The sequence below is a fragment of the Diadema antillarum genome, unplaced genomic scaffold (genome assembly GCF_040938485.1).
Source record: "Diadema antillarum isolate AM-2024a unplaced genomic scaffold, OU_Dant_1.0 scf00000028, whole genome shotgun sequence".
Taxonomy (NCBI): domain Eukaryota; kingdom Metazoa; phylum Echinodermata; class Echinoidea; order Diadematoida; family Diadematidae; genus Diadema; species Diadema antillarum.
In genome coordinates, this window is record NW_027270917.1 from 4,499,115 (window position 1) to 4,643,293 (window position 144,179).

The following is a 144,179-nucleotide window of genomic DNA, read 5'->3' on the forward strand; positions in this document are numbered from 1 at the left end:
ATTCTTAATGTTGTACATGCATGCATAGAATTACCTTAATATGTTACTGTGTGTGTCAATAGTTTGGAAGGATGTTTTCAAGACTTTAGTTTCTGTTGAACCTCTTTCACAGACATGTCCAAGATGACAAATTTTTTGTCGAGAGTCGTGATCCCGGCACAAAGGAAGTCCTTGTCATAGACCGGCTGAGTCAAGAAATCATTCTAGAAGGTGAGGAACTAATTTTCAACTCACTTGGTTGTATTCAGAGCTGCCAATGAACAAGCCTTCCTGACTATACAGGAGGCCTCTTGAAGACTTCAGTATATCTCTTCATATCTGGATAAGAGAATATAAAAATCTCCTCGATTTGGGAATTCCATTTGCCCGTAGAGATGCATGCTACATGCAAGTATCTCCTTGATTGCTCTTTGTATTTGGAATATCCCTGATGATAATGGGTGAATGTTGGTAGCTCTGTGTATGTTGTTTAGTCATTGAAACCAGAGAATGCTATGTACACAAGATGTGGCTCTGCAGACGATTTATCTCAGTTTATTCACAGATTTTTATGGAGCACATAGACAGAAGGTTCGCACAGCACAGCTACAGGGATGGGACAATGCCTTTAGGAGCACATTTGTTCAGTTTATTGTCACATTTTTGTATAAGACTTTATTAAAACAAATGAATCATGTAAAGAATTGTAGAAAAGAATACAGGTAATGTTTGTGAAACAGCCTCCATAGGTGAAGAAAGCATTGTTTTCACTCTTAATTAAGGTAAGATTCAAAGGCTAGCTGCCAAAGCTTACATTAAAGCATGGAGAAAATTGAAAGAAAGCTTATCCCTTTGCCTAACAGATTTTTCAGGAATGAAAAAAGCAAAAACAAAACTGGTCACAATGCCTGGCAGTTTGTTACAGGATGCTTTGATTGTTGCAAGAATTTGGAAGAAAAAAAAATAACAACACTGTTTAATACTCCATTATAACACCCTCCACAGATCTGTTTCTTTTATGTCTTGGAGACTTGCATGATGACACAAGTGTCATTAGCATCCAAAACAAAGAAAGAAACAAAAAACAGAAAGTTGCATGAGTGAATTTGAAAGATTCCCAAAAATATGCATTTTTTGGTCAACAGGGTAGATTATGGTTTGAGGTGTTTTGAAGTGTGATTGATTCAGTCATTGGCAGCTTTGTTTATAGATGGCATCTTGATTTCATCTTAATAAAAGCAGTCATTATTTCATGAAAGTTTTTTTTATGAAATCCACATGTACTGCCTGCCATGAAGTTCACTACCAATGTATCTCTTTGTTTTATAGTTAAAAACATAATTCATTTTGAATATCTTTGTGTCTCTCTAAGATGCATCTTAGTCACTTTCTTCTTTCATTATTATTATTTTTTTATATAGGAGAAGTCATTTTGTCAAACAGATATGAGAAATTCTACGGAGCATCATATGAACCAAACAGTAAACTACAATGATGCATATTTTGAATATGACAAAATAAGGTGAGCAAGGCAATTGTGGATACTTCTCTTTTTCTTTTTTTTTGATTGTGGTTTTATTTCAAATAATGTTCTCTTTTTTAGGAGAGCTCCGACAATTACTACAGTTTTCTGCCTCCATGGGCCATTTAAGAAATATCAGTAAACTGTTTTTTTTTTCCTCCATCCCTCTACCAGAAAATGGAACGACAATCCCTGCTGGTGCCAGCAGAAAACCTGTCCATGGCCTCATGGGTATCATCAAACTCCTTAGAGGTACAGTACTTTTCAGTGGCACCCAAAGTAGATCAAATTAGAAAAGCACTCTGAGAGCGCAGACCTCCGCCAAGCAGCTCATTTCCACCACTGATCTTGTTCCCCAAATGAGATCAGTAATTTCCACCCATACGTATGCTTGCTGAAAATTGCCCAATTTAATATAGAAGCCTTTTGTTACATCATCAACTTTCAGCTGCGTGGCGCGCCTTGCCCTAGCAGAAACTAGAGCACGCACTTTAGTATGCGTTTGCAAACCTCAAAAACGTGCAGCTTGAACTCCCACGTTCAATGACCCTACCTGCCAAAATAAAAAATCCTTCAAAAAAATCCATTAAAATTCTTGAATCACTACCAAAATTTAATCATCTATTTCTTGTGTCATTCTCAACCTTTCCTGTAAGTTTCATCCAAATCTGTTCACAACTTTTTGAGTTATTTTCCACGCAGACACAACAACAAACACACAAACCAATGCAGATGAAAACATAACCTCCTCCACTGGCAGAGGTACAATGTAACAATGTATTTCAGCGCTAATTTTGTGCTTGTGTTATTCAAGCATCGAGTTGTGTGATTTCTAGCTTTGATAACTTGCAAGTGTTACTTGGATAGTATTTTATAAACCAACTATATAAAATCAATCACCCAAGTAAGCTCACATTTTTAGAAATGGATTGGGGGGGGGGGGGCAAATGACACTCAATGCCAGTCTGTAATGACAATTTATGATTTTTGTGCATCCTGAGCTCTTTGTAATCATGTGACCATGATATTTATCATGCAGCTGGGGAGGCTGGCTTTGGGTGTATAGGTTTGGAAAGTTCCCATTACTAGACCAGGGAGGTAGGTTGATGTAATAATTGCTGTGTTTACCATAGTTAAGGAAGGTCCCAGCAAGTATAGCTGTACCTTGATGTTCCAATCCAGGATATCACAGGAATTATTGTGATTACTTTGTAAAAGATATAGCTTATTTGAGTGTAGCCATGCACAACATGAAGGGGAAAAGGAGTATGGAATTAAAATAAACAAAATCCCACCTCTGTGTTTTCTGGTCAATGTATCCATTTTTTTTCCATAAAATGTTTTGGTGTCAAGAGGACCAGTCACAAGCAAGAGGATGAGCATACCTTAGCATTTCTTTGATCTCTCTCAAAAAGTCTCTGCAACTTCAAAGTTATATCATATTCAAGTGTGATCATGATTCAGTGAAGTTTATGGGAACATTTGAATCTTCAATCCAGTCATATCAGAATACTCAAAAAGATTATTGTATGTTTAGACAGTGAATTCAGCTGTGAACAAAAAAAAAGAAGAGAATATTGTTTTATCTGTGCGCTATTGTGAAACTCCAACATCTCTAGGATATTAGCATTTATCACAACGTAACGTATCTGATGTGCATGTACATCTACATTTGATATTCATTCATTCATGTAAACTTATTTTTCTTTTTCTAAATCAGGACCATATCTTGTGGTGATAACAAAGAAAGAAAAAGTTGGTGAGATCAATGGACAAGTAGTATGGAAGGTGGCTGGAACAGAGACCATCCCCTACAAGAAAACTGATCTACATCTGAATGAGGAACAGGTAAGGGAGCAGACTCTAGGCATTCTTGCAGTTTCTGCAAGGCAGAACGACAAATATCCTCATACCGAGCTCACTGCATCCTTCTATTGTGTTCTTCCAGTCTGTAAAGCTCTGTTAAAATCCATGGATTCTACCATAAAATGTGATTGGCAAATATTTGATTGTAATATCTGTAATGGATTTTGATGCCTGATTGAAATGTGGTTGGGAAGTTTTTGAAAATTTGAAAGTTTATCATTATATTCAACAACGCATTCTGGGTTTCGGTCCGATACAAATACATTGAAACATATTTCACAATAGCAATTCAGTGGTACATATGAATTGCTTTACAAGATATACAAAATATCAATAGTAAAACAAATATGAGTGAATATGATTAAGAAGAAAAAAAACCCTCTCTTCTCTGTTGCCATGCCCAACCATAATGACAGTTGGTATGATAATGTACTGCAGATTATGATGAATGTATTGTGATTGTCCCACAGTGCTGTATTTGTCCAAGATGTCTAAGATACAACGCTTGAGATAAATTTGCATCACATATTTTTTAATGCTCTTCAAGGTAATCAGTCAGAATGTATTGGTCAAAGTTTGTCAAGCTAGATGTGAGATTTACATATGTCATCTCCAAAGCAAACCCTGTATGTGCCACACATTTTGCAGGGTTTTTATATACCGCGAATTTTGCATGTTGGGTCCTATTTGTGAATTCAACGACACATGAAAATATCAACTCCAGTCCAGACATGAATGCAATATGCATGCATGCGTGCATTATGCTGTTGATTTCTGTACTCCACGATCACAAATTCAACCACTCGTGTAATTGTCGAGAAGTTCCGACTTGAGAAGAAAAATTGAACTTGCTGAATATATGGCATATACAATAAACACTTCTTTGGTAACAGAATTGTCACTGCTACTGATACAGTGGACTCCTGTTATAAGGAAGTTCCTCAGGACTGGCAGTTTTCTTTCGTTACATCAAAATTTTGTTATAACTGAATTAATAAAGTGTATAAATATATATATGCTAGTTTTGAGTGCACTGTATTCTGCTTTGATCATGAGTAGAAACAGGACAACAAGACGTACGAGTCCATGGTGCAGTACGCCCTGGAGTGCAACACGTTCTACTTCTCAACGACCTTTGACCTGACACACTCGCTGCAACGACTGTACAACACCAGCCCAGAGTTCCTGCAGATGCCACTCTTTGAAAGGGTACGTCCAGCCCACCACACTTATCTTGTTTGAAAACTTTGGGGATGATTTCTTGCTGTCTTCACATAAATCAGTATGCAGGTTGACTAAAGAAAGTTTCAATTTTTCGTTTTTGTGCCAGAATCTTTTTGTCTACAGAATGACTACAGAATTTGTTGTTATGATTTTCATCTGATTGGGCCATGTTTATCAGTCATTGGCTATTGGTCTGTTTGTAATTTCAAAAAGGTGTGAAAAAGGTTTATAATTTCATATAGGTGTGGAGGTGTCGTGGCTGAGTGGATAAGAGCGCATGTTTCTGAATCACATGAGCATGGTTTGGGTTAGAGCCCCACAAAGCCTACAACATGTTTGCCCTTTAGCAAGTGCACTTTATCCACATTGCTGCTCTCCATCCAGGAGTATAAATGGGTACCTGGTAGGATGAGAATGTTTTTGTTGGTTGATCAGTATGAGGGCACCTGTAAAATGGCGACTGGCTGGAATGCTTCCTAGAGAGTGGAGAGTGAGCGCTGTCAGTGCTGGCGGGAAATCACGTATCCAGATATTGGGGTAATAATAATATGTATGTGCTTTGAGCGTTCTTACAGAGTGGATTTGGCGCAATATGAATTCATATTATCATCATCAGTGGTGGATCCAGAGGGGGGCGCAACCGGGGCACGCCCCCCCTTTATTTTTCATTGAAAACAAAAGAAATAAAAAGAAAAAAATGAAATGAAACCCGGAAGTGGCACCAGAAATATTAGTTGTGCCCCCCTCCCCTTTACAGAGTTCCTGGATCCGCCCCTGACCATTATCATTAAAAATTGTCATACACTTTACATTTTGCTAATATAAGTTAATCTTTCCTATGTTGGTGTTTATTGCTACCCAGGCTGATCAGAGATATGTCTGGAATGGACACATGTTGAGAGAACTCATAGCCCAACCAGAGGTAAGCATACGTGGATACTTCTTCCGGGGGCCTGTTTCTTTTGAGATTGAGCGTAAGTTGCAATCAATCGCAAATTGCGTTTCATAAACAACTTTGCGATTGATTGCTCAATCTACTGAAAGTTATGCTTGACTTTTCTTGAAATCAAGCGTGTCGTTATGAAACAGGACTTAAGCTCGATATTGAAGATACGCTCGATTCACTGAGTTACGCTTATGGAACAGGTCCCAGGTTTGTTGTTTACATTTTATGAGGGAAGCTACCACTTTGGATAAATGGCTGACAGGAGTAGAATCATTTGGAGAGTTCAGATTAGCAAAATCTTGAGAGTTTGATTTAAAAAAAAAATTAGATGAAAATGTTGCAATCAACATGTTTCTGTAAATCATCATATGAAGCTTCATTAGAGCAATATAAAATGTGATCATGAGACCATGATGTCGCATATACAGACTTTTTCTATTGTACTCCTTTGTTGGGTATAATCGATGTTCTTGTTTCTAGTAGAAGATTTTGTGTTACTTCATTAGGTATTGTATTTTCCCCCAATCTTGTCCTCGGTGAAAATTAGCCAGCCCACTCCTGTGTAACAGTATGCCTCAGTCCAACAGGAAGGCCATGGTAAACCAATAAAGGATTTTCCAGTTTTCTTCAGTGGAAAATGATAATTTTCAGACATCTACAGATGCCAAAAAAAAAAAAAATACTCATATGGGCCTGCTGATTAGTGAACAAAGCATAGTAAGAGTTGACAGTGAATTACTGAATGATATGTAAAGCACACACTAGTGTTGTAGTAGGTGTTTGATACATGTGAAATGGATTATAGTACTGAGAGAACTGATTTTCTTTTTCCTTTGATCTTTTTTTCATTTCAGCTTGCCAAATTCATTCTGCCTGTCATGGTTGGTTGTATCCTTTACAGATGAAATATGGTGAACAAAGTGATCTTTATCTTTGGATAAAGACTTTTGTGTAAAATTGATGTGCAGTGCTTAGTGGTGGATAAACACTGACAAATTTGAAACCACAAGGCATTCAAGCTGATCACTTTGATTATCTTTTTTATGAGTAGGAAAGGCAGGAAAAATACGCCAAACTAGAATAGGATGTAGATGTTTTCTTGATTGTTGTGATAGTCACGTACAAATTATCATTCTCATTACTCACTCTAGCCCATTTATGGTTAATTCTGATTACAAAAGGATTTGGCCCTTGAGGAATATGTGTTGGAACAAACTTAATTTGTCTTCTGTGGTTTGATTTGGAATAGTATTGTCAGCTTTGAAATATGCTTTGATTTTGATTATTATTATTTTTTGAAATGACTGGTAAGGTTGTAGAGAAATGAAAGTCATTCATTCAGATGAAATTGCTGCATCCATGTGAAGGGCAAGTTTCCCCAGTGAACATATGGATGGATTGAATACAGTAATATTAGTAGAACACATAAGTGAAGTTTTAGGAGAAGGGAACAATCCGAAATACTTCCTTAGCACTCATTACCGATCAGTCGTGTCAATAAGAATTGGCATAGTGAACAGGCAACGATTTGATTACGTCGTCATCTCGCGGCGAAGCTGCCTGCGGGCCGGCACACGCTTCTACATGCGTGGTCTGGATGAGGTTGGCCAGGCGGCAAACTTCGTGGAGACGGAGCAGATCGTGCAATACAACGGTAGCCGTGCATCCTTCGTCCAGGTACGTTGCAAGGGTGATTTTGGAATTCATCGAAGACTTAAGACTTAAAATGTAAGAAAAGAAGTAATCGAGAGATGTCCGGAAGAATGCCATTTAGAAATGACCAAATCCATTGCCTTGCTGTTAGTGACATCATCCTATGTGTTGTTTTGAAAGTATTGCCATCATCTGTAAGTGTCTTTTATGGAAAACCATTATAATTGTGCCTTTTGCACATTAATGATATCTTAACAGAAATCTGATCGATGTAATTGTTTGTACTTGGAAGCCAATATCTGGTTTACAAAGATCCATCTCTCTGCTCTCTTATATTTTGGCATTAGTTATATGTAAGGGAATTAGCCTACAGTTAGTACTGTTATTGATTGTAGTTAGCTTCAAGGGTATAATAATTGGCAGCATTATTGGCATCATTCTTAAAACCAGCATATAAGATATTGGCAAAGTATTTCTTCTCCCACTGTTGCATCTCATATTCATGTTTAAATGCTGTCTGGTTGCCTTGACCAAATGCAATGTTTACTGTGCAATTTATGCCTCACCTTGTCTCCTTAACCAGGCGAGAATGAGTCCTGAGTATACTCGAGCAGGTGTTTATTGGAAATGCATGTAGTAGCAAAATCAGTCCGTCCTCAACAGGTTAAAAAGCAAACATACAAACTTATCATGCCTACTGATGTGATTTTCTTTCCCCCGCTGCAGACACGAGGGTCCATTCCTCTGTTCTGGTCTCAGAGACCAAACCTCAAGTACAAGCCTCTCATTCAGATCAGTGAATCACAGAACCATGTGAGTAGCAGTGTTGCAGTAATTACAGAGTGAGGTATACCATGGACCTTTGTTGTAGGTCCATGGGTATACAGACCTCTTCTCTCAGCACGACAGAAAATTTGCCACAAACTGACAAAATTGCTTTTCACCGATGTAAATTAACACCAATTATTCAGTGTAGTGAGAGTAGCCATGGTGAATAATCCTGATGATTTGTATTAGATAGAAAGTTACATTCAAAGATAAACATTGCAAAACACTTTGTAAAACTCTGAGAAAAACAAACCATCATTAACAAACAGTTGAATGAACTTTTACAGTTTTGGTTATTTTGTTAATTCCTTGTGTACTGCCCTCTCTCGCTGGAAACTCGACAGCATTTTTGCAGTAGCATAGCAGAAAACTGATTTCTAAAAGAAAATAGGAATTCCACAAAATTTACATTGCTAGGACATCCAATTTTCCCTAAACTTTCTCTGAGTATGTCACTAATCTCTCTGCATTTGCTGAATTCACATGTCTGTTATGGGGAAACTGTCACTTCAAAAGTAGTTAAAGTCATCAAAATTCTGAAAACTTTCATAAAAATTAGAAAAAGTAGGATGGCACAAATGTATAAGACTGTATATGTGCCCTGAGAATGCTTTTATTATAGCTTATTGTGAAATTAACACCTCACCTTCTATAATTTGGATATATTCATTTGTTGCCCATGATAAGTGAGTGAGAAATCTGGTTGCAAACTTTTTCCTTTGTTAAAAGAAAGTCACATAAAAAAACCCAACAAAGCAAAAAAGGAGGCTGTGTAAGTGAGCTAATGATACAAAGTCATGTCAGGTATTTAAGGAAAGACTTGAAGTAGGGTATAGGTCTGTGGAATTAGTCTATTTTTAATAGCTTGCTTATGTTTTATCTGTTCAATTTGTTTATTTCTAGCTGGATGCCTTTAAGAGACACTTTGATGACCAAGTTGTCAACTATGGCAACCAAGTTCTCATCAACCTGGTGGGTAATATTCACATTCATTTTTTCCTCTCCTGTTCACACCACATCCTATCTTTAGCCTTTTTCCCCTTTTACCACCGGAATAAGACGTGCAAACAAATGAAGAATGTACATTCCTCACCATTGTATCATGCTGTATGGGAAAGATAGTGTCTATTTTATCATGCTATGTTAGATTATTCAAGGTTTGGGTGTAAATTCATGTCAAAGTATATCCATTTTCTTCTCTATTTAAGTCATGAGCACTGAAGAGCTGTTCTTGTTTACATATGTATGCTGTTGTGTCCACGTAAATTCTTTTAACTGAGAAAATGTAAAAATATATATCAAAACTATATGTAGCCCCATAAGAGAGCTCCATATTTTGTAGTTTTTTTTTAGATGGTCAGTTTGTCCATGATACTGTAGTTGTTTCACTCTGGTGTTTAGTTTGTTTGTTTGTTTTATTTCAGATTGACCACAAGGGAGTCGAAGATCGGTTGGAGAAGATGTTTGCCAAGACTGTGTATGAGTCGGCAAACAGCATGATGAGGTAAAGAATGAATTTTTAAATGCAATATTTCACAGATGACCACAGAAAAGCCTAAACCTTTCATGTATGGTGTTTTTACCGTTATCATTTCTGTGATTGCATTGTATACTGTCTCCTTTTCCCAGGTATGAATCATTTGATTTCCACCATGAATGCCGCAAGATGAGGTGGGACCGACTCTCGATCCTTATGGACAGACTAGCCAAGGACCAGGAACACTTTGGGTAGGAAATGTGAATCTTTGTCTACCCCTTTGTGAAACATTGACTGGTATTCAGAGATTTAGAGGCAAGCAAGTTCACTTAAATGAAAGAAGTTGGATTGATAATAGCAGTACACCAAGATTTTACCCTGAAAGTTGCATCAGAGTCTCAAGTAATGATAGTGGCCCATGTGGTGGTGGTGGTAATGATGATGATGATGATAATGAGATGATGATGATAATGATGATGATGAAAATGATGTAGGCATTCCAGTTGACTTGACATAATGTGATTACGGCTGTTTCTACAAGATTTTAGCAGCTCCTTAAGGTCTTGGCAATTTTGGCAATCGTATCTCAGATCTTTTTCCAAATGCTTGTTGTAAATTGAACATTGCAAATGCCCATAAATTTGATTGAGGTGATTGTTGTAGCAACTTCAATTATGGCATGAAGGTAACCAAGATGAAAATGACTGTGATTGTGATTGATGATAGTGATGATGTTGATGAAATGGTCAGTGGCAGTGATGAAGTCGGTAATGATAATAGTGATGATGATGATGATGATGAAATTATAGAGATTGATCACATAATTATGTAATATGTTTCCCTTTCACGTCAGGTATTTCCTCATGGATGCCAACAATGAACTAGTGATGCACCAGACTGGTGTATTCAGGACCAACTGCATGGACTGCCTAGATAGGACCAATGTGGTCCAAAGTCTTCTGGCTGGAAGGGCCTTACAGGACCAGCTCCTGGTGAGTTGCCATGGGAACCAGGACCAGTTGTGTTTTTTTGCTACCTGTCGGAAAGCCTTAGTTTAAGTGCGCTGTGGAATGAGATCTGTAAATATTACTTGTATTCATCAGCTTTTATAAGTGTTTCTTAACTACACATAGAGTATAGAATACAAATATGTTTCAGTATTCAGTATAAATATTTTCAGTATAAATATGAAGTATTGCACAGTGAGCATTATTTATTCTTTCTCATAAAAGATATTGGTCAAAAGCAGTCAATTTTGTGATTTTGGGTTGTTGCTGAAAATAACATGTGATTAAGCAAGGAAAGTTGAAGCGCAATTGAAACACTGAACTATTTTACAGCTATTTCTTACTTATTCAGTCTTTCAAATCAAGTTCCTTCAGTAAACTGGACATGTTTAAGAATGAAAAATTTAAATATACATGTAACATTTTTTCTTTTCTAATCTCCTTCATCTTCTCTTTTCAGAAAATGGGAGTGCTGAAACCGGGCGAGAGATTCGATGATGCAGTAAATGCCACATTTCTTTCAACATTTAAGAACAGTAAGTGAATTAGGAACAAGATTTAATCTGGGATCAATTTGTTTATTTTTGTCTAGGAGAACTGACCCAACAGAGCTTGTTCGAACAGCAGGCAGTGACATGGTGGAACATGTCAATGAAAAATGGTCTCTTTATTGAACAAATAAGAGAGACAGTATGACCAGTTGAGTGTGAAAAAAAGAGGAACAGTTTTACTGTGGCTACGCCATGGGCACTTTCTGCAGACAATCCTCAAAACCCCTCTCTCTTTTTAAACAGGAGGTATTAGTTGTTATATATATCCTAATAAAAAAGAAAAACACACACATGTGCACTCAAGCAAATGGAAAACAGGATCAACAAAAGCAACCACCCTAAGTGTTCAGAAAGTGTTCTGAAACAAAACAAGCCATTAATGACTTTAGCCTCTTAAATGTATGTGCTACTCCAGTGTTTGACATGACATTGTAATTTGCAAAGTGTTAAATTGTCACAATTACCAAACTGTCATGTGATTTTGTTTGGTGACTTGCATAACTGTATACTTCCTTTTGCATGATAACCATGAAACCAGTGAGATGATTCAAGTCGTCCCGTGTGTTCCATCTCTCTCTTGCTGTCTCTAGCTTGGGCCGACAATGCGGATGCCTGCTCAAGACAGTATGCTGGTACCGGAGCTCTCAAGACAGACTTTACTAGGTACAGTGTCAGCCCCTTCCTCTCCAACCTCCCAAATGACTGCATTTGTGACCACCTAGCTCAAAACCCACAAAAAGCTGCAGATTAGAATTCTGTGTCATGGACCAAGATAAGTCACATGGGTTGATTGACTTAAATTCTCTAAGTATGTCTTACCTGGGAGAGTAATCTTTTCTCCAGCTGCTGTCAAAATTTGGCAGCTTCAAACCAAACCGAAATTGAGATGTTAACAGTTTTTCTAGACCCATTTTTATGCCTCCGCCACGAAGTGGTGCCAGAGGCATTATGTTTTCGGGTTGTCCGTCCGTCCGTCCGTCCTTCCGTCCGTCCGTAATGAATTTTGTGGACAGCGTAACTGAAAAACCTTTTGAGGTATCTTAATGAAACTTGGCATGTATGTGTATTAGGGGGTGAAATTGTGCCTCTCAACTTTTGAGTGCCCATGCTCAAGGTCAAAAGTCAAAAGGTCAAGGTCAAATACGTAAAATCTCACTATTTCCACCATATCTATGCAATGCCTGAAGATATTTTCTTTAAACTTAGTGTACAAATGTATTACCCAATTAAGATTCTCAGGTGAAAGTTTGGGGTCATGAGGTCAAAGGTCAAAGGTTGAAAGGTCAAGTAAAAATATTAAAACTTCACTTTTTTCGCTGTACCTTGGAAATTGTTCAAGGTATCTTCATGGAACATAGTATATATATGTACTTACTGGCAGTGATTGTCTAGAGAATTTAGGGTTCATGGGTCCAAGGTCAGAGGTCCAAGGTCAAGGGCAACACTTCAGAATTTTACTATTTCCCTCATATTTATGCAATGCCAGCAGGATTATTATTATTATTTTTTTTACACTTGGTATATGCATGTATAACTGAATAGAGATTCTCTGGAAACTTTTTTTTTTTTTTTTGCCTCAAAGGTCGAAAGGTCAAAGATCAAGGGAAAGGGCTGAACTAACTCTTTTCCTCCATATCTCGGAAGTGGCTTAAGTTATCTTGAAACTTACTACATATTTATGCATGTCCTGCCTGTCGGTGATTATCCTATTAATTTTAGGGTCAAAGGCCAGATGAAAATGGTAACCATGTACTTTTCAATACAGAAATTGCATTTTTTCTCCATACCTTGAAAATTAATCAATGCATAAACTTATGAATGAGTCAAAGTCAAGTTAAAGTCCTTAAATCCCCAAATACATGCTCTCCTACTCATCCAATTAAACCTAGGTCAAGGAAGGTGAACATTCAACACATTTGTGACAAAGTTGTCATTTTAATATTTTGCCAATTTTGTGAAAATGTAATTACACATTGTCCACATGTACTATAGACCTATTAGGAGAATCATGCATTATGGCGGAGGCATACCAGTCGCCTTAGCGACATTTCTAGTTTTTTTTTTTCTGATGGTGCTGCTTTCACAGGAAAATAGAATATGTTTTCATTGATACTTCTGTACAGCATGCCAGTGTGACCCTTATCCTTAAATCTTCTTTTCTCCTTTTTTCTATGAGACTGCACCTCTAAACTCTCTCTTATTACAATCATTTTTAAATTGGGTGAGGCTGGTCCATGTTTAACGAGTTATATATCATTTTAAAGCTTAGAGCTTACTCTTTTAGAATATGTAGAAAAGTGGAAACTCACTTTGGCCTACTTTTTGTGGGTTTTGAGCTTGGTAGTCACAGTTTATAGTTCTGTCAGCTTGGCTTTCTATGTTCTAAATTAGAGACTGACCATACCGTTCAATGAAAGTCACGGCTTTCAACCTGACGAAATGTAATGACTGAAGGAGATCAGATTGACAATTAATTTTATTCATACTTTGCATGAGATGCAGTTTCAGTTTGTTAACCCTCTTCCATGATTGTATAACCATCTCCTCCTTCATCTCGATCGTAGATACATAAAGGTAGTTATAACATTTATGTTTTCAATAAGACTTGTCAGTCTTTAAAGTGAAGGATGCAAGAAAAATTACAGTTTCACTAGAAATGAAAGTGCAGTTCAAATTTTATTGTTTTGTTGTTTTCTCTATTCCAGTAACCAAAAGGTAGGAACTTTCACCCTCTTGTGTGTGTACATAATTACATATAAGTATGATGTGTTTCCTGTTTCCTCTCTGATCTGTATTACAGGACTGGGAAGAGGACCAGGTTCGGCCTGGTCAGGGACGGTGTCAACTCATTAATCCGATACTACTTGAACAACTTTGTGGACGGCTACAGGCAGGTGGGTTGGCAGATTTGGATGACTTTCCATTCACCCTCACAAACTTGTGTAGCAGATCGCTATGTCGTTATGTCTGTTCTTGCTTTTGTTTCAATGCAAGTAGCAATTTACAATTTGCAACTCTCAAGAATGTATGCATGTATGTGATTATCTCTGTAAAATTTTTTTAATTGTTTGTGCTGGAATATGTTTAAATATTTTTCAGGATGCCATTGACCTGTTGCTTGGCAACTACGAGATAGAGGAAGGTGAAGGGGTGGTACGACCTTCTCCGCTTCGCAAGAGCAGAGATGCCAAGTTCATGCTGGTAAGATTAACCCGTCGAGGATGAGTTCTGAGTATACTCGGGCAAGCTTCTATGGGAAATGCTTGTTGTAGCAAAATCAAACTGTCCTCAACGGGTCAAGATTCATGAACCTAAATTGAAATCATACTACTGTATTAAAATCAGTGCATCATTCTGTTTGTTTGTTCTAATGTCTCTCAAATTTTATGTTAGCAGTTACTAATATCCTTTGTCATAATGTCAATATTGACGATAACCTGTCAAGAAAGTTTGGAGACACCTTAGTATAGATTTTTCCCCCCTCATTGACCAGCATCAATTGAAAGTCTGCCCCCCTGCATAGTCCCATACATTGAATGTGAGGTTAGGTTTCAAAGATGACAAACTGCAGACTATGCTCGCTCTAAAGGTTTTTACATGATTGTGTTCTATACTCGTAATCATCAATCCTTATTGATTAGACTCAACGGATAAGACCATGAACTGTTAATTGCAAGGTCTGTGCTTCAAGTGCCGCGGCTGCAGCATGTATATATATATATCCCAAAGCAAGATATTTTATTCTCATTGCCTCGCTTTGTTAGGGATTTTAAACGGTGGTCCTGTGGTAGCTAGCTTACAGTGATTCATTGCTTCCTTAGCAATCACTACAAACAAGTTGATTCAATTTCAAATTCAAATCATATATTTCAAAGAAAGAATCTGTTTGGTCTTTCTCCCAGTCCCTGAAGGTCATTGTCCCCGCCGAACGAGTTCGAGCAGGGGACTATGAAACGGGCTCCGTACGTGTGTGTGTCCGTGTGTCCGTCCGTCCGTCCGTCCGTCCGTCTGTGCGTCCGTGTGTGATCAAATTGTTCAATTTGCTACTTCTCTGTCATTTATGAGCCAATTTTGATTCTGTTTGCTTTATGTGATAGCACTACATGGGAGCTTTGTAACTTCTATACAGAATTTCAGTTGTGACCTTTGACCTTGACCATTGACCTTTCTTGTACATTTTGCTTCAAAATGATACTCCTTCGCCATTTCTAACCCGATTTCGATTCCGTTTGCTTAGTGTGATGGCACTAGGTGAGGGCTTCAAAACTTTTACACAGAATTTTGACCTTTGACTTCTTTGACCTTTGACCTTGATTTTTGACCTATACTGTACATTGGCTACAAAATGCTACTCCTTCGCCATTTCTAACCCGATTTCGATTCTGTTTGCTTTATGTGATGGCACTAGGTGAGGGATTCAAAACTTTTACACAGAATTTTGACCTTTGACTTCTTTGACCTTTGACCTTGATTTTTGATCTATATTGTACATTTTGCTACAAAATGCTACTCCTTCGCCATTTCTAACCCAATTTCGATTCCGTTTGCTTTACGTGATGGCACTAGGTGAGGGCTTCAAAACTTATACACAGAATTTTGACCTTTGACTTCTTTGACCTTTGACCTTGATTTTTGACCTATATTGTACATTTTGCTACAAAATGCTACTCCTTCGCCATTTCTAACCCAATTTCGATTCCGTTTGCTTTATGTGATGGCACTAGGTGAGGGCTTCAAAACTTCTACATAGAATTTTGACCTTTGACTTCTTTGACCTTTGACCTTGATTTTTGACCTGTATTGTACATTTTGCTACAAAATGCTACTCCTTCGCCATTTCTAATCCAATTTTACCTCCGTTTGCTTTATGTGATGGCACTAGGTGAGGGCTTCAAAACTTCTACACAGAATTTTGACCTTTGACTTCCTTGACCTTTGACCTTGATTTTTTACCTATATTGTATATTGGCTACAAAATGCTACTCCTTAGCCATTTCAAACCCGATTTCGATTCTGTTTGCCTTATGTGATGGCACTAGGTGAGGGCTTCAAAATTTCTACACAGAATTTTGACCTTTGACTTCTTTGACCTTTGACCTTGATTTTTTACCTATATTGTGCATTTTGCTACTAAATGCTACTTCCGGCGGGGACATATATTACGCACCGCGTAATTTCTACTTTTCCTTGTTTTGAAATTGTTGGAATGTATGATATAAAGCATATAACTGTAGGTGAAGGAAACAATGTTATCAGTGTGAACAGTTTGATTTTTAATGTCAAATGATATCAAGGGATGAATAGTGTATAGAAGTACATGTAGAAGGGTTTTCAAGATGCGAGAGGCACTGCTTTTGAAATCCATGTCTTGTGTGCTTTTTGGCTGTTCCAAGTCCTACTTTATATGATTTAATTTGATTTGATGTGACTTCATGCTAATTTACTTGATTTAACCCGTTGAGGATGAATCCTGAGTATACTGGGGCAAGTGTCTATGGGAAATGCGTGTTGTAGCAAAACCATTCCGTCCTCAATGGGTTAAGTGCATTCATCTTCATCCAAAGTCAGTGTGCACAAACTAGGTCACCAGGAAGACTTAGCCTTTTATATGTGATCACAGCTTTTAAATTTGTAATTGAATTGTTGTCTTGTTTCTTTCGTCTCCATAGTTACCAGCAATCGCCATGGTTGCCTTCTCAATGCTGCTTATCAGCGTCCTCATTCCATCCGGTGAGTTCAGTTTTGAGGATAAAAGGAAGAATCAGAACCAATTCCATTCTGTTCTCAGAGTCCCTGTTTGACAACTTGAACAACCTAATTTGATGAGTAAAGTCGTGTACAGAAATCCACCTTGAAGATTGATCAGATACATCTATGCATGTTGAATTCCTCCTGTATTAAGATGTCTGCCCACGTTTTGTGTGTGGTTGGAGATGGAAAAACAAATTGTGAGGCTTCGATAGTGGATTTTTTTTTTCTGTTCTGTATACCATACTGGATTGATGATACCGCAGTCTTTTGCGTTAGCTTAGTGCTGGTTCAAAGTGAGATATTCTTGCACAAGGCATTGGGCAGTGGTTGGCACAGGGTACCTGCATAGCTAGCCACCTCTGTGTTCACAGATAATTGGGCTATGTGAGTTTGTGTAGAATCAGTCTCCAGTGGTGATAAATGGCTGTGATGTCACACCTTGGAACTCTATAGACCTGTTTGGTTTGGGCGCTATTTTTTATGTTTAATGTTTATTCTAGCCATAACTTGGGGGCTTCAGTATGCCTAACGATAGTTGATTAATCACTGACATAGCGATGCACCTGACTCATTGCATAACCCATTGCATCATCTTTTCTTCTTGTGTTGGAAGCACCCCATTTATAGCCAACAAAAGCTTCAGTGTTTTAAAACCAAATTAGTCTATAGCCTGCATTTCACAGAACATAAGAAGTAACAGAGCAGTGTAGTGACAATTGATTTATTTTGTGTGTCTATGTACACCACAGCTGAGCTGCACCTACAGATAGCCTACATCCTCTTCTGGCTGGCGGCGACTGGTGTCTGCATCGTCCTCATGGGGCTCTTCGGCACGGAGTTCGTCGACCAGCCCAAACTCTCGCAGGCCAAAATCAAGAGCGACTGAGCAGACGGTGTCCTTCTCCCGACACATTCACTTCGCAAAGTCGCTACGTACCAACGGACCGAAATCTTTGCAGCCTAGGAAGTCGTATACCATTTTGATACTGTCGGTATGATGATTCATTTTGTACACTCATTGTGTGCCAGGGTATACATCAAAGGTTGCTTCCAGTGAAAAATGTGTGTTTTTGTGTGTTTGTGTCTCTTTTTGTGTACCAATTTTTTTCCCCCATCACTCAATCCTAACCCTTAACATTTTCATTTTACTTACTCACTAAATTATTTTTTCCCTCTTGATTTGGGGGGGGGGGGGGGGAGAGAGGGGGAGGAATATGGTAAGACAGAGAAATAGATTAGCAGTTCACTATATTATCCTTTCACATACCACATTCATGTTTTTTAGCATGCAGCAGAGTGCTATGTGGGTTCTCTCAGTAGTTGGCATGCCGTCATTGTCTCTCTGTGTGTGGATCGTAGTGAATTGTATTGTAGGCATGACGTTTTCATTGTTAAGGTAATCCCCCAGTGAGTGAACACTGTTAACTTATTTGCTAGCTGAGATATCTTTTGCTGGAATCGATCACTTACCTCATTCAAAGTAGTCGGTTTCTAGCACCTTGGCGTTGGTACTTGATGTGCACATTAGGGAATAGAGTTGTCTTAATGTTTAACTAGATTTTAAAAGCAAATTAGTCATTGCACATAATAGTTGATGAGTAACAGCCTGAAGTGGAAAATATATTCAGAGAATTGATGTATACTTCTTTTCCTTTGAGAAGCTCTTTTAAAGAAACTGGAATAATAATTGACATTGATTTCGTGGCGTCCTATCTGTTTCATAACTGAAAAACTAAAAAATGAGGAGTGATAATTATGGTGTAATACCAGGTATATATGAGCAGTCATGACCTACCCTTTCTTACCCGAGCTATAGAGGGCGCACATATTGGCTTCTGTACAAAGTTTATGAGGCTTTTTATAATCTGGAAGGGAGTGGGTTAATAGGAGACTTCTGCCAGCAATGCAACTCTACTTTAAACAAGAAATGGCAAAAGGGTACAATCACTGTCTATGATTTTTATTATTACATATATTTTTTTTTAATTTCAGCCATACATTTGCATGTTTAGATGTTCGTTTACATCAGTGTGTCATGTGTGTACATGTTTTTCCTTCCAACCAAATGAGGTGGGATGATCATCCCATCAGTGGCCAGCTTCAGAAATGATAACTGTCAAATGTAAAGGGTTCTCCTATTTGTAAATAACTGGTGCATGGCTCATTCAGACTAAGATGCTACAAAAAGGTTTTTTATGAAGTGCTTGGAGTTGCATGTATAATGAATGAAATTGAAGAAACATTTTCTGACCTCATCATGAACACCTTTGCCCTTCAGCCTAACGTTTTATGAGTGCCATGTCAGTGTCAAATTTCATATACAGGTGGAATTACATTTGCAATTTAGAGGGTTTTGTATGTGACCACAAGGGCAGATCTGATGCAAGGGTGTTGAGACCGTAGAGAATAACACCCGTGGAATTATTTTGAGTGTGATACTAAATGCTCAAGTAAACTCTCATACATCTGTATGCATCAACTTTCAATTCTGTTTAGCACCACGTGTCCGTGAAATGTACACATGCGCTTTCAGCGAGACACGTAATTCTCTTCAACTCTGTTTTTATGTGTTGGTACTCTATGAAAGTTTTGTGTAAATATTTGTGTTTTGACCCCCTGAAGTTAAATGTCAAACATTTTCTCCATATACTATAATGTTGTAAGTCATGATATGATTTTAGCCAGAGTGATTCTTGACCATATACATTGTACAGAACCATGTATCAAATAAATTTAGAAGGAAAAAAATCCTGAGGCAATACAATGTACTTTTTATAGAGTATTCTACTATTATCTAACCTTATTCATATATAAGTTCAACTATGTTTATTTTAGAAGTGTCTTCTGCATTCATTGATCATGCTTCATTGAGTATTGGCAAACAGTATGAACCCTAGATAGAGGGCAACACCATGGGCGTATGGTAATTCTTTAATACGTAGGCGGATCTCGATGTTAAAATGCAGAACACGAAAAAATGGGCAATCCATATTTTGGGTCTTGCAGAAGAGCAGGATGCCCCTAATATGCTAGTCATTCCTTCCCAAGAGATGATTATATATATAAATATATTCATTCCAGTTTTTAGTAAATTACTTGCCAAAATGATTTAAAGTAAATATACGAGTAGACAACAGGGTGTATACCATCATCATTCTCAACACAAAATATGTAACCCTGCGCATACACTACTCCCGGCAAAGTTCTTCATATTGTACAGTATAATGTGAAAGGAATGGAAAGTTATCAGAATTACATTGTGTACATTTATTTGTGTAGGGGAAGTGACAGAATAGGATAGGCGAGTATGAACTGGGGCCCTACCGAAGTTTCATGTAATTGTACCATTCTGTTTTTGTGGTTATTACTAACCTGTAATTGTCCATTATGTGAAATAATGTGTAATTGAAAATTTGGTATACATTTGTTGTGTCAGCCATTATTTATGAGAATGTTTTGAAGATGCTTCTAAAGCATTAAAAAATTTATGTTGAAGTATCTTCATTTACGTTAATGATGTTGCTTAGGTATGGCAAAATGAAATATGTTCACAGAAATAGTTTCATGTCTTTTACCCTTTTACGTATTAAACATTGAACAATACTTGCCCAATCAAAACTTTCAGTGCTTTAAAGCCGGGCATATCCATCATATGTGATATTTATTGAGAGACTTTGCCCCAAGTCCAAGGATTTTTTTTTTTTTTTTAAAGTTGAAACTCTTTATATTCCATGCATCAATAAAGGTGCAGATACTATATAATGGATAATTATTGTTGGAACTGCATCAATTATCATTTGTCCATCAGGGTTAGGTCATACCCTTAAATGCTATTTCATTTAACCACATTTTATATGTTTGGAGCCAAACCTATTTAACATGTAGAATATATTTATAGCCAAACCTATTGAGTTGCTGATTATGATGCAATCGGGTGTAGATAAATGCAAAAGGCTATATAATTGAGGTATGCATACTTTTGATTTCATGGACTTATTTATTCATGGTGAAAAGACAGGTTGGAATCACACATCTGTGTATATTTCCTGCCCATTTCTTCTTTTAGTAGAATAGAAAGATTGATGTTATATGTCCCCTCAAAAAATACATAAATCACCAATGATCATGTGTACCTTCATATGAGATCACTATCTCCTCAACAGTCGTCTGTTAAATTCTGTGTAAAATAATGACTACGGTACATCATTATTGCATGCTGTTAGGAGGCTTGAGAATAGCCTCAAAATGTCAAGATACTGCAGGGTCTCTATGGCCATGATTATTGTAATGCTAAGTATTACTTTTTAACCAAATACACTGCGCATAATTATATTAGCGTGTGGCCATGTAGTCATGCTTAATTTCATGTTCAGTTCTTGCAGGAGAAATGTTTGCCATGCCATTGCATTATGGAAGATTATTCATTTCCGAAGAGGATGTTGCAACATTATTTAATTGGTCGAATGTCCTGTCAGATCACACGTCTTGTGGATTTGTATGTTCGTAGTACGAGATGGACGATGAAATTTCAAACCTCAACCTTTCCAACGAGTGTCCATTCATTCCCAGAGGATTTTTTTAACAACTACGTTTTGTATTCTGGTATAGATATATCACTGCATGCACATGCTTAGAAATGTACGCTTGTCCAGCCAGTATTTTGATGTCAGATGTGATGTCTGTTTATCGTTGCAAGTTTATGAGATCATGTCTTTAAAAATATTCGATGGGAGAAAAGAGAGATTTTTTTTTTGTTTTTTGTTTTTTGTTAGCAGCATTATCTGATTGGCATTGGCACTAGAAGCAGACTGGTCTTAGTTAGTTGGTAAATGTCGGCAGTCAATTATATTGTTATGCTCTTTGTCCTGCACAAAAATATTTAATGCAAGACTCATTCACATGGAACAAGAATTAGTGTTGAGACTGAATGGGGCAGTGTTTGAGACTTTGTTTAGGCGACTCGCTGGATGTCTCTTGTATATATGCAGAAACATCTGATCTTCCACAAGGGTTTTCTGAGGATGGGTGCAGTGACGTACTTAATCACCGCCTCTAACTCATCATCTCTCGCAAGGTCACGTTTAATTTTCATTTCTCAAAGTACGGTATGCACAGACTCGTCGCTAAACAGAGTAAATTGTACCCGTTGAATACGGGTGAATGCTTCAACTCGTGTTTCCACTATCAGTGTGTGTCTTTGACTCTGTGCAATGTGTGGAGTGTCAGTGTGTGTCTGTGACTGTGACGTGTGGAGTGTCAGTGTGTCTGTGACTGTGACGTGTGGAGTGTCAGTGTGTCTGTGACTGTGACGTGTGGAGTGTCAGTGTGTCTGTGACTGATGTGTGGAGTGTCAGTGATGTGTCTGTGACTCTGGTGTGTGGAGTGTTAGTGTGTGTCTGTGACTGTGTGATGTGTGGAGTGTCAGTGAGTGTCTGTGACTCTGATGCATGGAGTGTCAGTGTGTCTGTGACTGTGACGTGTAGAGTGTCAGTATGTGTCTGTGACTCTGTGATGTGTGGAGTGTCAGTGTGCCTGTGACTGTGATGTGTGTGAAGTGTCAGCGTGTGTCTGTGACTGTGATGTGCGGAGTATCAGTGTGTGTCTGTGACTCTGTGATGTGTGGAGTGTCAGTGTGTGTGTCTGTGATGTGATGTGTGGAGTATCAGTGTGTGTCTGTGACTTTGTGATGTGTGGAGTGTCTGTGACCGTGATGTGTGGTGTGTCAGTATGTGTCTGTGACTCTGTGACGTGTGGAGTGTCAGTTTGGCTGTGACTGTGATGTGTAGAGCATCAGTGTGTGTCTGTGACTCTTTGCAGTGCTTGGAGTTTCAGTATTTGTATATTATGTCTGTGCCTAGTCTGTGTGATGCGTGAAATGTTAGTATGTGTTTGTGAATCTTTGCGATGGGTGGAATGTCAGCTAGTGTGTGTGACTCTGCAATGCCTTGAGTGTCAGGATGTGTCTGTGTCTCTGGTGTGTGGAGTTTTAGTGTGTGTCAGTGACTGTGTGATGTGTGGAGTATCAGTGTGTGTCTGTGACTCTGATGCGTGGAGTGTCAGTGTGTCTGTGACTGATGTGTGGAGTGTCAGTGTGTGTCTGTTACTGTGATGTGTGGAGTGTCAGTGTGTCTGTGACTTTGTGATGTGTGGAGTGTCAGTGTGCCTGTGACTGTGATGTGTGTGGAGTGTCAGTGTGTGTCTGTTACTGTGATGTGTGGAGTGTCAGTGTGTCTGTGACTTTGCGATGTGTGGAGTGTCAGTGTGCCTGTGACTGATGTGTGTGGAGTGTCAGTGTGTGTCTGTTACTGTGATGTGTGGAGTGTCAGTGTGTCTGTGACTTTGTGATGTTTGGAGTGTCAGTGTGTGTCTGTGACTCTGTGATGTGTGGAGTGTCCGACTCTGTGACGTGTGGAGTGTCAGTGTGTCTGTGACTGTGATGTGTGGAGTGTCAGTGTGTGTCTGTGACTCTGTAGTGCTTGGAGTTTCAGTATTTGTATATTATACCTGTGCCTATTCTGTGTGATGCGCGAAATGTTAGTATGTGTTTGTGAATCAATGCGATGGGTGGAGTGTCAGTGTGTCTGTGACTGTGATGTGTGGAGTGTCAGTGTGTGTCTGTGACTCTTTGCAGTGCTTGGAGTTTCAGTATTTGTATATTGTGTCTGTGCCTAGTCTGTGTGATGCGTGAAATGTTAGTATGTGTTTGTGAATCTTTGCGATGGGTGGAGTGTCAGCTAGTGTGTGTGACTCTGCAATGCCTTGAGTGTCAGTGTGTGTCTGTGACTCTTTGCAGTGCTTGGAGTTTCAGTATTTGTATGTCTGTGCCTAGTCTTTGTGATGCGTGAAATGTTAGTGTGTGTCAGTGACTGTGTGATGTGTGGAGTGTCAGTGAGTGTCTGACTCTGATGCGTGGAGTGTCAGTGTGTCTGTGACTCTGATGGGTGGAGTGTCAGTGTGTGTCTGTGACTGTGATGTGTGGAGTGTCAGTGTGCCTGTGACTGTGATGTGTGTGGAGTGTCAGCGTGTGTCTGTGACTGTGATGTGTGGAGTATCAGTGTGTGTCTGTGACTCTGTGATGTGTGGAGTGTCAGTGTGCCTGTGACTGTGATGTGTGTGGAGTGTCAGTGTGTGTCTGTGACTTTGTGATGTGTGGAGTGTCTGTGACTGTGATGTGTGGTGTGTCAGTATGTGTCTGTGACTCTGTGACGTGTGGAGTGTCAGTGTGTCTGTGACTGTGATGTGTGGAGTGTCAGTGTGTGTCTGTGACTCTGATGTGTGGAGTGTCTGACTCTGACGTGTGGAGTGTCAGTGTGTCTGTGACTGTGATGTGTGGAGTGTCAGTGTGTGTCTGTGACTCTTTGCAGTGCTTGGAGTTTCAGTATTTGTATATTATGTCTGTGCCTAGTCTGTGTGATGCGTGAAATGTTAGTATGTGTTTGTGAATCTTTGCGATGGGTGGAGTGTCAGCTAGTGTGTGTGACTCTGCAATGCCTTGAGTGTCAGTGTGTGTCTGTGACTCTGGTGTGTGGAATGTTAGTGTGTGTCTGTGACTGTGTGATGTGTGGAGTATCAGTGTGTGTCTGTGACTCTGATGCGTGGAGTGTCAGTGTGTCTGTGACTGATGTGTGGAGTGTCAGTGTGTGTCTGTTACTGTGATGTGTGGAGTGTCAGTGTGTCTGTGACTTTGTGATGTGTGGAGTGTCAGTGTGTGTCTGTGACTCTGTGATGTGTGGAGTGTCAGTGTGTCTGTGACTGTGATGAGTGGAGTGTCAGTGTGTGTCTGTGACTCTTTGCAGTGCTTGGAGTTTAAGTATTTGTATAATATTATGTCTGTGCCTATTTGTGATGCGCGAAATGTTAGTATGTGTTTGTGAATCTTTGCGATGGGTGGGGTGTCAGTGTGTGTGACTCTGCAATGCCTTGAGTATCAGTGTGTGTCTGTGACTCTGGTGTGTGGAGTGTTAGTGTGTGTCTGTGACTGTGTGATGTGTGGAGTGTCAGCGGGTGTCTGACTGTGTGATACATGGAGTGTCTGTGTGTGACTCTGCAATGCCTTGAGTGTCAGTGTGTGTCTGTGACTCTGGTGTGTGGAGTTTTAGTGTGTGTGACGGTGTGATGTGTGGAGTGTCAGTGGGTGTCTGACTGTGTGTGATGCATGGAGTGTCAGTGTGTGTGACTCTGCAGTGCCTTGAGTGTCAGTGTGTGTCTGTGACTCTGGTGTGTGGAGTGTTAGTGTGTGTCTGTGACTGTGTGATGTGTGGAATATCAGTGTGTGTCTGTGACTCTGATACGTGGAGTGTCAGTGTGTCTGTGACTGATGTGTGGAGTGTCAGTGTGTGTCTGTGACTCTGATGTGTGGAGTGTCTGACTCTGACGTGTGGAGTGTCAGTGTGTCTGTGACTGTGATGTGTGTAGTGTCAGTGTGTGTCTGTGACTCTTTGCAGTGCTTGGAGTTTATTTGTATAATATGTCTGTGCCTATTCTTTGTGATGCGCGAAATGTTAGTATGTGTTTGTGAATCTTTGCGATGGGTGGAGTGTCAGTGTGTGTGACTCTGCAATGCCTTGAGTGTCAGTGTGTGTCTGTGACTCTGGTGTGTGGAGTGTTAGTGTGTGTCTGTGCCTGTGTGATGTGTGGAGTATCAGTGAGTGTCTGTGACTCTGATGCGTTGAGTGTCAGTGTGTCTGTGACTGATGTGTGGAGTGTCAGTGTGTGGAGTGAAGACGTCATTTTGCTATTTTACATTATTTTAAAATCTCATGCATGTATGGTCAAGAAGGACCGATATGCAGTTTGATAGTCTTTGCGCTAGTCTCTCCTTTGTAAAATTATTAGCCTTAAAAGGTCAACGGGTAAGGATTAATGAAGATTTTGGCATCATAATTTAATGTGGTCCACCTTTCTCTCTTGAGAAGCATTCTATGCGAACGAGAAATTCCAGACTACATCCCCATGTCAAATTTAATGATGGCCATTGTAAAGTTGGTGACAATAAAAATAAAAGAAAAAAAATCGGGTCCAATTAATCGTAAAGCTGTGGGTAGCCTATATAATCACTATGACACAAAACATGAAAAAAAAATCTGTACACTGTATTCTTGTATTCATTTCTTGAAAACAACAATTATTTGTTAGCCTGAAAAGTGAAAGAAGGGGATAAGGCGAATTTATTGGCTGCGAGGTTCATTGGTTATCAATGCTCACAACGTGTTAGTGTTCAGTCTGTTGTGTTCAAGGCATAGATTAAAATGATAAAATGGTAGGGCCTAGAAATATGAAACTGCAGAGAACTTTCCCAGACTTGCAAACTAAAATAATGCACTGCTTTTTCTATTAATTTTCGGTTTCAGATACTGCATTCTTTCCGATATGGTTACATAACTCGATGAGTAGTCACAATGCAGCCATTATAAACACTTTCCTCTGCCAGATTATTTACTCTATGTGAACGGGTCCACGTACACGTGCAAGTGGCGTTGCCAAAGATGGAAACTCTTGTTCGCCATGGTGCGGTGAAACCAGAGCACGAACAGTGGGTTGCTGTCCCTCCCAATGTACCGGCTCGCCACGGCGCGGCACGCGTCATCCAGCCGGGCGAGAGTCGCCCGCACGGACACCTCGCTGGTGCGAACCATATCCACAACGTCGCCGTATTTCCGGAGCTCCGCGTAGACTTCGTCTAGTGTGTAACCGGGATCGCTCTTTTTTATGTGCCACCTGTGAAGTTATCGAGAAATAGAGGGAGAGGGGAGGGAAGAATAGGGAATTGGAGTGAGTATACCAGAAGAAAAGAAGCACGGTTATGCCCTGTCTCATTAAATTATGTTGAATTAACACCGGAACAGAATATAATCTAATGAAGATGAGAACATCTCAGAATGATCCGAACTACTTGTGGCCCGCGCGCCGTCAAGAAAGTGTAATATCATAATCAAGACACTAAACATTGATTGTGTAATATCAATGATTTTTGCATTCTTAACATACAACGCTTTTAGATGTTACATTATTAGGTCGCGCCAATTTTTTTTTTAAAAAACCCAAAATCTACCACAGAAATGGTGTTAAGCCGCGCGGTCGGCCGTCAGATAAACAGATGATTCGGTTTTGTAGTTTAGATACGGTCAACGTTGGGTGACGTAAACAACCGAATACATAGGCCATTTTAGAAAAAAAAAATACACTGCCAAGAACATTATATTTATATGTTATGATATAATATATATTACACATATATATTAGTTTAAGGGGCTCAGAACTAGAACAATTTACATGACTGGAGCAACAATTATGGACTGATTATTAGCATTTAGCCATTTTCATTGTAAAGCCATTACATTTTAATATGCTTGTTACTAGTTTACATCTTGTCACTGCTGTGCCGTTGTCATTGCTTTTGTCAGTGATTTTCTGTCCGCGAAGAGAAAAGAAAATCACAAAACACATCATGAGAAAACTTGCCGTAAAACAACTGTCGATAATGGTGACTGCGTTCTCAAGTTGCTCTTAATGTCGCTTCGAATTTTCTGCAACGTTGGGTCGGGCTGGTACACCAATCGGACCGCTTTGCGCGCCGGGTAGGCCGGCTTCACTTGGTGACGGTGGTCGCAGAGCGGGCGAAGAGCGAGACGACACTGTTGACGATTCGTCTGTTGACAAGCCCAGTGCATGCGGCAGCACTGCGGGGAAGGGGGCGGCGCCGAGACTGGGGTGCACGAGGTGAGGACGGCATAGCGGAAAAAACGGAGACATTTGCCGAGATAGAAAGACAATACACTATACTAGCCTACTAGACTATTATCCGTATTACTACTATACTATACCACTGGTAAGAATAATAATGATGATGATGATGATGATGATGATGATAATAATAATAGTAATAGAATAAATACTAAAACTAATACTAATACTAATAACAATAACAATAACAACGACAACAACAACAAAAGATAGAGATATAGATCGATGGATAATAGCGGAATGATTTGCGCGAAAAAGAAAAACAGTGTTCAGCAACAATACGCTATCGAAAACGTCCCTGAGATCATTGCTATAAGCTTATATGAGGAATTTTCATATCTATTATCAAAAAGAATAACGAAACAATTACATGCCAATGACCTCCCGTCGTGTCCAGTGATCCATATAGGCTAGTGTTACCAAAGCTCTTTATCATAGCTCTTTTCCGTGCGTTGCAAGGCGGGCAAGAAAACGCTGGTCGGAGGTGGGGGGAACGGATACGTATTATGTATTGGAACAAAAACAGTTGTGAAAATACTGGGATCGTCGACACATCTGACACTTAACGGCTCAATTGTAGTAATGATACTAGCACTAGATATATTGATAGTAATGATGGTAATAATGATAACGATAATAATAATAATAATAATAATAATAATAATAATAATAATAATAATAAAAATAATAATAACAACAACAATAACAATGAAAGCACGGACTTTATCGTTTCCTTAACTCCTTCGTTTCGTTTTTGATCGGTACATATTATAATGAATTATAATAAATAATAAACTGGTAATTACATATTTGTTTATTCTGTTATGAATATAATCATGATTGTATAGTTATATAATGAGAACTGTATTTCATGCATATTATGTAGGTATTTCATGTATGTTATGTTTGTGTTTTTGTCTGTATGTATGCATGTAGAAATTCCTATTTGTACAATGACAACAGAAGGAATTTCCTGTATGGGATCAATAAAATGAAATCTGATCTGATCTGATCTGATTGTAATAGTAATAGGGTAATAGAAGTAGTAATAGTAATAGTAATAGTAATAATAATAATAATAATAGTAGTAATAATAATAATGATGATGATAAAAATAATTATGCTATCAGAGCTATAACAAAAATAATAATAGCATAAGAAGAGAAGTTAAGGCAACATTCCAGACACCAAACAGCGCAAATCCTATCCCCAAGTTTCATACCAAACGAATTACCCAAACTTTGTTGGACTTAATGGTACTTACATATGCAAAGACGCAATAAAATTTCGAGGCTTTGATTCTTTTAACTTTAACATTCAAATATCAATAAAATAGAAATATTGTATGTATATATAGATATGTAAACATGAATTCCTAAAACTTTCCACAACTGTAGCCAAAATGTGTAGTCAAGACACGCGCTCATTTTGTAGGCCTATACTTATATGTTAATTGTTTTCACGTTTAATGAGTAAAAATGAAACCTATCAATGAATATTATGTTGATTACTAAAGGATTAAAAAAAAACCAGGATGATATACTATATATGTATTCCTGTATCTACTACACTCAAGTATCTCGGTAAGGACAGAATGATGAATCGTATACATGCACCATGGTTATCATCGTGTAGATTGTATATGGACAATATTACCATCAGAGCCGGAGAAATGTGTAGGGATGGCTACGGACGAGCCTATCCTCTTAGAACACCACGGACAGCCGAGTAGTTCGGAGGATGAATCGCACAGGCGACTGAAAATTCGTTTCTCCTTGCTGCCGACCAAGTGGTGACGTCGGATTCGTGGTTCTGGACGCCAGCGCTTCTCCGAGCTCGAGAGCACACGCCTCGAATGTGGTGGATACACCGCGAGTGCATCTTGCATCACGTATGTCTTTCTCATCTTTCTTTGTCACTTAAAATTCACGGTGGGCAAACTGACGATCAACTTCAGAAGGGTTTGTTGAAGCGAGAAGAATCTTGCATCATATATTCCCATAACTCTCATTGCGAGATTTGGAGCATATTTATTTATTTTTTCTTCAGATTTCACTGCCACGAATTAGAATTATGAACACAACAACATGTAGTTGCAATTTCTGCATCCCATTTGCGGACCTTTTCGGGCGCACGTCGCTAGGGCTTTAAGTGACGTCATAAATAAAGTACGCGCATCCACTGAGCTATGCGCTAGCATGCAACGTTGCGCGCGCGTGCGCAAAAGAAAAAAAAATCCCTAAAACAAAGCCAAGAGCAAATGTGTCATGTACATGTAGGGCCTGCTACTATCAACGGGAATGAATGAATGAATGAATGAATGGATAAACGAGTGAATGAATAAATGATCTTGCGAAATTCAAATTTAGTCATGACAGTTGTGTTTAATTTCAGTTTACAATATTTATATAATGCAGCTTGCTAATCGTTTGGTAATAGTTTGGTTAACAGAGCAGCTCATTGCTGTCACTTATGACCCATAAAACACAAAAAGGATAATGGATTAAGGGTAAGTTATTTAAAAACAAACTACCTACAGCCTATAAGTTTGTTGTCTCACCAGGCTACAAAACACTGAAATGAACTATGAATTCAGTGTCCATTGAGTGTTTCAGTGTTTACAGTATCATGGCAGTTGAATTAAAGACATAATTATGCTTCCCATGTCTTACGCTCTTCAAGATGGCAAAAAGCTTTGCTCTTACTGCTATTCTGACAGTTGCAACTTTTCAATTTACACTATCGCTTTGTTTATGCGTAGTATGGATGTCTAAGATGAGGTATTCCATTGCTTATTATAGATGATATTGTACACATGAACAGCTTTCAAATATAGAAATGTGCTAGAAACAGCAATAAAAAACAAATCGAGGAAACGAGCGATGCGTGATATTTCATGCCAAAAGATGTATGTGTGAGTATAAACGTTTTAGGAATACTCTGAATACTACAATAAGAAATGTGAAGAAACAATATTTTGAAAGGAAATTTGTTGCATATAGAAGTAATATTAAAGCAACTTGGAATCTTATAAATACACTTTTGAATAGAGGTGGTAAATGTGTTACTGATATGCAAATGAAATGCAATGGTGAATTAACTACTGACTCTCACAAAATTGCAAATGTTTTTAATTCATATTTTACTCAGGTTGGTCCAAATCTTGATAAGTTGATACCACAAAATAATTCTAACTTTATGAGTTATCTGGTGAACCCTTGTTTGAATACCATTTATTTTCATGCAACATTTGAAGCAGAAATATGTAGCATTGTCAACTCTTTTCGGAATAATACTGCCTCTGGAATTGATGATTTCAGTCCTCGTATAATCAAACATACAATAAAAGAAATCAGCAAACCGTTATGTCATATATTCAATTTATCTTTATCATCAGGAGTCTTTCCAGATAAATTGAAAATTGCTCGTGTAACCCCTGTGTTTAAAAATGGTGACAAATGTGAATTGTCAAATTACAGACCAATTTCAGTGCTTCCTTGTTTTTCGAAAATTTTGGAAAGGATTGTCTACAACCGTGCTGCTAAGTTTCTTGATCAAAATAATACTGTGGGTAGTTATCAGTACGGCTTTCGCAGCAACTATTCAACTTCCATGGCCCTAACTGACATTGCGAATAAGATTGTTGATACGTTTGAGGAAAATTCCTTTCTTATTGGTGTTTTTGTTGACTTGTCAAAGGCCTTTGACACAATTAATCATAATATTATGTTAGCTAAACTTAAGCACTATGGTTTTAGAGGTGTAGCATACAATTGGTTTAAAAGCTACCTCTCCAATCGATACCAATGTACAAAATATAACAGTTGTATATCAGACTTAAAGAAAATATTATGTGGAGTTCCACAAGGGTCTTTATTAGGACCACTGTTGTTTATATTATACATAAATGACATTGGAAATGTTTCTAATTCCGATACCTCATCGTACATATTATATGCTGATGACACTAATATATTGTTCAGTTGTAAGGATCTTCCTTCTTTGCAAGATCAAGTAAATAGTAGCCTTTCAAAATTGTGTACATGGTTTCAGGCAAATCGATTATCTGTTAACCCCCGCAAATGTAACTTTATTGTTTTTTGTAATCGTAACAAATCATACGACACTGATTTTGTTAAAGTGGAATTGAATGATGTTCACATTCCCAGGGTAGAGAAAACTAAATTTCTTGGTGTTATTTTAGATTCAAAATTAACATGGAAGCCTCATATACAAGAGACAGAGAAAAAAATATCAAAGAGCATTGGTATTATATCCAGACTAAGCTACATGTTACCTACTGATGTATTACGGATGTTATACTCCACTCTTGTTTTGCCCTATTTGTCTTATTGCAACATGGTGTGGGGAAGTACTTTTCAGTCCACTCTAAAGAAATTGACTTCAAAGCAAAATAAAATAGTAAGAGTTATACATGGAGCGAACCCGAAATCTAAAGCAGGCCCGCTATACTCAAAACTAAAACTGCTTACTTTGAAAAATATCACCACCTATCAGCAATGTATTTTTGTATATCAGTGTGTCAACAAACTTGTGCCTGACCATTTTGTTCAATTGTTTGATATCAATCAGAATGTGCATAATTACAATACACGCTCCTCGTCATTAATGCATTTGCCCAGACCCAGAACCATGTCTTACCAACATAATATTCGTTTTATGGGCCCCAAGAAATGGAACAATTTATCTAAAGACATAAGAAATGCACCATCTCAAAGCGTTTTAAGATAAGACTCAAGAAAAAGTTGTATTCATCCATATAAGGTAGTTTATAGTGAGGGCTGCTAAATTTCTCTTGATTATACTAAAATGAAATACATGTACATGTATGTACAATGTTGCCTTGTTTGTTTTAGTATTACAAGTGTGTGTTTTAGGTTCTCTTTACCTCTCCTTAATGTATTTTTTTCTTTTTTCTCTTTTCTTTTCTTTCTCTTTTTCCTTCTTCCTATCTGTTTTCCCTCCTGCATCCCTAGCTTTAGTCTCTTGTGTATCTGTATTTCGTCTTGTAAATATGTACAATATGTATATTTAAAAAAATGTTTTAGCTATGTTTCAATCAGATTCAACTACATTTTCAAATGTTAAAGGTGCACTCACTTCAAGCTGTGCTTACTGAGTTGTCACCTCCAGTTTGTCATTACTGAATTGTTACTGCTGTTACACGAATTGATCTGGAAATAAATGTTCTATTGAATTGAATTGGAATTGAATTGTATGTTTTCCTCCGTCCCTGAATACAGGCCGTGCCACAGTGTCAGATATGAAACTCAGACCCCGGTAACAGTGCGGGGCTGGGCCGAGCCGCGGCCGAGCCCAGCCTCAATTGCGGGGCCGAGCCCCGCAATTTTGTCCGTTTACACTGCCGGGCTCGGCCGCGCTTTTAATTCAAACCTTTCCATATTTTGTCGTAGTGGCGCTCTGCTTGTAAACAAACCAGTGCCGTATATAAAAAGAGTCTGGCCAACTCGGTTTTCGGCATATGAGATTTGAAGCCTGTGATTGGTCAAAAGCTGGTCCCATGATCTACAGGCGCCATGTCGTTACCAAAGTCAATTACGCGGGCGCGAGCATAGCTCACACGCAGTGCCCATTGTTCATTTCGCGCAGCTACGCGCTAATGTTGCTTGCCTTTAGGACGTCCCCAATATTGGTCACGGTGCAGTGGGTATAATAATTCTCGCTATCGCCAATGACGTAAAAAGTACCCGGATGTGGCTTTTTCGTCAAGATTTAGTGCACTTGGTAGCAAGGGCACTTCCGGCGCGGGGCATAATTTGCACAACGCTAGCGTGCGCGTACGTGTACCTTACCTATAGCGCAGCGCCGATCACGGATACTAGTACAGTAGGCCGCTGTACCGCCCGAGCCAGCGAGTGGCCAGGCCTGTCATACTCGTACACTGTAGTAGCATGCACCACTGCACGCAGCGCATAAGCTAATTACATATGTACATAACACACATACCGGTGCGGCGTACTGCTTGATCATGCGATCGATGTGCACATCACAGATCAGTCATCTCTGCATACGCTGAAAATATGCTGGAAAACATTCACCCACCTGGATATACAGTATATCGTCATGGAATGCCCATCTTTTTTTTTTTATATTTGTTCTCTGTCGAAATGTCGCGAACACAATCGGGAACGAACAGTGATCTCGAACTTATCCTGTCTCCGAAGCAATTTCTTCCAAGTAAGTACGTACAATGCAATGTACGTAGGCACTAGGCCTAGTACAGTACCTAGTGCTACTATAATACTACCACTACTAGTAAATCGCGCGTGCACATACTGCGCTGTGGAGTCACCCGCAAACTTCACCCACGCGGCCACGTCACGTCTCGCATGCCAGTAAGGGTTCTATTTCTGCAGATTTTTTTCATTTATTGTCGTGCGAACAACACATGGCAGCTTCGCAGCATCAACCAATAGTCGTATTAACAGCAATTTCTTAAGAATGGAGAAATTTCAAATCATATTAAAGCTGTAATTCAAGTCGAGAAAACCGGAAGTACACGTAGAATACAGTCGGTTGTGTGTGTAAATAGCATTAGTCACGTATCACGCGCGTACGAACGGAAGTGACTTTGCTACCGGGCTGTGCCATAATGCACCGTGAATGACGCTTAAATCAACATCCGGGTACTTTTTACGTCATTGGCGATAGCGAGAATTGTCATTGCCGTTGTCTACTTTATCGAAGTAGAAGGTATACACGAAAGATATTTTGATATTATTATCTTACCGCGATAAACTAGGGAGGTGACTCCCTGGATAAACTGAAGATTCGTCATTCCTTCCTGCGCAGCATGGCGTTGCATGAAAGAACCTGGCACAAGTGTAATTGCACACCGCTTTCCGACAGATCTAAAAGGAAGGAAAAAGTGGGAAATCGGAGTGCGACGAGAAAGCAGATCCAAACACAAAAGGAAGGAAAAAGTGGGAAATGAGAGTGCGACCAGAAATCTGATCATCGAGTAGCAACTCGTTTCTGTTCCAGGTGAGATTCATTTTACAGGTCAAAGGATCAAAGTTAGGAAAATGTTGAAATTCTACTATCTACAGGTGTGATCTATTGTTGAAATATTATTACATAGTTCCTCCATACCTTGGGGATTACCCAATGTATATAAAAAAAAACAGTATTGGCATGCCACCATCACTCCAAATTGACACGTACGGAAAGGTTTTGGCTATGATGGTCAAAGGTCAAGTGAAATACTAACATGACAGGATTTTCTCTATATTTTTAAAATGACCGCTCAAAGTATTTGAATTGTCATAAAGATAGATTAGTCAAAGTAAAAATGCTCAAATTCCTTAATACTTGCTCAGTCTGCGAGTCTTTAACAATAAAATTCCATCCATTCACACCTAGTTTAAGGAAAGTAAACACTCGACGCATTAAATTTTGTGACAAACACGCCATTTTTTTTTTTACCAGGTATGTGAAACTTTCGTGTAACATTGGAAAGACGTACTCCAGACCTGTTAAGAGAACAATATGGCGGAGGTCTACCAGTCGCCGTTATCTTGTATAGGACATTTTCATTTGTTTTTTTACTTACTACATATCTATTCAATGATCATGGCAGTGTAGTTCTAATTTGGTGCGGATGCCACCGAGGATATCCCTCATAACGTAATCCAGGTACTGTCTTGTGCTTAGTTCAATTTCAGATCTTTCTCTTTAAATTATTTTTAAACAATTTGAGATCATTTTACATACCTTAATACGCACTTATCGATGACGTTGCCGTGTTGTACATTGTACATAAGTGTATTCCTTTTGAATTACATACTAATGTGTACTAGTAGGCCTTCATGCCAGTTTCATACATATGGGAGTAAATAGGATGGTAATTGATGGTTATGTATACGTGCGAATCATTAACAATTGTGGAATGCGTCTATCGTCTGTGCACAGCTAGAATTGTAAATTTATATATCATTTTGTTATACAACAATCTTGTTACCTGGACAACTTGCTAAATACAATATATTTATAGCATACAGTCTGGTGACAGATAATGACCCCGCCATTGTAACTTCCTTTTTTTTTACAGCAATTTATCATGATATTCCTATAAAGGAATTATGCCTATTATTCATCAAGTTTATGTACCTTTGTGTTTGTGTCTATATGAATGTGTAAGAATGATTGCCATGACAGTTGGCTTTGTTCAACATGGCTGGAATGAAAGAATGTCCCTCCCCCAACCTACCCCCCCCCCCTTTCTCTCTCTCCCTCTCTAAGAAAAAAAAAGTTAAGCATTGCAGACAGTATGTCCCTTGCGCCTTTGGGACGCCTGCGCGTACACGCTATAGTTCCCCAAGCGCACGCGCTAAAACCTTAAGCGCACTGTCCGCTGGGTAACGACATGGCGTCCAATTCATGAGTTGGCCAGACTCTCTTAATAAACGGCACTGAAACAAACGCAATTTGGTATAGTCTGGTTTTCAGACCCTTTGCCAACTGGATTCCGTGGCGACGAAGTCGCCGTTCGGGCAAAGGCCTTTGCCGAAGGGAAAGTCCTGTGCAGGACAAAAGCACCTTAAACTATACTAGCTTTCAACGTTGAGGGGGTTAATATCCTGAATAGCGAAATAGTACGGGTAGAGGGTTTGGAAGCCAGACTAAAATTGGCCCCGCATTTGGCCCAGTTTGCGTTTACACTGAGAAAAGGCCGGGCTCGGCCGCGGCTCGGCCGCGGCCGAGACCACCTCCAGAGCGAGGCCAAATGCGAGGCCAATTTTGGCCCCGCATTTGGCCTTTTGCGTGTTTACACTGAAGCGGGGCTGGGCCGAGCCGCGGCCTAGCCGCGGCCGAGCCTCGCACTGTAAACGGGGTCCAAGACCCGATTCCTTGTCAAAAGGAAGGCTAGGTATATACATAAACCATTTGGGCTCAACCAATCGAGCTAAGCGTCCATCCCAGTCTGTCAATGGCTTTACGCTCTGATATCAAACTTATCTGTCCGTCGATAAAGTGAAATTCTACACCATGTCAGAGTTAACTAAAAGCTAGAGTAATATAATTAGATTATGAGAATAACGAAATGCAAAAAAAAAAAATAAAAATAAAAAAGGAAATGCTATAAAAATCGTGATCGACAAAACAGTAGCATAGTTGCAGTTTATCCCCGTTCCGATAAAAGGTTATCGTTGCTAGATTTTTGAAGTGATTACTATAATTCGATGCAAGGGATAAATACATGTAAACATTTGTTTTTCTCTCAGGAGTTTCACGTCACAGTGAATTTGAAAGGAAATTATCATGTCGATGTCATAAGGGCTTTGTGAGGTTGTGACGTCATCACTTCCAGTTTGCACATTATTGTTTTTCATATCGCTTTTATTGTGAAAACAAGGTAAACTGCGGACCTCCTTAACTTTCTAATTTTGAGCCATGTGGCGAAATCTCTACCATTCTATACGTCTGATTTCAATCTATTTCTTGAAGCCATCTTGATCATTGTGTGAAATTGCACTTCAAGCTGGGTGCTGTTCGTTATTCGGAAGGTTCGTTATTCCGAAGGTTCGTTAATCCGAAACACATAAATTCCCTATACCTAGAGGTTCGTTAATCCGAAATGAAAAAAGGTGCGTTAATCCGAACATTTTGTGGCGTTATTCCGAAGGTTCGTTATTTCAAAGGTGCGTTAACGATCGCGCAATCGCCATGAAAATTGGCACATGCATTACCTGTGGCGTAATCTACCACGCTATGCAAAAAGAAACGGAAATTTTCATTACATTAATCAATTATGCTAATATAGTTATGCATAAATTCATACATTTTGCTCTAAATCAGAAAGCAAAACTCTTAGAATCTTAATATTTGGTAATAACATTCTTTGTAGCATTCCTAACAATGTACTAAAAAAGTCTGGTATCTTTTTATCGTTTTATGAATTTCTTATGTATTTCTGTGTTTTTTCGACCTTTTGTTTTAACATTTTTTCCACAAAATTCATTACAGAACCCTTTTCAAGCATAATTATGCTAAAATCAATTGATTTCAGCCTATGAAAGTGAAAATAATCATATTTTTATGAATAAGGTGAGAAAACTCCATCTACATAGACCTAATACACAAAATCACGTTTTTGAGCCATTTTCGGTCTGACAGGCATGTATAAAAGGTCGTGCAGCGTCGTAACGGTATGCCCGATTTTCGCGAAACATGGTGTCAAAAGATGCACGAGACTTGAAAGTAACAAGCCAGCGAACGGCGCAGTCAAAAAATTTCGCGCGGCGGATTAGTCGCGTAAAATGTTGGGGGGGGGGGGGGGTTGATTCAATCCCCCCGGCCTTTTTAGGGTTAAGAGATTAAAAGAGCAACGGACTCAGGATTCAAGAGGGCTCGGTTCCATGTGGACCAACGCTTACGTATCTGCGATGATCCGAACTGTCGTCTCGCGACAATTTATGATGAGGGCTGGCGGCAAAATTGTCGCCCGCCCTCGAAGCACATTTTGCCGGGTAATCGTTCTTGACATAGTCATTGAAATACCAACACATAACTTACATGGCTACATCCATGCACACATGCCATGTAAAAAGTCATGGTGAGGTTTCAAGGAAGTGTGTATGTGCGCGCGCACATGATAATTTAGTGTCCGTTTGTGCGTGTGTGTGTTAGTGTATATGATGGAAGAATGTGTTTATTATGTTAGCGTATGTGGCTGCGCGTGGGGAGGGATAAGCTGTTGCTGACATAATAAACGTTATATTGATTTTATCAGCAGCTTTGAGTTTGATGAGTTTTTTTTTTTGACGGATTTGTATATAATCTACATGCTCTAGTGTTGAATCCCGGTTCCATGTAGGTCTACCTTTAAGTACAGTATTTCAAGTACCATGGTACTTACACTCTATGTATACAAACTACTGTTCCTTCGAGTACCCAGTTTTGTAGAGCGTTAATGTTTTGGTTTCACAAGATGTATTGTACTGTCAGCACTGCCAATCTGGGTCGTGAAAATAGATACTTTTAACTGACTATACGTGTTTATAAATAGTCTGCAAAAATATCAGCAGAACACCATCAGCGAAGTTTGAGGAAAATCGGACGATCCGCTTAGGAAGTTGTGAAATTGTTCAAGTCTTGGTTTGAAATTTGTGCTGTCATTGCTGGATAAGAATGCTACAAACATTAGGTCCTAACGTGATGTCACAGAAGGGCACCGATGTAACGAAAATATGAAGGTATTTCCTCAATTTTGTTAGCTTAGTGAAAGAGCTTGTATGACTTATCTCCTTTAGAAGACAGGGGGTATAGTACTAGCTTGAACATAATCACGTAAGCGACACGTCGAGGAAATGTGTACTTACAAAAAAGGGAAAGTTCATAAATATCTGCTCTAAATCGCATGATTTAGAAATGATAATGCCAGAATATAAGTTTGATTACACATTTCATATTCACAGCATAATGACGTGGTACACTGTAATCGCATTTTGCTGTCGAACTGACCGACATTTTCATTTTATCCTTTCTGTTGCTTATAGTTGTGATTTCTCACTCATGCTTTCATTGGGGCAAATTCTCACATTGAAGTACAATAGGCATATCCAAGGGGCTTGTGGTATAGTGTATACCATTGCAGGTGTTGGAAAATGTGCTCTTGTTATAGGGTTATTTTGGTAAAGAATATTCTATGACATCGAGTTCTTGGTAGTGACATATGAAGTGTTATGAATACAAAAAAGTCCTCGATTAGGCCTACATGTAAAATAATGTAGCTCAAGTGATACACACACACACACACACACACACGCACACATACACACACACACACACACACACGCACACATACACACACACACACACACACACTATATATATATATATATATATATATATATATATATATATATATATAATTTTTGTGGGGGATCCCGGGTAACATGTCTATGTGCCTACAAATTTTCTTTGCCTTTATATTCTATATTTCAATACAATGAACATTCATGTATTTCATACATCTCTTTCTGTAATCTGACTCAATGAATAATGTTGGTAAGAAAGTGCAAAACAACAACAACAAGGAAAAGTAGAAATTACGCGGTGCGTAATATATGTCCCCGCCGGAAGTAGCATTTAGTAGCAAAATGTACAATATAGGTAAAAAGATCAAGGTCAAAGGTCAAAGAAGTCAAAGGTCAAAATTCTGTGTAGAAGTTTTGAAGCCCTCACCTAGTGCCATCACATAAAGCAAACGGAATCGAAATCGGTTAGAAATGGCAGAGTAGCATTTTGTAGCCAATGTACAATATAGGTCAAAAATCAAGGTCAAAGGTCAAAGAAATCAAAGGTCAAAATTCTGTGTAGAAGTTTTGAAGCCCTCACCTAGTGCCATCACATAAAGCAAACGGAATCGAAATCGGGTTAGAAATGGCGAAGGAGTAGCATTTGGTAGCAAAATGTACAATATAGGTCAAAAATCAAGGTCAAAGGTCAAAGAAGTCAAAGGTCAAAATTCTGTGTAGAAGTTTTGAAGCCCTCACCTAGTGCCATCACATAAAGCAAACGGAATCAAAATCGGGTAAGAAATGGCGAAGGAGTAGCATTTTGTAGCCAATGTACAATATAGGTCAAAAATCAAGGTCAAAGGTCAAAGAAGTCAAAGGTCAAAATTCTGTGTGGAAGTTTTGAAGCCCTCACCTAGTGCCATCACATAAAGCAAACGGAATCAAAATCGGGTTAGAAATGGCGAAGGAGTAGCATTTTGAAGCAAAATGTACAATATAGGTCAAAGGTCAAGGTTAAAGGTCACAACTGAAATTCTGTGTAGAAGTTTCAAAGCTCCCATGTAGTGCTATCATATAAAGCAAACAGAATCAAAATCGGGTTAGAAATGGCGGAGTAGCAAATTGAACATTTTGATCACACACGGACGCACAGACGGACGGACGGACAGACAGACAGACGGACTGACACACAGACACACACACGTACGGAGCCCGTTTCATAGTCCCCTGCTCGAACTCGTTCGGCGGGGACAACAACAACCCACAATAACATATCTATTTGTTTTGCTCTGGGAGATGTCATCATCAGTTTCAATGTCACACAGAAACAAAATCGCTGGATACAGGACGTCCATATAATTATGACTTTATTACTCGTATACTAAATCGTCATGTATCAAACAGTTTAACAATATAATATTCCCTCTGTCTCAAGACTGATTTGCATTTTATGAAATTCCACACAGCTCAAGTATTCTTGTATATACACACAAAAACTTATCAGACATTAGTACAGTAAGTGTACAAGGCTTCCAAAACTGGACAAAAAACAACAGCGAAACAATAGGGATACATAACAAAACAAAGCATAACAACAATAATAACACAGTGCAAAATAGAACCTCCCATGACAAAATCAAACACACCTGAAATCTTTTCAAGGCAGTTCGTGAATCGTATACATGTACTTGAAATCTTCAAACTGAAAGTATGGCTATCACACACAACTGCAGCTTACATCAAATTCTCATGCTGTCCCTTATTACATAAATGGTACTGAGTGCACATGTTGCCATCAAAATGACAGACGTAGATCTAAAGAAACAATACGACAGCCACAACTACGCAACGGATTTGGACGGTAAGCATGCTATGTTGTCAGGGATAGACCACTACAAATGTCAACTGAGAGCTACATTGTATATCATTCATCTTTTTTCCTTTTTTTTTTTTTTTTTTTAGTATTATGGAAAACTACGCATTTTCTTTTTGTGTCACTTTGGTTTTCATTTTTTTTTTCTTTCCAAATCTATAACCTACTTTGATTAAGTAGAGATGATTTTGGAATCAATGGAAAGAGCTAACAATATAAAACACTGGGTAAATGTTGATGCTCTTTCAATTTTGGTTTCAAACATGAAATATTATTACCAATAAAGCAATGAATTCTGACAAATGTAGATCAAACCATCACCATCAGAGTCACCAAAGTCTAATCCAAAGGGCTCACAAAAAACCCCTCTGACTTACATTCATGTGTATACATATATATGTATATGTATGTATAATATATACAACCTAGTGTATAAGTCGACCTCTCGCAAGTTAGCACAGTTTAAAGCGTTTCTGATTCCAAGCCAACATACCATTCTTTGATTTCTGTGGCTTGACATTTTGCATGATTACACATTGTGTTGGGTACTTGATTATATACTTGTCATGTATGCTTTGTAGACACTAAAGGAATGGTATAGTTTTGGTTGAGATGTGGATTCAGGCTTCCAACTTGTTTTTTTATTTTGTGTGTGTGTGTGTGTGTGAGATGAGAAACCTCTTCTGAAATATGAAAGAGCATGTAATTCTAAAAGGAATTCAAAGTTTATTTGGTGAAAATTGGTTTTGAAATGACTGAGATATCCAAAACAAAGTGATCCTGATAAAAGGTGGGACCCACCTTTCATTAGCATCACTTTGCCTTCCATTTCTTTTTTGATATCTCAACCATTCCAAAATTGATTTTCATCAAATAGTCTTTGAATTCCTCCTAGAATTGTATGCTCTTCAACATTTCATAGAGTGGTTCTAGGTATCTGGCAAAATGTTAAAAGTTGAATCCTCACCTCAACCAATACTATACCATCCCTTTAATCCCTAAGATACACATACACAAATTGACTGATAAAGAAGAAAGACCAAACCTCACAAAGAATGTAAAGGAACATAAACACAACGCAACAATGTTACACAGAACAAACATTGTACCTTTGCAAATGGCCATGAAATTCTACATAAGATGCATATCACACATGCAAAATTTCCAAGAAACAGAGACCAAATACTTTATATATCAATCTTAATAGACCTTAGAAAAAAAATTATATACACACACTTCTTAAGAGTTGATTATATCTTATACTTTATAATGTGTATTAATAAAAAGTAAATGTCTGATATACTCTTGATATAATATTATTTCATTAGACGTGCACAATACAAACAAAATGATCCCGCCAATACATATACAACACTACTAATTACAGAACAAAGCTGCAAGAACTTCATAATCTAGGAATGGCTAAGGACAAACACATGGCTGTAATGTAGTACAAACAACCAAAAAAAAAAAAAGAAAAAATATGCACTACACCACCAGGTTTTGTCCTGTAGTAGTAGTAAAAATAATGCACCTTGAAAATATTGATGAGATATTGTCCTGTTTTAAAAGGCATTCTCATTCACGAAATTGCCATTCAGACTATGGCCACTGAATATGTATACATGTACTGATACTGATGCATGGGTGTATGCATATATGTACATGTATGTGTATATACAGGTATATAATTATGCATACATACATATTCACATGGTCTTTTGAGACCTACACACAAACAGCTATTCCTGTGGGTGTGAATGCACATACAAAGCTTTGATCATCATTGCAATACTCATTCTCAAAATAACACATTAAACAAGAAAAACAAACAAAATTACAGTACAGAATGGTATCAAAATAGGTTTGGTCCTTGAAATTGGTGCATGAATAACAGTAATCATATTCATCGTCACAGTTGATGATTTAGAGAGGCTTTTTGTTTCTTCTTCTTTTTTCAATGGTGGCAAAATGTTACTCTTTATTTTCATAGTGAATGAGTAGTCTTTATAAGTAGTCACTAAAATTGCTAACAAAGCTGAAAGTAATGTAAAATGTAATATTTTGATCTGATCATTACCTAGTGTGACAGCAGTTTACAAAGACAATACATACTTAGAATTCAACCACATGCACAGATTCTTTAGTCAAGCTTATGACTACCATTGTGCATGAAAGTGTGTTGTAGAATTCCCTCATGGTAGTTGTTTGCAACCTTCCTTACATCACATCATCACAACATATCACAGTATTGCTTTTCTACCTCGCCCCACTCTCGACTTTCTTCGCTTCTGCTTCTCGAAAACGATGGCAATACTTTGAGCTTTGTTCATTGTGTAACAGGCCTTCCTGAACAATTACCTCCATACATTTTCCTAAATAGGTGCTTCTACCATGTTCTCGACAAGAGCATGAAGAAACATGAAGGAATTTAAAACATGCACATAATCTTTGGGCTCTTTTCAAGAAACTTTGTGATGGGCAGAGGACGCTCTTGTCACAAATGATACATGAGACAAATCTGGATTCAGAAGCAAGTAGATATAGACAGATATAGACAAAGAAACACATGAAGTTAGAGAGATATGTAAATAGAGGGAGATATAGGAACAGATAGGTTGGGAAAGATAAATAGAATGAGAGATAGGAGAATGAGGGGGTGTCAAAGATGAATGGAGGGAGATATATGAATAAACAGACAGACAAAGATAAATAGACCGAGAGATAAAAGAATGAGAGGAAGTAAGAGATAGCTGACTAGGGAGAGATACAAGAATAGAAAGATGAAGATTGAGACATATGAGGATGAGGGGGAGTAAGAGATAGAGATGAATAGAGAGATATAAAAGAATAGACAGAGAAAGATGAATAAATTGTGAGATAAGAGAATCAGAGGGAGTAACAGATAGACGATAGAGGGAGATATAGAAATAGAGAAAGATGACTAAATTGTGAGATAACAGAATGAGAGGGAGTAAGAGATAGAGAGACAAATAGAGGGAGATATAGGAATAGACAGAGAAAGATGAATAGATTGAGAGATAGGAAAATGAGCAGGAGTAAGAGATAGAGACAAATAGAGGGAGATATAGGAATAGACAGAGAAAGATGAACAGATTGAGAGATAGGAGAATGAACAGGAGTAAGAGATAGAGACAAATAGAGAGAGATATAGGAATAGACAGAGAGAGAGATATAAGAATAGACAGAGAAAGATGAACATATTGAGAGATATGAGAATGAGCAGGAGTAAGAGATAGAGACAAATAGAGGGAGATATAGGAATAGACAGAGAGAGAGAGAGATATAGGAATAGACAGAGAAAGATGAATAGATTGTGAGGTAGGAGAATGAGCAGGAGTAAGAGATAGAGATGAATAGAGGGTCGAGAGGACAAGAGAGGGCGAGACAAAGAGCGTGTTTTTACTGAGCGATGAAAATTCGAGGTGATGCCAGCCGATGTGTGGTGATACCGGCCGATGCCGGCCGATACCGGCCGATGCGTGGTGACACCTCGAATTTTTCCTCAGTAGAAACAGATCGGGTAGTGGCCGATGCTGGCTGATGCGAGGTGCTCCGTCGTCCATCTATTGGGGTGGTCGATGCGTGGTGACGCTAAGGACGATTCTCAGTAGAAACACACCGGGTAGCGAAATTCGTGGTGTATCGGACGTCTAGAATTTCTCTCCGCGCTTTTCAATCGGTTCATCGCACACACTCCTTCGACACATGTGTACAAAATACGTGAGTACACACAGCGACCGTGTTCGCATCATGCTTTGTTTGTACTAACTCGCTTGTGTATGTGTTATAGGCCCTATACGTTACGTTACATGTGAATTGTGGCATTCATCGTCTATTGTTCGCGTGATTAACAGCCTAACTTATTGCATTACTAAGCCCTCATCACTTACTTGATTTTACACCGCGTTATTTCATTTCATATTGTCTCGAATCGCGAGAGTACCACATTAGTATGTCGCAGCCTTGAGAAAATCTCAACTGGACCCTCGATCTCCAAAGATTTCTCATCAGTCAGTGGTAGGATACCAGTATTCGGGGTATATTGGATGGGAAGACGAAGAGAAATCAAAAAATAGCCGACGCAGTTGTAGCAAAGCAGGCAGGGTTCGGATCGTATTAACAGGCAGTGCGCGCGTGACCCAAATCTGTGACTTAAAAATACCTGACTTCCGGAATCGCCGCATTTGCAAGTCACCTTTGCATCACCTCGTATTTTATCGCGCAGTATAAACAGCTCGAGTGGTCGTAAAATACGAGGTGCTGCGTTGGACAAAATTCGTGGCGATGCCAGGGATGTGAGGTGCTCTCAGTAGAAACACGCTCATCGACAGATAAGAGAAAGGAGCAAGAAAGAACATTTATCAGCAAGCACACTTATCTCCATGCTGGGATGAATTTCCAGCTTAAAAAGCCCTGATTCAAGCATTCTTATCTTATTCTCATTTCATCACTAATGAATATCCCAGAATAAATTGCAGGTACATTGTTATTCATGATGGATCCAATATTCATCTATCAAAAGGCACGCCTACCAGTTATGTTATTCTGATATCTCATGGCCCACTGAAGTAATCAGCCCCACGAGTAAAATATCTGTATTTCAGTTACTCTCTCACACATGCAAGCATGCTGCTTGAATTGAAACATGGCTGGCTGCATTCACATTAACTGGTCTATTCTTAATGTGCATCAAAGACAATGTCTTATACAGACAGTGTGCCTGCAGACAACAAATAAATTGCACTGAAAATAAAAACCCATATCGTGTTAGGACAGTTAACTGCTGACTAATTGTCTACAATGCATGAATATTGTTTTTTCAGTATTATTACTAATGCAGTTTTTGACAAAAATCCTGTTGCTGTCTTGTGTGTGTGTGTGTGTGTGTGTGTGCCAAAGTCCTAATCCAAAGTGTGCAACTCCATTGAAACAGAACATAATTACCAGTTGATCGACAATATCTTGAATCTTAAGTACAATCTGAGTAAAGACGAGCTCCAGCATCTATGGGAAGGGTTCAGTTGTGGTATCACCTATGAACCATGTGATACAAAGGGTTCTAACTGAATAACTTATGTTCAAAGTTCAAATCTATTTTCACTTCAATAAAAAAAAAAACAGAAAATTATATATAGTAAGCATACAAACTTGTGGCATTTTGGCCTGCACAAGTGTACATACACTTGGCACTACATTCATATTTCAAAAACACGGCATTGTGGGGGGGGGGGGGGGGGTGGGTGGGGAGGGGTAATGCCTCAATTAACACTCCCACTGCCCCTCCCCCTCCCCCCTTTCGAAAACTCTTCTGTATGACTTATGACTCAAGGAGATGACCAAATACAAGCCATTATTTAGCCTTATTTGTCAAGATAGGACAAGCATGAAAAAGATACCAAGTTTATCTCCAACGAACCTGAAAATTGAGCTGTGCATGTGGTTAATGTAGCCAAAAAGTACAACCCAAATTCTGTCATATGCTACAAAACAGTTGAGCCTTACATCCCTGTGTAACCTCTCCCTCTCTCAATGGCAAAGGCAGATCGGTGGGCACTAGCGTCACAGCGCTGTGATCGTTAACCTCAAGCTTGCAGAATACGGACACCAGCCATCTCTCCCGCATATACATCCATCAAAATAACTCACTTCAAGAGCCTCCCCTCTCTCTCACCATAAAAGTTTGGCAACTTGCAACACCCTTTGTGTCATTGGACTTTCCTCCCTTCAGATTTCTTTTTTACTTCATTGTCTTTCAAGAGATGTTTGTCCTCACAGCCCAACAACCACTTTGGAGTCATCTAAATGAAGTTGCCATGGCAACCTACCTCTTCACTAAGACATACACTTCGACTTGATTGAAAAAAAGAAGAAGAAGTTAACGTTGCAATCATTACTGTACTCACTAATTGCATATAACATTGTTCTGCAAAACTGCTTTCAGGACTTGTCCCTTTACAGACCCCAGCTACCACAATGTTGCAAAACGTGCACTCATATACAAATATAATTGTTCTAAGACTGTAGTGTTACTGCATACATCAATTGCATTTACAATACTTACAATATGGTGAAAGTGGTATTGTCACATCCTTCGGAATGTATTGCCTAGCACAGTACGAATGTCACTCATCATTCTATCATTAAACATGCAGTCGTATAAACATACATGACATAGCAAATATGCTCAAGTATTTTACATTGGCATCAATTTAGCACTTTTATCTCTTTGCATCGTATCTGTTTTCAGTAATCGACCAAAATTCTGTAAAAAGAAACAAAGAGAAACCAAAAAAAAAAAAAAAAAACACCAGAAAAGGTCAACACATGTAATGAAGATCTACAAAGATAGATTGTCGACATAATTGATATTGATATCGATTTCGCATCAGCTGCAATGTCAATTTCTACTGGAACCACGTCTGTGAGGTACAGTGCATGACCATCCATCTATACAAGGCAAATAGTGAAATGTGTCTGGAAAAAGATACTAAATGCAAGGAAAAATTGATGAAAAAAATAGAGTACTCGTCATATCTTGCTGTATCATCAACATAACATACAGGAGTTGTAGCTTTCATGCTTTCTCCCTCATACAGATTCATTTTCCAACATGCAAACTTTCCTCTCATGATTCTATGCATAACCTCCTTGTAGATGAGAGAGAATGTTGTTTCATTATACATAAAATTCTCAGAAAGAGAATTAAGTTTTGTGAAAAAAAAATACAAATATATAATTTGAATCATATACTCTACAAATATAATGAAAACGTCATTTAGGTTTACATATATTGTAGAGTGAAGAAACATTAAACAAGATCTTACTCCAAGATGTTAACTGTCTAGTGCTGCTGCAGAACAAGTGTCTTTTTGGTCTCTGAAAGGGTAGGAAAAAATGTAGTGAATATTGCGAGGAAATGAAGTACTCTGCAACAGCACTCGTCCCTCCAAAAATAGGGTCCTGGAATTTCTTATCCGCACGTTCACATGAAGACAAGTAAACCAAATCAATGTAATCAATGTAACCCTTACACTTGATATCAAAAAGGTGTAGTATTAGTCAAAACGATTCGAACACTCACATAACGTGAAGGATAGAAAGCAATGTACCAGGGACAGATATATTTTTGATGCAACCTACATGAGTCTGTCTGTTTTCATATGTTGACTGCTGATAGGGTAAAGACACATACATTATCCCTTAAAAATAAGAGTGGACAGGAAAACACAAAAATAAGGCACAAAACTCACCCCCACACCTATTGGCTAGATCAAGCTATCACAATATCTACCTGTGGTATTTTTCTGAAAGCCATGGCCTGTACAGTTTGCATGCAGTAATTGACAGTACATGTATTTCCATCTCATCTGATGAGAATTGTAGTCACGAAACAAAACTTGAGTATTCAATGGCAGTGGCCCCTTTTTTAGACTTTAGTTATTTTCTGTATTTGGTTTATCAATAGCCTTGGGCAACATGGAAGTATATCTTGACACTAATTTTGGCTTTTGGCAGAGATTAGTAAGATATTGATGTTCTTAATTTGCATATTTTTGTTGTTGTTGCAATATTTAAGGCATCCTACATTTATGACGATGTCCAGTTTTGTTGATTTCATGGTTATACCATGATAAAATATCACAAATCCATGTGATTTATATTCCACTTGATTCTTTGGTAAAGAGTGACTAGAAAGACAAAGAAAACATAAAACGAGGCATAATATAACCTCTTCTTTTGGCACTTATTGTAATATGCAATCATGAAACATCTTTGCTCTGATAAATTGTTCTTTTTGTTCATTTTTTTCACGGTGTGCTGACAAATTACAATGAATGGTGCATGTTGCTTGGGCTTGAAAATAAGAAAATTGATATTTGCTGCCTTATGTGTCATCAATTCCTTTTTTTTTTCATCAACACAAAACATATAACTACAAATTTTCAGAAATTACTGACATCACAAGCTTGAATCAAAACAGATTGATGACACAGATCTACAAGATCAAATAAGAGTAAAAGCAGAAAGGTTGGACCTTAAGTGTGTGCTAGATATGTTCCAAGCTCCCAGTTCTTAGGAAATACAAACAAGTAAAATGGACGAGCATTATCCTAGTTTAACAAAACATTATAATCATCAAAATAGAAGAAATCATGAAAATAAGAAGCAATAATTGAAGAGAGCGCAATGTCTTGTTTTTGTCTGTACACGAAAAATATGAGGAATTTCACCTAACATGGAATAATAACATATTTGTTCCTTCTTTTTTGGGGGGCTTAATGTCTTGAGAGTTCATTCACGTCGAATCTGATTGACGCAGAGGGGAAGCAACACGCTGCTGTAACTTTCTTTTAGAGTTCAAACGTTCCCGCTATTTTTGGGGACAATTTCTCTAAGTGACTGATAAACCTTGCCTGAGCACTCTCTATGATTCACAAGGATTGATTACTTTGGACAAATACAATTCATTTGTTATATTTACATTTTTTTGAAGTATGTATTAAGTTTTGATACTCTTGATAATGATTCGAAGCTGGAATTATTGCAGATGCAGGAAATATCTATGAAATTAGTAAAATAAAACTATTTCTTTGTAGTCTATGATATCACTGATGGCATAAATGAACAACAATGTGTATTAAAGATTACTGTACATTGACCTTGTAATACCTGTCAATACTTTGTGCGTTTTGAAGCTGATTGGCAGAGAAAACCCCATAGTGCTGTACACACAGTCCAAAGTCCCTAGCACAGAAAGTGTTAATATCCCCCTTCTTCTCAGGCACAGAATTAAAGGTAAAACACCGTTCTCAGAAGGGGTCCAAAATTCATCCTCCACCATTGCAGATTGGTTTGCAATATATCGAAGGGTCTACCAAGGAATTTGTCTGGCTGACATGATTTGCCAGGGTAATATTAAAGTCATTTTGAGATCATAAGTGTAAAATAATTGCGATCGTACGACACAACTTTTATTCCTGACATGCCCTTCCCATTCAGAAGTGGTAATGGGTAGGCAGAACCATACAAGATCATTGATCGTGCCCTAGTAGTAGTATTTCCCAACAACTGCATATGATTCACTCTCGCCAGAAAGACTGAATGGATAATGTTTCGGTTCAATTCGTAAGCTATTTCTAAACATTACGTAGCAACCATGATCGAGTATGCTCTGAGATGACAATACTTCTGGCATACATTCATGGATGACATTTTGCAATTCTTTGTTACCCAATTGAAATTGTGTTGTCACAGCCATATTTCACACATTTCTCATACATATGTGTCCATTTTAGAGAAAAAAAATCAACATTTTCTGCAGGCAAACTTTTACCTTTAACAACTGCAGCTGTGTTTCAAATGCCTTCTTTGTTCTTGGCTCAAGCATACACTTAACATCACTTACAGGAAGGATAATATTGAAAGTACTCTGCCATTAGAACAATGAAGACTGTACAGACACATGATATACAGCCATGATATACATGTTAGAAAATACATGTGTGCATAGATGTATCAAATACAATGAAGCACACAGACAACCTTGGATGCATATCATTATATCACACTTACATAGTTACAAAGTACACAGGAAATAACTACTCCATTAATGAACCTAAGTTGACACTGTGTGATTTTGACAAGCAATGCATTTCAACGCAACACTGAGCGATAGTGAGCACCGTTGTTCTCCGTTGCAGAATGCTTTAAAGAAAATCGCTGGCTGCTGTATCGCGATCCTCCTCAAACTGTACATCATGCATGCTAATCTGCTGCCATTCGACATCGCATCGCAAGAAATCGTACAGAGTGAGGCGGGCTGAAGGGACGTCACGTTTTGTTTAGTACAGTGCCCCTAGATTACATTGCTTAAATGAATATACATAGACATGAAGCAGGGCAGAATGCTCGTCGGGTCCGTCCTAAAACTCAGTCTCCCTCTCCTGCTTGGACTGCTCATCCTCCACCGAGAACTTGACCTGGTCTGGTGCCGTGTCGGCCACGCCCACTGATGGCTCCCCGTTGACCTCGGCTGTGGCTTCTGTTGGGGACAGACAAGACAGTATGAGTGTGTAAGCATCGAGCCATCCTTAAAGGGGCATTCCAGACGATTTTCATGATTTCACATCGTGTAGGAAATAAATTGACAGCTCCATGTATAGATTTGTGGAATTTATTGTGGTCTTTGAGCAGAAAAACCAATACTCTGAGAAATCTTACACAAATTACACTGAACAGTCATGACGACATAGGAGCCTCACGTACTTCAGAAATGTAGCGGTGTAATTCCATCACAATACCGCTTGCTTAACTAGTTCACCTGTGTAGAATCTAAGCATGCCTCCTTCTTTTGCTCTGCTTCCTTGAGCCCTAACTCATGCATTCTTATATGGTATGAGGCTGCCATGCCATCCTTCTTCATTGCTATTTGTTGTCAATTTTGAAAACATTCATATTCCTCACCCCAATCCCTATAAATTCTGAAACTCTGTACTCAGTATAAGTAATTTATCGTTGTTGAAAATAAAATGTAAATATCTGAAACTCATCCGGAGGTCTCGTTTAACCCTTTGTGTGTTATGGGTGCCGATTTGCACAAAAAACCTCACAGCGCTGTATGCATTGTCCAAAGTCCCTGACACAGCGAGGGTTAAGAGAACATGTTTCAACGCAGAACTGACTTCATGCACTCAGAAGCTGTGTTTAAGATAAACAGGAAATATCTACTGTATAGCACCTGAATGTTTACAGAGCAAAGATGGTGAGAAAAGAAGGAAAGAGAAAGAGAGAGATTGGAGATTCTTTGTACCAAACTTGCAGGAGAAGAGTTGAACCCTCTTTACCTCATTGACACGAATGGTAATATTTTTCTTCCTCCAACCAAACTTGTAATGAATGAAGGAAAGAGATGAACTGCTCTTCAACTGCAGCATCTCAGTTGCTTCTAGCACACACACACACACACACACACACAGACATATGTGAAGGGAAAGATAATGAAGGGATGGTTGAGAAAGTTTAATGTAATCCAAGCAGTCAACTACATTTGCACTACCATATACAGAACATGTGATACCAGAAAATAAGTACAGCTGTAAATCTAAGAGAAAAAAAGCCACATATTTTCATATTCACGTGAATGCACATTCACTGCAAGAATTCACATTCACTGCAATAATCAAGCATCTATGCTAACGTAGCCATCTATCATATTGTATCTTCTATCGCTACTTGCAAAATTAAAAGCTACGCAAATTGGTAGACAGGCAGAATATCATATGATGGCACAAATTGAAAATACATAATGGAACAGAGAAATAAAGATAATCTTCCAGATAAATAGATAAATACGCACATTTGTATGCCTGCAAAGGACAAGGTACCCATCAGGAACTGAGAAAATCCAGGCCAATGTGCATGTGCGTGCATTGAACATTGTAGTGCAAGGCCCAAGTAAGAAATCTTCTAAATCTATTGCTGATAACAGAAATCTAATGCAATGCCCCAAATAATAATTGTGAAATGAAAAACAACAACAACAACAACAACTACAACTACAACAATCACTTTTGGATAGCGATTAATTGCAGTAGTAGAATGTTTCTGTGAGTGGGTTGCAATCTTATTCTGCTCTGAAGACATGTGGATTAGTGTGCCTCCTATCGTGGAATAAAATGGCAAAAAACTAAATCATCTCACAAAATACAGCGTCATTCAATGTGCAGGCATATGTATAGGAGCTAAGAGGCCACATGCATTTGAAGCTCATGCACTCCTGCAGGTTCTTTATCCACATCATTTGGTCAAGCTAGAGTTTCACAGCCTCCATATAAACAATTCATTGAAAAAAAATTGCAATTCAATAAAAGATTTCTTTGGTTGCTTTTTCTTTTTCAGGCAAAAACAGTTTGCATGATGCTTGCTTAACAACATCAACTCATGCAAACAAACTGGTCTCCATAATTATATCGAATTGCAATTTACAGGATTGATCAATTTAACAGGTCATCATCATTTACTCATGGGGGGAAAATTAGCTGTTTAACTGTGACTACATTATCTAACTGGTCTATTCACCCCTCCTTATCAGATTAATATCTGTCGTTCCCAATTTAAGTTAGCTTAGACATATTCCACATCTTGATTTTAAAGTTGTGTTCAAACTGCAGTTCTGACATTCTATTGACCTGCTACAAATGTTCTTAATTTCCAAAATAAGTGATTAGCTTTGATAGGCATTTTAGGCTTTGACAGTAATTTCCTGTCAACAGAAAGAACAAATCTACTCTAACACTGAAATGAAGACTTTAACTCATGGGATATTAAACTTGTGCATATGGTCTCTAACATTTACCCAGAAACCACAAAGAAATTTCAAGCTGCTTAGATGCACAAATGAAGAAACATACCGATCAATTTACGTGTGTGATGGCTGACCTAACTACAACTATTGAGAAGGGTTTGTTTTCTCAAATAATGATGGTGCAGTGAAATCATTAAAAGAACGAAACCAGGGGAGCTCTTCATATAGGGAACCTATACAACTTTTTCCCTCATCCCAACCCCCCCCCCCCATCATTCCCTCAGTACTAAGGAGCAGACAGGACAAGATATGTTACGAAATCGCCATCCCCTTCTGCTGCATCGCATACGACACAGCGTTCTCCTCTACGACTTACTGCCACCGGTGTTGCTGGCTTTACCCACAGTGAAGCTAATCCCCTCCTCCTCATCCCCTTCATCGGGCTGCCGAGTGATGCGGATGGTGGGGACGGGGCCTGTCACGCTCTTCCGTGCTGGCTCAATCAGTGCTGCCGCCCCGTGAACATTGAATGGGAATGCGTGAGGGTGCAGTGGTCCATGGACAGAGCGAGCACCAAAGCCATATGCATTGTTTGTTTATTTTTTTTTTTCAAAGTCATAGAAGCAAACAAATGGGGGGGAAAAATGGAAGGCAAAAAAAATAAATGTAAAATGCAGCATGCAATGTTCAATGTCCCCACTTCCTTGCATTAAAAACTGCGCACTATAAAAAAAACAGAACCATGCCTTTCAATTAAAATCTTTAATGCTAATGGTTATTGTTAGTTGATGAGGCCAATTTGATATTTGCAAAGTCATATATGCCAAAGAAATGATGCATAAACAAACATAAGAAAGCATGGTTATTGGCAAAGATCACCTGCAGTCAAGCTCCATGATGTTATATTTGTTTTCGAGGGTGATGTCAACAACAAAAACCCCCACAAAAAACAAGAACAAAAAACAGATCATAAATCCTACTTTGACATTTGGTAAAACAAGGAATCCTACAGTGTGATGCCACCCCATGATGAAAGTAGTAGTAAGGCAGTAATATCGATAGCAAATGACATTCACGGCATGTTATCCATAAGAGGAATTGACATTCAGCACTTCACAAGTCTCCCACTGACAGAAATTGTGCTTATATTTTAAAGCGAAATTGACAAAAGTTGGTTGTGTTCTTGAATCAAATGATCACTGTCAAATAATAACCCAGTATTGATGACTTTAAGGCAAACTGGGCTCTCACTGACTCGCCCCCCCCCCCCCCCCCCCCCCACAAAAAAAAAAAAAAGATTCTTCACAATGCTTTCATGAACAATCTCATTGCAGAGCTGGGAATTGATAATGACCTCATTCAATTACTGCCTGCAATTTAAGTATGTGACCGCCCAGCTCAAAACCCACAAAAAGTTGCAGATTAGGATTCTCTGTAATGGAACAAAATATTTCATTCTGTTTGACCGACCCAAAACATTTAAGTTTGTCTCACCTGGGAAAGTAATCTTTTCTCCACTTACTGTCAAAAGCTAGCAGCTCAAAAACAAAACCTAAATCTAGATATTACAAGTTTTTCTGGACCATATTCTTTTGGACAGACGCCGTTTTCACTGGGTTTTCATTGATACTGGGTCATAGTGATTTTGATTGCTTTTTTCCAACCTGGCTCCTTTGGGAAGCTCAACAGGGAAAGCCTGACACTTTGTTTTCTTGTGTTGTGTTTGTTTATTTTGTTTCTCTATTATCACATTTATTGTTTTGCAAATGCCGAATAAATAATAATAATAATAATAATAATAATAATAATAATAATAATAATAATAATAATAATAATAATGATACTACTACTACTACTACTACTACTACTAATAATAATAATAATACTTATGTACAGCATGCCTCAGTGACGCTAATCCTCAAATCCTCTTTCTCCCTTTTCTATGAAACTGCAACTCCTAACTCTCTCATATTATCACTTTTTGAATGGGTTAGAATGGTCCAGTTTCAACAAGTTACATATCATTTTTCAGCTCAGAACTTAATACTCTTTTAAACTCTGTAGAAGAGTGAAAATTCATTTGGGCTTACTTTTGTGGGTCTCATTTATCCATTCATTCATTCATTCATTCATTCATTCATTCATTCATTCATTCATTCATTCATTCATTCATTCATTCATTCATTCATTCATTCATTCATTCATTCATTCATTCATTCATTCATTCATTCATTCATTCATTCATTCATTCATTCATTCATTCATTCATTCATTCATTCATTCATTCATTCATTCATTCATTATTCTTTACCTAAGGTCTTGAGCTGGGTGGTCACATACATGGTCACCTCCCATTTCATTGCTATGTGAAAATCCTCAAATTTCTCACTTAATGCCTAATCTTAATAATGATCTTATCATTTTATATGTCTGATTTTACTGTTTCAATCAAAGTCACCTTAAACACAGAGTGTCATTGCACTTGATGCATTTCTCGCTTGCAGGTGTAAGTGAGACATTTGTGAGAAAAAAACGAAAACAAAACAACAATGGTAAACATGTTCTGACATTTCCTGGTGCAGTGGCATCACATAGGTACTAGAAAAATAAAAACACATTTCTTCTTCTTCTTCTGGTTAAGTCTACCTCCTTCAATTAGCTGAAGATTCTCGCAGATTGTATTTGAATAGCAGGCCATAGAATAGCAGGGTAGGAAGGTCATAAAAAAATAATAATAATTCAATCTGGGAATTGGGATATGTGTAGTTATGGTGTTTGCCCACACAAGCTCACACTCAAATAAAGGAAGACAAGGAGGTATGTATGTGTGTGCTCACTTACACACATCATGCACACATACCATGTATATGAAGAGCTCAGTTGCAAAAGGTACTACATCCATTTTTCATCAAAATTCACTTTTTGGTGTTGATACATGACTCATTTTTAGGACCTCTTTACACCTATACTAACAAAAAGCTGAATTTCCAACCAGAAAGTGTTTAAAAATTACATTTAAAAATCAGTCCGGTTTCAAAAGGTACTACATCCATTTTGGAATGCTTATGACCAATGACAATCATTCATTCAATATATTGGTCAGCAAGGGAGAAGTGGGGCATTAGCTGTGCACACTGGTCTGTTATTCTTGCTGCTAAATAGGGCAGGGCATTGTCAATACCTAGGTATGACCTCATTATTCCATCCCCATCAACACCATTGCTAGTAAAAATAAATCTGCGAAACATGACATGACATCAAAACTGAATATACAACTGGTATGTGAAATTTTGGTTTCAAAAGGTACTACATCCACTTTCGGTTTCAAAAGGCACTACATCCACAAAAATATAAAAATGATTAATCCATCAAAAATGAACATATGGGACCTGGATTTTCTTAGAGAGTGGTTTTAGAGTGTTGTATCATATAGCAGTATAATAGGGGGAAATATCATTCCAGTCTGAACTTGCTAAATATGATAATCAGAAAATCATGTTTTTCTCAGAGCATGAAATTATGGATGTGGTACCTTTTGAAATCGAACTCTTCATATGTTTCTGTGTGCATATTGTGCAAGCCCAATATATACCATGTGCATACACATGGATACCGCAGACAATGAATAGCGACTGAATAGCGATGTCACAACTCTCCGCTGTCGTGATTACATTATAGCAAATACACATATTCCAGGGAAATATTTGGGTTGGGGAAAATTTATCAGGTTGCTTAAAGGCCACCGCACACTATACGACTTTCATTCACACGACTGACAGACTTTGGATCTGAAATAGATGACAGTATCCTCAGAATAAACAAGCTTGTTTATTTCAGATCCAAAGTCGCTCAGTTGTGTGACTGAAAGCCGTATAGTGTGCAGCGGGCTTAAAGGACAAGTTCACCTTCATAAACATAAGGATTGAGAAAATGCAACAATATTAGTAGAACACATCAGTGAAAGTTTGAGGAAAATTGGACAATCGATGCAAAAGTTATGAATTTTTAAAAGTTTTGTGTTGGAACCGCTGGATGAGGAGACTACTACAGCTTGTGAGTCATATGCGTACAACAGTATAAAGAAAATGTAAAAGAAAATTCAACATATTTTCACTTTTTTCGCATAATTAAAGAGCACTTGACTTGCCTCTTTCTAAAGGCAGGGGGAATAATATTACCCATAACATTATTTGTCGGTAACGAGTCAGGGGAATGTGTACTTTTTTCAAAAGATGGAATTTTGTGAAATTCTCTTTATATTTTCCTTATATTGTTGTACGCATGTGACATCTAAGTTATTCATACACTGCAGTAGTCTTCTCATCCAGCGGGTACTGCACAAAAACTTCAAAAATTCATAACTTTTGAACGGATTGTCTGATTTTCCTCAAACTTTCAATGATGTGTTCTACTAATATTGCTACATTCTCTCAATCCTTATGTTTATGAAGGTGAACTTGTCCTTTAAGGTTAATCAATGCAACTTTTTTTTTTCTCATCCTATCGGCAAGTTTACCACTTCATGATAGTGTGGCCAAATGCTAAGTTGTAATGCATCTCTAACAATTGTTTGCTCTCAGTGCAAAATGAAGAGATTTATGTCTCTTTAATAAGATAAAGGAAAATATATCCCAAAAGACTGTACCTGTCACCCATATATCTTAGAAAAAAGGAATTTCCCTTGCTTTCAGTTGTGAATAACCAGTGAATGGCTGTATCAGAGTGCATGTCTTATTCCTTAATAGCTGCTATAACAAAAACAAACAATACTTCCTCGATTTAAGATGCCATAAATCTTGTCGATGATCGTTTCTAAACTACTGAGCAAAGCCTCTGGTGTCTTATTGCATTAGCAACTCTCATGATATCAGCTACTCCATCTACTGAAGTTTCCAGATTTATGTTTTCTCTTGAGTTGCATTTCCTGGGGTACTGCCGTAAGTGGTTAGTGCGAGAGCGCGCAAGTAATGCGAGAGAGTTTCGAGGTATCTGTTCAGCAGCCTTTTGGTTGTTTGGATAGCATAGTTCTGTTCTCTCCTGCTCATGTACATTCTATCACTTTTTGTTGTTGTTGTTTTGCCTCCCTGGCGTGCTTCTTGTTGGCAGCATTCCTCTTGATAAAACAGAATTCAGTCAAATGCGGGTAGGTATGTGTATATATATATATATATATATATATATATATGTTTGATTGTGTACTTTCTTATTTCTTATTACGTGGATTAAAAATCAAGATTTTTTTTTTTTTTGAAAAACATAATGGCCTGAATTCACAAAGGTGGTTTTAAATTTAGACAAATGGACGTATCTTGAACATGCACGATCAAAGCATGTTTGTTATTGGACGTCTCTTGGTGTAAACAATCTGACAAACATGTTTACAAAGAAGAAATTTGCATAAACCATGGTTTGGATTTAAACCATCTTTGTGAATTTGGGCCTAAGTGTCTGTGTCTGTGTGTATGTGCATATTAACATCACATGCAAACATATACATGTGTACAGCTTTGGTTTGTAGGAATTTTTATCTAAATTTATTTTTTGTTTCAATGCATGCCATTAGTGTGAGTTAGTTGTTAGAGATGATGCATGGCTCTACACCACTGATCCAAGAGGGATTCCACCTACCTTTACTCTCGTCCTTGGTCGCCGCGGCAGCGGTGCGTTCCTCCATGTTGCCCGAGCTCCTGTTGCGAATCATGTTCATGAACTTGGAGGCAGAGTGGCGGCGGCCGTTGACCCCCTCCCCAGCCCCCGAGCGCTGCTGCCGCCGTATCTTTCGCGTCTTGTGCCGAGCCAGGATGTGGAGGCTGCGCCCCACGTGGAGCCGGGGCTCATTGATGTCCTCGTCGGCCAGGTAGTGACGTGACTGCCGCACCGTGTGCTGGACGAGGTGTAAAATCCAAATAAAATATCACCTCTGGTTCATTGTTGAAAGAAAGTGGACTCAAAACGTATAAGATGAAAATCTGTATTTGAAGAGTTCCTTTCCAAAAGGTGCTAGATTAATTTTTCATCAAATTGGACTTTTTAACAAATATGTATAGTGCATTCTCATCATAACGAACACACATAACAAAGTTCTTGTTACATTTGTACAATAAAATAAAAATTCACATCCTAAAATTATCATGATATACATATTTTTTATATATTTCATTGTTTGGCTTTAACAGTAGGAAAATGTGTAGAGATAACAAATCATCCCCTCAAAAAATGACACAGGAGCTGGTCACTCAAACAACATTAATATGTTGCATATCACCGTGCTAAAATCTTTATTCCAAATGGTGCCAAATTCACAAAATCCCCCCAAAATATCAATTCTTTAAAAATCAGTAAGACACAGATTTTTCTGAGGCAAATTTTCTTTATCCCATTATAGGATACTTCTATGAATCATGAAGCAATTTCATGAAAACACTTCGTAAAGCATGAGAAATAAAATTCCAGGTTTTTCTCCTTATCATAGATTTAGTACCTTCTGACAAGAAACACTTCCATTTGAAACCAACACATAGGCATCTAAGCCTCATTCCATTGCAGTCATGATAACACTTTGAAGCATGAGAAATAAAAATCAAGGTTTTACTCTTTGCCATCAAAAGTGAATTTAGAACGTTTTCATTACAAGAAAACACTTTGAAGCCGGAGAAAAAAAAATCCACATTTTTCTCCTTACCATCAAAAGTGGATTTAGCACCTTTTGGAAAGGAACTCTTCTGTTTGAAAACCAACAGATGGGCATCTAAGCCTCGATATGTTCCATAACATGAAAACATTTTGAAGCATGAGAAATAAAAATCCATATTTCTCTCCTTACCATCAAAAAATGGATTAAGCACCTTTTGAAAAAGAACTCTACCATTTGAAAACCCAACAGATGGGCATCTAAGCCTCGATATGTTCCATAACATGAAAACATTTTGAAGCACGACAAATAAAAATCCATATTTTTCTCCTTACCATCGAGAAGTGGATTTGGCACCTTTTCAAAAAGAACTCTTCCATTTGGAAACCAAACGTGGGCATATAAGCCTCGTGCCATGGGAGTATAATGTAGATTAAAATTGTAAATCAGTTTGTGAATGCATCCAAGGCCATATATGGTCCTATCAAATCAATTATTTCTGTGCATATCAACACCTTCAAAATAAATGCACATGAAATCAAAAGATATGCATAATGAGACAAAGTGAAATCAACGCTTTCATTTCCAAGTTAAGATGATATCATACACTCTGTTACAGCTAAAACAAAATCAGAAATTTATCCCGTTGAGGACGAGTCCCGAGTATACTCGGGCAGGTGTCTATGGGAAATGTGTGTTGTAGCAAAATCAAACCGTCCTCAACAGGTTAAGAGGAAACCTTCACTCAGATGGAAATGACACAAACAAACATAAAAATATTGGCACTTCGTTGCAGCTGATTGTAGCCTTACCGATTGGCGCGGTTTAAAGGCGTTCTTCTTGAAGGCATCCAGGTGCATCTGGAAGGAGGACTTCCTCCGCTGCCGCGAGAGTCCCCCACCAGCCTGGGCCGGATCCTCTCCCCCAGTGCTCTCCACGTCGCCACCGCCACCTGCATTGCGTTGCCGTAGAGACGGGTCACTACCGGGGACCTCCAGGTGGGATGAACTCTCCGAGAGCAAGTGGCTGCATATTTTGTACACACCAAAGAAAGAGAATGAGAGAGAGGACAAAGAAATGCAAATTTTGTGAAATGTGAAATGAAATCTAAAGGTAACTGGTCCAATACATGACTAGCAAATGTGAACAAAACTAACGAACATTCTACCCCTACAATGAACCTACACTGTACTTTGAAATCACAATGATATAGACCGATTCGGGTTCGTTAAGGGCAGCAGACAATTTGTGGCACTGGGCGCAGCCATTAGCTCAAATTGCGGTGTCCCAGCCTACCCCCCCTCCTCTCCCCCACCCCCTGGGCAACATGTTTACCGCGCACTTGTAGCAGGAGTACACACACTTGTAACAAAGGTTCGTGCACTAAGAAAGCGTTCGTGCAATCAGTACGAGACGTCTATTGGCTAAAACAACCATGCATCAGTTTTTCATTCCGTGCGCGTGCTAATGTAGGGAGGGGGGTCGGCCGGGACACCGCAGTTATGGCGCTGCCCATGCCGATAATACACACACCGCCTCACAGAATCGCTCTATAGAATAATATTACATCTAAAACAAGCAGAAATTTCCACACTCATGCCTTTCTGCTAGTTTCATGTTACACGAAATACACACAAATTCCCACAAAGCAGAAATTCCACTTTTACAGTAGGTGGGTGAAATTCTTTTCAGTGGATTACTCTTTTCCATTGCTATATCTAATTCTTTTTAATTACAATTTGTGCCTTGTTTTTCTTATTGGATAATTATCTATACATATCATTTTGCATTATACTTCAAATTGTTCTTTCAAAATGTTAAACAATATTGGTATTTTGTAGAAACAATAGTTATTACACGTACCATACAAGAAGATTTACCCCTAGGGATGCTACCTGCCAAGTTTGGTGAAAATCCATCATGAGGTTTTCAAGCAGAAGATGAAAATGTACAATTTAGGCCCAAATTTGGACCTCCCCACCCCTCCAACCTGCCCCCAAGAGGGCACCCCTGGACCTGCTATGAACGAACTTGCAACTACAGTCATTGATGTACTAACTCATAGTATTATCTTAGGTATATCACTTCTGAGTCTAGAGAAGATTATTAAAGATTCTTTCATTTTGGGAGGTTTGAGCCCCTTGGAGCCCTCCAGGTGGGACAAGGTGCCCATTTGAACAAATTGAGATCCTATCATCCTAGGGATACTACCTGCCAAGTTTGGTGAAAATTAGTCATGGGGTTCTCAAGAAGAAGATGAAAATGTACAATTTAGGCCCCATTACGACCCCTCCCCACCCCCCTCCCCTGGGTCCCAAGAGGGGCACCCCTGATTCCGCCATGAACAAACTTGAAACCACAGTCATCAATGTACTAACTCATAGTATTAACTTAGCTCTATCACTTCCAGTTCTACAGAAGAATAGTTTTAAAGATTTCTTGTATTGGGGGGTTTGGGCCCAATGGGGGCCCCCTTGGTGGGGCATGGTGCCCATTCTAATAAATTGAGATCCTAACCCCCTTGGGATGCTACCTGCCACATTTGGCGAAAATCGGTCATAGGGTTCTCTCATGAGGAAGATGAAAATGTACAATTTAGACCCCATTAGGACCCCTCCTCACCCCCCTCACCTGGGTCCCAAGGGGGGCACCCCTGATTTTGCCATGAATAAACATGAAACTACAGTCATCAATGAATTAACTCATAATATTAACTTAGCTCTATCAATTCTGCTTCTAAAGAAGAAGATGTTTAAAGATTCCTTAATTTTTGGGGGTTTGGGCCCCCTGGGGGCCCCTGGGTGGGGCATGGAGCCCATTTTAACAAATTGAGATCCTAACCTCCTAGGGATGCTACCTGCCAAGTTTGGTGAAAATCGGTCCTGGGGTTATCAAGAAGAAGATGAAAATGTAAAAAGTTTATGCATGACGCAAGACGGACGCCGGATGAAGAACGATCGCAATAGCTCACTTGAGCCATTGGCTCAGGTGAGCGAACAACTAGTTCCATAATATATGCATATTCTTTTGTTGTAAAATATTGTACTTTTTTTTTTTATAATCTGAATCAATAACAAAGATGTGTTATTGGAAACAAAATTTCATTTGAATTAAATTGAATATAAGAGACAATTGTATACTTTGAATCACAATTACGTATTTCTTTTTGTTTGATGGAAATAAAGTATAATCAAATTCTGGAATTACCTCTCGCTCGAACTCTTGGGGAGTGCCAGGAGATCGGCGCTGGAGCTGGTGGGGAAGAGTTTGTTCTCCTTGACCAGCTCGAGGGCGTCCTTGCTCGCTAGCTTGCTGTAGACGTCCAGGATCTGGTGGTTGCGCGCCTTCTTCTGCTCGCGCAGCAGGATCCGTTCCAGGTACTTCTCGTTGAGGTACTCCCACCTGAGGACGAGCGGAAAGACGACCGCAAGATGTTATGGTTGCCGTGGTTACGGAAATGTATGGTGCCCAAAGTCACGGCATCATAATTACCTATCATAGCTTCAAGACATACATATACATACTGTAGAGCAAAATAATCTTTTGACGTGAAATCTTCGCGAATTGAAGCCGACGGCCTTTTTTCACGACATACATGTAGCAATTGCCATTGGTATTCAATGCATATATATAAACAAATGCAGCGTAGACAAGAACATTCACATGTTTAATTTAACAAATCTTGGATGTCAGGAAATTCGCAAAATTAAAATGCACGAGATTATCTCTGGTTTACGGTATCTCCTCAAAGACTGCTCAGCATCAAAGTAGAAGTTGGTATTAGAGTAGCACACTTTATGTCTTTTTGCAACGAGATATGCAGTTTTTGTTGAAACTTCGCCTAACCCTTTGTGTGCTTTTAAGTGCTAACTGGCACAGAAACCCCCCCCCCATATTATACATGTAGTACCAGTAACATACTGTTCACATTTGCTTGCACAGAAAGTGTTAAAATGTCATTAAGTGAAAATCCACATTACGTTAAAGCTAATTTAAAATGAGTGACATTAGATTAAACCAGCCAACGTGGTTCCATTTTACCTTGAATAGAAATGGGAAAATTGTGGAATTGACAGATGTGAGCATTTAAAACAGAAAGTGTTATGTAACATGACGGGCCCATGGAGTTGACATGGACCCAGAAAATAGCAAGGTTCATGACTATCAGCCAAAAATGTCAAGTCATGCACTCTTCAACAATTACATTTGGCTGACTCACAACAGTGTTGGGTAAAGCTACCGTTTTCTTTGTGACATTTCCCCCCCCCCAAAAAAAACAAAAAAAAAGAAGAAGAAAAAAGTAGAGTATAAGGAATGGCTGCTGCAACTGACAGCTCAATGCTTGCACCCCATTTTGCTTTGTCTCCCTGCATTTGCTGTTTCAAATGCTAGATTCACGCAGACAATAATGGTTCTTCTCTTCTACTCACGCACTTACTTTTCTTTTAATGAGTGGTGTCCATGGTGGCCAATGATTTCCTCTACGCCAGACATTAGATGACCATTAAACTGCAGAAAATAAACATGAATATTAGCACAATTAGATTCAATTCACACTTGAAAACACTCTGCAGATTTTAAAGGGATGGTATAATATTGGTAGAGATGAGGATTGGGCTGTTGACTTTTTGCAAGATACCAAGAAGCCACTTTAGTGCACAGCAGATGATTCTAAGAGGAATTGAACGTTCATTTGATGAAAATCAGTTTTGGAATGGCTGAGACATCCAAAAATAAAAGTAAAACAAAGCGATGGTAATAAAAGGTGGGTCCCATCTTTGATTAGAATTGCTTTGTTCTGGATATTTCAGTCTTTTCAAAACCAAATTTTCATCAAAAAAAACCCACTGAATTCCTCTTGGAATTACATGCTTTTTCATATTTCATGAGAGGTTTCTCATTATCTCACCAAAAATGTTAGAAACCTGAAGTTTGGTCTCAACCAGAACTATACCACCCCTTTAAAGAATATTTATGAAATGAGAGACTAAATGAGGACATGTCACAAATCAACTACTAGTATACAGAAATTATTATTTTTACATCAATTTTGTTCTTACACCAAATAATTTAGGCACTGCTGTCCACAATGTGAAGCAAAAGCATTGTGAAATGTACAAAAAGTGTAAAATGAACTGTACCCTCACTGCAATTCTCTCTTTTTTTATGTGCACATTTCTCTCTCTCTGCAAACTCTGTTTTTAGCTTAGTATTTTGTCTATTACTGAATTTGGCGTACGGCAGTGGGACAAATTTCACAGAGATGAGTCACAGTGCCAACTGACTCCACTGCAATTATTGCTCAAAGCTGTCGCAGTATGAAAGACACAATCACGAAACTGCTTGCATCGTGACCGGCTTTGGGTTGACCTTTCAGTGATTTGAATCCTTGATCTGTCCCTCTTACGTAGGACCCAGTGCTGGGGTACAGGTGCACCTGCTTAAAATTCTGGGTTATCTGTACAGATCCCTAATAATTAAAAGCTTGTCAGCTCTGAAGCTAGCTTCCCCTCTCATTTTGGGTACCTGTTAAATTGTGTGAGACGATGCATCCTCTCTCCCCCTCTCTTCCTTTCTTTCCCTCTGTCTGTCTGTCTATCTATCTATCTATCCAATCTATCTTTCTATCTATCTAGCTATCTCTCTCTTTCTCTATCTATCTATCTACCTATCTATCTATCTATCTATCTATCTATCTATATATCTATCTATTTATCTACCTACCTATCTACCCACCTACCTAGCTTTCTCTATCTATCTACGTATCTTTCTCTAATGATCTATCTAGCTATCTCTCTTTATCTATCCATCTATCTATCTATCCATCTATCTATCTATCCATTTATCTATTTTCCTACCTACCAATCTCTATCTATCTATCTATCTATCTATCTATCTATCTATCTATCTATCTATCTATCTTTCTGTATCTACAACTGTATCTATCTATCTATCTATCTATCTATCTATCTATCTATCTATCTATCTATCTATCTATCTATCTACCTATCTTTCTCTATCTATCTATCCATCCATCTATCAATCTATCTATCTATCTAGTCTCTCTCTCGGTGGCACGCACTCATTTCATGTGAGAAGGACAAAACAGTGAGTGTCAGTACAGTTTGCTTGAAGGTGTCTAAAACAAGCCATCTCTACTCACACACCAATTACAATGGGTATTTGATAGATCACACACAGCAAACAGAATTTCACAGGAAATATACATCCATCTCCACGCCTTTTCTAGGACATGACATGACATAAAAAATACTCCGCTTCTGTATCTGCTGTATACAGTCTGACCTCTGTTATCTAGCCATGTCGGGACCAGTGCCCTTCTGATTAAAGGTACTGTTTACCACTGGGAGCAGTGATTTTAAAAAAAGATGTTCAAGATTTCACATTTGATGCATATAACTGTAGAAGACAGTTTAGTCTACAAACATTTTTATTATAACTATAGTACACATTCTGTATATCTCACCATTAATTATACTTATTCAAAATTTTACATTAGTTGTTTCTATCCCTAAATCACATTTTAGAACTATTTTGAAGCACTAAACCTGGGTTTTTGTTTCACTTGCAAAATGGTAAATTATGCCTTTTAGCGATTTGGCCAGATATGGGAGAAACAATATTTATCGTGTACAAGTAGGCTGCTGACCCATAGGCAGTTGACAGCAAACAGTAATGCAATCTAGGCTAGCCTACTTACAATAAATGATAAGATTGAAACATTTTACGGTAAAATTCATAGCATTTCTGTACAGAATATCGTAGCTAAATTGTGTGAGTTTTGTATGAGCTTGGATTGTGCTAGAAATCACTTTTATTTTGCCTTCACTGCTTGGAGGCATCCCGATAGTTAACGTTGGACAGCAATTTGAATTTCCTGTATTGATCATGGTGTTATTTTCTGTGGAAGTATTCACTGATAGAATTCGCATGAATTCTGACTGAGCAGTTGTATATTATGACGAGTTTCATTGCAAAATGGGCTAAGTACCATTTTTAATCATTTCAAAGTAAGCCCATCATCAAATAGGGCTACATAAAACCTTTCCAGTGATACTGATATTGTAACATAAAAAGGAATCTTCTTGAAATTATGATTAGAAATATTCCATATTTTCTTAGTTTTTCAGCAGCTTTAGTTGCAAAAATCTCAACTTGAAAAGAATGGAGTTAGCTCGCTTTGGCTGAAACTCTTCATAATCTGCGAATCAAATCTCTCCATCAAAAAGGTGCAGAGAAAGCAGACTCACCCTTTCATAAATCTCTTCATTCATTGTAGGTTTCCTCTTCTCGGCTTTCTTCACATGAAGGTAATTAACAAGTGGCTTTATGGTCATACCCTGTGGGCCATTCCAATGAAAAACAAACAAACAAACAAACAAAAAGGTGAACAAAACTCATCAATAATCAGCAAGTGATATTGTCTACAAGTTAGTCTTTAAAGGACAAGTTCACCTTCATAAACATACGGATTGAGAGAATGTAGCAATATTAGTAGAACACATCAGTGAAAGTTTGAGGAAAATCGGACAATCCGTTCAAAAGTTATGATTTTTTGAAGTTTTTGTGCAGTAACCGCTGGATGAGGAGACTACTGCAGTGTACGATGTCACATGCGTACAACAATATAAGGAAAATATAAAGAGAATTTCACAAAATCCATCTTTTGAAAAAAGTACACATTCCCCTGACTCGTTACCGACAAATGTTATGGGTAATATTATTCCCCCTGCCTTTAGAAAGAGGCAAGTCAAGTGCTCTTTGATTATGCGAAAAAAAGTGAAAATATGTTGAATTTTCTTTTACATTTCCTTTATACTGTTGTACGCATATGACTCACAAGCTGTGTTAGTCTCCTCATCCAGCGGTTCCAACACAAAAATTTAAAAAATTTATAACTTTTGCATCGATTGTCCAATTTTCCTCAAACTTTCACTGATGTGTTCTACTAATATTGCTGCATTTTCTCAATCCTTATGTTTATGAAGGTGAACTTGTCCTTTAATCTATTTACATGTTTGTGACAAAAGGGCACTGGAGAATCTTTATTTTTCATATTGAGTACACATTTGTAACTTCAAGATCATTTTTCTCTTCCAGTTGTATACAGCATGGTGAGCACCTAGCAAAATTTACACTGTCTTTGGATTAAAAACTGCCCTCCTTGATATTGGGAATCTTGGCAAACAGCCAAGGTACAGTAGCATGCTCACCACATGTTCTGAATTGAATTGAATATTTGATTAATGAACAAGGAAATATGTTTCGGTTACATGCTTACGACAATGCAGCAACTATGTGATATGCGAATAGTTGCCTGTAATCTGCCAGAGGAAGCATGGTGTTTCAATACAGTGCTCCTTCTCTAAGAGAATAATCAATGAGTGGAATAAGTTGCAATCATGAACGTACTTGACAGCCCATCAGTAAATAGTTTCAAGTCTAATTAAGAGAGGTATTGGAGTCAAAACAAGAACAAAGATAAGCCCCAAGAGACATATTTTTTTTGTCCGTGCAATACATTTTCTGCACAGCGGCTACCAAAGAGTTATCAATTTCATGTTATGATGACACCGAGGGTCACAAAAGTTTGGTTTAACTTGACGCCCACTTCCCAGGTATGTAAATGCAGGTTTGACTGTAATGACAGACAGAAAGGAACCAAATTTGAGGAAGAAAAATGAACGACCGGGCAAAATGATCCGGCGATCACCAATTTCCCACCTGGAAGAAGACGGTGAACATGATTACCACCACAGTAGTGGTAAAGAAGATGGGCTTGGCTTTGATGACGTGCGAGCAGAGGAGCGCCACCAGGGAGAAGGCGATGGCGCCCCGGATGCCGCCGTAGGCCATGATGAACTGGGATCGGCGGTTGATCTTGAAGAGGCGGAACTGGTTGAGGATCTTCACCTGCAGGATGACACCTGGACAGAAAAGCCAAATCGGACATGCTATCAATACTTGATTGAGTTGATTCACAGATTTATGTAACTTTCTTCCACAATAAATAACAACAACGACAACAACAACAACAATAATAACAACAACAACAACAACACCAACAACAACACCAACACCATCACCAACAGCAACAACAACAACAACAATCACTTCTCAATGTGGTCTGGTCAAAGACTGATTGAGACAACAGCTACTATTTGTTATGCATTTAGCAAGTCTAACTTTCTGTGTCGCTAAATTCGCCAGTAGTATCCAACTCGCAAAATTGGTAAAAATAAAAACCTCATGCTGCAAAGGTTCAATGTTGGTTCTGTAGAGACAAATGCATGATACATGAACATATATACAAAAATTTTACCTTGGGGGGTGTTTCATAAAGCTGTTCTAAAAGTTACGAACAACTTAAGAACGACTGGAACATGTTCTGATGTGCTATACTTATCAGAATTTCAATAATTCAGCACAAGAACTGATCACCTGTCATTCTTAAGTCGTTCGTAACTTTAAGAACAGCTTATGAAACACCCCCTGGAGGAGAATGTTCATAGAGATCATGTTTGACCATCAAAAGGTACACTATCTGAATCATTATGAAAGGCAAAACATTTTCATATTCAAGGTTGATGTAACAATGTACATCACCACTTATACTGTCTTCTGGGCCCTGTTTCATAAAGCTGTTCGTAAAGTTACGAACAACTTATGAACGACTGGTGATCAGTTCTGATGTGCTATACCTATCAGAATTTCCATAATTCAGCACAAGAACTGATCACCAGTCGCTTGTAAGTCGTTCGTAACTTTACGAACTGCTTTATGAAACACCTCCCTGGACTATTAATTGTTGTTCAATGCCCAAAATGTTGTTCAATGCTATAACATCATCTATAAAATCATACAGGAAGTAAACCATTTCTCAAACACACAGAAAGGTTAAACCTTCCATGTGCCCAGACCCACAGCTTGACGTGCTGAACTTTTTCAACAGCATTCATTAATCCATCCAATGCTCCAAACTCGACTTAGTTCTAAAGTTAGCATGTCCTCTCAGATGTAGCAATGTGCCTCAGTCCAACAGGAAGGCCACAGTAAAACAATAAGGATAAGGGGATTATGTAATCTCTACTGACTGACATTTTAGTTTCCAGGCATCTGTGCCAATCTGGCAGACGCAGCACAGCAAGGGTTTAAAGGTATATCAATACCCTGAAAATTAACTTTGGGAGAGTAGTTGTTCTAATAATGTTTTCTGGAAAAAAAATTTGAATGTAAAACTCTTAAAGAGTAGAAATAATGATAAGAAGAATATTCCAAATTGCACTAAAAGGTGTATTATGTCTTGCATTTAGACTATTCGACAAGCACTATCTATAGGCATTGACTGCACAGATATGATATTTTTGTCAGGATCTTTGTGTGGATTATTTGCATGTGTGCGGTGGCTTCAGTCAGCTGTGGTTAAAACACACACAAGGAAAACACGCAAAGACAAAAAGGTGTTTATGATGTCACTTTGAGAATGAACTCTGTACGCACCAGGAAATGTATACAATTAATTTCAGTAAACTATGGAAGTAAATTTAACAAACAATGATGAGCACGTTCGGGTTACCTCTCAGGTGCTCTTTCACGGTCACAAAGTTAACCTGACGATTTTTATAATTTCACATTATGTAGTACATAAATAGACAGCTCCATGTATAGATTTGTGGAATTTATTGTGGTCTCTGAGCAGAGAAACTAATACTCTGAAAATCTTAGACAAATTACACTGAACACTGCTGATGACATAGGAGGTTCACATATTTCAGAAATGCAGCAGTGTAATTCCATTACAATACTGCTTGCTTTAACAAGTTCACCTGTGTAGAATCTATGCAGGCCTTCTTCTTTTGTTCTGCTTCCTTGAGCCCCGACTCACGCATTCTTGTGGTGAGGCTGCCATTTCATCAACCTTGTTCATTGCAATTTGTTCTAAATTTTGAAAACATTCTTATTCCTCATTCCAATCACTATAAATTCGGAAACTCTGTGCTCAGTGTAGCTAATTTAGAGTTGTTCAAATATATGAGTCTGAAAATCACCCTGAGGTCTCTTTTAATTTTGTTAGGGTAATGATAAACGTAAAAGTGCCGTTACCTATGGAACGGTACACGAAGCAGAAGACAAGGGTAAAGAGGACAAAGGCGGTGTTCCACTCGTGGTTCTCCTTGGCCTCCAGGGATGTGGTGCCCAGGAAGATGAAGATGATGGTCTCGCTGATGCTGCTCATCATCTTCAGGAAATACTTGATGGTGGTGTGCGACTTCTGCGAGATGTTCTGCTCCACGTACGGCTTCATGAACATGGAGCAGAAGACGATTCTACAGGGGGGAGGAAAAGTGGGAGAGAGAAAGATGTATACTGTAAAAGTGGAAATTTGCGTGCATTGTGCGCAACCAGAAACCAACGTGAAAATACAAGCAAGGGAATATTTTTTCCTGCTACGTGTGCCAGTAGCTCATGTCTAGATTTCACGGAATTTAATACATGCAAAACTCTGGCTGAGTGCGAAAAATTACTCATACAAAAATAAAAACTTTTACTGTAGATAGATTGATAGTAGGTTAATATAATGAGGTCAAGTTGTAGTTCATTACTCAGCTGCTCGTTTACTAACTTCCGTGTAAAAAATAAAACAAAAAATGACAATGATCTGTTGAATTATGCATGAGTGAGCACATTCAAGACAAAATGCTCACTTTTCAAAAGTTACTTGAGTCATTTTGTGGGGGTCAATGAAACAAGATTTTGACAAATTCTGTTCCTGGTGTATGCTGTTGCCATTCCTGCATTATTTGAGTGTGATCACTCATGCATGACTCAACAGCTCATTCTCGTTTTCTAAACAGAAGTTAATCAATAAGTGTATGAACACCCCTCCCAAATAATTTCCCTCAATACCTTTTCCTTAAAGGGGCATTCTGGACGATTTTCATAATTTCACATCATGTAGTACATAAATCAACAGCTCCATTTATAGATTCGTGGAATTTATTGTGGTCCTTGAACAGAGAAACTAATAGATTTAAAATCTTAAACAAATTACACTGAACAGTGATGATGACATCAGAGCCTCATATATCTAAGAAATGTAGCAGTGTAATTCCATTACAATACCGCTTGCTCAACAAGTTCACCTGTGAAAAATCTATGCATACCTTCTTCTTTTGTTCTGCTTCCTTGAGCCCCAACTCATGCATTCTTATGGTGAGGCTGTCGTGTCATCATCCTTGTTCATTGCAATTTGTTATAAATTTTGAAAACATTCTCATTACTTATCCCAATCACTATAAATTCTGAAACTCCGTACTCAGTTGGACTAATTTATAGTTGTTCAAATGTAAAAGTCTGAAAATCATCCGGAGGTCTCCTTTAACAAGGTACTCCATTATTTGATGGGGAAAGGGGTTATTTTTGTGTGTATAGTTCACGGTATCAATCTACAAGATTCAAATTACATTCTTTTACATGATGCTCCATCTGAGGTTCTGGCTCCAGGTTGCTTGTAACCTAATTAATTTGAATAAGCTCCCTCTTTATATTCGTAATGCTGAAAGTGTTGATAAGTTCAGATCATTGCTGAAAACTTATTTGTTTACTTAATCATAATTTTTGTTGATGTTGTTGGTGTTGTTGTTGATATGTTACTTTTTTTCCCATGATTAACGTGATTAGAAACATCAGTACTAAGCGCTATATAAGTGTTATTCATTGTCATTATCATTATCACCCCCATAGCTTCCTCTCTCTGTAATCACTGAACCACGCATTTCCATCAGTGAGCAAGGTTGATATTACCACAGAAAAATCTCTTCTGATTCTGTTCCTGTACAAGACCAAAAATCATATACCATGGTCATAAAAAAATCATATACCATGGTCATAAAAATCCAGACAGCTGTTTTGAAAGATCTACAACAAACTTGGAACTTTCAAGCTTGGAGCATCAATCCATCAAATTCTGCTCAGGTTTTTCCACTTGATGTGCACATTACAGTCATTGATATATTTCCTGAAAAACCAACAACAACAAGCAGATTTAACCTCCTTCCCTAAAGTAAATCTCCTTAACTTCCTTCCTTTGGGTATAAGAATCTTCCTAACAGCTGATAAGCCCCCCCCCCCCCCCCAAAAAAAAAAAGAGGAAAAAACAAGCAAACAAAAACAAACTCAAAAGATTGTCTCTACCATGCCACATTCATATACACGCATACGGTAATGTCAAGTCAGAGAGGGAGATAGATGGCTATAACAAGGACGTAATGGAACTCTGTGGGTGCCACAGGGGAAACAAATCAAAAGGAAGTTTGCTGGGGCATATCATAAAGACAGTCATGGTTTTTTTTTCCACCTTTACCTTTATCTGCAAAATGACATAGCAATTTCTGCTTCCACATCCTGTAATTGATATCCAGCCATGCAATTCTAGCATTACATTGGTACCCGCCAATCAGGTTGAGGCGTCAATATGTACTCACAAACATACAAAAAGCAGGCCAGGTAATCTCATTAGCCTTTGTTCTATGATTACTTGCATTTTCATATCACAATCTGTTGCCTCTCACTTCGTTTTGTTTGTTTTGTTGTTGTTGTTGTTTCCATTTACTGCAGGGAAAAAATACAGCATTGATACACCTTAATTTGCATATGCCAAGGGTATCGTACTAGAAAAAAAAAAAGACAGCTTAAAAGAGAAACTGAAAGTATAAAGAATGCAAAAAAACATTTGGCTTCAGTACAGACAGGTAAAATACAAGTATGAATACCATCTCTGAATGAAAACCTCAAGACACTGACATTGTACATTGGCAGGTTGCTGATTTTATAACAGAGTTTATGTGTTGGCATAACTAACAACAACAGCAACACACACACTAAATAAAGCCATGAGCCATTCTCAAAATGCAGGCTTGCCCAGGACACTGTGCCATCTCAACACGGCACTTCTACCACTGGTGAACTCATTGCGGACATTCTAGGAATGCAATGAACTGAGGCATTTCCAAAAGCGTGTTTGGACCGAAAACTGCAGATTCACACAGGATATAGTTTGGGGGGGGGGGGGGGGGGAACCCTTTCATAGTCGACTGTAGTTTACAAACTTTATGGACCATCAGCTGGGAACAATGATAAGAAGTGTTTCTCTATGTTAAAAACAAATTTCTCTCTTCTATCGCCTTCTCCCCTTCTCACTCTTAAATGTTCCTCTTTCCTTCTGTCTCTCACTCTGCATTCTATCTATCCATCTATCTACCCATCTTTCTATCTATCTATCTTTCTACTTATCTATCTTTCTTTCTATCTATTTATCTATCATTCTATCTATCTATCTATCTTTCTTTCTTTTGATCTATCTATCTTTCTTTATATTTATCTATTTATCTATCTATCTATCTATCTATCTATCAAACCATATATCATTCTATTTGTCTATCTATATACATCTATTCATCCCCTATCTCTTTAGCTAGTTTTCTAGATATCTATCCATTTATGTATCTGTCCATCAATTCATCTATTTTTATAGCTAATTGACTATAACGATCTCCTATCTACCAATCTAAGATACGTCAATTTGTATCTATCTACCTATCAATTTACAGTGTATTGATCAACAGTGTATCTGTCTGTCTGTCTATCTAGTTATTTATCTATTTATCTATCTATCTATCTATCTACCTATCTATCTATCTCTTTGCAGCATTAGCATACCACTGGTTCTGCAGTGATGTAAAGTGAGGGGTTCATCTGCTACAACACAGCTAAAATACTAAGCACTGGAGACCATGTCTGGTAGGTGACTTCCAAGTATACATCGTGATACTGCTATGAGCCACTTCACAAAGTGAATATTCACATGAAGTGTACACAATGCACATGTATCGTGACTTCTGGGTATCAGTTGAAAAGAAACCCAAAATAGTTTCAACATCCCCCAACAACACAATGCATTTCCCTTTTGTACTGATTTGCATAGGGCTGATAGTCTGCTCCCAAGACCTTGAGATATATATTATGTTGTTAAAATGCAAAATGTAGCATTACACATTAAACCAGTGCATCTATTCACATACAAGGCAGAATATGTCACACACACAAACACACCCACCCCCCCCCTCACACACAAAAGGCATTAAAGCATTATGATTCTGTACAATATCTAATGAAGAAAAAACATTGTATATCAAAGAAAAGAGCTAGAAATTTAGGTATAACCAGCTTTGATCAAGGCCACACTCATCACAGCAGCAAAAACTGGAGCAATACAAAAGGCACTGTGTAATGATAAAGTATCCAAAGTTCATTAGCTCACAAAAGTGGGCAAACCTCTAAAGTAAAAGATATGATGTAGAGTATTAGTCATTTCAGCAGAACTGTGTGAAAAAGTGCCACAGAATGAAGTATGCACACTTGCATTCATTGATCAGAAATGTCTTACTTGTCTGAATTCGTAGCTGACATGAATGAATACAGTTCTTGACTATTCCACAGGTATGCTCTGAAATGCCCATTACACAAGTGATCTCTTGCCCCATTTACAGCTGGTCATATCATCAGTTCAAATGTGCAATTTGGCTAAGCTCCATTGCTTTTGCACTCTCATACTCTCACACATACAACTCAGCTTGCTCAGATAAGAATAAAAAAAAAAAATATTTTTGCTTTGGTGATAAAGCAAGCAAATCTTTGAAGACGACCAGAGCCTCTAGGCACATCTTCACAGTACCCTGCGTGTGCTTTTCATCGCAGCATTAAACTGACTGATAATACAGGAATAACTTCCAGACAGCAACAACGAACAAACCCAATAAAGTATTGTTGCACTTAGGGGAATTTTATTGCCTGGCTAACATACAATGTAACCATGAATTATTCCCAACTCTTATGATGTCGGAGACACTGCGTAAAACTGGGCTGCACTGAAAGGTTATGAAATGCTGTAGCTTTTGTCAAGAGCCTTCAGATTCAAACAAGGCAATCGCGTAAGCTTTTCATCGCAGCATCAAACTGACTGATAATACAGGAATAACTTCCAGACAGCAACAACAAACAAACCCAATAAAGTATTGTTGCACTTAGGGGAATTTTATTGCCTGGCTAACATACAATGTAACCATGAATTATTCCCAACTCTTATGATGTCGGAGACACTGCGTAAAACTGGGCTGCACTGAAAGGTTATGAAATGCTGTAGCTTTTGTCAAGAGCCTTCAGATTCAAACAAGGCAATCGCCAAATTGTGTCTTGCCCATTCGCGTACAAGGAATTAATATTTTTTATAACTCCCAGAAGTTAATTGACCTGCTTATGACCTTTGACCTTGTGGTGACCTTCAATACCCTAAGGGACATTTACCATCCAAGTTTGGTCACAAACGGACAAAGGGATCAAAAGTAATGAGCCATAATCGAAACGCGCCATACAAACTTAACATTGGGCCCTAAAAATTTGTTGACCCCTTTCTGTGACCTTTGACCTTGTGATGACCTTTAACTCCCCAAGGGACATCTACCGTCCAAGTTTGGTCACAAACGGACATAGGGATCAAAAGTTATGAGCCACAATCAAAACGCGCCCTAAAAAATAACATTGGGCCCTAAAAGTTTGTTGACCCCTGTCTGTGACCTTTGACCTTGTGACGACCTTCACCTCCCCAAGGGACATGTTCCATCCAAGTTTGGTCACAAACGGACAAAGGGATCAAAAGTTATGAGCCATAAATGAAATGCACCCTAAAAACTTAACATTGGGCCCTAAAAGTTTGTTGACCCCTGTCTGTAACCTTTGACCTTGTGGTTACCTTCAACTTCCTGAGTTATGTGTGATAAGAGAGTCTTGCAAGTAAACTTTAACGTATGACCTCAAATGACCTTTGACCTTATCATGTTACTTCTTACGGCACCATAACATGAAAGTACCCCCAGTGCATCCATCACCCAAGTTTGATTGCTATTGTAGCAACATGTGTCGAGTTACGAGTGATAAGAGAGTCTTGCAAGTAAACTTTAACGTATGACCTCAAATGACCTTTGACCTTATCCTGTGACCTCCAACGGCACCATAACATGAAGGTACCCCCAGTGCATCTATGACCCAAGTTAGGTTGTAATCCAAGCAACTTATGTGAAGTTATTTGTCAAAAGAGAGTCTTGCAGGTAAACTTTAACATAGAAAAGAGGGTCTTGCACATGCCCTTTAATATATGACCTCAAATGACCTTTGACCTCATCACATGACCTCTGACAACACCATAACATGAAGATACCCCTAGTGCTTCTATCACCCAAGTGTGGCTGCCATTGCTGTAACAGTTGCCAAGTTATGCATCATAAGAGAGTCTTGCAGGTAAACTTTAACATTTGTGACGGACGACGGACGATGGACGGACGACGGACAGACGACGGACGGACGCCATTTGGATCCCTTAGTCTCGCCTTCACCTCCGGTGGGCGAGACAAAAATTGATCAGTGGATCAACTTTACTCATATTTTGTGAAATAATCTTCTTCAGAGTTTACAATACATATCAATGACTTTACATGACCCCGCCAAAGCTGTGAAATAGATGGTGCTGCAATCTTAAAGATATTTATTACACCATTTGAGTGAACAATATAAACTGAAATGTAGCAATAAACACATCTGGTTAGGAAATGAAATCTCTGTGTTTATGTACATTGTTAAGAAACTATCACATCTAGCATCAGAGAGGCAAAATTGTAATGTTTTAGCCAAAATATGTCTCAATAGAACAGTTTGTAGTTTTGATAAAGTGATGAAAAGAATAAGCAAAAAGTTTGTTGCATTCGATTTTGTTGCACTTAAGTGGCTCTCAATTATCAGGTGAGAATTGTAATCACAGTTGTGAATCTCAAAAGGCTTTTGGGCTGCCGAGCACGGCTTCAGCTTGCTTTGCTTGCTTTAAATGTCAGTTAATGACATTGTTAGGGCCTTTGGAAGAGGCTACTTATACCAGTGTATGCTGGCAGAGTGGCCTGAGGAGAACGGAAATCCTGTATCCACCCACACTGCGATAAGCGCATTAATGAAACGTCATTGTAACTCTGGCCGATCACATCCTGTCCACAAGATCACCTTTTAGCCTGGTGTGCTGCGGGCAATTTCTCTCCTCCCGTTTTTATCTGTAGGAAAACACAGCTCCCAAGTCCACCTGCACAGGATTCCCTATCTTAAAGGTACAGCTTACCTTTGGGAGCAGTGATTTAAAAAATGTTCGAGATATTACATTTGATGCATAGGTGTATGGCAGTTATATCACGAAACATCCTACCATGTAAAAAAATTGCAATAAAGACTACGATGTATTAAAGGAGATATCACTATTTTCTCAATAAACCTTAACTGTGGATGGTTTAGTCTAGAAAAATTTTTATAATAACTACAGTTTACATTTTGTATATTTAACAATACTTAACATAAATCATGATTCAAATTTTCACATTGTTTCTATCCCTAACTCACATTTTAGAACTATTTTGATGTACTAAATCTGGGTTTTTGTTTCATATCTGCAAATGGTAAATTATGCCTTTAACACTGTCCTGTCCTGAAAAGTCCTATCAACCTTCAGTAACCTTTCTCTGCACTATGGCACTTGTTGCTCATTTATATCCCAGTCACACTGAGATTAGCTTAGACCTGAAGCAACAGCAAACTCTCAGTATGAATGGTTGAGAAATGTTTAGCCCGAACTAAAAGTTGGCCCACTCTCATGAGGTAGATCAGGTCTGCTTCAGGTCTCAGACAATGTCAGCAGGGATGCCAAGTTCAAAAAAATGTTATGAGTGAGATTTTCATGACTCGGTATCTCGGCGGGCGAATGTGCGCTGCGAGCGAGGGTGTGGGAGGGTTTTCCCCCTGTGGCCTCCCACGGTAGGGAGCTTTTTCAATTTTTAGCTCTAAATGGTGCGATCAGGTGCATACTTAAGTGACTATTTTTTTACTTATTTTGAAAGACAAAAGGGAAATATACCTTCATTTGCAAATATCACTTTAATCTTCTGAGCTATGCTCATTATTATAGGCCCAAGTTGCAGACTTCGCCCTATGCGTGAGAAAAATGGGTGTCATGTGTGAGATCGTGAGATGGCCCCTAAATTCTTGAGTCTCATGCAGAATGCGTGAGACTTGGTAGCTCTGTGTCAGTATAAAGTACAGACTTATCTCGATTTTAGCTCGGGCCAAATTCAGTGACCCATGACCATTAAATCATGTGTTGTATGCCACCAGACGTTTGTACCACTGCAGCTGCACTGTAGATATGTGTGCTGCATGCACTCCTGCCATTGCCACCAGCGCCCTGTGTGTTGCACTCGAGGGGGGTGGGGGTGATAAGATTACCAAGGCAACTCCTCTTGATTACCATGACAACTACTCCTCCAAAGTGACATTAAAAGTCGTGTGGATTTTTAAAAGGGTGTCAGTCTGAATTGCATTCACCATTCACCAGACTGCATGAAGAAAGAACAACTTCCCTGGCTTCCATACAAATCCACACATAAAGCAGTGCAAATATCTTCTGAGTCTCCTCTTCTGTTTTTCTTTGCCATTCGAAGTAATAACACACTCCATGCCTTTTTAAAACTTCCCTCCCCCGTAAGAAACAAAAAAAGGCAGTGATTGCCACAAAACAAACAACATGGCATACCATTTGAAATCAGAAGTCTCTGACACAGACTGACTAAGACGATGGAATTTGCAATTTTCATCAAGTTTTCTCAACACACCTGTCACATGGCAGCATTTCAGACACAGTACAATATTTGGTTTGGAATAGTGCAGATAATTTGTAGGGATAGTCACTTGACTGGATTGAAAAAACAACCAACTTATCTCTGTCCAAATATTAATCTTTTGAGTGGGTAAACAAAGGTAGGCTATGCTGCTACCTCCTGTCAGCCATTCTAATAGTATAAGAGCGTACGATGAGACTGCAAGCAGCTCACATAAGCCAAATTCACACTCAGGAGTTACAACTTTTTTTGCATCATGATGGACAAAGCAAATTTGTTTGCCACTGTTTACATACAGCCCCCCCTCCCCAAGAAAGAAAGAAAGAAAGAAAAAATTACCCGGCTGCAGATAAAACATTTTTGAGTTCCCAGAATGCACATGCCAAACAGCATAGACCGTAGGCAAACAAGTGTGCTGATCAACGTGTTGCCCCTACTCTCGGTTTGATTCCATACCAGACCTGAACAATTTGATCTATTTTGTCACAAATGCACACACTAGTAGTTATGTACATATGTATGATGTACTGTATGCATGACTGTTTTAATGTGTATGTATACAGGTTGACCAGATTCATGGAGAACATTCTACATGGTATAGATATAGTACATACAGGCTGACCAGATCAGTGGAGAATTTTCTAGGTGGTATACAATGTAACTACACAGTACATGCATGTAAGAGGAAATACATTATAGCTCACTCAATCTAGATTGATTTCACCCATTCCAGAAAGTTCTGGGAAGTGCTAACATATTTGGCTGAGTGAGGCACTGTCCCTGTAGCCCAATGTGATTGGTAGTTATTCTTGGTAATGATGTTTTGTACATAGTTAGGCAGTGAGTCATCCAGGTTTCCTGGAACTTGGACTGGCTAGTAGGTTGGAGAGAGTTATAGAATGTGCTAGAAGGGGTTGAATGGATAGTATATAAGCCAGAGAAAATTCTGCAGTAGGCAGAGTACCCAACACCTCTGCTCTGAGAGTTACGTCACTTCTGGCTCTGAAGCGACTTGTTATAGTCAGTCCTGTGTTACCTGCTGACCTGTTATGTTTGTGGAGATACTTGGCCTGGGAGACATTTTGCCTGCAGATTAATTTGCCTTCATTGGAGATAGACTCCATGTTTTTATGTCAATGGACATTGCTACGGAAAAGCTGTGACGGGCTGGATTCCTAGCTGGACAATATAAAGTGAATCATTATTCAACGCATCAACTGGACGTGGTCGTCATAACGTTTGGACTCTGCACGTTTCGCCGTGAACATTATACTGTGGATCTATTGTGGACATACCCTGGATTTATAACGCGGACTATTGTAACCTGTGCCTCTGGATTTACGTCGCAGGAATCATTCATCGGTGCATCGCGGATCATTCATTTGTGCATCGAACATCATATCTGGACACTACCAGGGAACTGTAGCGACTTTGTGATAGTTTGGATGCATGTAAGTGATTCCATTACCGATTTGTAATTGTTTCTATTGATCATTGTTGTACTGATATGACGCCGATTATCAGTCTGTACCCACAATATCACTGTTAATAAACTGCCTGAACATCAGTTGATTGTTTCTTTTGTGCGATCATTCTCAGAGTGATTTTTGGTCGTAACAATTTCCTTCGGGGATCATTTAACTAGACCTTAAATTTGAACTTAAATGTGAAAGTTAACATCATGAAAATATATATTTAATATGTGAAAGGCAAAGGAAGTGTGAACTACTCTGTGCTAGACCAGGTTATTTGGAGGATTTTAAAAAAAAATGAGACTGTACATGCATTTATGAATCCCCCTTGGCATACAAACACACACACACACACGCACATGGATGATATTTTTATGTATTATCGTGTGTACGGTGTGATGTGATATATCAAAAAATGATATCACAATTTTTTTTTTCTTTATGTGTCGGCAGCAGAGTTCAAAGAAGTACTTACGCCAGAATGCTAGACAGGGTGAGCATCTCGGCGATGATGTAGGAGAGGTAGGCCATGACAAAGACGAAGACGGGCTCGATGACCCGCACCCTGTAGGTGTACTTCGTGATGAAGGCGGTCATGAAGCCCATGGCGAGGCCCACCAAGATTCCGCCAAAGGCCACCACGAAGAAGGAGACGATGCCGAGGATGACGTCGCGCACCACCAGATTGTCCTGCCCGATCTCGTTGAATGTCTCAAAGACACGGTAGAGCACCTGAATAATGCAGAGAGGACATATATCTGCATCAGCAAACAGGTGTGTGGTTGCAACCTCTCAACTCTACAGCGAGCAAGCTGATGATATTTACTTACTACTGTAAAATCAGAAACATTCGTGGCATGTAACTTGCATGTAACTTTCATAAACTGCAGCACACAGCCTTATTCCTAGCATGAAACTTCCACAAATTGCCAGTGGCATTCAATGCATTGTATAGACAAAAACTATTGTGTGTGTTCTACTTTTGCAAATCTTGGCTTCTCATGAAATTCTCGAAGTTTTTATGCACATAATTTTTTTTCGGGGGGTGGTATTACAGTATGCAACACACACATACACACACAAAAGACCTACAGGATGCTTATTAAAAACGTTTGCGGAAAACCAGACCAAATAGCCTGCCAATACTGTAAAGGCAGAAGTTTTCATGCGAGTTATTTTTTGCACTCAGATCCTCCCTCTCAAAGATATCAGCCCCCCTCCCCCTCCCCCCCCCAAAAAAAACCTCAAGGTAGTATCAAATCTGAACAACCACATCTGCATCTGCAAAGCAATAAGATGCAAAAGCCCTCTCAGCACATCCCATCCATCATGGGACGGTTGTTGCTAGGATACGGAAGACTCACCACGGTGACCGCATCGTTGAGCAGGGACTCGCCAAACACCAGGATGTGCAGCACCTGGTTCACGTGGATCTCCTCGAAGACCGCCAGCACCGCCACGGGGTCCACGGCCGATATCAGACTGCTAAACGTCATGCACTCCAGGATATTAATGGTCTTGTTTGCACCTGTTTGACATGATTTATGACACATGGTATACACTCTCAAAGACAGAACATCTAAACATGGATTAAAAATGAACATGTGTTCATTTCCCTACAGAGCTTGCACCTACATGTATGCTCAAGCATGGTAACACTGCCCTTCATGTTACAAAAAAAAAGTACCACTAAAAGACACTTTAATATGATATAGCACTGGTCATTGAAGGCATGCTGCTGTGGCATTTAATGGTGTGATTTCTGCATAAAACGTGTCTTTAGATTACATTCGCATTGCGTATATTGGGCACCACAACATAAAAGTACTGCTCATCTCTATATCAATGGAACTTACACACATGACAATTATAAGATGCTAGTATCGTATCAGAAAAGATGTTCAGCATAGTATACACGAAACTCCATTGGTCCAAACTTCAGGAATGCATTGCATCCAGAGATTGACTTTTTAAGATGGTTTAAATGGAGAAATGGTTTTCTGCATGACCACATGGAACAAATGAATAAGATCTGTTTTACATGGTGCAATCCTTTTTTACAACACTAGACATGCTAATAAGATATGTTTACCTTTTTACAGATATAAGTTTTCACAGACTATAATTAGACACAGTGGAACGAAATGCTGGAAAGAGTTACCAGCTTTTATCAAAGAGTGTCCAACACTGTCACCTTTTAAATGCAAATATAAGATGTTTTTAATCCAGAGTGCAAATGAATAAATCTTGTAATAATTTGCCCTTTTTGGTAATCGTTGTGTTGTCCTTTCTTATTGGTTGCAAAGTGTATGTTTCTTAACTTGCAGTTATACTCTTTAACTATGTATCTCTCTGTTAATTGCAATTTGGGCCCAATTCATTGTAAGGGAATCTGCCTTGATAGGTTCTGTGTGGTCTTTTTTTTATTCCATCATGTGCTACGCATAAACTTTTTTGCCTCTTTCTTTTGTTTCACCTGTAAACTTGATATGCAATTTGTGTAGGAGAAACTTCTGTATTCATTTTAGCATGTTGAATAAATGAATTGAATTGAATCAATTCTCATGTCCCTAGGTGCAGGCACAATATCTTCCTTCTAACACAAACACACACACACAAAAAAAAAAAGGAAAATAAAATTTAAAGAGTCAACTCACCCAAGAGCCCGCCTTCAGATATTCCCCATAAGGAGAGTCCAATGCTGAAGGCGTTGATGAGCGTGCCCACCACGGCGAACATGAGGATGCTCCCGATGTTGCTCCAGAAGGCCTCCATGGGCATGAAGTAGCCCGCTTCCATCATGATGGGCGGGAGAAGGTAGAGGAAGAACATGTGCGAGCCGAGCTCGGCGTTGAAGACCGAGTTGCGGTTGAGGAGGAAGAGGCCGCCGAGCGCGAAGCCGATGGCGATGAGGAGGCAGCTCTCCGGCACATACTTGGGCAGGGGCGAGAAGTGGAACACTGATGTGGGCAGAGGGTGGATGCGTGGGTTGGGGGGGGGGGGAGGGAATGAGGAAGAATAGGGAAAGCAAGTTAAGGGGCTAATTCACACTTTTATAAATCATTTGGTCTGATAAGTTATCGTATTTGATTATTGTATGGTTGTATTATGTACTGTTCATGCTGGTTATGTAAGAGCGCCATGAGCATCATTCTTGATGGACTTTAGTGCATTATAAGAGGCCACTATCATTATTATTATTATCACTGTCTTGTGCATTATTTTTTTCTTTTTTTTAGGGGGGTGGAGAGTTTATAGAGAATGCAGTCTGCCATTTTGAAATAAAAGACCATTGAACGATTCAACTATTTGCAAAATATATTACATTGCCTCAGTTCTGACTTTATGATGATCATGATAATAAATACAGAATTCTCTCATTTTTTTTTTCAAAAAAAAAAAAATAGCTTAAGGCCCTGTTGCATCCAAGAACAAGTTATTATTGACTTGGTGTGTGTGTGTGTGGGGGGGGGGGGGGTGGGTGAAGAAAGGATTTTATATTTTGAAAAGGCAGATTTTTCAAAAATGTTTTTAAAGCATGAAAAGCAATAATGTCTCTTGAATACAGCTTGCCTTATATATGTTGATGTCAAGCCAATTGTGACCCTCCATAAAAGCAAAAACAAAAAAAACAAACAAACAAACAGTTTTGTAGCTCTACAAATGTATGTCTATCATGTACTGATGTATAGTAACTAACAATACTGGGGATGAGATGAAAGACACATGTTGCTACAAAAGTGATAAAAGGCTGGCATGCTCAAAGATAGATAATTTGATCACTTTGAACATTATATTAAAAATGTTTCAGTGAAATCATCACTCTGCAATAAAAATCTTACTATTAATTGTCTTACACATGTACTACTTGTATTTCTATATGTACCACACAATGCCCATTGCATGAGTGTGTAATGTGGGTTTCAAATGGGCTATTCAATGAAAGTCACACTGTGATACATTATATGTGACCTCGTATCCTGAAAGCAGCAAAAAGTCATCAATCAAGGTTTTGTTTTTATTTGAGTTAAGGTCGAATGATCAGAGGAGATCAGATCAGGTTACTAGTTTTAATGGACACTCAGCTCATCAAAATCAGATATTCCTAGCCAACTCCATGATATCATAGAAAATGCCTCTGGCACTTGTTGGCGCAGAGGCACATGGAGAAGGAATGTTATTTGTGCCATAATGGGCTTTTAAAGTTATGGGTCCTTTGAAGTGTGGCAACTCACTCTTTACTATGTGTGGAATGCAATGGCCATTTAAATAGAAAAAAAAATAATGGTTTTTATGAAGGTGTCATCACATTACACTTGAAAATATGACAGAGTCATATCTAGAGTACATTCTCCTCATGACCATTTAAAAGTATAGCTATTACTGCTGCCTGCATTATTATGTTTCAGAAGGGTTTTTGAGCATACACTCTTCAACTGCCTGATGAGTGGAAAATGGAGTAAAACAACTTCAGTCAATTGAAGAAAAAACATGTGAGCCTTGAGTGTTTAAAGGGGAAGGCTAGTAACTGATCAGTGGGAATCAGTGGAAATGCTGGGAGATGATTGTTCCAATCCTTATGGGATTCATTCAAGAGTTCATTGTATATCTATTGTTGTGTGAAAATGATTTGCTTCAGAATGATCTCATATTCAAGTAATGTGCAGTTTAATGCTTCCAGGTTAGCGTCCCTGGTCAGTGACGGAGCATTAATCTGCACATTACTTGAATATGAGACCGTTCTGAAGCAAATCATTTTCACACAACAATAGATATACAATGAACTCTTGAATGAATCCCATAAGGATTGGAACAATCATCTCCCAGCATTTCCACTGATTCCCACTGATCAGTTACTAGCCTTCCCCTTTAAGACAGTTCTTGCATTTAACTTCAGGCAGCAAAGCTTAAGAATTTTACAGTAACTTTTACAGTTGTTCAGAAACAACCCCGCGGCCTTATTGACCCAAAATACATTTAGGGCCAATGTAAAATGACACAGGAAAACTATGTTAAATCTAGAAGCATTGTCAATGTATATTAAAGCAACTTATCAAAAGTATGACACTGGCATTTCAAAGTTTTTGATACTAAGATATCAGATGACTAGTAAAATATCACTGGGCTGCCAACACACACAACTCCAAACTATATCATGGAGGTGCCCAGGAGAAATCTGAGAGATTTTTGCATGTCCTCTTCCTTAAACCATTGAGGACGGACTGATTTTGCTACAACAACCTTTTGGTTTGATCTCTTATATTACAAGATACAGTACCTGTTATTTCAATTGATTTCATACTATTTATTCATTTCAGCACTGCACATGAGTCAGCCAACATGGCAGTTTTTCTTCATGTCTGTGCCTCATGAGGTAAAATGACACATGACAAAACATGCAGTATGTTACATACATAAAAGCAGAAAACACATACAAAAAATAGTAGGTGGTAAAACAAAGCAGAGCAAAAACAAACAAAATGTGTATTTACTGAAAATATAGACTGGCCAAACATTCTAGCGCCAGATTTGCTCAAAGTGAAATTCCACTTATACTCTAGGAGAAGAATAATAAGAAGAAGAAAAGGAAGAAAGAAAGAAAGATAGAAGAATTACACTTTTGTAGAGCTGCTTATGAACAAATATACTGATTGAGGAAGTGATATGCCGGTAGCTCATGAATTGTTCAAAGTGTTGTATTTCACTCATCATGTGGCTATCAAACTTTTGATAGAAATACTTAACTGTCATCGCTGAAAAACATTAATCTTTCATCAGGTGACATGACAAAATCAATTATGCGGTCTGTACTTTATTCGAAACTATAGAGTAATGGATCAGTACACAATAAAATGTGACACTTGAAGCTGTTTTTCAATGAAGTTATCAAAACAATTCCAACATATTTCTGGTCAATTGAGTACCTAGACAGTCATTAGAAATGATATAATTGATGTAAACTTTCATTTCTCACTTTCACATCTTTCCTCAGATGTCGAATGTCACAAGGAGACAACTTCACGTGACAGACACTCGCATCTAACCTAACCCACGTGATGCTTTGTTCACCAATCAACACATTAGGCTTCATCAAACACACACACACACACACACACACACACACACACACACACACGAATATATATACACACACCCATATTTTTGAAATGTGATGCCGAACCACATAAATTCTTGTGTGTGGACACACATATCAAAAGATAACAACTGCAATCGGCATTGGAGACGAGTCCCACGTATACTCGGGCAGGTGTCTCTGGGAAATGCGAGTTATAGCGAAATCAGCCCATCCTTAACAAGTTAAGTAAATATCAGCCAGTCTTGATTTTTGGGGAACCCTCGCAATAATTTGCCTTGCACAGTATGTGTGATTGGCTAGTAAAAAAGAAAAAATGGAGTTGAATCTTTTCAAACTCATGATATAACTCGATGCATTCAGCCTGCTGGGGTGAGGATGGTCTTTTTATTAAGCATGCACAGTTTGTAGATTTAAAGTGCCTCGAATGACACAGAATAGAACAACCCATTTAAACCGAAATATTATTAAGTAAAAAGGGGGTTCTGAAGTCTCCTGTAGCAGCCTCGAGCAGCCTATCAGCTCACACAGAATTAAGAAAAGCCAATGAACAGTGAACGATATGCACACTTTTGCGCTAAATCATGTTTGCGGTTAGGTAAGAAATTAAAAAGCCTGTGCCATGTATCGAAGGGGAATTCAGCTGCCATGGGAACAGAGCCAGTTGGGCCTGCCTGGGTGAAACCATGGAGCTACTAGTAGCTCCATGGTGAAACCAACCTGAGCAACATGAATAGACAAGAGACTGTTTTTTTTTTTAGCAGGCTTTCGAACCTCCTCGAGAAGGCTCTGAAACCCGCCCACAGTATGAAAGGGGTAGAAGTATCCACCCGTAACTTAGGTGGACCAATGGCATACACTTCACCTTTAGACTGTTGAAGACAAATCCCAAGAATACTCTGGCAGGTGTCTATGGGAATTGCGTGTTATAGCAAAATCAGTCCATCCTCAAAGGGAAAAAACACCCACGCTGATTCCACCTCTTTGGGACCCTCTTACTCTCATCCATGTTTTATGATCGATGCAGAGTGTGAGTGATGTGGGGAGAAATTTTGTTATCCTGATCATCTTGTACCCCTTTCAGTAACTCCCCTGGCTAGCGCCAGGCCCGAGCGAAGTCGTAAAATTGTGAGTTTATGAATGGGTCGGGCCAAAGTGGCCCATGCCAGGAGCGGACTATTTTGGTGCTGGTTTTATCAGCACCAGGCTAGCGCCAGGCCCGCGCCAGGCCCGCGCCAGGCGCCGACCAAAGCGTTTATGAACGATCAGCGTCTGGCCCTGGCCAAAATTCCTTGCACGGTCAAAGGTCACGATTCCCTGGCCGTGCATCTGTATACGGAGCACTTCCGCTCTGTATAATGGCGTGTTCAGTTACCATGACAGTTATCCCGTACATGGCCGAGTTTCGTAAATAGTCATTGTAAAAGTAACGCGGCTCTGCTAGTTACTGAACGCAATTTTTACTGCTTTGCACGGGCCAAATTAGCTCAGGCCAGGAGCTGGCCAGAAATGCATGAGTGACTGAAAGGGGTATTGGTGTCTACTAGCTCTTACATTGATCCTTCAAGTGCCAGACGCTCCACTTGACCTGCACAGCATTTCCATCAGCATTCAGTAATCCATCCAAACCTGACCTAGTTGTACATTAGCAAGCCCCTCTCAGGTGTAGCAATGTGCCTCAATCCGACAGGATCAAGGTCATGGTGGCACAAAAGGGATTAGGGGGATTAGATGATCTCTGCTCATCAGACAAATTGGCTTCCAGACATCTGTGCCTATTGGCAAAGAATGCACTCAATCATGCTTGCCACTCGGGCAACCACAGCACAGCAAGGGTCCATGCTTCTTATCATAATGGATCACTTTCAGGCTCAAGATTTTCACGTATCACGTAACCTGTTCACCATGCCAGGCATCTACAAGATAAGTGCAACATTTGCTGCATTTTTGTGGATGTGCTACCAATAGCGTTATACTGTAAAACATGATATATTCGCGGCTTGAATTTTTCGCGAATCGGAGCCGACAGCCTTTTTTGCGGCATGAAATTTTCGCGAAAAGCCACTGGCATTCAGTGCATTTAGTGTAGACAAGAACTTTCGCATGCATTTTAATTTCGCAATCTTGGCGCTCGCAAAATTTGCGAAATTAAAATGCACGCAAACATTCCTCATTTTACAGTATATGAACGTCTGTCACCCAAATCCACTTCCTCATGAATTGTTTGTGGCAATTTTACACCTTTTTTTTTTTACGTGGACCCTTGGAAAAAATACTGCAACATTGCAGACTGTGAATCTCATAAATTGCATCCCTGACGTAGCTATCAATGTTGAGGCTTTTGTACTTGTGCTAATTAAACTTGGAGGGGGGGGGGGAGCTTAGAGTGTGATTTACTTCTCAAAATGCATTTTGTATCATTTTCTGAGTGCTGAATACTGGTATATGTGTACAGCACACACTGTACATATGCCCTAGATCAATACCGCAAACAGTTTTAGGGTTTTTTGGCAGATATAAATGGGGGTCTTGCAGTTCATGAGAAAGTTGCTTTCAAACAACATTAATCGGCAATATTGCGCGATTGACAGACATCAACGAGGCTGATACCCCCCTCTCTCTCCTCCTCTTCTTTTCCCTTCCCCTACAACAAGCACAAAGAATGATCTAAAGCACAGGTAAGCCTATCTGGAATCAGGAACTACTACTCCACTGGTTGAAATGGGGTCGTTAATATCACTTTATGAAGAAAAATTTCATCCTCACGCTATTCCACACTTAGCTACAGGATGCCAACATTATGGAAGAAACTCTAATGTTTCTATCGTGCTTCCAATATAGACGGGCATAATACATGTTTTTTACGAGGAATGAAGACATTGAATGCCCTTTATCTAAGCAAAATATTGAGGTCTCAAAACACAGGAGAGAAAGAGAGGAAGGTTATTCAAAGGAAAACGTGTAGAAGCAAGACAACAGATATGACTATACCTTTTATTGTGAGATTTTTTACAAAAATAAATGAATATGCCCCCTTCGCAGTGGAGATTTTGTGAAATTTGTCATTTTGCACACGCAAGCCTCTGACACATATCTGCATTCAATTCCCAAGAGTGCTGAATGCATTGGACTTTTAAATCGACTTCAATTCAACACAGAACACGTCCTTTGACAGAAATCCATTAATGCTTGTTGCAGACTGGAATATCAGAGTCTTTCGGAGGGGAAAATTTCACGATGGATGACCGCTTTGGAGTACACTGCTTGGTAGAGACATCACAGTGGAAATGAAATGTGAAGTGAGTTAAAGGGATGGCAGAGTTTCAGTTGAGAGGGGGCTTCAGGTTTTCAACATTTTTTGATGATGGTTTTTTGAAATAATGAGAAACAACTTATGAAATATGAAAGAGCATATAATTCTAAGAGGAGTTCCAAATTTATTTGATGAAAATTGGTTTTGAACTAGCTGATATATCCAAAACAAAGCGATCTTAATAAAAGGTAGGACCCACCTTTTATTACATGATTGCTTTGTTTTACTTTGTTTTTGGACATATCAACCATTTCAAAAACTGATTTTCATCAAATAATCTAAGAAGAAATAAACTAAGAGTTCCTCTTGGAATAGTGTGCTCTTCAACATTTCATTAAGTGGTTTTTAAGTATCTTGCATAAGTTTAAAGCTGAATCTTCACCTCAACCAATACTACACCATCCCTTTAAGGGGAGGAGGCTGGAAGAGGAGGGAGAAGGAAGAGAACACCAGTCAGAGACAAAGATGGAAGTGGATGGATGCCTTTTTGCATCAACTGAATACTTTCTATTCCTATTCCATGGCAACCTGCTGCGGTGGAATACAAAAAAGGGCACGTTTCAAACCATACTGCTTGATATGTTTGAAAGATATGAATTGAATGCAGAGATCTGCTGCTAGCCTCTACAGATCATAAAACACACAGATTTTTTTTTTTTTTTGGTCAATCTTTTCTTCTTTTTTTTTTCATATTTATAAACAATATACAAATTAATTCATGACAAATTAACACAAATTTCATTATAGCAACATAAATTCCACATTGTTGCAAAGATATCATACAAACAAACGTACACACACACACACACACACACACACACACACACACATCGTTAAGGCAAAATCACAATTCTGTTACAAAATTGGAAAGCTGCAAATATCACGTAGTAAAGGCAAATTTTACAGAAATGAAACATATCTCTCATTAAAAGAATATGATTTTTGGATAGAGAAAAAAAAACCCAAATACAATAAAGATACATAAAATGTACTAGTTGGCAGCTAGGCAGTGGTCCTTATACACATTTTCATATGTTGAATATTTTAGAATTATGCAGTCAGATTTGCATAGAGGACCGGTATCAAACCCAGTGCTAACACTGTAACAATAACATCAATCCCATCTTTCTCTCAACTATGAACAGAACATAATGTCTGCGGACATCACACTCACAAGGTACCATACACTCACATTAAAGCTGAATACAGAACACATAGATTTTAAATCAAAATGGCCCTGGTGTTTATACGCCTGCACGAATGTGTGATTGGAGTGTGACATTTGAAACAATCACTTCAGCTGGAATCAGTATGGTATGGCTACATGATGATGATAAAATTAATGATTAATGATTGATGACACTGATGGTAATAATAATGATAGTAGCAACAATGATAGTAGTAGTGGCAGCAGTATCATCATAATCATACCAAAATGATTTTGATAGCAACAATAGCTATTATCATCACAATAATACTCTTTATGCTGATGATACCAAAGTTGAATAGGAAGTGAATGATATATATTCTTGTTTTCTCTTGCAAACAGTGGCTACGGACAATGTTTCCCATGCTCCATGGCTCAATGTTGCGTGTCCCTTACCTTATCACGAAGCGTGTAATGGTTTTTCAAGTTTCCTCTGAAGGTTGCCTAGCAATGCGACTAATATCATCACCGTCAAATTTGGTAGGGAAGTCGGAGTCACATAATGCAAATTGAGTGAAGTGGTGCTGTCATGGCGACATTCATCTAAAATCCAAACTAAATCTCTTTGTTGACAAAAATTCAAGGAATCAATTCGTCCATCTGAACACCATCCCAAAGTTGTAGCATTCTAGCAGTGAAGACTGTCAGCTCACAGGGAGAGCTGGAATTGACTTGTCAAATTATCGACATAGAGAGCAAATCTATGGAATGTCATGTGAAAACCAATCAGAGAGATGGGAGTTGATGACATCATTGTCTGTCTAATTTGCATATTTTTAAAATTGTGAGTGGTATCACTGTTTTGGGGAAAAATTCTATAACATTCTTATTTTGTTCCATCCCGCAATTTCATGGATAATTTTAATCTTCCATCTGTTTCCCTTTAAATTCCTCATTTTTCAGTCAACTTTACCAGAGAGTGTAGTTTTCCTTTAACATGTTCAAAGGATGAAATGTGACCCTGCACCTCAAAACAAACAAAAAGTCGCCAGACATGAATTTTTAGTTAAGACCATATTCTGAAAGAGCAGACTTTAAGCTTTAAAATGATGTATAACTCAAATCAAATGGACTCTCCTAACCTATCTAAATATTGGAAAGAAAGCACAAACTCAGGAAAAGTGTGAACTGAGAAAAGAGGCTCTGAAGTACAGTGTCTATTCAAGCGCTTAATCTTTACCAAACCGTGCTGGCTGTGCAATGAATGGGACAAAAAACAGGAAGTAAACCACCAGAGTAACAACAATGAAGGGATTATCAGATCAAACTGAAATTAAGCATGCCTCATTATCACATTCTGTCCATAATTAATACCAACTTTCAAAGCAGAAGCATAATCCTTTCAAAGGTTATTAGAGTTGAAAGTGAAGAGTGTGGACAAGGTTTTTCAGAAATGAAAAAAGGTTTCTAAAGACACACCTAATCACACTATTCTACCAAAAGATAAACTGCTCAAAAAACACACTTTCCTGCCCGTTTTATGATACCAAATTTTAGCATAATGTAAAAGAAGACCCTCTCTTCCCAGAAAATATGAAAAAGTCAAGTTTGGTTAGGTTGACCCACTTCACTTATTTTCAGTCCTCCCGCAAAATCAGTGTGTACGACTTTATGTTCGTTTTGAGGTGCACGGTCACAAATGATTTTGTTATAGCATACATATTCCATAGACACTTAGTCTTCTATGGGTTAATGCACTGTGAATGATAGGCACTCTGCAAGTGTGAGGTATTCAAATTATGCTTCGCCGGGGGCTTGACTGCGAAATAATTGGCATCTGGCAAGATTTACGAGGCACTCGCTCTACTCATTTCGGAGCCAACAGCCCATTCAAGCAATATGAATAAGTATGAATGGATGGAGGTTTGGATGTGAAAGACGCCGCTCATGTCCCGCTAATCTAATGTATTCCCTGATGCCAAGAGTATAAGCACCAACTCTACTCCTACTACTCCTACTAGAAACAAGAACGGCAACTTCTACTGCTATTCCTATTACTAGTAGCACTACTATAACCCACGAGACTGGAAATACTATTACTATTACTACAGCTACACCTACCTACCGTGCTACTTTCCCCCCAAAAGCCCATTGTCATTATCATCATCAAAGCCATTGCAATTATATCAGGGCATTAAATTGACCTTTATCTATGATCAGTGCCCGTTGTGAGAAAGATACAAATTAATCCCCTGATGGAAAACGTGACAAGGAAAATGGGCATGCTTAACCCATTGAAGACCACTCTCAAGCATACTCGAGGCAGGTGTCTATGGGAATGCATGTTACAGCGCAATCAACTCATCCTGAATGGGTTAATAGCTACACTTCATCTTCCCCTCATTCCTATAACCCATCATGTCTGTGTTTCATTTTTTTTTAATTCTACATATCCACATCATACTTACACACACTATTTTCATCTTGCTGTTAAAATTTAATGATGGAAAATTAAACAAGCACAGTCATTGCACCGAAAAAAAAGCAAACATACACATTACACACACACACACACACACACACACACACACACACTTCCTCATCCACTGTCCAGGGGAACAAAAATGTGCGCATTTGTGTGTCACGGGGAATGACTGACTGGCAAACGGTGGTACCTATCAAAATAGCTGGAAGCAATTGTTTGATTGTTGCGAATCCCTTTGGGCTGCCAGGGATCAAATAAGACATTATTTCCCCCATTTTCCCCCTGTAATCTGTCTCACTGCAAGGAATCATTACGGCACCGTGAAAATTATTGAGAAATGAAAAAAAAAGTGATACGAATCTCTCGTACCAATTGCGCAATGGTACTACAGGCTCATCTTTATGAAATGTTGATGGATCCAATAAATAATTGAAAAGGGCAATCCAATATATCCAGTCTTTCCTGATTGGATGTAAGGCTCAACTTACTAAAAAGAAAAAAGAAGGAAGAATAAAACCATCATAACCCTCTGAGGACAAGCTGATCTTGCTTTAACACGCATTTCACACTGTTTCCTGCTCGAGTATACTTGGGACTAGTCTTCAACAGGTTAAAACGTGCAATTTTTTTTGTCTACCCTGTGCTTTCTTGTGCTTTCTCATCCTTTCAGAGGAAAGGGCTGGATACAAAAGACATCACACGGGCTACTGCCATTTATAGGAGAGGCCCCTAGATGAGAACGTGACAATGAGGAAGGAACAGACAGACAAACAGACACACACAGACACACAGACATATGCACAGACAGACACAAACACTGACCGAGGAGGTATCACATAAATTGTAATACTTTCTTGCAGACTGGCTACATTTCGTTTTCCATCCAGCTCATGCTGAAATGTTGCATGAGTGTTAAAATTTCATGGCATTTTTTCACTGTCTCATATTTAGTGAATCAATCAATATTTTCAAAAGAAAGCAAAATATCACACTTGTGAAATATTGTATTAAAAAATATACAGTGTATACAGTAACAGATACTAACTAAACACAATCACTTCCCCCATCAGCCTGTGAATCAACATTGGGAAACAAGACATAAACTTCTAAACTGGGTAATGTACACTGCTTGTCCAAACCCATGGAAAAGAGTATATTTTTCTTTCTCTTGTGTGAAGTATTTGTTTGAAGAACATGGCATTTTAACCCTCTTCCAGTACCAAAAATACTTACATTAAAAAAAAAATATATATACACATAAACAACTACAAACCTTTAACCAGAGATGTTGAAAAGAGGTAGGATCCTCCCGGTTTCAATTCTTTACATTTTCCCAGGCATAAAAACTTTAATAAAGCATTCACTATTAGAATTGTGATTTATTTTTTGCATTATGTGTATTTGTCTTTCTCTTGTGTAAAGTATTTGTTTTAAGAACATGGCATTTTAATCCTCTTCCAGTACTCAAATACTATTAAACCTAAAAAAGGAAAAACAAAAAACAAAAGTAATTTCTTATTACTGATATGTCATTAAAAATACTGACAATAACAGCCTGACAAATGCTCTTGGGAACACTATAAGAATGTAATGTGGGTAAATGGGAGATGAAAGCATACTTGAACTTGAGATGATAGGTCATCTTGCTGTGACAGAGTATGATTTATCAAAGTTGTCAGTCTGATAAACAGATATAAATGCTGTTTGATATAACACACAGTCCTGTCTGCCAAGACTTTGGCTGCTGTGCTAAAATCATTCTATCTCAATGGTATTGAAGTAAATTTGTAAAACTAAAGAAAAGGTATAGGGCATGTTGAAGTTTGATCAATTCACATTGATATTACTTTCTATTTTGAATACTCCAGGGGTTATTTTCCCTCAATTGCTGGAATAAATTGGATCCCCGACCGAATCATAACTTTGTGACTTTACTATACTTTCCTGATGAGGGGCTTATATGCCTGCAGCAGACAATGCATACTGTACCAGTTATTTTTCTTCTTCTTCGAGGACAGTATAATTGAATCATCTCTCTCACTCACTGATTTTAGCGAGAGCTGCGATCATGACCCACACCATGATGGTGAAGGGGGTGGAGACCTCGTCGAAGTTGAACTCCAAGATCTTGTACCCGTGAGTCTCGTTGGTGTTGACATCCTCGCAGTGCACATCCTCCTTTGGCCGGTTGGCTCCGACCACGCCCGGCAACGATGCAACCAGGGCGAGAAGTGAGAGGAGGAGAACATGGCGTACTTTGTTGCATGTGATGAGGCCCATGTTGCTCCGGATACAAGTTGATATCTTTACAGCGTTGGTCTTCATCCCCATTGTGGATTCTCTCTTTGTTTAATTAAAATTTTTTGCTTCATTCGTCTTTGGGCATTGGTTCCCACATACTCATGTCCACTTCACTGAACGATGGCTGCAGCAGAAGTACAGCATCAATCCAATCATATCTCCCAACAGTTCAGCTAGTTGATTTTTTAGTGAATTCCCATCACAGGGACATGACAGCATTTACACACAGCTTTCAAATGTGAGCCCCTGATCTTGAAATAGATCACTTGCTCTGCTCCAGCATGGTATGATCTACTGGTACACGGAACAGTGCAGTAGGTAAATGAAAAGTGGATACCGCTACCACCATGTAAGGCACATGGGTTCGTTAGCGTGCAGTGGGATCCACTGTTGACAGAGAAGGCGTTTCCAGGAAATATTATGACGTGCATCGATCTACACAGCTTACATGGACAGCTCTTATTCCATGTTCCACAGCATATGTCACATTTTCATTTCCTGTCTTACCAACACGGCATGTTTATTTTCATACTCAAGCGACGAATTGATTTCTAATCTGCCGCTTATTTCTCTGACAAAATGCTATCCCCATGAGGCAGCCATGCAGACTTGATAATCATGTAGAAAGCAATCAAGGTAAAGATATTCACAGCAGGCATGCAGGTGTTGCTAAAGTGTTTATAGTTCACTAGCTCCCGAGTATAAAGCCAAGGATTTCAAGTGGAATGACTTACTGAAGAGAGGCACTCATATCTTCGATGGCGAAGGGCCGTCTATCTTCGGAGGGAGGGGAGCCACACCTGTGTGCTTGCTCAATCCACTTCTTGCATCCTCTCCAGAAGGCTGTGACGACCATCGCACGGTTCCCCAGCACCGGTAATGATAAATTCTACATCAAATTCCTTCCATCCCCTTGGCATCCAAATGTGTCGTAGCATTCCTACTGGCGTTCACAAAATGTCAAAATCACCCCCTGCTGCTCATATATACTTCCAAGCAAAGCATGACCCGGCCAGCCAGGCTTCGCTCTTCCTTGGTCGTCGACCGGCGACACGTTTGTGCTTGGCGAGGCTGCTGGTACAGACTGAGGCACAGTGAGTGGAGTGGTAACAAGCGGTGCTTTGATTGCTGCACCGGTGTGTGTCACAACGCTTGTATACATAGGGGGCTTGTACGCTGATAAGTACCACAAATAAATCATTCCCTCTGCAAGTAAACACACATCTCTTCTCTTGCCTACTCAATATCTGAGAAGTTAATCTTCGACTATCGGCTAAAATTGGTTCTAAAAAATCTAGACATGGTTGTGATGGACAAACAAATGAGTGATGCCCATTTAATATGCTCTCCACAGAACCAGCAACATTAATTTATTAATGCCTTCAGCAGGAAGTCACAGCCACTGCGGGCACCCAGCCACGGACTGATCAACATCCAGGCGCTGTTACGACTGCAAAAGCAGAGTGGTCATTATTGAGCCACCTCTAAATGCACAGAGGTCCAACCGCAGTCAGTCATGTCAACTCTAATCACCCATATGATGACCTCTCAATAACCACTCGATCTTTATGTATGTATGTGGCTAGATTGAACTTGTTCTGCTCCGCAAATATACTTGTCACAGTCGAGTGGAGGTGAAAGTGAAAATGAAAGAGAGAGAGATAGAGCAAGAGAGAGAGAGGGAGAGGGAGAGATGTAAGTGGAGGGAGGTGGAAGAAAGGAGGGATAAAAAGACAGACATGAAATAGAGAGAGATATATATGCTTCTATAGAGGATATATAGAGATATATATAGAGAGAAATTATATAGACGATGTGAGATAGATGGAGGGATAACATTATGCAAACATATAGGCCTATATTCCGGGATGTCAGTTAGAATGAAAGAGAGAGATAGAGCAAGAGGGGAGGGAGAGAGAGAGGGAGAGAGGGAGAGAAGTATGTGGAGAGAGGTGGAAGGAAGGAGGGAGAAAAGACAGACATAATGTAGAGAGAGATGGTATATATGCTCATATAGAAGATAGAGATAGAGAGAAATAAATAGAGGATTTTAGATAGATGGAGGGATAACATTACTGTAAAAGTGGAAATTTTTGCCGTGTTAAAATTTTCGTGCATTTCGCGCAACCAGAAACTAACAAGAAAATAAAAGCTCGCGAATATTTTTGCTTGCCATATGTTCCTGTGCGTGATGTCTTGATTCCGCGGAATTAAAAACATGCGAAACTCTTCTTATCCAGCCAAGCGCAAAAAATTAGTCGCGCGAAAATATCCACTTTTACAGTATGCAAACATTATATATTCAGGGATGCCAGTTAAAATGAAAGAGAGGGCCTGAAATTAATCCATCAACATGAAGCTACTTTGCACATAAAAGGGCCTGAACTCTAGGCATGTCTTCATCAGCCCGAAGTTTCAAAATAGCGCACTATCTTGCGGTTACCAAACTAGTCCGATGTCAAAATAGCGCGCTATCTGTGTAGTGAAGACGCAGATAGCGCGCTATTTGATCTGGAAAATTTTCCCCAAAATCTTGGTCTAGTTCGTCAACTAGAGCGCTAATTCGTGAAATAGCGCGCTATTTTGGGTGCGTCTCCATCAGCCCGAAATTTTCTTGATCCCTCCACGCTTCTGGTTAGACAGCTGTCAATGGAAAACGCATGTACAAGCTAGTAATTGTGTGTAGTACATTATCTCCACGCACGGTGTATTCATCCAGGATCACATATAGGCCTACTGTTGTTGACATCATTAAAACCAGGGAGGTGATTTCTCTCACCTCCCTAATAAAACTCAGTGCCGTGCATGCTAGCTGTTTTTTGTAAACTTCTTCCTTAGCTGAAGATTCTTGCAGATTGTGTGTATTTTTGATTTGTTTAAACATTGCAATTTGTTAACTTCATATAAGATGCCTCACTGGACAAAAGAGTAGCGTTATTAATATCCCTTTGGAGAGAATTTGCTGTACCGCTCACCTCCCTGGTTGTAGTATCGTACACACGGTGATATAGGAGATTTTGAGCGGGGAAATCCACTTTCGAACCGCGAGCTAGGCAGAGTAGTATTGCAAAGTGCGCATGCGTTAATTTTCGGACTAATTTCCCGAAGCAGGCTGTTCGAGCTGATGAAGATGCACATTCGCTGTATCGGGCTATTTACTAAGACCGCAAAATGTCCCGCTAGTTTGAACTTCAGGCTGATGAAGACACGCCTTCTGATGCTTCCAGGGCGTGAATTCAGGCTCCTGCCTGAAAACTGGCATCCCTATATATTCTCTCTTTTGTTGGGGGGGGGGGGGGGAGGGGAGGAGGGGTATGGGTAGAGATGGAGAGGATTATATATTCCAAATCATCATCTGTACCAAACTAGAAAGTGCTCATCGATCACAAAACCTCCACCACAGCAGCTCATTTTCCCCTAAATAAATTGGAACAACAGAAGGACACTTCATGAGTCTTTTAATCATTCTGGATCACCAGAACCACAGTAGTGCCAATATCTTGATTTTCAAATTCATTGAATATTTGTTTGTATATGTGTGTTTATATCACCCTACACAGGTGGCCTATTCAATTGTACTTAACTGTTTTTCAAAGGTGTCCTGCAGTATTAGAAGGATTTATACATCACGCAAATACATGGAATACGAACTTGTTGTATTGTACATGACTTCCATGAATATAAAAAGATAGTGAGTCAAACAAAATACAAGTATCACAGAGATAAATAACGGCAGAATTACAAATATCATCGCTGAAGCGGGAAGAAACCCAGATATTTGCGTACACTCAACAAAGGCAGAAGAAGAAAAAAAAATCAGAAAACTAAGGATAAATCATCTGCATTCATTGAATGCACACAAAAGTACACATTTCCTTTTGCTCATATTGAGTAAAATTCTACAGCTTTTCAATATATTCTTTTTTTAAGTATGGAAGGACATGCAATTCTGAACATTACAAAGAAGTGTTTTGTGCAAGTTAGTGTCGACATGTACTTTTCTTTTTTTAATATTCCATCCTTGGGGAAAAAAATGGTATGTGGTATAACAGAACTTGTTCTGAGGTTGCCCTGTACTTTTTAACCAAGCATCCTGGGTTCTCTTCAAGGAGTTGTGTGATAAAGTACTTCCCCATTTCCTTATGATCACGAATCCCTGGAAACGAACAAAAGAAAGAAAAAAATAATCCTGCATCAACAACAGTGATGTGAATAAATACCACAAGCTATTAAACCACTGTTGTTATTGGCCCATTACTGACCTTCCCTGCAATTTTGTCCAAACTGTTTTGCATTTCCTTCCCCTCACATTAACACCCCAACATTTTTATTGTTGACATTTTGCCCTGACATTTTTAATTATGATATTTCACCTCTTCCCCAGACATTAAAGATTTTCTACTTGACATATCTACCCCTCTACCCCTGAGTCTGAAATTATTTCCCCTGAAATTTTTACATATGACATTTTCCCCTGTAACAATTTTACCTAGCATTGTTTGTACTCCCCATTCAAATGCAATGCAAAGTCACGAGTATTCAGAAACATTTCGTGTTTTTGCATTCAGGGGTGTGTGATTGGTTCAAGAGCCTACTGTATGCAGCCTTACAAATATCCTGGTGTAGCTGCACATTTCACAGCTGTAGTAGTGGAAAGTCACTTGAATGTATTCTGATATCTCTGCAGAGGATAATCTTATTGCAAAATGTCATACAAACTTCAGATAACAGTTTAACAAATCACACTGTGGTACGCAACCTCTCTATTTTTTTTTCTTTTTAAAGGCATACAATCGTGGCGAGTGGTTTGTGCGGCACGGAGACGGACGCAACACGCTGCCTCCCCCATTCTGTATCAAATGTAGAGACACCGAATGAGAATAGCGCTGGCTCAATGGCTCAGCGAACAACACTCTAGACTACAAGAGTCCTGTGCTACAAATCTCCTGACCCAAAATGGTGGTCCGAGCGAGCCACGAGAGCTTCCGAATGGACGCACACTCTCAGTGCGCATGCGCATGAAGAGAGGCCAAAAGTGCCATGCGTCTTCTGGCCTCTCTCCTCCAATCACCACAGCTCGCGGTCACAATGTTTGTGTATGATGCGTACACACACAGGCACACACACACACGTGTCTCAGTGGCAGCATTGTCCCACACGTTTATGAATATAGCACCGAGTCTGGCATTGCGCAATTGCATGCACAAACTTCGGTCGTTCGGAGTTTACGTACCATTAGGGATGACGATCGTCTGACTTTAACATGATGAAATTTCATGGCAGTGTTTCGTTCAAGTCCAAAGCATCTTTACCTTCAAAATGCTGTAAGTTTGCTATATTGTTGCAATTCTTTGCCAGCAGTGTAGATAGCTCTACATAGCATATAAAAAAGGTAATCCATCTTTGGAGGGCTACTATTTCATAATTGTCAGCTATGGAGAGCACACTGTTGGTTGTGAGGAAAAGAGAACTTTTCCTCTTTTCATTGATACCTAATTATGTTGACAAATGTCATAAATGACTGAGCACATGAACTTTAATGACAACAATAACAAATTGCACTTTTTCCCAAGTTTGAGTGTCACATGAAGGAACAATGAATGGCTCACTGAATGGATGAGATCTGTCAATGAAAGTGTTCATTTAACAGGCCAGCCTGCATGACTGCAGGTTTGTGTTTAGGGTTTATTCTAACGTTTTAAAGGGATCACACAGTTTTGGTAGAGACCTAATTTCAGGTTTCTAACATTTTTTTGGTGACATAATGAGAAACTTCTTATGAAATATGAAAGAACATGTAATTCTATGAGGAATTCAATGTTTATTTGACAAAAATTGGTTTTGAAATGGCTGAGATATCCAAAAAAGAGCAATTCTAATAAAGTGTGGGACCCACACTTTATTACGATCGTTTTGTTTTACTTCGTTTTTGGATGTTTCAGTCATTCCAAACCCGATTTTCGTCAAATAAACTTTGAATTCCTCTTAAAATGGTATGCTCTGTACTATATCATAAGTGTTTTCTCGGTATCTCGTAAAAAGTTGAAAGCCCAATTCTCATCTCCACCAATACTGTACCATCCCTTTAAGTCCATAACCTTCAACATGGCCACATTGTTGATAACTTGATCACTCCCACAAAGGCTATCCCATTATCCATTTTCTGTCTTCATATTCAAGCCATGGTTTGTCGCTGTGAGCTATGTGTTAAATATGAACAGAGAAAATGGACTGTATGGGTTGGCCTTAGCGGAAGTGACCAACTTATCAGCAAGTGGCCATATTAGAGGTTATGGATCATAAAATGTTAGAAGAAACCCTCGACACAAACCCCAAACACAAACCTGCATTCATACAGGCTGGTTCGTGTAGCCATTCATTGTTACTTCATGTGATACTCAAACATGACATTTGTAAAAAATCAGACAATAAATTATTGAATTGAATTGAAAAATCAAATTGAAAACAAGGAAAAGTAGAACTTACGCGGTGCGTAATATATGTCCCCGCCGGAAGTAGCATTTTGTAGCAAAATGTACAATATAGGTCAAAAATCAAGGTCAAAGGTCAAAGAAGTCAAAGGTCAAAATTCTGTGTAGAAGTTTTGAAGCCCTTACCTAGTGCCATCACATAAAGCAAACAGAATCGAAATCGGGTTAGAAATGGCAAAGAAGTAGTATTTTGTAGCCAACGTACAATATAGGTCAAAAATCAAGGTCAAAGGTCAAAGAAGTCAAAGGTCAAAATTCTGTGTAGATGTTTTGAAGCCCTAACCTAGTGCCATCACATAAAGCAAACAGAATCGAAATCGGGTTAGAAATGGCGAAGGAGTAGCATTTTGTAGCAAAATGTACAATATAGGTCAAAAATCAAGGTCAAAGGTCAAAGAAGTCAAAGGTCACAATTCTGTGTACAAGTTTTAAAGCCCTCACCTAGTGCCATCACATAAAGCAAACGGAATCAAAATCGGGTTAGAAATGGCGAAGGATTAGCATTTTGTAGCAGAATGTAAAATATAGGTCAAAGGTCAAGGTCAAAGGTCACAACTGAAATTCTGTGTAGAAGTTTCAAAGCTCCCATGTAGTGCTATCATATAAAGCAAACAGAATCGAAATTGGCTCATAAATGACAGAGAAGTAGCAAATTGAAGATTTTGATCACACACGGACGCACGGACACACGGACACACACACGAACGGAGCCCGTTTCATAGTCCCCTGCTCGAACTCGTTCGGCGGGGACAATAATTAGATACCAATGAAAAGAGAAAGAGTTCCCCTTTCCTTTACAACCAACACTGTGCTCTCCATAGCTGACAATTAGGAAGTTGCAGCTCTCCAAAGTTGGATTACTCTTTTTTGATATGCTCTGTACATATAATGGTCACACATGGACTACAGTCTCTAATTTGCAGAGGCACAATCCCCAAGAGGAATCAGGAAGCACTTTAATATTCATGTTTCACTGAAAGGCCTACAGGAACACGCTCCTATTGGAGTTCCACAAATAAAGCGATAACACAGGAGGTCCACAGGATTTCTCAATGTACACAGGAAGTGGACCTGGGTCACTCCTGTGCTGGTGGTTCTTGCACTTTGTTAATAGCAAAAAAAAAAAGAAAAAAAAACCTGTTCAGAACTCTGGCACTCTAATGGCTTCTCTTACAATGCAGACTGGGGCACGTTTTAAAAACGAGATAGTGACTGATAGTGACGTTATGTACACATGTACCTCTTCTTGGTAGTGTCCGTGCATTAAACACTGAAAGTACTTAAAGTAACAATAATACTGTGTGTGTGAAAAAATTAAATCATTAAGTTACTTTTGACAATATTTTACACAAAATACTATAAACATTATTAATATCACACCACTTCTGAACAATTTCTTGACTGTTACTGTATAGCAGCAAGCATAGTGGCCAGCACAGCAGTCAGCATACAGTGCAGTGCTCAGGAAAGTTTTTTTAAAGCCGTACAATCGTGGCGAGTGGTTTGTGCGGCACGGAGACGAACGCAACACGCTGCCTCCCCCCATTCTGTACCGGTATCAAATGTCATGACACCGAATGAGAATAGTGCTAGTGCTGGCTCAATGGGTCAGCGAACACCACTGAGACTCAAAATCACCTGACCCAAAATGGCTGTCCGAGCCACGTGAGCTTCGGAATGGACGCACACTCTCAGTGCATATGCGCATGAAGAGAGGCCAAAAGAGCCACGCGTCTTCTGGCCTCTCTCCTCCAATCACCACAGCTCGCGGTCACAATGACACACACACACACACACGTGTCTCAGTGGCAGCATTGTCCCGCACGTTTATATAGCACTGAGTTTGGCATTGCGCAATTGCATGCACAAACTTCGGTCATTCGGGAGTCTACGAAACAACGTACCATTAGGGGTGACGATCGTCTGACTTTAAAACCCACTGCATTTGATATCACATAGGGTAATTTTAGAGTCTCATTCATGCATATGTGTGTTTCTTGTGAGCTACAATCCCCATGTTCACATTGTACCCTGCATTACCGAGACAGTCACCAGAGATCTTATAAAATCTTTTTTATACATTGTACCCATTGAGTTAGGGATGAAGAGGAAGAGATCTTCTAGATCCTCTGCTATTAAACCTGGCAACATCACTGAATGTGACAATGACCCTTTTGCATCCATGGGTTTGTCCCAATATCAACTCTCTTCTCAATGGAGGAAAGAGTAAGGGTCATATTACTACTGTTCAAAAGATTAAATTGCAGAATTGGGTCAATATTCTTGGCAGGCTATATGAAAAACAAAAACATGCACTTTAATAACAAACCCACAATTCAAACATGCACACACTCACACACATCCAGGCTAGTTTGAGTAGTTTAAGTGTGAAAAAGTTAAGACTCTTCCCCTGCATTCTTAGTTTGTTTCAGAGAGACGACTTTCATGTCATACAATAGTCCTTCATTTCTTGGCTATTGTTTTATATGTATCTCTCATATTTTTAATCTTTTATTTCTATCTTATTTCAACTGTCAAATTTTGAGTATGGGCGGGTTTCACCAAAATACAGTGGTCTTGAAACTGGTGCTCCAGCAGCAAACTTTTCCTGTTTCTTCGTATTTTTTTTTTCTACCTGCGGTATTTTACCACTCCACAAAGGATATTGGTGATGCTCTGTTCCAAAGTTTACATGGTGAAAACATCCTGTTTCATAATAGATTTAACCCTCTGTAACACTATAGCAGGACTTCCTCTTTCTCATGTGTTTGCACAAAAAAAACCTCTAGCTTTATCTGCATCGTGATGCAAAAAATTGGGCAAACTCATTTCTTTTCTTTCTTTTTTTTTTAACTCACAGGATAATTTACCTCACACAGTCCCAAATACAATTTGCTGCAATATGTCTGCATATCGACAAAAAAAAAAGACTTTCGGAAAAAGATCATTTTTTTTCAGTTTTTCATTAGGGTTTTTTTTTCGCAATAAACGATACAAAGGGGAAAAAAAAAAGAGAAAGGCAGGCAGCATCAAAAAACGAAGCAGGTGGAGACGCTAAACATGCCTTTTTTCTTTTTTTTTTGGTTTAATCCTGCCTTGTTTCTCCAATTCCAGTTGACTGTGGTGGTGGATGACATGAGAAGAGAATAATGGACTTGGACTAGTCTATCACATTTAGAAACAAACCTTTAATACAAAACTGATGTCTCTTTCAGTTAAAATCAAAGGAAGGTTTGTTAAGATGTGGTAAAGCTAGTTGTAATGAAATGCAAACAAATAAAAAACAAACAAACACAAAAACAAACTCAATTAACATTATTAAAAAAACACTCATTACATACTTTATTTCACAAACCACATCCATGTTGGTACATCTCGTATCTTATAGAATATGTGTGTGTGTACGTGTTCATGTGCATGCATGTGCACTTGTGTGTGTGTGTGTGTGAGAGAGAGAGTCTGTAAATCTGTTAATCTATTAATACATTGTAGGTCTATTCTATTCTCAGATAGCTGAGGTTTATATTTCTTCTTGTATCAGCTTTTATAAACAAATCTTCATTGATTTTTGTTTCTGCTACCATTTTGATAACACTACACTGTATCTTTTACACCAATCAGCTATGGTTGTTACATTGAAATGAGCTCCTATGAGTGGGTGGGTGCATTCACATCAATGAGATAAAAGGGACTCAAAACTGCTGTCTGGAAACAAGACACCAGAATTTAATCAACTTCATTTTTACCTGGTATTTTGACACAGCACATTAATTGTTGAAAAGAATCACATCACTTGTTGGACTGCAAATACTCAAGTTGGTACATCTCTACTTCCATCGCTGTACTCCTTAATCTTTGGGCACATTGAAATCTCCATGGAAACAATATTGACAATAAAACCAAACAACAATGCTCTGCATACAATATCTTGTCTTGTCTGGTGTCTGAGCACTGAATTATTTAATACTACTATTGAATAATACTACCAGCATTATTGCAAAACTCTACCATCAGCTTTATCAAAGCACTCCATTCATAAATGCTGCCATGAGCTAGAGTATGTATTGCACTGATAGAAAATAAACTACTGTATAGGCAGAATATTTTGCAAAGTGTTTACTTAAATTGCGAATTTCGTGAGTTGCGAGCTGTTCTCAAATTACAAAAACAATGCAAAATATCAACTCTGACCCCAACATGAATGTGATGTGCACACATACACTTCTCAGTTGAGTACTCTACTTCACAATTGCAAATTTAACCATACACAGAATTGTTGGGAAGTCCCAATTCGCGAAAAATCAGACTTGCTAAACCATACAGTACGCAGTTAAGGAAGGCAGCCAAAATTCATCTCACAAGCAAAAGAGAGGGCAATTACAGCAATCATTGCGCCACATGCAATCTTAACAATAAATATGAAATGTCGAGAGTTGGGGAAAATCATAATAATTAAAGGTAGGGGATGGTGGCAAAAAGAGAGATAGTGATAGTGCCTTTAAACTGTTGCTACCACCCCATCCCGCTCCCAACTGTGCCCTGTGGTGAACGCTGGTGCCTCCACAGCCACCTCATACTTCGATCGGCAGCGATGCATAAATTCATCCGGGATTTTCGTTCTGAGCCACTCAACATATGTACATTCCCCCCTGAGCAACGTACTGTATACAAAGTACACTAGATAGCTCACAAATGTTTACTGTTACCCAGGTCCACAGCAACCCAGCAGAGTCAAATCTGTGCATTTCATACTTGTAAGTGAAAAACATGAATTTGCTTTTGGAGGCACATTTTAATAAATGGCTGACTATAAAAACTACATTTCTACCTTCCAATTAAGCAAAGTTCACTTTATAGGTATACTTTTCGTGTCATGCAAATGAAATTTATAAAATATATACAAACGCAGAATTTAAATAAAATATATTACTTATATTTTTCAGGGCGTGTGTGTACCCTTTTTATGATCATATGAAATGTTCTACATAAGTGAACATACAACATATGAACTTCCTACATACCCCCTCCCCCACCCATTCTATAATATTATGTGTAATGTAGCTATCTGACCAGGAATCACAATCCACAGTATAAGTAAGTACTGCATGCATGGTCTGAGATTTATGTTTGTCAGAACACTGTGCAAACATGTAGCACTACAATACAAGAAGTTAAGAATAAACTCTATTTGCTCTGTCTTTCTGCTTACACTGTATTTCCCTTTACCTTCCACTGACATTTCTGTTACAGACTGTTGTCACACTTTTATTGTCTGCCTTCTTAGAATAACTTGGCAAAGCATTTTAATGCTTGGAAATGAACTGCAGCAAATCTCTCTCCCTCTTTCTTGACAAAGAAAAAAAAAATCTTGTGAACATGACTATGCCAACCATGTGCTGTGATATCAAACAATTAATGAATTAGATACACATCTACTTCATCAAATAAAACATCAATTACCAATCTCAAACAAATCCTCTCAAATCATCAGGTCATTACTAAACCTATATTCACTGCAGCATATCAGCTGCGGCATATCAGCTGCAGCTGACTAATTCAGTTTCCTCCACTGACAATACATACCTGATGAAGAGAAAATTTACTCTGACGGCTGAGATTGTGTATAGATCTACATGTTTAACCCGTTGAAGATGAGTCCAGAGTATACTCGGGCAGGTCAATAGGTGTCTATGGGAAATGTGTGTTGTAGCAAAATCAGCCCATCCTCAACGTGTTAAAAGAGACTACTAATTACATTGTAAAGGGCTTTTTACACTTGTAAATTTTTGCTTAGTCCCGTACCAACGGTGGGGCTAAGGGGGGGGGGGGGGGGGGGGGGCCTTAGCCCCGCCGTTGGTACGGGACTATCCTTAGCCCACTTTCTGTTTACACTCATTTTTGCCAAAGTGGGCTAGCCCCACTGATAGTCCGGTACTATCTGGCCCTGCAAAATAGCAGGGTTAGCACCGCAATTGCGGTGCCAAGCAAGTGAGTGTAAACAGAACGAAAAAATAATCCGGGGCTAAGCGACGGAGACGAAGTCCGACCCCCACTGACCAATCAGAAACGAGGTAATCAAGTGCTGCCGGTGCGTGCGTGTACGTGTACAGTGCACAGCGTAATCATGAATATTCATGTGGTTTAGAAAGTCCGGGGCTAGGAAATACGAGTGTAAAAAGGTCAGTTTTCTCCTTAGCCCCGGACAAGAGATAGTACGGGACTAACTGGCCAGTGTAAAAAGCTGAAAAAATTGGTACGGGACTAACGATAGTCCTGGGTCAGAGAAAGTCCGGGGTTAAGAAACACAAGTGTAAAAAGCCCTTAATACTGTTGTATGTAGACCCAAGCATAACCAAATCAATCGCTGATGTGGACAAAATCCCAGGAAATAGACTTTCTTGCTTGCGGCACCAATGATCTCTTCAATGTTATCGCTCATCCATCAATACCATAAAAGGCTCTAATCTTGTACTTGAAGATTAAAAAAAAGGAGCTATATACAAGAGTATGTCACACTTGCCATGATCTACTCAAGGTCAGAATGGTATCAGTGTTGCTTGTGTGTGGGTATGTATTCAAGCATGTCTGTCTAAACTCTTGGCTGTACAGTTCAGTGAGAGTCTCTCTTTACCCTGTCAATTTCAAGAGTATGTTTAAAGGAGTAATCCTATGATGGTTACAAGACAAATGTGTCATTGATTCATGTGAGTGCCTTGGGATATCCTGTATAATATTATGTGGTCAGTTTAAAGACTGACTGCTAATGCACAGGTGCACACAGCAAATCTAATCCATCACTTTAATACTGGGACATGGAGTGTACTACAGGTATGGGGAACTGAAGAATTACAACAATTAAATAGCCTACTGGAGAAAAAAAGAGGAGAAAAAAAAAGGGAGGGAAAAAAAAAAGGGAGTGAAAAAAAAAGAAGAGAGAGAGAAAAAAGGAGAGACTTCATTATGTTTTGCCAATATTCTGCACAACCAGACATATTGTTCATCAGCAGTGCTTGGTCATTGTACATCATCCCCTGCAACCAACATTGCACCGTTGAGGAAACAACAGAGCAATTTCCTTTCTAATCACACAACCCATCCCTGTAACTCGATCAGATTTCCTGTCGATGATGTGACGAGCTGCACTCCGTCAAAAGCGCAAACCCGACAAAATCGCATGATGAAGGGCAAAATAAACCAGACACCGGTATGAGGCTCCAGATAAGCTTGTTCTCATTTGAACTTACAAAAGGCATGAAACCCAAATAGAATATCACCAATGTGGCTTGAGTGAATGCACAAATATTAGTAGAACACACCAGTGGAGTGGGAGAAAACTGGAGAATCTGTTCAAAAGTAATGAATTTTTATAATTTTGATACATCACTATTCCTGGATACAAGACTTAATAATATATGATGTCACAGTTAGGACAATGCTCTACAGGAAACATAAGACCATTTCACTAAATTTCTCATTCATTATCTTATAGAATGTATACATTTTCTTCTATTTGTTACTGAGATATGTTCACAGTTATGATTATTATTCCCCCTGTCTGCTGTAAAAAGTAAGACAGGTGCTCCCTCATTATGCTTAAAAAGAAAATATATGCGTATGTGTACATGTACTGTATAACATTTAAAACTGCATGTCATTGTTTCTCTATTCTAGTAATGAAGCAAGATCACATTGAGGTAATCATCACAATCCACCCCCATCTTTCTTTTCATAAACATTACCACGAAGAGCAAAATATTGCTTGAAACTGCAGGAACATGGGGGTGTTGTACTGCAATCAGAAAATGAGGATACCAGCCCTGAAACTCAAGCATTTTGACTGCATCACATTTGAAGAGGATACAATGTGCAACCATGGAGGTATGAGATACGTCCTTGGTGCAACTTGAGAGATAAGCAAATAGCATACCTGGTACTAAAAAAGAAAAAAAAATGATTTGAATGCTCCAGGTTAAAAAACTACATAAATATATAAATAAATAAATACAAAATAATTGAATCACTTGAGATCCCACTGACTGTCATACCCTGCGGTCATTTCGTCAGGATTTCACTTCACGTTTTCTGAGTGACTTGTGATAAATATTGCCAATGGAAGATGAGGTGTCCTACTGATTGTTGCTGTCCTTGTTGTTGTACAGGCTAGAATGTGTTTGTCCATGACCACCGAGTTGCCAACAGTTAAGGATGACTGAGCTGTTCAAGATCATTTTTTGACAACAATAACAACAACAACAACAACATCAACAACAACAATAAAATCCCCCATATCTCATACAATTGTAATAATACAACTGTTGCCATTGGAGCCTTTAGAGGAAATGAGAGGGCTTAAACCAATGTGTGTCACCCTGATAATTTCTACTGTCACCGGCTGTAACCAATATCAAGGCTTGACACTAACTTTTTTTGTTGTGGTGAAATGGTGGCCCGGCATCTATTCCTGATGGCCCCACACCACTGGGCCACCAGGCCACCACTAATGATGAGCCCTGTGCATGTGAATATCATGCAAATGTCATCTAAATGACGTTTGATCTCTGACCTGAAACACTCACGCAAACACACATGTACATCACCCCAAAAACAAACAAACAAACAAACAAACACAAACTTTTTCTGTCAATCAAAACAAACTTAATTAGAAAGTAAAACATTGATGTAAATGTTCTCTGACCTTGTCAGGCTCAGAACTATGAGGGGGAAAGGTTCAAAGTCATCCAAACTACTCATTAAAATTATTTCTGTGAAGTATGGTACAATTAGTACCCTCTCATCCCCTTCAATTCGTGTTCTCCTCATAATTTCTTGACACTACCACGGTATCTGTCATCAAGCATAAATTAGCCATCACAAGCACTTGTTGCTTTAACCACCATTAATTCCCAATAAGCACTTGTTACATAACCATTATAATCTTTGAGTTAATTTTAAGAGGAAGTTCTTCATCACAAAAAATACAAATAAAAGAAAAAAGGCCGGAGAGCTACAGTCTGTAAAGCTCCTATTCACAAGTGTGAACATTCAAAAGTGTCAGATTTATGGCCTATTTAGTGCCACACTAATAACCTGAGGATTTCATTCTAAATGACTCTGCTGTTTTATCACTTGTTTCATTTTCCATAGATACTAAAAGCTACGCATTTTTAGCCTATTTTCAGACTGTTGAAGTAACTCGAGTTTCTAGTGCAGTCATGGTGCATTTCAGAACAAGATAAACAAAGAAGAGGAACTCAGGAAGTTAAAAAAAAAACGACAAAATGCTTCCGTCGGCACTTTGTGACGGAGGCATAAAAGAACTAGAACCGGAATTTGTCAACACTGACAAATTAGGTGATCCGATCTCTTCGAAAATCAATGATTTGAGTCCTGATCCCAATAGGCATGACCATACCGGTTTCATTTGTGTCGAGGAGACATTGGCCATGTGATGTTTGGATTCTCATTTAGAAAAGGAAGTCAGACTTGCCATCTTTGGTACCGAATTCCGTATCCACTAACAGAGATACAGAATTAAGTATATTTGACATTTGACCCCACTTTGCACACCCAAGATGGCATCTGAGCAAAAAGTGGTTATTTAGTGAAGTGATTATTGTAACATGCCCTTTGCGTGTGCAAAATATGGGAAAGACAGGACATGTATTCACCAAGATACAGGATGAACAATTTGTGACCTTTGACCCTAATTTACCTACCCAAGATGGTGTCCGATCAAGTAGTTGTTATTTTATGAAATAATGTACGTGACATGAACTAAACATGTGCAAAATATGGGGGTGATAAAGGCTGTTTTTCTTGAGTTATTGCAAAGAAAGTTTCAGAAAAAAATATCACAAAACATCGAAGATAAGCTTTAATTTCAACCAAGTTTTTGACATGATGCCGACGTTGTATGAAAAAACAAATTGCATAATACGATAGCCCAAACTCTCAGCTACAACATATTAAAATCTGGGAGAAATTCACTGAAGGATAAGTGAGCTAGTTCTCGATAAAGACAACCATGTCAATTTTCACATCTAGAAAAATTCCCTCCCATAGAGATAACACGTCATAACGAAGATAGACGAAAAAAGTACATATGACCTTTGACCCCACTTTGCACAGACAAGATGGCATCTGAGCAAAAAGTGGTTATTTTGTTAAATGATTCTTGTAACATGGTCTTTGCGTGTGCAAAATATGGGAAAGATAGGACATGTATTCACCAAGATACAAGATAAAACATTTATGACCTTTGACCCTAATTTACATACCCAAGATGGTGTCTGATCAAGTAGTTGTTATTTTATGAAATAATGTACGTGACATGAACTAAACATGTGCAAAATATTATGCTTATAGAGCTTGTTTTTCTCGAGTTATTGCAAAGAAAGATGCAAAAAGAAAGGAATATCTCAATACATCGAAGATAAGCTTTAATTTCAACCAAGTTTTTGGACGTGATCCCGACATCAAATGAAAAAATGGAGGGCACATTACCGATAGCCCAAAGTCTCAGCTACAACATATTAAAATCTGGGAGAAATTCACCGAAGCAAAAGGGAGCTAGTGCTCGATAAAGATAGTCATGTCAATTTTCATTTCCAGAAAAACTGCACTCCCATAGAGATAACACGTAAACTGGTCAAATTTGACAAGATTACTTTCAATCCATTTTTACGAGGTGATGCCGTCATCCAATCAAAATGTTGTTAATACATTAATGAAAGAGTATTTAATAAGCTACATCATACTGAAATCTGGGTGAAAATTGGCAAAGGATTAGTGTGATACGCTCGAGTGAACTTGAAACTTGATGACGTCATATTGAAAATTTACTTTTTTTATTTTATTAAGAAATTTGATATCTTTTAATCATTTTTTCAGCATCGCCAACCCATGAAATGACATGTACAACTCATCAGCTTTCAGAATATGAAAAGAAAATGGGGGGTCACCGTCCATCCTGACGAGTAATATCGGATTTAAAATTGGCGGTTTTTTGGCATTGTTGCACTGTATATCGCCATTGACGCGCGCGCGGAATTTCAACTTTGACGGGCCCGTATGACGTCATATTGAGTCGGATTGACTTGAAACTTGGTAGAAATATTCCTTGACATTTCAGGCATCCGATAAACGTAAAAAAACAAGAAATTTCAGTTGCATATGAGCTGTGCATGCGTATATGTGCGCGCGCGTACGCGTCCGTCCGATTTTTTCAATTTTTCAAAAAATGCTCGAAATGGTCTGAAACGTGTGCAAAAAAAATTTGAGCTCGATTTGAGCATACAAATATTTCAACGCGCGCGTACGCGCGCGTTTTAAGAGAAAATGTGAATTTTGAGAATATGAGTAGAATGCGCATAACTTGAAATATATGTGACGTAAATTTCATTGAAAAATTCCATTCCATTGATGAGATATGATTGAGAATGTGTTTTCATATAATGACGTCATAGTGACGTCACGGTCGACTGATCACTATGATTTTATTAGACCCGTCGTCTTTGGGACATGATACATATATGGTATAAGTTTGAAATTGATAAGAAGAACACTTTCTGAGCTAATCGATACACAAATTTTGTCCAGAAATAAAGAAAGAAGAAGAAGAAGAAGAAGAACCACCAACAAAGAATCCGTACAGATACAGAAGGTGATCCGAGAGGATACTCGGATCACCTAATAAAAAAAACAGTGCTAAGTATCTTTTTGGTTAGTCTGAAAGATTCAGTCTGTGTCAGTAGGAGAAAAAAAAAGGCTGACTTTTTTTTTTAAAAACCAGTTTTGGGTTAAAGGGGAATTCCATCCTGATGTTGCCTTGTATGAAAACAGGAAAATCCGAGAAGTAGATCAGTGAAAATTTTGAAAAAAAAAATCAAGACAAACACAAACACAGAAAGCTATGAAATGTATAACAAACTGGCAACTCTATATGACATGTACACTGTAGGTGTGGAGCAGCACTTCCTTTTTTTTTTGTACAAAAAAAAAAACAAAAAAAAAACAATTCATTTTTCTCTCAAGAAAAAAAAAAATCTCTTGACCTGTTCTTGGTATACTGACACAAAGAGTTGTAACAGTAATTATGTTTTTGTATGTCCTCCTCAATGAAAATGTTCTGTCTGTGCCAAAATACTTCAGAAAAACTAAAATTAGTGTGTGTACAAAATAAACAGATAACTGCTCAAACACCTCAGTCACAGAGCCACTTCACTTGACTCTAAACTTTTATTACAACTCATTACTTTTTTTAGTGTGTGTCTACAGCATTCCCCCCCCCCCCACAAAAAAAAAAAAGTTTTTCACTAATTTACTCCTCTGATTTTTCTGCTGTCTAAGGGTGGGATTTCACGGAGCACGCGAACGATTTGCGAAGGACGCGAATGGCAAAATCCAGCATTCCTATTTTAGTCTGCAAAAGTTCGCCAAACGAACGTGAGGGTTCGGAAGCGTTGTCAGTTGTTCGCGAATGTCATTTTTTCTTCGGCGAGAATTTCAAAAAAGTTTGAAATTTTTTGCGAACCTTTTCTGCACACTTGGTCGTGATTTGCTCGTGAATTGTTCTCGAAAGTGTCTTTAAAGCCTCGTCATATGTGCAAGACCTTCGAAAGACACGCGCGATGTTCGCAAAATGTTCGTGAAACCCCAAACAGACTCCGAAACTTTGGAGAATGTCTCGCGTATGTTACGCGAAATCTGCGAAGTTTTTCCGATCATTTTACGACGTAATCGCAAACTGTTTGCGTACCTTTTGAGACATTCTCGCGAACGTTTAGCGCACGTTTGGGGATGTATGACTTATATGTTTTCTAACAGATAAAAATTGTAGAATACATCTAAACATCAAAGCTTTATTAACAACTATAGTAACAAAAGAAATTAAAGACTAGCAAAGAGAAAGAAATGTTTGATATACAAAAAAAAATTGCAGAATACACTTAAAATTAATCTTAAGTATGTAAAATTTCATTTGAACTATAGAGATTATGTGTCGGAGGAACTGAAAAAAAAAATCAAATGCTCGTTACTATAGTGGAGATAGGTATTAGCAAAAAGAATGTAGGCAAGCACACGATAGAGAAATGAGAGAAAAAGAAAGGAGAAATAGAGGAAAGAAAAAAAAATTCAACTCAAGACAGCTGCCACCTCTCCTTGGGTACATTTTCTCCCATGATTATTGGAAATGTTTCGTTGTTCGCATTTCCGTCGCGTGTTCTTCGTGTACGTAACATGCTGTACTTTAGCAATGATACACACGACATTCGCATAAACGTCGTGGAAACTTCGCACAAAATGCGCAACAATAGTTTTCGGCTTCATTGTCGGAACACATTCGGAGAAAAACTTTTCCGAATGTCGGATTTTGTCATTCGCGTCCTTCGCAAATCGTTCGCGTGCTCCGTGAAATCCCACCCTAATGGAGAAACATGATGTCAAGGATAGAATTTCCCTTTCAGTTGTTGAATGATAAGTATCTGATTCTGAGGCCTCTTTTTCAATACATGTGTCACAAGTGACTGCTCTAACCAACATCAATCAGGGAAAGGGTTTCATCTGGTACCATCACCTATTTGTGTTCAACATGTTTCAAATTACTTTCAAGGTAGGCATGATACATTTTTTTTTTCACATCCCACATAAGGGCTATTTTTTTCAGTAGCAATAAATGTATACATCTATAACCTGATTTAAACTACAACACATAATTTTGACACAGAACTATTCATCATGATTTTTTTTTTCTGAATTGGTCTGTAATTTTGTTGTTTTGTGTTTAGTGGCGTTTTCCATTCTCTTTAGAATATTTACACCAAACACTACTCTATAAATTTCTTTTCCTTTTATCATTGTTTTCCTTTCACAAAAAAAGGAAATATTATAATGAGTATCCTTGGTCAGCTGTCGGTACGTCTATTTGCCTATTTGCCTGTAATATATTGGACCAACATAGCCTTACTACAATGCTGGAAAAAAATATTCCTCAGGACATAAACTTACAGACCCTACAGAAAACTTGTGGACCTGCACATTTGCAGGTATTTATTTTCTTTAGTGACATTAAAACTTGCCAGAGTACCAAAGGAACTCTTTCAATCCAAATTCTGAATAACTTTAAAAAAGGCGTTTGTTAATGTTAGAATACAATCAACCACCCCGCATGCTCAAAAGAAAGAAAAGAAAGAGCAAATAAAGAACACTTGTATTTGTAAGCAATGCAACAGTAAAAGAAAAAGTGTAATACAAATTTTGTATACATATCTATATGTACAGCTCACAGATCATTAGTAAAAACATTCATAGATAAATTGTATAATAGAATAATCTCTTAGACAAGATAGACAATACCCGGATACTAGAGCATATTTGGTAATTGTATTAGACTCTAAAGTTGTACATGTGTACTCGAAGTCGAAGATGTATAGTGGGATGAATCCAGGAAATCTTCTTCAAAATCGAATAAGTTCTACTTACGAACTTTTGCAATCGCTGCGATAAGGATCCATATAGCGATGACTAGAGGAATGGCGACTTCATTGAAGTGTACCGTCAGGACTTCGTAATATTTGGTGTGATTTGTGGTGTCCTCGTATTGCAATTCCTCGCATCCTTCCTCCAGCACGTCTCCGCCTGGGCCAACGCCCGACGCAGCGGGTACGAGAGCAGCGACGACAAGCAGAGTTAGTGAAAGCAGCTGATACAGGGAACTATCTCCCACGTTACGCCTTGAGCATGCAAACGCAGCCATTTTTAGGCGTATGATGACATGAAGGAGCCGCAAAGATTCTCTTGCGAGTTTCTCTCTATAACTCTACCAGCTCCCGAAGTCTCAAAAAGTGCTTCAAATTGGGAGGGTCAGAATGTGTCCATCCACTGTAGGTACAGTAATTTGGGTTTGTGGTTCAGACGATGGTGTACGGATGCTGAGTGACAAGTCTATTAATTACGGATTGCACGGGACGGGTCCGGGCGACTTCCTAATACAGTATACAGTACCTCTCGACAAAAGCGGTGTTTATTGATTCATTCGTTCGTATTTTCTTTTCATTTTTTTTTTTTTTTTGAGAGGGGGGGGGGGGTAGGGATGTCTGACGAACTTTAAAGTGGAAGTCGTGGGGCGGTACGTACGACGGTAGGAGTGAAGCCCTTTCTTCCACACACTACACAGATAAAGCTCACCGTCAAGAGGGCGAGGTCCACTGCAGACACAACTCTACCTTGTTACGGGACGCGACAACCGTATCAGAAGGTAGACGGTGAGCATAAAAACTTAGAGAGAGAGAGAGAGAAAAAAAAAAAAAAACTTGGCAAAACAGAACAGAATAACTTGACCGAGAGTGAGAACAAAAACGACAGAAAGTGGTCTGGGCAAAAAGTGAGTAGAATTGAGTAAAGTATTGTGATCCCTACATTGAATTACGAGTTACGATCGAAGTTTGTGTGGTTGCCGCCCTAAAAACTATTAACATTTTTCGTCTTTAATAGTTTTTGTTGTTGTTATTTTTGGTGTTGTTAGTTGTCAACAGTCATAGCACTTACCGCGACATGCACACATTCACAAAACAAAGAATTGCAAATTCACAGTGAATTAAATGCCTCACGATCGAACTATATATAGGTCATCCTTTTTTTCCCCCGCTTGTAATGTTAGCCTATAGATAGACCCTATAGCGTCTATCTATAGGCTATACCTATGTATAGGGTCTATCTATATAGGGAGGCTAACATTACAAGCGGGAAAAAAAAAGGATGACCTATCCTGAAGGGCATTGTCATACAAAACGCAGGTTTCCGCTACGTATAGGATTCGCAAAATAACGTAATAGATGCAACGACGCCTGAATTGTGAAATTTGTGCGACATTAAATAGAAGAACTCGACACGCGAAATTTGTCACTTTCGTAGTCACCCAAGCAAGTCGGCATACAATCTTAGTCTTCGGTATCTTTGAAATAAACAATGACATCTGGTTTGACATTAACACTAGAAGACAAAGGAGACGACAATAAATGGCGGATGCAATACCAGCTAGTGAAACGCTTGACTTTTTATAAAATGTAGTGATCAAGTATTACGGGTTACTTGCGATTCAATTCAATTCAATTCAATTCAATTCAATTCAATTCAATTCAATTCATTTCAATTCAATTCAGTTCAGTTCAGTTCAGGTCAGTTCAGTTCAATTCAATTCAATTCAATTCAATTCAATTTAATCCAGATCAATTCAATTCAATTGATTTATTTTCATTCTTCTTTTTCCAACAAAACAACACAGAATAAATCAGGAATTATATCATAAACAAAAACATTCGACTTTGCAAAAGATGAATGATAGGCCTACATGCAGATAAATTATGCTTGCATATACTGGCATTATTGAAAGAAACGAGGAAAGAAAGACAGGAAAAATAAGAAATGAAGACGATGACAAAGAAAAACTGACGCTACACAGCACACGTTTTATATCATAACAGTTAATGAATATGATGATTATGAAGGGCGTGTGTGCTCTCTTTCAACATGAGCTATGGTGTGTATACTAAACAACAACACTTCAAACAATTATTGAATTAAAATGGTAAATTCAACATCTTAAATGTTGTCATCCTCGAACCTTTTGTATACAATTTACAAAAGGTTTGAGGATGACATTAATGTTTCTAACACTCAAAATGTTAAAATTAATACTCGGAATGGTAAATTTATCACTCTATAAAGATATTGGATTTACCACTTCATAGTGATGGTAAATCCAACATTTTGAGTGTTAAATTCAACATGTACAAAAGGTGCGAGGAGTGACAACATTAACTGAAGATGTTGATTTAGCATTTCATGTTTCAGAGTGAATAGAATTCCTGCGAATGCGGACAGAGACATTCGCGGCCGTGTTTTGGCAAAACCACGTATCCCTGTTATACAGTATAAGGCACTTTCGAGATATTTGAGGAAATAGATATCCAACTATTGCAACATAAAGATTCCTGTTATTTCTTTTGACATGACACACGGACATATATTAAGATTGTAGAAAAAAATAACGATTTTTACGAGATATTTGCAAAGCAGTTTTACAAGTGTCATGATGATGCCGAAGCTGTATAATTTCATTTGAATTTATAGATTCGATACGGAGAGATAACGCTTATAGGAGAAATCAAAGATTATATAACTGCAAGAAGATGATTGTCAAGGAATTGTTCGTTTCTAATCAAAGATATATATATCTTTATATCTTAATATCCACATTGGAGATAAATCTGTAACTAAAACGCGCATGCGTGCGCACGTGTCTCTGTGGTTATCAGTTAATCCGTGTGTGCAAGTACTGAAATAGTAAAGACCGGCACGTGACCAATGAAGAGTAAAGCTGTACAAACATCAGAAGGAGTGGCAGAACATACTCCTGTACCACGCATATAACAGTAGCAGCAAAGCAGTGGACTAGCTATTGGATATGCAATGTATATCAGTGGCGATAAAAATGGTGCTTCCTAACACTGGTATGAATAACAGGACAAGCTACTGGTAGAAATTTCGATATCAAAATACAGCTGTATAGCGGCATTTTTTGACAAGATTTTTTTTCATTTTAATTAAAAACAGACGTCTCAGCGCATTTTCTTATCTACTCAGTATAGCACTGATAAATGTCTCCGTCTGACGGTCTCCACTCCCACCCCCACCCCTCTCTCTGATAACTGTTTTAAACCCCTTCTTGCGCCAGTGAGTCCTATGTACACAAATTTCACACACAATCCTATGGACAATAAATCAATGTTGCATGCAAATGGTTAAAATTCTGTATCCCCCATCAATGGACAATGGATGCTTTGTTTCACTTACGTATAAAATGTGATCAAACATAATGATTATCATCCTCTCGCCGATGCGATTCTTCCTGTCCAGTTGTGCATTATCCACTTGTATCGTATAGTCTGATGTATAATTCAATTGACATCTTCAAGTATAAAACATTACATATTATTTTAATATTTGAAGGCTTCCGTGGCGGTTATAGATACTGTATAGGTGGTAGAAACGAGTCTTAACGGTGCAAGCACCAGATATTCTATCTTGGGCTAGACTATACCCAAGAAAGAATACGTGGTGCACCGTTAAGCCTTCTATATACCACCCATTATTGATTTCTGGAATTTCTTTGAGATACTTCATGATATTTCTTTATGACATCAAATTAACAGTATAACAGTGGAAAGGGAATGGACTCCAGTTTCTTATTTTTCGATTTACTTCATCTTCATAACATGCACTGTTGGTCCTTCTGTGTTTGCTATCATAAAGGCCTACTCAGATTACATTTAAATTGAACAAAAGCGACAAAAACATTGCCGGTTGGTCTTCCGGCGTGAAATTCCCCGTTCTGAGCGCTTACCCTATAGGACTGAAATTTAAAGGACGTGTAATTCAAAACATTGGTTTAGATAGGTATATATTTAGAAGGGGAGGGGGTTAGGGGAAATAGGGTGTCCAGGGGTCTCTCTTATTCCTGCTCCATGCAGGTTCGGGGTCCAGCTATTTACGATGGAATAGAATGTAAGTTTTGCTTAACCTGCAGATACTTGTAATCATGGGTGCGATATGTCGCAGGAACCAAAAATGTCATGGAACCTGCAAAACTATTTTGTTTACTAATTCGCAAAGTAATACCAACACCAGTGGCGGATCAAGAGGGGGTGCACCGGGCGCGTGCCCCCTCTTTATTTGTTGTTAAAAACAAAAGGAATGAAAAGAAAAAAATGAGATGAAATCCGGAAGTATACATAGCAATAGAAATATTGTTTGCGCCCCCCCCCCCTTTAAGGAATTCCTGGATCCGACCCTGTCAATGATATATATACCTCTCAATGTATAATGTGTTGAGGATCCTGATGTCATATCTAAATGGTTCAAATTCAATCAATTTCACTTTATAAGTTATTAAAGGGGCCCTGAAATCCAAATGCATGTTGATCTGTGTTGATTTATAATACCTTCAACATCACTTTTGCGGTGAAACGAATATCTAGAAACATTCCATATATTTAATGATTTTTCTTTTATTTTTCTTCAGATTACTCGAGAACGCCCACAAAAAAAATCCTTCCAAACCAATGAATATTCATATTCTTGAGATGACATCATCTGTCAATCATTGCTAAAATGCTGAAATGTTTAACAAAAGACATTGGAATGCACCTTCCCCTCGACTCAGCATAACTTGCATGTTCCCTCGCCATGTCTTTTGTTAGTCACATTAATATGACAGAAACATGCAAGTTATGCTGAGTCGAGGGGAAGGTGCATTCCAATGTCTTTTATTAAACATTTCAGCACTTTAGCAATGATTGACAGATGATGTCATCTCAAGAATATGAATATTGATTGGTTTGGAAGGATTTTTTGTGGGCGTTCCCAAGTAATCTGAAGAAAAATAAAAGAAAAAATCATTAGAAATATATGGAATGTTTCTAGATATTCGTTTCACCGCAAAAGTGATGTTCAGGGTATCATAAATCAACACAAATCAACATGCATTTGGATTTCAGGGCCCCTTAATCATTTCTTATTTTGGGTCCCATCACAACTAATTCTTTGATGTCTATAGGTTCTTTCATGTTTGCATTGCTGTTGCTGGCTATGTTATTTATACCACTGTTACATAGTATATAACTATGTTTTTGTACTTTGTTTAAAAAGTAATATCACTATTGTATTTACGTTGTTATAATATTTCCCTATATTTCTATTTCTAGAAACCATAAGGGAACACCGATAAAATATAAATGATAGTCAAACCTTCTTGATATCAGTCTCATTTTTATTCATTAAACTGAGTTTTATGCGAAGACCTAGAAAATGTATATACATGCATATATAATTCATATACACGAACTATCAAAAAACGCACACACTTACCAATGTCTGATAGTCATGGTAAAATCATCAAAACGGCATCGCCAACCACCAGCAGCATCAACAAGAATAACGATAATTATATTACTCTTAGTAATAATGATAAATAGTGATAATAGCTTTTATCATCATAATATTAACGACAAGAACGATGGACAACGAAATGATAGTAATAACAACGACAATCACAATACAACAAGAACAACTCACATCTTTTACAAAGTAACAGTCCCTATACATTTTCAATGCAAAAAGTCGTTTTGTAAACGTTGGGATTTTCTGTTTGTTTGTTTTATAAACAAATAAGTCCACACCATGTCCTAGTTAGGTTTTGTGTTGGCTTACACAGAGAATAACGATTAAGTTAGTTCATGCTCAATTTTGATTTTGCGTCTTTTTTTTTCCTTCAGTTACAGTCAGACGAAAGGCTTTCATCACAATCGGATCGACCTGAAATTAAAAAGTTGTACTAATTCCCCCCTTTTTTTCTCGAATTAGTGAAAATAGCGGCAACCATATTATTATTCAGATTTGTAGAAGTGAGGATGCCATCACCTCAAATCTCACCGTAATTGAATTGTACACAAATCTTCACTATGGTTAACCTTGATATTCTTTTTATTTTTGATGAATCCAATTGTCGCGAGATGTACCCTTCGCCTCAAATTATTGTAGTCTCATAAGACACAAGCAACCATAGCTTTTAGGGGGGAAAATTTGAAGTTGCTAAATCAGGAACAAAAACACGATTTCGATAATATTTGTAACGTATTCACCAATGGGAGGTATAGAATAGCGAGTATGATTATAGACCGAAGCCTCAGCAAATTTGAACGTAATTGGTGAGAACATGTGAAATTTTAAGTTTTCATAATAAATAACTTCTTATTTCAAGTCCGATTTTCAGGAAACTTCTTACATTCTCTTCGTCTGATTGGCACTGTATACTGCAGGACAAATTGAACTCGGTGCGGAATTAAATGGATGGTTTACTTTTGGTTAAGATGGGGATTCAGGTCTGAACTTTTTTGAAAGACGATTCTAGGAGGAATTCAAAGTTTATTGTTGATGAAAAACAGATTTGAAATGGAGCTGAGATATCCAAAAGGAAAGTGGTCCTAGTAAAAGTTGGGACCCACCTTCTGTCTTACTTTATTTTTCAATACCTCAGCCATTTCAAAACCGAGTTTCTTCAAATAAACTTTGACTTCCTCTCAGAACTGTATATTCTTTAATATTCATTGAAATTAATTAATCAATTTTCTTACAAAAGTCAAACCCTGACTCACCATCTTAACCAAAACCAAAATTTATACTTCGGTTGCCATACACACTCTTAAAAATGTGCTATACTTTGTTTTTTCCTGCATGGTATTCAGTGTATCAAACATTGTGACCAAAAGGTTACGCTATAAATTGAAACAAAGGACAAACTCCTAGATTAACCCATCATAATACAATACCGTGGTGACTCATAATAACATATTAGTAATGCATGATAATGATTATTGTTATAGTGCTCTATGTCTCTAAGTTGAGCGCTATAAATGTGTTTCTGTGCCAATGACATTGGAGAGTGTGTATAATAAAGCAATACATTCTTCGTGGGGTTTTGAGTGCCAATCAGCACTCACATAGCAGACAAAGGGTTAAGGATGTATCTATATAGGGTATATGTCATAGGCTGCATTATTCTCCTATTCAAGATGATATGGACGGCTAATAATATCACTATGAGGTATGACAACATCTCCGAATCAAGAGATTAACTGCAATCAAACAGTATAAGCAGGGGTGTGAGAGTACTTGTGAGGAAAAAAATCTGAAAACATCTCAAATTCATGACAAAACAAGTGAATTCAACTGTGAACATTTCAATGCACTTCAACTGCCCAAAAGTCTGTAAAATGAGTTTTGGACAGAGTAAAAAAGTCTGCGATCAGATAAAACTCTGAACTCTTACATCCTCTCCGTAAGAATAGCGATAGCCTGCACGAGATATATTAACCAATCAGATCTATATGGGGAAAATATTTACTACTTAAATTATCGGCATGTCATTATAACATTGTCACCTCTGAATTCAACTGCTAATCTTTTCTTGAAATGGGATTACATGAAATTCAATGAGTTTGAGCCAATCTGAGAGAAACAGAAAGCCTGATACTTTAAAGCGTGTTGCCAATTTCGGTATCATTTTCAAATTTAGCAATTGAGAGACTTTTGGATCTTCTGCACCCGAAACAAACAATCAGAATATGAGCAATAGATGGCAGAAATGAAAGAGAACATTTTACTCTACTACGAAACACAAACACAGAATGCTATGAATGACTACATGCTTTTAAAGGGAAATTACGGACAAGTTTGTCTTCAAAGAAAGAGTAAAAATAGAATTATTCTATAAGCACAGTAGTGAAAATTTGATCAAAATCGGATAAAATTAGGGAAGTATAGTTACATTTTTGCAAAACAGTTTTCAAACGGTTGATCTGAATGTGCATAATTATATGAGTGAGCTGACGTGGTCATCAAGTTGCACCTCACAATTTCCATTGATCGTGGTTCAAAGAAAATGTCAAAAAATCATATTTTATGCTTCAGAATAGTAAAACATAATATCATTCCTGATTGAATAACCTCAGAATGACGATTAGTCAGATATGATTCATGTACATTGTTTCCTGATGGAACCCCTTGCGACACCTTTCAGTGGTTATATACAGTGTACTAAAAACTGACGTTTGCAACTGTTGGCAGCGAGAACTCTGATTTTGTCAGTGCTCGTGGTCACCTGCTGTTAAGTGAAATCACGCCATCTTTCGGCTGGACGTGGAGAAGTTTTTCATTTCTTTCTTCCTTTTTGTAGAGCCAGCGATGGGGCACCCATGTGCATTTGATTGTACATTGTCGTTCACCATGTAAATTTTGAATTCCTCGCTCGTATTCCCTTGCATTCGATTGCAGTCAAGCATGCCCGAGAGTTTGCGACGGCGAATTAATTCGAAAATGACTGTGATCGTCATAAAATGACAATCGATGCCTTTCACGGTTTGGAATCATAACATCGACACATGCTCTTCCGTGTTAAAGATCTGTGCCGTTAATATTATTGTCAAAACCTACCTGTTAAAAATATCGCTGTTAAACGCCATTATGCTGTACGTATTACGTTCTTAAATTCTAATGAAAGTTGAGTATACACAATGTGAGAAATGATCTTCAGCTTGTATACTGTATTTATGATTATCGCTATTAGTATTTTATCTCAAACCCGTGTAGAGCTTCCATCACTCAAAGACAAATGAATACACAAGACGGTAACTTCGGGCAGGTTGGATGCCAATTTCATCGCATCTATCAGATGTCAAATAGTCTGTAACATAACATACGTCACAAGCGTGTTTTCCTCTCACAAATGAATACAGCGGAACAAAAGACGCTGTTATAATGGTCTTATTAATATTTCAGTAATCAGTGCAAGAATAGCTTTGTATTCAGTTAGATTTTCTTCTTCTTTTTTAACTATCTTCTGTACACTCGGTTAGCAATTCTCTTGGACCATGATAAAAAAAAATCAGTGTGTGATGAATAAAAAGACTAGCGTAAGATGAAAGGAAATGAGATTACTATTCAGACAGACAGGACTGACCCCTGGATCTCTTGCACAGTGTAATACAATGAAATGCCCACGGAAGACTACTTAAGTATACAAATCAGAGTGACACAATGTTTTTACGATGACGAGTGTGTCTCAAACCAGGGCCCTGTTTTATAAAGCTGTTCGTAAAGTGATACGCATGACTTTACGAACGACTTAAATATGACAAGCCAAGTGGGTTTCCTCATCATCGTTAATTTCAATAGCTAAAGTTGAAATTTGCAGATATAATGATTATTCTTATATGTAAGCACACGTTTTTAGTTGAAAGAGTATTTTTGCCCCAATGTAGATGAAATATTGATAGCACAGTCGTACTTTGCTAAAACGTAACGAAAAAAAAAAACCACATCGGCACTTCCATTCCAGTCGTACGTAAAGTCCACTGAAAATCAGTGGTAAAGTCATGCGTAACTTTACGAACAGCTTTGTGAAGCAGGGTCCAGCAGAACGGAGTACATGTATTTGGTTATTGCCTTTTGGTTCGTAGGTATTTCAGAAACATATCGGGAGAGGGGGGGGGGGGGGAGATTTAAACTTTTAGAGAGAGAGGGGGGGGGGGGGGCAGAGAGACAAAGAAAAAGGGGGGGGGGGGTGGAGAGGTTAACGCTGCATGGGTTGTGTGGATCACCTACTGACTTTACATACCTATCTGCCTATTACTCGGTTTTATAACGCTGTAACTAGATGTTGCCCATAAGGGGGGGGGGGGGGGGGCTTCGAAAATAAGTAAAGTTGATTCGGTAAGCATACTGAAGCCTCCCAACTGAATAGTCTTTATCATAAAAAAAAACACCCTAACCGAACAGGTCTTATACAGTATTATCTATAATACAGGGGAACAATTCAACATGTAATCAAAGGGTCCCTGAAATCCAAATGTATATTTACCTCCATTGATGCCTTTTGGTCTGTGCATAACTAAATCGCTAAATATTTTTTTTTCTTATTTTTTTTCCTGCACCTATCTATTAAAAAAAAAATCTTCCAGAGGTTGAGCTGAACATGGTGAAGAGAAAAAAGAAGTAAGAAAAGATGTTTAACAGCATAATATGATGCTTATTGTTTTTTCATGAAGTATTTAGGGATTTGGTAACGTAGAGACCAATAGCCATCAACAGAGGTCTACATGTTTACATTCGCACTGCAAGGACCTTTTAATTAAATGCAAGGTACAATGCAGACGAGCGGTCAATGTCTTATGTGCTTGTAATGGGATAATTTATGAATTACATGCATAGACTTCGTGATAATTATGTACAAGTTGAGGGGTGCCAGGAAACTTAATCACGTGTCCACTTTGTCATCATGATCAGCTGGCTTCAAAACCGACTCGTAGGAGGGCGGGGCCTCGGTTGGCGGGGGCGTGGCTGGAGTGTACTCCGGTGGGGGTGAGTCGAAGGCGGGGTTATCTACCGTCTCCGTGTTGGAACGATACGATACCACGGTGTCGCCGCCGTAGTCCCCCTCCCTTTGTAACTGAAGACGTTGCTTCTTGCGTATGTTTTGGTAGAGAGCAAGGAGCATCATTACGGTGAGAGCTATAATTGCTGTCAGAGTAATCAGAGCGATTTCCCAGCCGGGGATCGTAGAGGGCGTGTTCGGATCTGTGTACGAAGATAAACACATTCAGAGAAAGAAGGACACACACACACACACAAATATCCATCTAAACTATGTATGCATTGATATACTAGGAACAGTGAATGAACACTGTAATTATCGTAATTAACGTAATTAATACACAATATTCCCTTAAAACGCAACGAAACTGTAAATTACTTAAACGCAGGTAAGTGTACCTGACACACGAATTTCGTTCTTGATTGTTCCATTTAAAGGGTTTATGAAAATGTAGATACTTGTTGACTTGGGTTGATTTATAGACCTTTATCATCATTTATTTTTTATTTGTTGATAGCGAAAAGTTTGGCAACGGGTCACCGACTGGACTCCAACCTCTTTAAAAAAGGACTGGTATTCAGTGATTTCTGACCTTTTGCACGAAAATTTTCGCTCGGTAACTATTTGTTGACCAAGTGGTCGCCGATAAGATTATTATGATTACAATTGAAAATGTTTTGTATATTGTCTGTGTCCACGTGCCAAGTTCATGTATCACGTACTGAGACTGTTTGGTTATAGACCTTGGTGTAACTTCGTGGTTTGATGCAGCTAGTCCACATTCAGGGCGGATCCAGGAATTCCGTAAAGGGGGGGGGGGCAAACAATATTTTTGGTGCCACTTCCGAGTTTCATCTCATTTTTTTTTTTTTTAACAAATAATATAAAGAGGGGCACGCGCCCGGTGCGCCCCCTCTAGATCCGCCACTGACATTCATTTATGCACCGTTTCCTGGCCACACAAGGCAATCTTTCCAATACTAAAGACATAAGTAAGGGAGTGTCAGCGAAGAGTAAAGGTAAGGAGCTGTGTTTGAAGCTCCTTGGTAAAGGCAAAGGTAAGGGACGGGAAGATCACAGCTGAATGGCAGTGGCGGCAGCCTCATTCACATGACCAAGCAATATTGTGCCCATGAGACTTACGAAAAAGAGAGCAATCTTAAAATTATTGCTGGGTTCTAAACGAGCATCAGTAACTAACGAATCTATAATGGTCAGTATAACCTGTCGCCGACCAGTTGCAAATCATTCGCCAACACTTCTATGAGCAATCATCATTCATTTTTTGCTTTTGTTGCTGGCAAAACGTTTGCAAGAAGTTCGTCATACTGTCGTCATTTTGCAAACAGCCGACAACCTGTCGGTAAGTGCAGTGGCGTATCTAGGGAAAACGGCGCCCGGGGCAAGTGCGAAAATTGCGCCCCTAATTTCTGAAAAAGTGTTCAACCCCAACCCCATTCTGGTAGGGACTTTAAAAAAAGTCCACATGATATGCTTTTTCAAGCACTTAAAAGGGGTCTTTTGAGGGTGATTTAAATGTAATAAATTTTGATAAATTTTGACGAGCGAGCGCAGTGAGCGAGCCGAAAATTTTTGTATATTTCCGCGTCATCATCACGTTTTGTTCTTATCTTCTTCTTCTTTTTTTTGGATAAATTTTGGCGAGCGAGCGCAGCGAGAGAGCCGAAAATTTTTGTATTTCAGCTTACAAAACATGGAATTCTTGTAACTTTTTGCCTATTAAATCTTACAGTTCTAATCAAGATATAGTGACGGCCTTATAGATAACGATTTATACCAACAAACTGAGGCGAGCATGTTGATAAATTTTGGCGAGAGCGAGCGCAGCGAGCGAGCCGAAAATTTGTGTATTTCAGCTTACAAAACATGGAATTCTTGTCATTTTTTGCCTATTAAATCTTACAGTTCTAATCAAGATATAATGACGGCCTTATAGATAACGATTTATACCAACAAACTGAGGCGAGCATGTTGATAAATTTTGGCGAGCGAGCCGAAAATTTTTGTATTTCAGCTTACAAAACATGGAATTCTTGTCATTTTTTGCCGATTAAATCTTACAATTCTAATCAAGATATAGTGACGACCTTATAGATAACGATTTATACCAACAAACTGAGGACTTGAAAAATTACTTTAAATTAGTACGCACGAGTGAGCCGAAATTTGTATATTTCAGCGCCATCATCGATCACGCTTTGTTCTTATCTTTTTTTTTTTTGATAAATTTTGGCGAGCGAGCGCATCGAGCGAGCCAAAAATTGCTGTATTTCAGCTTACAGAACATGGAATTCTTGTCATTTTTTGCTTATCAAATCTTACAATTCTAATCCAGATATAGTGACGGCCTTATAGATAACGATTTATACCAACGAACTGAGGACTTGAAAAAAATACTCTAAATTAGTACGCGCGAATGAGCCGAAATTTGTATATATCCGCGTCATCATTAGCTACGTTTTGTTCTTATCTTGTTCGATTTTGTTTTTTGCGCCCCCCCCCCCCCCCCCCGTATGTTCGACAACTTTGGCGCCCTCGTTTGATCAAATGGGCGATCGCTTCAGAACGAAAGAAATAAAATTGCAGCCGCTGCTCCGTGTAATATTCTGCCTTCTAACGATGGTATGTGCGAACACAATATACATTGTCATTTTGTCCGCGTCATCATCACGTTTTGTTCTTATCTTCGTTTTTATACATATAAATTTTTGCGAGCAGTTAGCGAGCGCAGCGAGAGAGCCAAAATTTCAGCTTACATAACACGGAATTCTTGTGTGAACACAATAAACATTGTCATTTTTTGTTTTTATCTTGTTTGATTTAGTTTTCTTCCCCCCCCCCCCCCGGTCTGGGCGAGGTTTTTTTTTTTTTTTTCTTCTTCTTCTTCTTCTTCTTCTATTTTTTCTTTTTTTTCTTCTTCTTCTTCTTTCTTTCTTTTTCTTCGTTTTTTTTTTTCGTTTTTTCGTTTTCGGCGCCCCCAAGGAGTGGCGCCCGGGGCACGTGCCCCCCTTGCCCCCCCCCCCCCCCTAGATACGCCACTGGGTAAGTGGTCTGCAACCACTGGCCGATCAAAAATTTTTGGGGTTGGTCGCCGATTGGTAGTCGATTTTCGACAGGAAGTTTTGGTTGCTGGACGTCAGCGACCATGCCTTACCTCATATGTGACCAAGCCCTTATCATGTAGTAATCGTTGATAACCCCCAAATGGAAAGTTAGCAACCAATCGGCAGCCAATTTCCCGAGCACTTGAAGACCATTTACAAACCTTTCTGCGAGCAGACGCCTACTCATTTTTTTTTTCTGTTGTTCATAGAATTTTCGCAAAGCCCTCTCGAATCGGTCGTCATGTGGTTTGCAAATTGTGTGCAACGGGTTGGCAACCGGTCAGTACCCGGTCAGCAACCAGTCGCCTCTCAAAAATTTGGGGCTTTTGTCACCGATTGGTTGTCAACGGTTTCTAGAAATTATTGGTTGCTAGAAGTCGACTACCAGTCTTCGCGTATGTTTGACCATTACATCATCGTTGCAACGTGTCATTGCTGTAGAATAGGCACCTGCTTCTTGGAAGAGGCAATCGATCCCGATGTCGTATAGATGAGGACAATTCAGTCGCAATCCCCAGGGGCTATGTCGGCACTGACCAAGAGAATCCTCGATGCCTTCACATTCTACGTCCTTCAGCCAGACAATCCCGTGGCCCTTGGAGAACTCCGAGGATTCTAGAGTGCGGAATGAATTGAGCGGGTAGCCCAGTTGTCGACACACCACCTGCAACACAATACACATCTTTCTGCAGTGAGACATGACATTACTATTATAGGTTTAGAGATAAAGTGGTTAGAATTTATTTTACACTCATTCACAATAACGTTTTTCATCTTCATATTTGTGATGAGACAATTACATGACTTTATACCATAATGAGTCGCCTCCTCTGTGGAATTTCGAAATGGTGTGAGGAGGATGCTTCAGTATAGATGGATGAGCTCACTCGAACCAACGCAGCGGGGGAAAAACCGTGAAAGTCCCACAGACACTCATAATACATTGAGACGGAGATTATAAGAGATGGGCCCTACGGTTTTCCCTTTAACAGTTTAAGATATTTACGCGATTCAAAATTACGTTAATTTCGTATGGTATCAGAAGACATCTCAATATAACGATGCTGCATTAGTAGTATTTGTATAGTATGATTTTATCTGGTTGCCTAGATTAAATGCATCAACAAATAATTATTCCCTTCTCCGATACGGAATATATGAAATATAAATCTGACAATCCCATCATGTGTAGATGTACGTTCATAGTCATTATTTTGTCGCTGTTAATTATTGTTCCAGTCATCATTATCATCATCATCATCATTATAAATGTATACCCAAAAAGTAATCACTAGGATTATTGTATTTCATGTGTAAGTTTATACATCAATCGCGTCCCACTTCCAGTCCATATGATGTTCTGTGATGTGTTTCTGAAGACAGTCTTTACAAGAAGGAAACCTGGAAATCCACATTCAGATCGTACCCGAGTCTCATCCAGGCTCCAGCCTCCGGAGGAGCACACGGTACCCCACACTTCGTCATGGAACACCTCCAGTCGTCCTCGGGAGCTTGGGGTGACGCCCTCTGTAGATACAAGCCGAACATCCAAGTAGCCGATTGACTCTGAAAAAAATCATCACGCAAAGGCAAAACCAGTCAAGCAGAAAGAAACAACAACAACTACGACAACGAGGTGAGCATGTTTGATGCGACATAAGTGAAATATTCAAACTGAGAAGTAAAAAGCAACAACAAGACCCAAACCTTTGCACGAGATACTATATTTGAGCAGATTTCGCTGCGATCTTTGATGATGTTGTCATCAGCAGCAGGCGTACATTTACGTAAAGAAAAATTTTGCGTGACGCATAATGTAGACGTAAGATTGTAATTATTGTATAACTGTTCATAGATTATTGTATGCCTCATTGTCTTGGAAAATGTGAGACAGAGAAGACAGTCTGTCACTCAGGCATTTTGGCATCAATGTCGTGTATTTGTGTGCGTTTGTAAGTACATGTATTTGCATCGGTGCGCTTGTTTGATAGGTAAAACGCAAAGTGAAAAAAAACCCAACAACAGCTACAAAGAAGCCATCTAAGCTTCCAATAAACTGAGGATAAAATTCCTTGTGCAAGCTGTTGGGAAGGATGGCGCTAACACGCACACGCACATGCATACAGATAAACACAAACACTGTTCAGTAATAATGTATGATACGCAAAGAAGGGGATGAATTGGGTGTTATACCATATGATCTACAGAGGAGTCCCACGTTGTCGTTACTACGACACGACGATCCGGCCTCGACATCCACAGGGCAGTCGCCCACACGCAGCTCGTCCCCCGTACAGGCGAGCAAGTCTGGCCCGAAAAGCCCTAGCTGACTGCTGTAGCCGAAGTACCCGTTGTTGTACACTCCGATCACGGATTCGAAGCCCAAGTGGCGGCACATGACGGTGGCGGTCTCCGGGTGAACGTCACAGAAGGGGGCCCACTCCCCTCCGAGGAAGATTTCGACCCGCCCCTGGGCGTAGTACTCTGAGCCCTGAAACCTTAAGTCAGACTCTGAATTGAGAATTATATCGAAGAAAAAGAGAATTAATAAATAGAGAGAATCGTTATCATTACTGAGGCCCAACGGTAAGATTAACTCGTTGTCTACGGGAACCTGGTGCTCCCTGTTTTGAAGCAATGGGAATTCGAGTAATCTCGGAAGCAACGGGTGCAAAACAATGCCGAGAAAGATTTCGACCCGCCTCTGGGCATAGCACTCTGAGCCTTGAAACCTCAAGTCAAACTCTGAATTGCGAATCATATCGAAGAAAAAGAGAATTAATAAAGAGAGAGAGAGACTCATTATCGTTACCGTGGCCCAACGGCAAGATTAAAAAATGCCGAGGTAGATTTCGATCCTCCTCTGGGCATAGTAATCTGAGCCCTGAAGCCTCAAGTCAAACTCTGAATTGAGAATTATGTCGAAGAAAAAGAAAATTGATAAAGAGTGAGAATCATTATTACCGAGGCCCAACGGTAAGATTAAAAAATGCCCAGGTAGATTTCGACCCGCCTCTGGGCGTAGTCCTCTGAGCCCTGAAGCCTCAAGTCAGACTCTGAATTGGGAATTATGACGGTAGAAAATGTTACCGTCATGATACATAGTAGTTAAATATGTTATAAAATGTCACAAATCTTCCTCCCTCTCTCCCTTCCCCTCCCTTTGACGTGGTGTTACATGTTTACACGTGGTTTCGAGAAAAAAAAGAAGTGGGAAAATTCCAGGCCAAATTAGGCGACTACAATTGCCCTGTGAAAAGTTTACGAGGTGCCAATGGTTCAACATTAAAAAAGAAAAAGTTAAAGCCGAAGTTGCGCTTAAATTGCATCTTCATCTTAGAAAAATGATGGATTCACAAGCCATATAAATGTCAATAAAACTCCGGCAACTGACAAATGGAATTAGGAACAGACAGTAGACAAGTCGCACTGCATACTGGAAATTAACTTTAAGAAACTGATGGTAAAGATAAATATTTACACGAAGTCGATGATAAGCTCATGTTATCAAAGGTATGCAAATATGAACTTGCACCTGCGGCATGTGACGTGATATATGGGAATCTACACCCTACAAGCAATGCTTCTATGTAGATTTCCCATATTTCATAAATGCTGTACTTGACAATTCATCCATGCTTTTGTATTGTTATGTTTATGGTTTATTTATTTGTTGAAATGTGGAATATGGAACAATAAAAAAAACCCAAATAAATATATTATTATTCAAACGTGTATCAGATAGTAGGCGTCTAACCGTTTGGGAAAGACGAATTACTTCTACAGCAGTTACATTGAAAGATAGAGATTATTATTCACAATGGTGAATATGTGGTACAGACCTGTACATGTACCAGTATACAGCTGTATGACAGATTTCTGTTTTCATCTATATATATTGTCACTCTCTGTACAAATATACTCGTAAGATCTCAATTAATGTCGAATCCTACTGGTTCTTTTTCTGACTTGTTTGTTAAACATAGATCAGCGGTTGCGATCATAAAACACATTTGTACAGAAGATGACAATTGATTAGATTAAAAAAAAAAAAATCTGTCATAACAGTTACATTCTTCACCAACGTTCTCGAGCAGGGATTGGCGAAAAATAATGACTCGAGGGACAAAGATCATTCCAATGGAGTGTATAAGTGCCTAACTGAGAGCTATGTGTCCCTTGTTCTAATGGACACTCTAATAAATAATGTCGTCACACAATTCATGGCATATGACGTCACACAATAAACCATCTTTTATTGTTTGTACGCCACTAGAATCACGATCGTTTTGCGTTTTTTTATTCTCTGATGACTGATGTGGGTATATGCCATTGCAGTTTAGGACCACTGTTTTTTACATGAGTGTTGGCAGACATTGAAAGTTCTAGGATTCTGAAGAAAGTGTTTGTTTTGATATCTGTTTCTTTTAAAGACCTAATAAAATGGTTTAGGCATTTTTTTCTCAATGATGTGATAATATTAAATGTTAAATTCTAAGTAATTCTATGGTTGTGCGGGGTTTTTTACTGTTCTGAATTTTGTTCTATATTTGTTAACATAATGGATGCAATTTCCTCGGTTTTGGAAAACTTTCAATACTTTCGCCGCATGCGGCGCACTATCACTTCTAACTTGTGATGATGTACTAGTATATGATGGTTAAGAACGGAGTCGTTCACGACCAGTAGTCTAGCCGTAGCCAGCGAGCTGGCAAGGCTATGCTAGCGCAGCGCAGCGACAGCCGGCCGGCGGCTGCACTGGCTTGCGCTGGCGGGGGAGCGAGCTAGCGAGCGCATAGCAGGTGCTGCGCTGCACGATTGTCATTGGCTAAGCCTTTAGACAAAAGAATATTTAATGAACTGTATCGGATTTAATACTGCCAATAATACAGATTACAACTGTGGTACGCTTGGATATCCATTATTTTCGGCAAACTCGTGAAATAGGCCCCACCACTGCGTGTCTGTACTAAATACTACGGCGACTCGCCTGTTTAAATACTCATGAATTCAGCCCCACCGTGTGGCGTTCATCTCGGTAGGTAAGCACGGCGGTGGGGCTGCCTTCCATAGTCAATACTCGTGAATGCGGCGAAAATGACTTCATAATGTGGCCCTCGACTAATTTAACGGCCAATTTAACCATAAATACAACCCTACCTAACCCTAAACCCTAGGACCTACCCTTGCTTGCTATAAACGCACGGGTACGGTGCACGCGCACTGCGGTGGGGCCTATTTCCCGATAGCCCCACCACCACTGTGTGTCTGTACTAATACTACGGCGACTCGCCTGCTTTCTAACGTTAGGCCTACGTACCCTAGACCTACTCGTGAATCCAGCCCCACCGTGGCATTCATCGGTAGACCAAGCACGGCGTTTGGGCTTCCTTCCACAGTATGATTTTTAGCATAAAACAAAAACTACTCGACCAAAATTGACGATCATTCTTGGTATCGTTTTTCTTAGAAAATGGCGCATCTAAATTACTGATGATAACAAATATTGCAGAAACTGACTATGGGAAACTGGTTAGGCCTTTTTTTTTTTTTTTTTTTTTTTCTTAGCCACGACCCACCCTGTAACAACATATCCCCCTAACCGTTAGGCATTTAGAGTGTAGCCTCTGCACTACTACCAAAGATTCCGCTATTACTACTTACTAGTCTACTAGCGTTAGGCCTAGTGCCGTAGTGGTAATAGTACTACTACTAGTAGTAGTACTAGTAGACTACTACTACTAGTAGACTACTATAACTACTAGTAGACTGCTACTAGATCTACTACATTGTAATAGACTACTACATGTACTAACGTTAGTAGTTTAACTTGTAAGCGCCGGCCGACGGGCCAGGCCACGGCCGGGACGCGGCGACGCTCCCGCTTTCTTGCTGCGGCCGGAGTAGCCGCTCACTTTGTGAGCGAGCTGGGTCTGTTCTTCTAATCTACTTACTAGACAAACAGTTACAACTTACAATGTCAATCATGTAGAATACAGTACACGTATATCCTTTCTAACGTTAAACTATATGGGGGCATACCAGACATACCACTCTGTATTTCCCAGGCGATCGTTTCCGTGAGGTCTATTCTCGGGCTTGGTGCCATGTTCTTTATACGCTCTTGCAGTGGCAGCGGGGGACATGCAGCTGGTTCATATCGGTAAGGTGCAGCCCCAAGATAACGTTCTGGTTCATCGGCTGCCTCTCCCTCCCCATCTTCCCCTTCAACTTCATGTGCCTCCTCTTCTTCTCCGCTATCGTCAGAGCTGCAGTCTTCATCATCATCATCAATGTCGAAGTTTACCCATATAGGGGAAGACATTATGCTCGAGGTACCAGGTATCTGTGCAAGCTAACTTAGTGATAATGTACATGGTAATGCGTACATGTCGACAGTCAGTGGGTCGACCGGGAGCGCACATCCCGCGGGGCCCGGGCCGCGGCCGGGCTAGCTATCGTGTACGCGCGTGTACCAAGCTAGTAATCTGAGTGCTTGTGCTGAGCGGCGTCTGCTAACTGAGCACAACCACCGCACAACTCCGTGCTTATATACGTCATCAATCGGTTCAGGGGTGTTGGTCACGTGACTATCTTTTTCGCAAAAGCTGCAACGGGGTCCTCCAAAAATGTGATATTTGGGGGAGTTTCTAGAAGCGATAAAAACCGGAACGACACTGACAACATATTTACATTAATAATCATGACATATATTTTACATTTCCTTTGCAAATTAAAATATTTTGCAAGCATTTTATTAGGTCTTTAAAGGTTTTGTTGAGGAATAGAATACAACACAGTGACGCATCGCAACCAACATCGTTCTGATCTGAGCTAATACAGTGCTACACGAGTGCCTTTCGACGGCATGGAGACCGTTTTGGGCAATCATTGAGCGACCGTTTTGGCAAGCAGTCTCAAAGACCCCATGAAGTTGTCTCTGTGAGAAACACACACTACTATAGAGGGAAAAAATGCTTTGGCGATCACTGAGAACCAATTGCCCAGGACTGACGGAATGGTCTAAAAATTCTCAGCGATTTCTTATTAGTAATTTCGCTCTCTCAATGATTTCTCAGCAGATGTTGAACAGTCCGTCAGTGGTTGCTCTATATTGTTGACTGTTCGATTTTCGGGGCTCTGCATGTCTCTTCCTCTCTCTGATATCTCAAATATTGGGGCAGAAAATTCACCTAAAATGCTGCATTTGTTGGCAGATTGCTGAGATCACGAAATGATAATATTAGAGTGTCCATTATTGCTGAGCATTCCTTGAACCTCCTCTTCCCTAAGAGAGACCACTGAGAGATTGCTATAAATTACTCAACCGATGTCCCGCGGCAATTTAGCATACTCTGAGGAATTATTGAGAAATCATGGCGGACTGTGGAGATCTTTGGGGCTCACACGGGTAAATATTTCTCCATAGAGACGTGTGTTAAAATTCAACATTCCAAAAAATTCTGTAAAATAGCTGGGAGAAGTGAAGTGTTTCATCTTCACTAACCTGAAAAAATGAGATATACCCTTTCATCCATCAAATTTCCAAGGGGGTTCTTCAGCTCAATTTCTGTCCACGGGTTCGCAAAGCTAGATTACGAGTTCTTTTTACGAGTTCTTTTTACTAAAAAAATCACATTTTTTGTACACGCACCCAATCAAATATAGTCCGTTCAAATTCCATGAGAAAAGCTTTCATCTTCCAACCAAAATACAGTTTGTAGAAGAATTCATACTCATTATCTGCAGCTATTCAGTTTTTTTTTTTTGCCAAACTGCATTTCTGATTTTTAATCATTTTTTTTTCTTCATTTATTTTAGCATATTTGATACGATTTTGTGATGCGGTCAGGGATATTCCATTATATTTACAGGTGTGAGCCCTTTAAAGACTGCGGTAGCGTGGGGATACCATGAAGCGGTGTAATCCGGCTCGGATATATTCGATAATCCCTGTACCGAATTGTGCATAGCAAAATTGTCAATGATACTTGTGAAAGTACACACAGAGCCGAAGAATCTGGATTGATGTCGGCGGTTACCGATAACCGTACGCTTCGACGCACATATTGGCGGCATACATAATTGTGACAGATTTCAAAATGTACCCCGATGGGCAGCGAATTGATCGGGCCACCCGTGATACCCGGTTTATGTTCGTTATTTCCAAGGTTCGTTATTCCAAAGGTTCGTAATTCCGAAGGTTCGTAATTCCGAAAGTTGAATATTGAAGTTGAAAGATTACATTTCGGATTAACGAACCTTCGGGAAAAAAAAAAACCCGAACCTTTCGTTTTCGGATTGCCGAACCTTCTGAATGATAACCTATATTTCATTTTCGGAATAACAATCCTTCCGAATAACGAACCTTCGGAATAATGACACAAATTGTTCATATTAACGAACCTTTGTTCTTTTTTTTTTCGGATTGTCGAGCCTCTAGGTATAGGGAATTTTTGTGTTTCGGAACAACGAATCATTTTTCATCTTCGGATTTATGAACCTTCAGAATAAAGAACATCGCCAAACACCCCACGCAACCGAGTCTTTGAAATGCTTGCCGCAAGAAGGTTGAGAGATGTGTCAATTTTTGGATACCGGTACTCAGTGGTTTCACAACTGTCTCGGCTGTGTAGGAGGAGGGTAAAAGAATATAGCATTGTACCAGAAGGCCGTCGATGGGTGAAATATGGTAACTTTCAAGCGATATTATTACCTTTCGGTGAGGCACAAGTGACCTGAGCGAGATTTTCCGCTGAGCACGGTGTCGAGTCCGGCGAAAGTGAACATTCGTTGAGAAGGTTCTCCTGGCCCGTGCAGTCGTAGTTGCGAGTGACCATGAGGCCACTGACACTGTGCACATCAACGGCTCGTTGGCTGGATCCCTGCGAGTAACCCAGCTGGCGGCACGTTACCGCTGCCTCTGCGTCACCCCATTCCGATGTGCACAGCAGCCACCACTCATCGTCTTGGTAGAGGTTCAACACCCCACTGTAGCTGTCATCCCCACCTATCAATGTCATCTGGTCTTCATCTCCTGGAGACAGCAATATCAGAAAAGATGTTTTATGACGATTATGCATATAACATTTCATTAGTATTGCCATACAGGAACCCACTTTATTTCAGTTAAGAGACACTCTTCTGATTGGAAAAAAAATGTAGTGCAGTCTATGCAAACTCCACGAGGATTATGAGTTTAACGTCTATAAGAAGACACTACAGCATGATTTAATTTTGTAAAAAAATCGTAAATAGGCCTACACAGGATCAAATGTATAACGATCCTATATCATAGGTCCTATACATGAAAATAACTACGAAAACTATATGTAAAATGATAATGTTGTCATCAAGGTCAAAGTAGAACTACATGCACTCACTCCAACACACGACCCCGGCGTCTTCCCTATGACCACAGTTGTCGTTGGCAAAACCTGCGTTAGGACAATGCATAATGCTGGCCTCATTTCCCGAGCACCGGACGTCGTCCAGAAGAATGGCGCCGGTTGCACTTCCAAACCTCGCGTTTCCCAGCGAGTCCTTGGCGCCATACGTGAAGCCGAGCTCACGGCAGACTACCCCGGCGTCAGTGATGTCCCAGCAGTCGTCGCAGACCGTGCCCCAAGTGCCACCATAAAACACCTCCACACGCCCTTCGTGGGGTTTATTGCCATCGACCAGTCGTGTCACTACAGCGGCAAACGAAAGGTATGTAAAGAGACAATGAAGGAAAACGGTACGTGTCGGGAAATCTAACCTGCCCATTTTTACGTAGGCCAATCTATAACGTTTCCTAACAACATCCGAGTGGACAAGAAGTAAGTCGCAGCCATTATAGGTCATGGATGGTGTATGAACGCGCGCGCGAGTGCCCAAGTCCATATTATGCTTATGATATATTATATATCATGGTTATCACAGATTATGGTATTAATGTCGAATGCAATATACAGCTTCAAATGTTTACTTTTCTCAATCAAGAGTTAACCAGTTTGCAGACATCCCGCTATAGGAAGTGAGTGAACAATGCCATACTGAAGATAGAAAGACCTATAGTATAACAAGAATCTGTTTCTAATGTACCTTTTGGATCACAGCGCAGCATGGCCAGCTGGTTTTGAGAACAAAAATAAGTGTTATCTTCCCACTTCGAGCTCGGACAATCTTCCAACCGCGTTTCACTACCAACACAGTCGGCAACGGTAAGGAGAGAAGAGTTTCCAGTCCCATTCGCGGTCCACCATGTTTGGTACCCTGCATAACCAAGCTGCTTGCAGGCAACGTGTGCCGTGTTATTGGTCCAGCCGTCTACGCACACGTCTCCCCAGAGTCCGCCGTCTCCGCGAATCTCAAGCCGTCCTTCGTAAGAATCTCCAGATATCCGCAGAGAACCTGTCATGACATCGTACAAAATGCATGATTATGGTTTGTGGATAAGACTCCCGACTCCCAAACGGAGGACACGAGTTCGATCCCCGCCAAGTGCTTACGTCCTTGGAAAAGATGTTTTTCAAGATGTTTTTACCCACAGTGTTCCGAGTACTCGACCCAGGTGTATAAATGGGTACCTGGCAACGCTAGGGTAAAAATAATAATCATGGCAGGGCTCTCTGGTAGAACTGTGACAACAATAAAGAGGCCACTTTGGATAAAGAAGACCTTATTTTTTCTCATTTATAGGCTGCAACTGATAATTTGAGCTATATTCATGACAGAAATAATCAACGTAGAAACGAATCCTAAGGTTTCAAACTTTTTTCCCTGTGCGTTGTCTCCAGCTACAGCCCGTTAACATTCTTGGAAATGTGTTGTTGACCAACTACAGAATTTTATTGCAAATCCATACGTTAATGTACACCTGCTTTGGCATGGGCGTTCATAAGTGTGTATCATTATTACCTTTAGTTGTACAGATAACTGAAGCATCTTCGTCATGTCCACAGTTGTGTGCATTATAGCTGTTGCAGTCATACAGACTCTCTTCGTCTCCATTGCACTGGACATTGTCCAACGCGATGGGTGTAGTGGTTTCACCGGGACCAAAGGCGGCTGCCACTAGAGCCAGGTCCGCATCTACGTAGCCCAGCTCTCTGCAGACCACGCGGGCCTCTTCGAGGCCCCAGTAGTCATCGCACACCGTACCCCAGTCCCATGAAGACGCAGGCATGCGCACCTCGACGCGGCCTTCAAAGGGATTGAGGCTGCCACTCAAACGCACAAAGCCTGAATGAATATCAAGTGGAACAATGACAAGCAGACATTCCGCGGAAGAGAGAACGTAGTTCTGCGCCGATGGATAAGACTTCATTACAGATAAAACGAAAAAAAAAATGGAGCGAGATGAATGGAAGCCAGATCAAAAGATGACTACAATTGATGATAACCAAAAATCAAATCGTAATGATAACCATGATAATTTGTGATCTCTTCTTGGGTAGCCCCTACGCTGTAGCTGGTGGTTTACAGGCTTTTTGTTTATTACAGGTTTACAGGTTAATTGACTTTGTGCGAGTATGTCTAAATACCATTTTCTTTAAATCTAAGTGAAGAGGACCGCAATGAGTAAACCATGATCAGAGACAGGACTCTAACTTAGGATACCCTGTTTTAATAAATCCTTTGGCTGCTTTGAAAACCAATTGGTGATACTGAATTTGAGTAATGTGAAATCTTTTGAAGAGGGTCACAAGCATACCAGCTGTATTTTTCAATCTTTGTTGCGGTGCAATTTTAAGCAGGGAGGCCAGCGAGAAGGGAATTGCAGTAATCAAGATGAGATGAGAAGACATTGAGACGTTCAGTGGGAGATCGACATATCCAGTAATTATCCCATTTTACCAATTTTACACAGACATTCCAGGCTGCAGCTAGAGATGGATTCTCAATGTGCTGTTAAAAATTTGGTTACAGTTCGTTATTTAGAAGGTTCGTTAATAATTACACTATGGAAATGAGGTTGTTATTCCGAAGGTTTGTTGATCCGAAAATGAAATAAGGTTTGTTATTCCAAAGATTCGTTATTCTGACAATAAAACAAGGTTCGTTGTTCCAAATGTTAGCTAACCTGAAAACGACAAAAGGGTCGGTATTCCGAAGGTTCGTCAGTACCTACCTTCTTTTCATTTTCGGATTGCCAAACCTTCAGAATTACCCTTAAAATGTTCGGATTAACGAACCCTGTTTGATTTCTTATTAACGAACAGCTGGGTATAAGGACTTGTTTCCGAAGAACGTCAATTCAGAATTTAGCTGTTATTACTTATGAGGAGAACCTACAAGATCTGCTTTCCCAGCAGTCCCTTCCATTTCCAATCAATAAGATGTTACATTTTTCATAAAAGACACAATATTTATTGCATTTCAGTTCTTAGTATTTTCCTTCATTACAATTTCGTGTTGATTTCGAGGATTTATGTATATTCGAATGACTCCTTGCCAATGCATTGGGTTGGAAATGAAATGAATGACATGAAATCAGATAGATGAACGAACCTTCTGAATAACAAATCTTATTTCATTTTTGGATTAACGAATCTTTTCGGAATAACAAAATCACCGAAAATATAAATGCTTATCCACAATAACTCCAAGATTTCTGACAAAATGAGATATGATGATGGGTACTTTTAGTTTTCAAACGAAAGTTCTGGGCGAAAGCTAACTAGTCTGAACTGTGAATTACTATGTAAAAGTTCTGATTTAAAACTATTTAGCATGCCGTCAAACCCCCGTTTGAGGCGAGACCCCTTCGCCAAACGAAGCTGATGGGGTGCTATACCCCCCTAACGATTCCTCGTTTGAGAAGTGGTAGTAGATG

The 144,179-nt window shown here is 38.9% G+C and overlaps 3 protein-coding genes across 3 annotated transcripts in view; 1 reads left to right on the forward strand and 2 right to left on the reverse strand.

Annotated features, from left to right (window-relative positions):
- The window catches only part of LOC139736887 (phosphatidylinositol-3-phosphatase SAC1-like), a 20,581-nt gene extending 2,891 nt beyond the window's left edge, over positions 1-17,690 (forward strand). The window contains exons 2-19 of the mRNA XM_071647550.1: positions 113-210; positions 1,676-1,753; positions 3,222-3,349; positions 4,427-4,576; positions 5,454-5,513; positions 6,392-6,425; positions 7,027-7,214; positions 7,917-8,003; positions 8,922-8,990; positions 9,443-9,522; positions 9,648-9,746; positions 10,349-10,487; positions 10,963-11,038; positions 11,644-11,716; positions 13,854-13,947; positions 14,153-14,254; positions 16,723-16,783; positions 17,554-17,690. Coding sequence (XP_071503651.1) covers positions 113-210; positions 1,676-1,753; positions 3,222-3,349; positions 4,427-4,576; positions 5,454-5,513; positions 6,392-6,425; positions 7,027-7,214; positions 7,917-8,003; positions 8,922-8,990; positions 9,443-9,522; positions 9,648-9,746; positions 10,349-10,487; positions 10,963-11,038; positions 11,644-11,716; positions 13,854-13,947; positions 14,153-14,254; positions 16,723-16,783; positions 17,554-17,690 — 1,753 coding nt within the window. The remainder of the gene's footprint in view (positions 1-112; positions 211-1,675; positions 1,754-3,221; positions 3,350-4,426; positions 4,577-5,453; positions 5,514-6,391; positions 6,426-7,026; positions 7,215-7,916; positions 8,004-8,921; positions 8,991-9,442; positions 9,523-9,647; positions 9,747-10,348; positions 10,488-10,962; positions 11,039-11,643; positions 11,717-13,853; positions 13,948-14,152; positions 14,255-16,722; positions 16,784-17,553) is intronic.
- A 36,206-nt stretch (positions 17,691-53,896) lies between these two features.
- Positions 53,897-118,171, reverse strand: LOC139735969 (probable Na(+)/H(+) antiporter nhx-9). The gene is made up of 12 exons (XM_071646727.1): positions 117,728-118,171; positions 84,073-84,375; positions 82,780-82,943; positions 81,891-82,147; positions 71,287-71,510; positions 68,908-69,110; positions 67,434-67,523; positions 64,601-64,671; positions 63,370-63,564; positions 60,975-61,188; positions 59,160-59,415; positions 53,897-54,039 (listed from the first exon to the last, which is right to left on the reverse strand). Exons 1-12 carry the CDS (start codon positions 117,999-118,001, stop codon positions 53,897-53,899), a joined length of 2,394 nt encoding a protein of 797 aa, XP_071502828.1. The 5' UTR covers positions 118,002-118,171.
- A 9,946-nt stretch (positions 118,172-128,117) lies between these two features.
- Positions 128,118-144,179, reverse strand: part of LOC139735979 (scavenger receptor cysteine-rich domain superfamily protein-like) — a 17,947-nt gene continuing 1,885 nt past the window's right edge. The window contains exons 2-9 of the mRNA XM_071646737.1: positions 142,262-142,585; positions 141,446-141,754; positions 140,743-141,051; positions 140,076-140,396; positions 133,553-133,870; positions 132,786-132,925; positions 131,810-132,023; positions 128,118-128,437 (exon numbers count right to left, since the gene is read on the reverse strand). Of these exons, the coding sequence (XP_071502838.1) occupies positions 128,118-128,437; positions 131,810-132,023; positions 132,786-132,925; positions 133,553-133,870; positions 140,076-140,396; positions 140,743-141,051; positions 141,446-141,754; positions 142,262-142,585 (2,255 nt within the window). The remainder of the gene's footprint in view (positions 128,438-131,809; positions 132,024-132,785; positions 132,926-133,552; positions 133,871-140,075; positions 140,397-140,742; positions 141,052-141,445; positions 141,755-142,261; positions 142,586-144,179) is intronic.

What these genes read in the sequence shown, in the direction of transcription:
- LOC139735969 (XM_071646727.1), bottom strand. Translation starts at nt 118,001, where the DNA reads ATGGCTGCGTTTGCATGCTCAAGGCGTAACGTGGGAGATAGTTCCCTG. An exon ending in TCAACGATGCGGTCACCGTG is followed by an intron (nt 82,148 to 82,779) that starts GTGAGTCTTCCG and finishes TGCATTATTCAG; the next exon opens with GTGCTCTACCGTGTCTTTGA. An exon ending in ACCCTGTCTAGCATTCTGGC is followed by an intron (nt 71,511 to 81,890) that starts GTAAGTACTTCT and finishes TCCCCCCTGTAG; the next exon opens with AATCGTCTTCTGCTCCATGT.